This window comes from Vulpes lagopus, chromosome 4 (assembly GCF_018345385.1).
Source record: "Vulpes lagopus strain Blue_001 chromosome 4, ASM1834538v1, whole genome shotgun sequence".
NCBI lineage: Eukaryota > Metazoa > Chordata > Mammalia > Carnivora > Canidae > Vulpes > Vulpes lagopus.
Window position 1 is genome coordinate 23,203,016 of NC_054827.1, and position 125,118 is coordinate 23,328,133.

A 125,118-nucleotide genomic window follows, 5' to 3' on the forward strand; every position below is an offset into this window, starting at 1 on the left:
GCCCTTACCATGTGACAGCTGAGTTGTGAGGACCTCAAGTCCTCTCGAGGGAAAAATATGCAAATGTGGAAATCAGAGAGGACCATGAAAGGAAAGCCACTTCTTCTGAACCAGGTGGACTCTGGGAGGGGACGGAAAGGAGAGGAGAGGAGAGAAGAGGAGCGGAGAGAGGAGAGGAGAGGAGAGGAGAGGAGAGGAGAGGAGAGGAGAGGAAAGGAAAGGAAAGGAAAGGAAAAGGAAATTTAGAGGTCATCACCTTCGTTTTAACCTCTCCTCCCCTGGCCAAAGTAGCATAGGAAAGAGATTGGATAGATATGATAAGGAGAAAGCCCAAATCAGAGGGACTTTTAAGGCCTGCACCATTTTTGGAACTCTAAGAGTAAAGACCACAATGCGATGTGGCCTCAGGACATTGTCAGCCAAGTTTTCTGGGCCAATATTAGCCGCATTGCTAGCGGAACATCTGGTGTCCAGTTCCACTGGTGTTAACGGTCTCTCCTGCAACATCTATGCTTGGCAGTGACAAGGGTGCTATCAGCACCAGGTCTGATCCGCAGCAGGATATTGGCCCTTGTTTCTGGCTAAGTGACCTCTAAGCTTAGTTTTCTGGCACTCAGAGAGATTCTATGCCTACTCATAATCCTTTCACCGTATTCCTTTTCTGTGTAAACAGTATGGAGCTGGTTTTCCTTATTGGCAACTATGGACTGTGGCTAAATCATAAAATAACACAAGGAATGGGATTCTGTAAGAAACAAGCCCAAACATGTGAAATTGATTGAATAAAGAAATTAGGGTACCAGAATTTGAGGTTAGATGACTCTGCAGCTATAAAGCATTTAAATATGCTATGATATGCTATGATATGAAGCTATCACCTATTCTACTTTTGGTCACAGGTAGAACAGAGTATAGTATTAAAAGAAATGGCAGGGGATCCCTGGGTGGCTCAGTGATTTGGAGCCTGCCCTTGGTTCAGGGTGTGATCCTGGAGTCCCAGGATCTAGTCCTACATCGGGCTCCCTGCATGGAGCCTGCTTCTCCCTCTGCCTGTGTCTCTGCCTCTCTCTCTCTCTCTCTCTCTCTCTCTCTCACACATGAATAAATCAATAAAAATCTTTTAAAAAATAAAAGAAAAAATAAAAGAAATGGCAGGAATGATTTAGGATGCTTTTTGAGGATGGTCTACTTTTATAGACCATTCTCAAAGTCCTATAGTAGAAATATGAGCTTAGCCTGAATATGACCATCTGAGAGCACAGAGGAAGGCAGGAAACTTGGAGGAGATAAATTGGAGTAAAAGCAAGCCTAATCTGCCACACATTTCCCACACACTTCTCATTAACCAATTTTTTGGCCAAGAAAAGAGAATACAGTATAGGGAAGTGCTGGATCATGGCTAGTGCCTTGCTCACACAAGGTTATTACTTTGCACAAATTCAAGGTAGTTGCCATTGATATTCAAGACCAAGAAAAGAGACAAGGCCCAGAGAATCATGGTATGGAGCATGGATTCTCAGACTCAAAGATTACACAGACACATGCTTTGGCTGTAGTCATTAGCTCATGAAATGGATAAGAAACAAATCAAACCTATTCTTAGAAACATTATTAATGGAATCATTCTCTGGAGAAACCCCAGTATTTGCTAACATTAACCAGAAATAGTTCAACTTCTTTGGTAATCTCCACAACCCTAAAGTATAGATGCTAAGGTCTGTGCCATTTTTCATCTGTGGGGCAATGTTAGGCACTGTTTGAGGATGCTGGAACATGAGAAGCTATATGTGAACCTGATAATACCTCACAACATCCAGAGACACTAGAATTGGAGTTGGGCATATTAACTGACAGAGACATCGGGTTGTTTTCCTTTAAGAAAGCAATAATCATAATTCACACAGGAATGATTATCTTTGGAAATGTAGATAGAGGAATGCGTTTAGATGTTGAGTGACCAAGGGATAGTCTGTCTGTAGCAGAAATAGTTATATGTTTACCCTACAGCTATTTTTACTACTTGGTTTTTGTCCAGGTAGACACAGTTATGCAAAATCATGAACCAAGTAGAGAATGAGCTTGGTCTTAGGTACAATCCAAGTCTATCATGGTGGCTCTGTTCTGTAAACTGGTGATTGATTTATACAAAGACATGGCATATAATTCTGGCCAATGAGGAAAGAGGAAAAACTGGGGGGACCTTTTGTCCTGAGTAAGACACAAAAAGGAAACAGCGCTTCTTCCTTTGGATATTATTGTTTATGGACATGTTACCTGAAACTGCAGTTCTCTCTTAGCCTGGATATAAAACCAAAACACATAGAAGACAGAATCATACAGAAATGGATCCAGAAATACTGATTATACCATGAATGGTGCCATATTCCCTTGAACAGATTTTTGTTAAGGGAGACAACAAAGATCTTTAACATTTAAACCAGATGGTTTGAAGTTTTCTATATTTGTATCCCAAGTCATTCTAATGATACAGTTCACAAACCTAATGTATCATCAAAATCAGAAGGAACTTTTTTTCACACTGAATATACACCAACAGATTGTTATACAACATCCCCCCCCTTTGATCCTTCTCTTAAGTTGAGAAATAGCTGATTATAAATTTTTATGAAAATACAAAGAGCCAAGAATAACCAAGACAATCTTGAGGATGAACAAAGTTAGAGGACTTAGACAACCTTATATCAAGTCTTATTTTAATCATCATGGCCTTGGTACATGGAGAGACAAATAAACCAATGGAAGAGAATGGAGTTCACAAAGAGACACATACATACATAGTTGTTTGATTTATGACCAGTTACTCTACACTGTAAGATAGTCTTTTGAACAAATGGCATATGGATATCCATATAGAAAAATCAGACACCATGCAGAAAAAAATTAACTTTACCTCTTTTCTCATATATATGCAAACATCAATTCCAAGGGCACCAGAGATCTAAATGCAAGAGAGCAATAAAGCTTTCAGAAGGTAACATAGGAGGATATCTTCGTGATCTTGGGGTAGGCAAATATTTTTTTTAAATGGTACACCAAAACCATAAAGAGAAAAATTGACAAATGAGACTACATTAAAATTGAGATCTAAAAGACAGCATTAAGGAAAAGTCAAGCTACAAATGGACAGATGTGTATCTGACAAAGATATAAAAGATAGAAACATAAAATGTGTATCTGTAAAAGAATATATAAGGAACTCCAACAAAGCAATAAGCACAAACAACCCAAGAAGAAATGCACAAAAGATTACAAAAAAAGATACCTCCCAAAGGAGACATCCAAAGAGCTAATAAACACTTGACCAGAAATATGTACATGTGTTTTCTGAAGCACATGCACAACAATTTTTATTGCAGCACTATTCTTTTTTTTTTTTTAATTATTTATTTATGATAGTCACACAGAGAGAGAGAGAGAGAGAGGCAGGGACATAGGCAGAGGGAGAAGCAGGCTCCATGCACCGGGAGCTCGACAAGGGACTCGATCCCGGGTCTCCAGGATCGCGCCCTGGGCCAAAGGCAGGCGCTAAACTGCTGCGCCACCCAGGGATCCTCTGCAGCACTATTCTTAATAATCAAATATTAGAAGCAACACAAAAGTCCAGTCAAGACAGACCAGAAAATAAAGTGTTGCATTTTCATACCACAGAGTAAAAGCAATAAAATTGAACACATTACTACTGCTTCGGTAGCCTCCACAAACAGAATGTTGAACCTGGTACAAAGGAGTATATGGTGTCTCATTCTATTTGAGTAAATTTGGAAAAGAGGCCAAAATAACCTATGGTAATAGAAGTCAGAATAATGGTTGTTTCCTGGAGTGGAGTAGGATAGGGAGTGACTAGCTGGTGGCCTTAGAGAGGCTTCTGGAATGCCGGCAAAATTTGATGTTTTTTCCTAGGTGTGGCCCCGCAAGTGGGTTCACTATATCCAATTTCACTGAGCTGTACCATTTGGAACAGTATGCATGGATGTGACACTTTATAAGGAAATGTACATCTAAAAAAAGTCACTTGGGGTTTGACTTTTCTCTTTGCACATGCCCTCCAAGAGAGAATAGTATGTGATGTCACCCCCTTTAAAAGGAAATAAACTCTTAAGATAAGTTCTTAGAAAAAAGTAAAGATGAGGAACTGCTTGTTGTTGAGCCTCTGGATGAAAGTGAAAACACACCTGGGCCCCTACCTGGGAACATCTTGCCTAGAGAGTAAAAAATGCATGGTTATAAGGACATCTTCTACTCTAAGAAAAAATATATGATGAGTAAGATCAGATTAAATGGAAATTTAGAGAAGGTGATAGAAACTTCCCAAGAAAGGTCAGGGATGCAGTTTTAACTGATGCTCTCAGGGATTCCAGAGAGTGTGGGAAAACCCTGTGGGATTATCACGCCATGAAGGACAGCAGATTGCTTCAACAAATACAGTAGAACGTTGCCATCTCCTTATGAGGAACTTTCTAATTGAGATCTTTCAGGAATGGTGATTTTGCCCTCCCAGCTTTGTCTTATTTTAAATACTCTGTCAGGAAAGCATTTTACCCTTTCCGAGGTTTTCTTGAATATATAAATTATTCTCTGTAGTATTTTGGCTCTGTTTACTTAACAGCGTTGAGAACAAAGGCACACTATACAAACCATTAAAATGATACAGGGCTTCAGAAATGTTAAAGAAGTTGATCAGCCAACTACAGTTTTTTTAAACAGTGGAATATTCTAGAAGGTCATAGTTTAAAGGCATTTAAGTCAAGTAATGGGTTTAAGTAGAAAGAGAACAAAGCATTTGGAAGACTGCCTTGTTTTTTGTCAATGTTCATGAAAAGAGAGTTGCATGATCAGCATTAACCCTGTCCTGTGCTCTTTTCTTAACATTTTAACTACCAAGAATCACTTTTTAAAATCTCAATCTCAAAAAAAATAAAAATAAAAAATAAAGTTTCAATCCCCTTCTACTCCCATATTTTATAAGATTCTGTATGTCAAAAAAATTGCACACTATACAGAATTCATTTTCATTTATTTAAAAAGATATGATTGCCAAAGAGAACACCTACCTGCATGAGAGAACCAGTATAATCAAAATCATATAATAAATTCAATCTGAAGGAAAAAGAACATTTTAGTTACACTGTACTAACTCAATAAAAATATGACTTTAGAGACTTTTGCAAAATTGAAATTAGCGTGCAAATTCCTATTATCACCTCAGTGCTCTAGAGACTTGGGACACCAATATATGTATGACAGCTCTGCTTTTTGTATCATTGTGTCAAAGACTTTAAGAGTATATACAAGGTTTATATATAATGGATGCAGAGTAATTCTAGATATACTATGAATATCTAGTCTTTAGAAAGTCTTCCACTGGCATTTTTCAGTCTTCTACCTTGAACACAGAGAATTGTTGTTAAAACAAGATGGACATCTTTTCCATGGCCCAATGCTTCATATTCAATTTGTGTATTGGTTCCCACTGACAAAGATTCTCCTCACTGCCTAAAATCACTTAGTTGACAATGCAAGGGAACCAATAAAAAAAATTCTTATTCTGCAGGTAGGGAGCTCAATGAGCTAGGGATATTGTCTGCAGTAAGGAACGAGTTGATAGGCCAAATTTCAATTACCCACAGTAATTACGTTTGTCTTTAAAGACAATAGCAACACATCTATTATCATTGAACCGCTACAAAGCAAACTCAGAGCTCTGTCCACCATGACATCAGGTCGCCCAACAGATAATTACCGGTTCTTTGGTGTTGTGATGGGTTGAATTATATGCTCCCAAAAGATAATATTGAAGCTCCAACCTCTGTAAAAAGTGGGAAATGCCGCATGAGGTCAGAGGTAAAGATTGGAGGGGTACAGTGGCAAGCTGGAGTCCCAGGGATGGACAGCTGCCAGGAGAAGCCAGGAAAGGGCATGAGAGATTCTATCCAGAGACCTCGAGGCACCATGGCTCTGCTGACACCTTGATTTCAGACTTCTAGCCTCCAGAACTGGAAGCAAGTACATTTCTGTTGTTTTCAGCCACCCAGTTTGTGGTCCTTTGGGATAGAAACCCTAGAAGACAAACACAAGTGCAAACACTTAAATTTCAATTAAAGACCAGAAGCGTGGGGACTCATTATTTTCTCTGTAATGAAAATCTGGCTCCCATAAATGAGCTGGTTTATTTCTGCAAGCACTAACATAAGTTAAAAAAAAAAAAAAAAAAGACCTTTTATGCAGAACCACTTTCTGTTGGTGGTTGTAACTTTCCATACCTCACTATCTGAAAACCTCCTCCTAGGAGATAAAACCTCAATGTGACTCCCGTTCCCTTGAAGACACACCCCTTTTAATCCACAGCTGATCTAATACTTCATACAAATACTCCTAGCTAGTACTCCTGACTCAAGAGACAGGTTTGTGTCAATCTAAAAATGTCAATATTATTGGAATTAAAGCTTACTGAGTAGTATCCAGACAGGGAACAACTTCTAAAAATAAGACAAGGAAGAAAAATCACCTTGTTCCATGAATGCTGAAAAACAAAATACATCGTTTGTCCTAAGAGATGGTCTACAAATATTTCCCGCTGAGACCTGCTGTGTATTTCCAAATCATGCTCCACAGAAAACTAGCCCATGAACTACTCTTCATCAAGGCGATTTAGTCATTTGATACATTTCAGAAAGACAGCATCCTCTTTCTCTGGGAGACTCTCTGTGTGTATTTGCGTATTAAATCCTCTCAGAGACTGTAGTTAAAAACATAGACAAACATGTTTTAGCAAATATTGTATTTCCCCAAATTACCTCCCTAAGACACTCTTTCTCTTATAAGAGCCATCAATATCTAGGAACATACTTTGAAAAAAAACAATGGGCCCACCAAGCATACTCAAGTTCCCCGCTGCAAGAGAAAACTGAACTATTTACTGGGATGTGTATACAGTTGACTTTCCAGAAGAAGCACGCATGAAGAGATTTATTGGCTTACTGAGGATGAGACATGGGTTCAGAGTGGTGGGGCCCTATGCAATCTGGGGGTGGGGTGGGGTGAAGGACCCTTTAAGGAAAAGCATACAAAATGACCACAGAACACAACACCATTTCTTTCCTGTTCTTGGGAATAGTCCCAGGCAAGTGAGGGTTTCTGAACCTTATGCTTCATTAGCTTCATGGAAAATCCACCTCAACTTTAAATATGGTTGGCTACATGGAATAAAGTCAAAACTCAAATTAGGGGTGCCATCAACAAAATTGGAATGTGTTTCTCTCTCAGGTCATAGTCCAGAGATGGACACCGCAGGGATGGCGTTATGGTGGCTTCGTGTGAGGTTCTTCTATCTTGTGGCTGTGTCATTCCTAGAATGTTGCCTTTGGCACCAAGTCTCCCAGGCAGGCAGCAGGATTGAGAAAGAGCTAGAAGAATGAGCATGCTCTGAAGTTTAGGGACATGCTCTTTGAGGTGCATCTAGAGCTTTTTCTTGCATCCCAATCCAATGCCAGAGTTTCATTACATGGGCTCCCTTAGCTGCTTACTTTCTTAGAAAGGAAGTCTGTATTCCAGGTGGTCAGGTACCTCGGGGAAATGGCAAGGGTTTTATTATTGTAGAAGTAGAGGAAAATCAGTACTGAGACCACTAGCATTTTCTTCCTCCTATCTCTTGACCTCTGTCTCTGTCTCTCTCTCCTTGTTTCTCTCTCTCCTCACTCTGTGTGTCTCATTCTTTTTTTTTGTTTGTTTGTTTTTTTAGCTTTTTTGAGGTCAATTTGTTTCTCTCTCTCTTTTTTTTTAAGATTTTATTTGTCTGACAGCGAGAGAAAGAGAGCACAAGCAGGGGGAGCAGCAGCAGGAGAGGGAGAAGCAGGCTTTCTGCTGAGCAGGAGCTCTATGCGGGGCTCGATCCCAGGACCCTGAGATCATGACCTGAGCTGAAGGCAGATGCTTAACCGACTGAGCCACCCAGGTGCCCCTCTCTTTCATTTTTAAATGGACAAACTCAGAGCTTTATCATGAAGCATTAATTAATATCTTGTGCACTGAGCACCGATGTCCCTAAAACCATCAGAATAGGCTTATACAGTCTGTGTTGTTTCTTAGAAAAATCAAAGGATAAAGTAAATAGAAAGTAGAAAGTAAAATAGGGTAAAAAAAAAAAAAAAGAAAGTAAAATAGAAAAAAAATTTGTGGATCGCAGGGGTTCCCACATTCTCTGTAAGCAAAGGCTACATTTCATCTCCCTGTGAGGCCCCACAAGACAAGACTGAGCTTGAGGTGAGGGGCTGAGAGTGAGAGGAGCAGCCCCAGGAGGGGAGCCACTGCCAACCAACCGCAGGCCTCCCCCGCCCCCACCCTGGAATCCAGGAGAACTTGGGGACCAGAGGGAGGGGTGCTGGCTCCAGTTGGCTTAGAGAACGTGGAAGCTTTTACTTTTTTCAGGGTGAAGGGAAGCAGGAAGGTACTTTACTGGAGGAAGGTTTAAACAAGAAAATCTGTACTTGGATTTCTTGGAAGAGAGATGCCAAGTGGAGAACAGTCTGAGAAATTTGAGCAGGCTGATTTCTGACTATTTGAGCTGTATCATTCCTATTAACAGCAGGGTCTTTCTGCTGTTAGCAGAGACTGTTAGCACTTCAGCAGGCAGGGGAAGATTCCGGGAATCATCTTTGGGCTTTTGGCAGGCTGGCCCAGGGCCCACTGTGTGCCCCTTCAGCCCTAGAGGCTCGAATCCCTCTTTTAGAAGTGCATCCTGGAACAAAGGGGCCCTGTCTGTTAACTTGCAGCTTTCGGGCAAGTCTTTGCCTTTAAAGATGGTGTAGAGTTAATGTAATGCAAACTTCCTATACTCACAGGCTTTTTTTTGAATTTTATTTTTTCCAAGCTGAGCTTAAGAGGCATGTGGTCGAAACTAATACACACTTACAAAAGGGGTCTGTGTGCCCTGCTCCACAGAGGCGTTCAGACACCATTCCAAACCCGGATGTGGCCTAAACCTGCCCTGGAAAAGCAGAAAGGCACAGGATACGGCCTGTAAAGAATCATCACTCCCCTCAATTATGTAAGACGTTTCAACAAACTCTATTCGTTTATTAGGTCTATTAAACTATCTTGATAAGAAGAGTGTTTTCTAATAGAAAAATCAGATTAAAATCTAAAGAAAATAATTCTTAACCAAGCAGAGGGAAACGTTTTGGCAAGGTCTGAACCTCTGGCAGGGGCCAAGCAAAAGTTAGGATAAATGATTCGTAAGTTATTAATGCTTTATTCAAACAAGGCCCTGTTTTTTAAAATGTGTTAGGTATATGTATATAAAAATATAAAGTTAGGTCATCTGATATTTTGAGTAAATTAATACATGTAGTGTTCTATGCTATTAATTAGCTACTTTATATGGTGCCCTCTTTAGGGAATGGCAATGAAAGATTTGGTATGAGGGGTGCCTGGGTGGCTCAGTGGTTGAGTGTCTGTCTTTGGCTCAGGTTGTGATCTTGGGGTCCCGAGATCGAGTCCCACATCTGGCTCCCCGCAGGGAGCCTGCTTCTCCCTCTGCCTGTGTCTGCTTCTCTCTCTGTGTCTCTCATGAATAAATAAATAAAATCTTAAAAATATATATATTTGGTATGATATGAACTGCTATAGAGAATCAAGTCTATTTTGGCACACGCAAGTTCATTGCACTGATCAGTCACTGTACATTGTTTGTGTGCAGTGTCCAAGGCCCTGGGGTGGGGACGGAAGGGACACAGAAAACAAGTAGCTCTTGCTGCTGCCACAGCCAGTGAATTATCCTGTGGGAGGAGAGAACTTGAGTCCACCAACAAATCTAGTTCACCATATTTTGTAATCAATGCTAAAACATGTCTATAAGGGCAGCCTGGGTGGCTCAGCGGTTTAACACCTGCCTTCGGCCCAGGGAATGATCCTGGAGACCCGGGATCGAGTCCCACGTCGGGCTCCCTGAATGGAGCCTGATTTTCCCTCTGCCTATCCCTCTGCCTGTCTCTCTGACTGTCTCTTTCTGTGTGTGTGTGTGTGTGTGTGTGTGTGTGTCATGAATAAATAAAATCTTAAAAAAAAAAAAAGTCTATAGGCAGCAAGAGGAGGCAGTCTTCTTGGTGAGGGTCTTCCTGTGGGCCAGGCACTATATTGCATTATTTTCTTGACACGGATTACCATGACAGGATGACATGATGACTGTGTGATGTCTGAGGAAACTGAGTCAGAGAAAATGGTAGCTAACTTGCTAACTTGCTGAAGATCAAAGCTCAAAGGCAGGGGAGCCAAGTTTTTAGACTCAGACTGCTAGATCATTGCTCTTTGCACTATAAGACACGCTTTGGACACAGCCATGAGGACTTGACTCTTTCCTTTTGAGACAATTACACATGGTCATAGAGAAGTGCCATCCAAGCTGAGTCCCGAAGGATCCAGAAGGTTATGACAGAGTGAGTGGGAGGAGGGAAGGAAGTGAGCAAAGATGTGGAGGCAGAAGAGCATAGAGGCTGCTCGAGGAACTTAAAAGAAGTCTAATTTGGTGGCAGCTTGGCCAGTAGCAGAGGGTAAAACGAAGAGGCTGGTGCAGTGTAGGCATCAAGCAGAGTCCAGTGGTGACAATTCATGCATTGAATTGGGCCCAGAGCAAAATCCCAGCTTTATGGCCTGGTTTCCTTTGGAGAATGGGGATTGAAGAGACTCCTCAATTCCCTTTCTGATTCTGTGTCTGTGCTTCCCTGTCTGGGAACCTTCGTTCCCCTCTTGCTACTTCCTACCTCTGTCCACAAGGGAAGTAGACACTTCCATCTACTGCCCACCCCACTCCTCCACTAGCTTCTGTCCAAACCACCAGTGCCAGTGGTTTCCTGTTTGGGGAGCACATGAGACTCTCACTGGGCCACTTTCTACCTGAGGTCAGAATGCCTTCATGGTAAAGGACAAACCCACCTGAGTTGCTCTGCTGTTGATTTCTGTCTCCAACGGTGGGCTCTGTGCTTCCAGCTGAGGACCGTGATGAACTCTACTGGCTTGCAGGAAGACCTCTTCATATTTTCCCAGATGTGTTTTGGAAGCTAAGTGGATTCCCTGATAATCTTGGGCTTAGTGACAGGGAAACAAGGAGAAGCTTTCCTTAGATTTCCTTGCTTAAACCTTATTCTACAAATCCGCCTTGCATTGGGATTACTGAGTCCCTGCCCAGCTATTAATGAATTGGCATCTTGTTTTCCTGTGAGTTTTGTTCTTTGTGTGTATAGATTCCTGGGTTAGAGTCTCTATAGAAGGGGAGAGAGTGAAGGAGCAGGAGGTAGAGGGGAGAAAAGAGGAGGAGGCTGGAGAAGAGGAGGGGAAGAGCCTCATTATCAGCCTCAGGAAAGGCATATGCTTGAGGGTTGATGCCTGGGGTGAGACTGGCACAACTTTCTGGCTTTATGGGTTTTTTTTTTTTTTTTTCAGTTCCATATCCAAAAGAGGGAAAGTTCTCCAAAATTCAATTTGATTCTACACTTACTGGGGGCTTAGTATGTATAAGAAACTCTTCTAGATCTTGGGAATAGGTTGAGCAAGGAGAGGAAAGAGACAAAAGAGCTTCCCTCAAGGAATTCAAGTACAAAATTGAGTGGATTTAGCTTATCACTGAAGTTTAGTAGGAGCATTCACTTCTTCCAATTTACTGCAAACTCTACAAAATATCAAATGACAAATTGACTCATAAGAGCTCTTAAGGAGTGAGAACTGGGTGTCTTCCAGGGGGTTATATAAGACAATACCATTTATAAAAATGAGCTTCTTTTCTCATTTTTCTTGATTCCGAAAGCTTTTGTTACCCTTCTCACCTCTGATAACTTTAAAAAATCATGCAGAGGTGCTACCCAACAAATGCTTATCTAAGCAAAGACAGGTCACTCCCCCTGCCCATGATCCAGTCAAGTGTCTGCGCCTTCAAAACCTCATCACAGATCACAGAAAATAGATGTTCAAAATAATCACAAAGGAACAAATAAGATATTTCCAGGATCTAACACTTTTGAAAGTAGATCTCAGAAGACACTATTCCAATTGTTAGATCTATCTTTGTGTTAAAACATAATCCTTAAAACAGCAGGACTCTGGAAAAGTCTTTGCAATATTGTTTCTCACTATTCAATATCATCTTCACCTCCTCCTGGGCCTATTATGCTACAACACAGAATATCAACCTCATTCTTCATTACAGAAAATATCTATAAACTTCTACAGGCATATCCTTAATATGTTTTGCTTGTTTTAATGCTTCTCTTAAGATAATTATGAGATTGATTGGATGCTTGCAAAGTAGCTCCAGGGATCCGTGACTCTAACCCAATGAATGGCTTCAAAAAGAAACTAAGTCCTAAGAGATATGAGAGGTATCAGGGACAATCACATGTATGCAAGCTGGTGGGAAATTGAGGAGGGAGTGCAACACAAAAGCAGGTGTCACTGCTGCCCTCTTGACAGTGGGCCCCGAGAGATATAGTTCACCGAACCATCCCATCCCCATCCTTCTCTCCTCTCAGAAGCCAAGAAAAGAAGCTAAACCCTGAGTGTGCTCAAATGACTTTTACACATGGGAGTGGAGAAACAAATAAATACACAAACTGAAGGGGACTGAATGGATGCCAGTGGAAGGCCACTGAGTCACATGGGTTTTCCAAGGCATGCCTTCATTGGCAGAGATCATCAGTGACATTTCATCATGTACTGTAGGAGTGCAGCTTTCACATTCCCAGTTCTCCCCATCCCTGGCGCAAATACAGCAGGAACACACTCTGGTTTTCTGGATATGGCTTGAGAATACCTAAAACACTGTAGCATTTGTTTCTCACAGGGAAGAAAAAAGGGCACAAAAATGAAAAGAAGATCATCTGCCCTTGCCATCAGAAAATACTTGCATTTCAAAGAGTGTCCTACACTGACCAAGGTGAAAATCTCTGGCTCATGCTGATTATGCCGTTAGGTAGAGGGATGGAAGATAGAGAGATTAGGTGGTTGTCCTCCTTGCTGCCTGCCATGCTACCACTGCCCCGCTCCGTGTCTATTCATGGGCAAGTAAAGGCCCTGGCACCCCCACCTTTTTTGCAGCCAGCCACAAGAAGTGGTACCCTAGTGTTGATTCCTAGGGCCATTGTGCCTTCTCAATAAGATTACACATCAAGTTGTCTCACAGTCTTTAAAGACTGTACTGAGGCTTCTCTTGGCCCAGTTAGTCACCCACACCAGCCGAGACCTCACTGTCCCTGATTCTAAGGAACAGCTCCCTTGATCAGCAATGAGTCAGTCTTGGATTTAGCTTCTTCAACTGTATATCCAGGACTTAGCATTGGCTTCCTTTTTTAAACACTAGTTCTTCCAGATGCCTGGTTAGCTCAGCAGTTGAGTGCCTGCCTTGTGCTCATATAGTGATCCTGGGTCCTGGGACCGAGTCCCACATCAGGCTCCCCCGCAGGGAGTCTGCTTCTCCCTCTGCCTATGTCCCTGCCTCTCACTCTGTGTCTCTCATGAATAAATAATCTTAAAAAAATTAATTAACACTGGTTCTTCAGTGGCTAGGTTTCTATACTGCCTTCATCTGTTGGAGCTGCTATAACAAAATACCACAGACTCTGGGGCTTATAAACTCTGGGGCTTTACTTCGCACATTCTGGAAGCTCAAGTCTGAGACCAAGGTGCCAGCATAGTGGTATTCTGGAAAGAGGCCTCTTCCTGCTTTGCAGCCAGCGCCTTCTCCCCATGGTCTTCACATGGCAGAGCAGTGAAGGAGCCCTGTGTTATCTCTAATCCCATTCATGAGGCTCCACCTTCATGACCTAAGCACCTCCCAAAGTCCCCCACCCTCCCACTAATACCAACACCCTGGGAAATTAAGATTTTTAACTTAAGAATTCAGTGGTGGACACCTTCAGACCTTAGCATATACGATCCTCTGAGAGACTGTTTCTTGTCTTGTGCTGTGGTCTCCCTAGTGGCTGGATCTTCTGATGTTCACCTCATTTCCTCCTTACTTACAGAACCCTTAAGCTGTTAACGCCAACTGCCCACCCACTTGGGCTTTTTATGAATCTGACTCTTAGCTTGCTAGTTACCAGGGGCTTTTACTTTGTATATTGCCTAGTTTTCTCCTGAGAACGAACTCTTGATTTTTAGAATTCTTTTTAAGCTCACATTTCTGGGTACTATGTGTTCCCAAAATAGCTGACCCTTGGCCTGGTTCGCTTGTTCAAAAACCTGGCTTTCTCTCGATACCCTGGCTCTAATTGGATACTTAGTTTTTTTTCTTTTTCAACTTTGGCTCATTTTACTGCCACCTAAACTCTGATTTGAGAAGCCTAATCCAACAACTGAAAAGAATGGTTAAAAATTCATTAATGGGGATTCTCTTTACAACCGTGTTGTCAATTATATGATGCTTTTCTGCCTTCTTTAAAATTAACATCACTTGGGATAAATTTATTTGAATACTTTTACTTGATTTTCAGAAGTCTTACATTTTCAAATAGTATTTTTGCGTAATGACACTGATGCTAAAACAAGAGACCTTCCCTGAACTAATAAATTATTAGCTTACAACCGAGCTGTATGTAGAATTCTGATTCCTTAATTTGCTAATGCTTATCATAAGAATGTAGCGATCTGAACTGAGTCGTGCTAGGGTGAATCCATCTCAGTATTCAGGTATGAACAGTTACCTCAAGCAACAAAGCAGTTCTACCTAACAAGCTTGAAGAAACCGTATCCCAAAGTGCTAAGAGGAATTTCTGGCTCTTTTTGTCATGAATTTTTTCATGAGTTTCATGACTCCATATCTGTTTCCTAAGAAAACCACTTCTGCTGTAGGCATCAGTTACTCCTTTTGTTCCAAATAGAGAGAAATAGGTACAAAAATGATGGAGCAAAAGAAAATGTAATTATTCATGCTAATAAAATGCAATAAAGGCATGGTTTGACCTAGAAAAGCAGAACTAGACACAATTTTAATATAGTTTTATATGCTTTGTGCCTTTAGCGTGATATAGCGGAAAGAATATAGATTTGAAAGACCAATCTAGGTATAATGCCAATGCTCTTCTTTACTATCTTCATTACCTCTCTGAACCTGTTTCTTTATCTGTTAAAAACATTAATATTTATATTGCAGATTTGTTGTTTTTTAAAAAAAAATTTTTTTAATTTATTTATCATAGTCACACAGAGAGAGAGAGAGAGAGAGAGAGAGAGAGAGAGAGAGAGAGAGGCAGAGGGAGAAGCAGGTTCCATGCACCCGGAGCCCGACATGGGATTCGATCCTGGGTCTCCAGAATCGCGCCCTGGGCCAAAGGCAGGCGCTAAACCACTGCACCACCCAGGGATCCCCAGATTTGTTGTTAAAATAATAATAAATGTACTCAGTAGTTAGTAGATACCTAATAATATAGAAGTTGAAATAGTTAAACTAATTTGGTGTATCTCACTTGGAAATATTATTTCAATAAAAGAAATGAAGAAGGAGGGAACTAAAAGATTTGAATTTTGTTTTATCTTGTTAATACATAGGTAGAACTCTCAAAGGGAACAGGGTAGACTAGTGCTAATATGGTAGCCACTGGCCCCATGTGGTTATTTATATTTAAAATTTTAAATAAAAAATTCAGTTCCTTGGTTACACTAGCCACAGCTTAAATGCTCAGTAGCCACATGTGGCCAGTGGCTACCATATTGGATAGAGCAGATGGAAAATATTTCCATTATTTTCAAAAGGTCTATTGCCAGTGCTAGTCTAGACCTAGAGATTATCTGTAGACTGTTGCTTCTGTCAAAGAGCAACTGTCTAGGATTAGACAGCTTCACAGTGCTGAAAGCTAGATAGTTCCTGTTTCTGGTTTCCTTTTCCCACCACATCAATTGGCTTCTCAGGCCCTAGTCCCTTATCCCATAGCACAAAGTCCCAAGATGCATTCTTCCTTTCTTATGCCATCTACCAGAAGACTTTGGTCTCAAGGTATCTGTTCCCTAAACCTAGTTCAGATTTTAACTTTTGGGAACATAATATATAATCCTTTATGGGAATATTTTAGTTTTCAAATGAAAAGTAATGATTGAAATGCCTCTCTTTATAAAACTTCAGAAGGAAAATTTGGAACGGGGTTGTACCCTACACTCTTAAAAAACCATCGTATTTGGGTGGCCACCTAGTTCCTTTATGTCCACAGCTGATTCTCTTCTGGCTGCACTAATTGGCCAGATTAAAAGATTAAATATCTTCTAGAGGGATCAAATTTTGAGGGAAAAATATGGCAGTTATAATCAAATAGTACATTGTCTGAAAAGTCAGATTTTTTTTTTATTCCACACTTGCTCTGTGTCACATCACCCCAATGAAGCCTGTATGAGTATGAAATGGTTAAGCAGTAAAACCTTGAGTTTCTGCTGCCAGAGAGACCACTTAATGGTGTTTGCCTGAAAATGTTGGAACAGCAGAAGGGTTATATCTGCTCAGATCAGATCAGAAAATTACTCTTTCTGCTTGAAGTTGCCAAGTTTTAAATGTTTCTGTTGCCATCCTAAGGCAGAACACAGAAATTTGAGTCAGAGGGAAGAGTACAAGGTCAATAATAAAGAGGGGAGACATCCCCATTATGTGGCCAGCACTTAGCAGGGATCCTTGAAGGAAAGCAACCCCTTTAAATATAGCCGGTGAAGACTGCATCTAAATCCAGCACTTTGAACATTTATACTACAAGGGACTGTTTTCTGCCTTTAATACATGAGAGTGACAACCTCAGTACAAAACATCCTAGGACTAGAATCAGACAAAAGATATATAAAAGATACATATATATGTAAAAAAATTTTTTAAAAGATATATGTATGCATATATATATGTAAAGTTCCGTAGACCCGGGAGGCTTAATATGAGAGATATTGATGAGATGAGAATTCATAGATGAGAATTCTACCCAGATTAGAACAGAAACAATTCTACTAATCACATCGAGGAAGTAAGTCAACAAGTCAACACTTGCTGGGAAGAAAAAATATAAATCAGCATTAAAATTCTTATTGTAGGGCAGCCCGGGTGGCTCAGTCAGTTAAGCATCTGACTCTTGAACTCAGCTCAGGTCATGATCTCATGGTTGTGGGATCGAGCCTGGCATCAGGCTCTGTGCTGGGCATGGAGCCTACTTAAGAATCTCAGATATTCTCTCTCTCTCCCCCCTCTCTTAAAAAATTATTAAACTTTTTAATTAAATGTGTATAGTTCATGATGAAGGGTTGAAATTAGTCTTCTTCAATTAATCATTTGGGTTTTAAAAATTCTCATTAAAATTCACCTTCTATTCAATAGATAGATGGATGCACCTCGTATTCAGCACTCCTATTCATAAATATTTGGATTGGGTGGACTCAATTGATGCTTGAATTTGAGACTGTGCGCCCTAAGTTGCAATGTGAGGGAAAGGGTACTCCACCCAAACATATCTTAGGTCTTGTTTCTGTTCAGCCAGCTAACGTGAGTCAGGAGTTACAGGGAATAGCACTTCCAGAAGTTAGCAGTCTAGAGAATGTGGGGTCTCCTGATCAGATGGGGGGCCACCAAATGTGGGGTGGCCCGATCTGGTAAAGGCTGATGGAGATGGCAGTGAAAGAATTCACCTGTGGCATGGGGCACCTGGGTGGCTCAGTTGTTGAGCATCTGCCTTTGGCTCAGGTCGTGATCCCAGGGTCCTAGGTTCAAGTCCCACATCTGGCTCCCTGTAGGGAGCCTGCTTCTCTCTCTGCTCACTCTCTCTGTGTCTCTCATGAATAAATTTTAATCTTTAAAAAAAAAAAAAAAGAATTCACCTGTGGCAGAACAAAGCAGATAGAAATTTATTGGATACACCCCAAAGGAACAGCAGGCAAGACAGCAAAGGAGACACCGTCCACCAGGAAGCAGTTGTTGGGGGCTGTAGTTAAGGGGGCAGGTGAGGAGGTATGGGAGGGAACACATGCAATTCTCCTTTTTTGGTAACTGTGTCCAGGTGGTCAGCTAGGGCTTATGGATATCTTGAGGTGGGTCACCTAATGGGCCTGTTTATAATCAGCAGGGGAAGTTTAGGGGGTCACTGTAGCCCTCCTACATTACTCAGGCTTTCATTGTTCAAGTTGGTTGCCCGAAAGTGGCCTTTATAGAGAAGGTAGAAAGACTTATGGAAAAATGTACTCCAGTTTGCCTTAAGGAAAGTAACTATTACTCTAAAGCAAATCTGTTTTGTGGAAGCCAGTTTGTCAAGCAGCTAACTCACTAAAACCCATTCAGTGAAAACCAATTCACTTCCATCAACTGTCACATTACTGATGTTTTTTTTATTTTTCAAGTGTACCTTCTCCTCAGCATCACCTGAATCATCTCACTATAAATTTCTAGGCCCCGCTCAGTTGAATGTGAATCTCAACTGTGTTTCAAATTTGGGGTATGAAGATACTTCTCGAATGTGTGATGGAAGCTTGACTTTAGTGCAATCTACTCTCTATTTTTGAGGACTTAGTTCCTAGACCAGATCTTTCTGGTACATTTGCTCCTGCTTCCCAGGGCAAAATCATCAAAATACCTAGTGTAAGGTATTTGTCTCTCAGTATCCATTAGGTCAGTTGGTTAGATGATCGTTCAGTGACTTGGCTTTTAGCAATGGGCCGTCCAGTGAAGTGGCCATTAATCAAGCAGTCATTTAGGAAATTGAACAAAGTTAGCTTTACTTCTTTCTCACCCTGAAGATGATATATGCATGGGAGTCACCACCAAGAATAATTTAAACAATCCGTGACATGTTTTGACCTGCACATTGATTTTTCTCATACTGTTTAAATTCGTGTTTCTAATTTGGGGTCATTATCATACCAACCTCATGATGTCTGCAATATCCTCGTCGTTAGTTAATATTTTATTTAAGCTGGCTCAACGTTTAGTTTTAATTCATTTATTTTAAAGGAAACTCTCATACAGAGCAAAAATATCTGTGAGTTCACAAGTTTGGCATGCCAGTTATATATTTTTTAAGTACACTTAAAGTCCTTGCTTCGGCAGCACATATACTGAAAATTTAAGTACACATAAAAATACATAACTATTCGGATAAGAAACACTCATTTCTGAACATAAACCCTCCTCACGTGTCATTAGAGATATGAATCCACATTTTGGGAAAACAATTTAAATGAAAAGCTGAAGAACATGATGGCATAACAGCCTGTGTGGCGCAGCAGCCTGCACACAGCACTATCCCCAACAGACCAGTGGTTCTCAACCTCGGCTCCACCCTGACTCCACTTCAAGCCAAGTAAATAATTATCCTCCCAGAGAGGGGGGACCCGGGAATGATATGTTATAAAAGCTTCTGGTTGATTCTAAGTGTAGCCAGGGTTGAGAACCATTGCCCTGGACCGTATCTTTCAAGTCAATCCCATGAGGGCAGGAACCAAGAGGAGTTTGTTCAATGCTATATTCCCTGTGACAAGAACAAGAGCTGCCCTGAGGCAGTGCAGGGTTCATTAATATTCTAAGAGAAATGGCTACAGAAAGCAACTACTACCTCCCTTCATCTGGGAAGCTGAAAGAGGACTTAGGAGTCTGCATTAGTGGGGTCAACTAGTAAGACCAAGACTGAGAGGGCTATTCCAGAAGTCTGAGCTCTCAGTAAAGAGATTAGAGGTTTCCTAGAAAAAGAAAAAAGAAGAAGTTTCCTTGAATTGTATCTTTTGTTTTTCTCTTTGGATTCCCCCTCTTTGTTACTCTTTGCCTGGGGTCAAACAGGATCTCTGAGACCTAATCTATCCACTTTGTTCTTGAGTACTGTCATGGACTTTTAACCGCCTGCTTTCCTCCTGCTTGTCTGCCTCTTCACTCTTAGAATAAGAAAAATCAAATTCCTGAGCCAGTGTGACAGGGCTGCTAGCCTCCTGTGCTGGAGTTCTGTCCCACAGAAGGCCTGCCAAATAACGATAGCTTGTTTTAAAAATGTCTTCAGTTATTATATATGTTTCTACGAAAGATGAAGGAAAGAGTGCTAATCATCCCAAACCGTTCTCTGGCTTTCCCCATCCCTGCCCAAGCTAAGCATAATTGAACAGACACAATATGAGCTTTCACTGTGTTGGCCAGGTTGTTTATAAATGTGTGTGTGTGTATGTTTATCCAAGTCATCTAAAAATAACCCAAGTGAACTAAGTAAAGTAAGTGTATGCCATGCTTACCAGGAATATTAGGAAGCAAAAGCCCTTCAATATCTGAATTAGCTCTGGCACTGTTTCAGGAAAGAACTGGCTCACATCTCTTGCATAAGACTTATGTAAGAGATTAGATGTGGTGCCTGAACTATTCCAGTTATCGACAGCTTGGGGAAAAAGAAAAGTGTGCTACATTGTTGTTGCTTGCTAAGCTCTCTCAATTTCAATGGCTTCTTGTCTCTAGAAATAAAGCATCTCTAATGCTTGAAAAAAGAAAAGCTTAGTTTTTCTAGTCTTTTTCTAGCTTTTTCTAGAAGCTAGAAAGCATACATATCGCAGAAGCATATGTAGAAGTAAGCCAAAAAATCAAAGCTATGGTACGGGCAGTAAGTAATTTAGAAATTGGGCAGAATTTAAATTGGTTCATACGTGAGCAATAACAAGAATAGCAGTTTTACAATTAAACTTGAAACTCCAGGCCACATTCCACACATAGCTATTACTTATCACTGAAGAAATAACTATTTTCCCACATCTCATAAAACAGCTCTTCAAAATTTAGAACTCACAATTATCGTCATAATCATTCTGAAAAAGATTTAGAACAAATCCAATTTCCAGATATTTTCATAAAAAAAAATGAAGGTCAGACATGACTCTCACAGCCTTCTCTCTATATAAGGTTGTGCTTGGTTCTCATTATCATGTATATATATATTTTTTCTTATGGAGCTGTGTGATGTAGAGAAAAGAAGTTGAATGTTAGAGCTTCGGTACAAATACAAGCATCATCCTTTACTTGCTGTATGACCTGAGGAAATTGCTTAGGTACTTTCTAAGCTTATTTCCTCAATTGTAAAATGAGAACAACAGTGTCTACCTATCAGTGTTGCTGTGAGGATTTAGATTAAAATAACCAACATATATTGAGTGCTTATGTGATAATGTGATTTATAATAAGAAATATCTGTTTGGTCTTCCATCCCAGTCCCTGGTGCAGATTTCCCCAAGCCCTGGAAATTTCCTAAGTGAAAAGAGTGGTAAAGGTGTCTTTTGTTATTCATAACAACCCCCTTTCAACCCAACTGAGTTTATGTGAATGAGGTGACTTTTGGAAAATCCCTAATAATGCTGTTTAGGGAGGACAGAGGGACTGGAGTCTAAACTGATCACTGATGGCCAAAGATTTCACCAAACATCCTACACCATGAAGCCTCTATAAAAACCCAAGAGAGCAGGGTTTGGACAGCTCCCAGGTTGGCCAACGGGTGAAGGCCAACTCATGTAGGGTGGGAGGGTGACTCACCCGGAGTTCATGGAAGCTTCAGCCCCTTCCCACATACCTTGTCCTATGTGTCTCTTCTATCCAGCTGTTTCTGAGTTATGTCTTTTTATAATAAATGAGTAATCTAGAAAGCAAACTGTTTTTCTGAGTTCTGGGAGCCACTCTTGCAACTTAATCAAACCCCAGATGGGGTTCATGGGAACCTCTGCTTTATAGTTGGTTGACTGGAAGCACAGGTGAGAACTGGGACTTGACATTGGTATCTGACTGAGGTGGACGGAAAGGGAGGACAGTCTTGCAGGGCTCAGTCCTTAACCTGTGGGGTCTGACTCCAATTCCAGGGAGGCAGTGTCAAAACTGAATTGTAGGACACCCAGCTGGTGTGCAAGAATTGCTCAATGTAGGGAACCCCTTTTCCACATTTGATGACCAGAGTACAGAGGTATAAAGTGCCATGGTATGGGATAAACACCAGAGTTTTTCCTAGACAGTTTACTATGTAACTGACAGTATCTAGAAAAAAACAAGTCATCTAATCCTCATTGTAGGATCATTACTGTCCTTCCTTGTTGATAAGGCAACAGGCCCAAATCACCCAGCTTGTAAGTTGGGTTGATGGGATTTGAACTGAGGTTATGTGACTCTAGAGCCCGTGAGAGTTGTGAGGTATCAAATACATTAGCACTTAGCAAACCATAGCACCCACATTAAATTCTCCTGAACTTACTTCTCCTTTTTCCAGATGAGAAATTTGCCAATGAGGTCATTAATATACATCCCCTGAATCTCTAGTAGCCTTGGGTGGCCTTTGCCCCTTGTTTTGAGCTGTATTTCTGCCATCCCAGCAGGCTCAGAAACTGAAAATTACTACAGGCCTCACACCACCTCTGGGCTGAGCTTCAACGGAGGGATGGTGGTGCTGGGGAGTGGAACTTTCATACACTGTATTTTGAAAAGCTTGAGGTGGAAGGAATTGAAAGCAGATCTGGTGATCTGTTAAACGCTAGAATAATTAAAACAAGCCTAAAATATCTGCATGGAGGAAACACATGCTTGATAGTAGCGATTATCATGGAAAAGAAAGTTTCCACATGCATTGGGTTTATGAGTATTAAGACATTAAGTCATGGTCGTTTTAAAATGAGGTGTGGTCAGTGTCGTAAGACTTCTTTAGAAACCTTGTACAATGAGAAATAGATAATGCTTGTAAACTAACCACAGTGCCCCACATAGAGCAAAGATCAGGTAATTTACAGCTGTTTTATCATTACATTCTTTCTTTGAGTATGTCAGCTTTTGAGAACCTATAGTTGAAATGAAAACTATGCCTTTCCCCCAGTATTTCTAGGTGAGAGGGAGGTTTTAGGTAAACTCCACTGATTTCAGGGTCTTCCCAAAATCAAAAACAAAGATACTCAGCACCCCAGGAATGGGATTGAGAGTTACTGAGGCAGGTGGCCCAGCTTCATGCTGTTCCCAAGGCCTTGACCTCCCTGAAACCCCTTTCAGTGAGAACCATGATTTCAAGACTCCCATCATTTCATGAGTCGGCTGCTTTGGTGGAACTGCCTCTCACTTGGTCCTCTTGGTCCTTACAATTTGTGATCATGACTGCACACCTCCAGTATAGAAACTTGCCCAAAGGTAGTGAACCATGTACAAGTCAAAACTATCATAACCAAAATGATGATAGCTCTGCTTGCAGGTTAGTGAAAAAAATGTTTCTCAGCCCCACTGAGAACTAGTTCTACCAGCTTCGGTTTCTTTAGATATGAATGGCTTGAAAATGACACCTAATCAAGGATCCACTACTGGGTACAGTCTGGGCATATGAAGTAGTTTTGCATTTGTTTTAATATTAACCCTCTTTCAAAATGCCCAAACACATCAATGGCGAATGCATGACCCAACTCAACTGGGTCAAACCAAACACCATTATATCCAAGTAGATGGAAAGCTGAAGGAGGTCCGTGTCAGCTTGAGTGTGGTGGAACCCCCACTCTTCCCTTGGGCTCTGCTTGGTGTAGAGTAGGCTGTGGTGAACAGTTGACTTGTACTGGACAGACACACTGTTCACCGGTGTGAACCTGTATATTAAATACTAATAAAACTTACTTCCCATCTTTTTTTAGATGAAAAACAAACAGAAATAGAAGTTCTACAGTGAATCTTCTCATGCACCCCCACTCTGGACACCACCACTCACTCCCTAAGGCATAATTAAAGAGTTACAGAATGTTAAAACTAGAGCTCCTCCAAACTGATTATTTGAAGGATTGATGTGTATAGAGCACTGGCCCTTGAAAGTTTTTCACAGAATTGTTTATTCTTCCTCCCCAACAAATTCTCCCTGGAAGTTACAATTTCATGCGCCTCAGCTATTATTCTCCTCCTTCGTGGTTTGATAGTCTGGCTACACAAGATTGCAGAGCTGGCTGTTCCCTCTGAGAGTCTGTGGCACGCCGGTGATGGATGGACCAATTCTAACATATAATAGCAATATGTCTCGGTTTGCTTTATAAACACTATCACTGAAGTGGACCTCTAGTCCCCTGGGAGCAGTGGGATGCGTGGCCACAAAAACAGTGCAGCTGTAGGTCAGATCTGTTTCTGGACACAAAGATCAGTCATCTTGTGTCATGTTTAGATGTGGTATGATTAAGATACTTAGATATGAGTAAGGTAATTTTAAATAGATTTTGTAATAAGAATAGCAACATTAGAGGCACCTTGGTGGCTCAGTTGGGTAAGCGTCCTCCTTCGGCTCAGGTCATGATCTCAGGGTCCTGGGGTCGAGCCCTGTATCAGGCTCCCTGCTCAGCCAGGAGTCTGCTTCTCTTTCTCCCTCTGCCTCTCTCCCAGCTGTGCTCTCTCTCTCTCTCTCTCCCTTTCTCTCAAATAAAATCTTTTAAAAAATAATACAAACATTAAAAATCACTTTGTCTTGTTTGTGCAAAAATAATCCTATTTCTGTTAGAGCTTTTTATTGTATGGCTTTAGCAGCAGTGGACATTCTTTCTGAAGATGAGCTCACAGAGGACTTGTTGACTTGGGGACAGCACTAACATTCTATGAGAATCAATGAGCATTCTCTATGATTCATGCCACAGTACAGCTAGTTCATACCTGAGGAGGCCAGAGTGATGATCTGTGAATACAGGACACAGTCTAATGTTAACTATTTCCATAGACTTTTCTCAAGACAGGTGTGTATTAATAAAAATTGAGAATAAGGAGGAATTTGATAATCCCTTAATATGTGAATAATGGCAACTCTAAGACCTTAAGTTGTAAAGGTAGAGGGATGTTTTATTGATAGTTTCAGAGTATCAGTCAGCCCAGTCCTCTACTTTGGGCCAACTAGTACCCATTACGTAGGAAACTTGAGAGCAGAGCCTCCATGCTACTTTTCCTTATTTTCTGAACTCTTTTGCCTACCTGCAAGGCAAGTCATCTTGTAGCTCTTAAGAATTACTCTTTTTTCTAAGATTTTATTTTTAAATGATCTCTATACCCAACATGGGTCTCGAACTCACAACTACAAGACCAAGATTTACATGCTCCACTGACTGAGCCAGCCAGGAGCCCCAGGAATTACTCTTTAGTTAAATTCAGCAGCCATTAGAAAATCCTCTCCCTTATGTATATTTTGTGGTTGAGAAGGTGAGCAAGGTAGTAAATGTGTCTTTTAACAACTTGATGGGTTGGATTACCTCCTCTAGGACTGAGTTTCTAGAACTCTAAGTCAAATATCAAGTGGCACTGGTATCGGAGAAGCTTTTGTATGTTTGCATGTTTTCAAGCATACAAAGAAGTTGAAGGAATAATAGAATATCTTTGTACCCATGTCATAGATTTAATATCAGTATCATTAATATTTTACACATTATATTTCTATGTATTTATACACACACACACACACACACTTTTTTTCCCCAGTATGTATTAATGACTCTTGCATAACTGATTATTTCATTGGTGGTTGTGGTGACATGACCTGGATCACTGGGTAAGGGGATCTTGTTTCTTAATTTTCTTGGCCTGCAGGCAGGCCATTTATTAATTCTCTATCTATCCTCACCACTTTCCCCTGGTTGAGCAGATCCCTTGCTCCCAGGACTCTACTCTCCTTCTGGTCACCCATTGGCTGAATCATCAACATCACTGATCCATCTCAGTACATTTTTCCCCCAGATTTCCACTAGAAAGGGATTCCTACATATGCTGAATGGCCACCAGCTTCTATGTGGGTCCTTTGTTTGGGTAAAGTAGGATACGTCTTCCACAACTACCTTTTTGGTGTCAGACCATAAGCTGGATCATGAATTATGACACTGGAATACAGGGCTCTCCAATTCCATGCTGTTTTCTAGATGGGAATTGAATAGTCCATCCCAAGGGAATTCTTCTGAGCTATATCTTAAAGAACTGGCTTGACCCCACAACTCTTTGGAAAAGGAAATTAGTGTTCTATTGCAACATGGCATGACCACTATACAATCTCCCTGGGGAGGGGGGAACATGGCCCCTTAATGGAACACTAAATTCCAATACTGGTCTTCAGTTAGACCTATACTACAAGACTAGACAAATGGGCAGAAATCCCCTATGTTCAGGTGTTCTTTCTCCTCAGGGAAAGTAAGGACCTATTGGAGAACTGTAAGGTTACTACTCTCACCACCCTCTGGTTAGGACAACGTTGCCCACTTAGGACAACATTGCCCACCTCCTATGTCTCCTTCAACTCCTGCAGAGGCACCCCCACCTCAACCCTGCCACACTAGAGACCTCCCTTACCCCCACCATAAAGAAACTAACCCCTAGTGGAGGCAGCAGGTGGTGAGTTTGGGACTCAATCCATGCATAAGTCTTTCTCCCTAGTGGAACTAAAACAAAGTAAACTAGGGAGCTCCTCGGATAACCATGATAGATAGATATATCAAGGGCTTTCAACATATCACCATCATATATGAAATGACTTGGAAAGAGATTATGGTTATCCTGGGAGAAGTGCTTTCTGACACCGAGTTAGAAAGGGAGAAAAAGGAGGCAAGAAAGTATGCAGATGGTCTGTACTTCTCTAATCCTAAGTATCCTATTGGAGAGACCATGGTCCTACCTGTGGACCCTGGATGGGACTATAGCAATGAAGCCCAACATTGGGAAAGAAATTCCTTCAATATTTGTAATAAGGGATGCCTGCCATAAAGTCATTAACTTTTCCAAAGTAATAGCCATCAGTCAGAGCCCAGAAGGAAACCCAAACACCTTTATAAATAGGCTAAAAGAGGCCTTCACAACATAAACCGATCTCAACTTAGACTCCTCTGAGGGCATTTACAAAAAACTGGTTCAGGAACCTAAGGCTGACCTAAATGAAATGGTGATCATGACCCTTTATAACCATGATAAGGAAACAGAAGTTAGAACTCCAGAGCAGGAAAAAAGAAAAGATGTCAAGCATGCCCAAATGCTAGCTGACTTATAAGACCAGGCTGCCTCCAAAGGCCCCCCAAGCAAATAAAAAAGCAAAAATAAATGCCACATTTACTAACAACAAAGGCATTGGGCACAGGGCTGCCCCAACAAAAACAATCCTCCTGTTACAAATTTGGGCAACGGGGCACTGGGCTTCTCTCTGTCCCTTGATCCAAAGGGGACCAGGGATACCAGCAGCCTCCCAGATGACTGCCCAAGAATGAGAAGGCCCCCTCCAGTTGGCCCCACCTTCGAGCATCCACATCACCCAACTGGACCCAAGGGTGCAAATGGATGTGACAGGTAGGCCAACTGTTTTCCTACCTGATAATATGGCCACCTATTGTGTCTTGACTTTCTTCTCTGGACCTCCCTCCTCTAACACCTGCACCATCATGGGAGTGTCTAGCCAACTGGCCATCAGACATTTCACTGATCCCCTGTTCTGCTTTTGGGAGGGACAAGCATTTATCCATAGTTTTAAAAATTATTCCTGAATGTTCCAGCCCGTTATTGGGCAAGGACCTCTTTAAAAAATAGAGGTCTGTAGTCATCTTTTAGCCTTATACTAAAAACTATCTATGGAACATGCTAGGGGCTCTCTTAACATGACCCTCACCAATTCCAACACAAATGTTAAAAGACTGAGATTCCCTAGTCAACCCTGACATCTGGGATCAGAGAATCCCTGGAAGAACAATATCAACCATACCCATTATAATTGAATTTACGGGCCCCCATTACTACCCTCAAAAAAAAAAAAAAAAACCCTCTCAGACCTGAAGCAAGACTGAATCTACTGCCCATAATTACCAAGCTTTTAAAACATGGGCTTCTTAGCCCCACAACTTTATCCTGCAACATTCCCATCCTAGCAGTTAAGGAAAAGGACAACAGCTATTGCCTAGTCCAGGATTTGTGAGCCTTTAATGAGGCTGTTATACCCCCACACCCAACTGTGTGAAATCTGTATGTTATACTGGGCACCATCCTCCAAAAGGCTTCTGGTTTATGGTCCTGGACCTTAAAGATGCTTTTGTTTGCATCCTATTGCAATTTCTGTTTGCATTCCATGGGAATGCCCTTGTGCACCCATCTAGCAACTTACATGGACAACACTTCTGCAGGGATTTAGGGGTAGCCCTCATCTGTTTGGCCAAGCCCTCTCTAAGGATTTTCAAGACTGACAACTTTCGGGGGGAGCAATCCTCCAATATGTGGATAATTTGCTCCCCCACTCAAGAGTTGGCCATCCAACATAGCCTAAACCCTAAACTTTTGGACAGAAAAGGGTTATAAAATATCCAAGTCCAAAGCTCAATTGGTGCAGCAGGTGTCTTATCTGGGAGTTATCATAATCCCCTTAAAGATACAGTCTTTCCCCAAAATGAATCCAAGCTATAATTAACTTATAATGGGTACTACCAGAGCTATAAGCAACTGAGGCCTTCCTGGGCCTTATGGGATACGGTAGAATCTGGATTCCCAGCTATTGACTTATTGTCCAGACTTTCTATGATGCCCTAAATGGCAAATTAGACTCTACTCCTATGAACTGGGGACCTTCACAACAGTTAGCTATGGGCAATTTAAAGAGCTTCTTAAACAGGGACCTGCAATAGGTCTGCCCAACCCAGCAAGACTTTCTAACTTTATGCTCATGAGAAAGAAGGCATCACTCTGGGAGTTTTAATACAAAAACTTGGGACCACTCCCCAGCCCATGGCTTATATTTCTAGATGGATTGACCCTACAGCCAGAGGAGGTTCACCCTGCCTCTGAGCCCATGGAGCCCTGGCCTTATTAACAGAAGAATCTCTAAAACTAATATTGGGAGCACCCATACAAATCCTCAGCACTCATCAAAATCCAGACCTCATGACTAATCAGGCATCAAACGGGCTCTCTGACAGCAGAATTCCACAAACCAAATTCTACTACTAGAAAACCCTCTCTTGCAGCACTCTCAACTCCACTACCCAACTACCAGTCTCAGAGCATGACACAAAACCCTTCCATTCATGCACAGAGATCCTTTTCATATCCACAAAGCCTAGGCCTGATGTTGCCGACCAACCTTTACAAAATATAAAATGAAATATGGTTCACTGATAGTATTAGCTTCATGGAAGAAGGCAAGAGAAAAGCTGATTATACCATAGTGTCCCTTCTACCATGGAGGCACAAGCCCACCTAAGCAACTCATCAGCTCAACTAGCTTAACTCATTGCTCTTACTAGGGTGCTAGAGCTGGCTAGGAATCAGAGGGTTACCATCTACACCAGTTCCAAATATGCCTTCTTAGTCCTATCTGCCCACACAACCATTTGGACAGAAAGAGGATACCTCACCTCCAAAAATATACCTATCAAATATGCAACTCACAAGCCCACATGCTTGAGGTGTCCATTGCAAGGGTCACCAAAAAGGGGACTCAGAAATAACACAGGGCAACGAGGATGCAGATCAGACTGCCAATCAGGCAGCCTCTCCTACAGGGCCCCTCATACTTGGCCCTTTATCACTGCCACAACCCAAATATACAGAAAAGGACAAAGCCCGGGTAAACAAAAAGAAATTTCCCTAGATGACAGCAGATGGTATCCATTAGATGGAATCTTGGCCATTCCTCAAAGTGTTCAATTGAAACTAGTTAAAGCCCTTCATGAATCCACTCATTTAGGGAGAGATGCTTTATAAACTCTCATTTCCAGAACATTCCAAGGTAAAGGACTCTCCCAGATGGTTCAACAAATAACCTCTTTTCCCACTTGCACATATGTAACAACCCCTGGGGGGTGCTCATCACCCACAACTAATCCAACCAATAAAGAGGCAAGGATCCTACCCTGGAGAAGACTGGCAGATGGATTTTACTCAGATGCCACCCTGCAGAGGATACAAATACCTCCTCATGCTTGTTGACACTTTCATAGGGTGGATGGAGGCCTTCCCCACACAAACTCAAAGGGCAATTGAAGTAACCAAACTTCTACATGAAATCATCCCTCAATTTGGTCTCTCAGAGTCACTTCAGAGTAACAATGGGCCCTCCTTTGCAGATACCATAGTTCAATCTGTCCCAAAGCACAGGATATCAAATACCACTTCCATTGTACTTGAGAGGCCACAGTCCTCCAGGCAGGTGGAAAGGGCCAACCAACACCTAAAAGGTTTCATTAAAAAAACTCACACAAGAGACATCTCTAGATTGGAAAGAAGCCTTGCCAATTACCCTTCTCCTCATAGCTCCCAAGAAGGCCCTGGATTTAAGTCCATTTGAGGCCCTCTATGGTGACCTTTCCTACCTACAGACTTCTTCATGGATCCAGAGACTACTGACATACAAGCTCATCTATCTAAATTCCAGTAGGCTTTAAAGGAATACAGCCTAACAGTACCCACCAACAAATAATAGGTGCATCTTCTATATGAACCTGGTGACCAAGTTCGAATCAAGGTTGGGAAAGATGCTCTCTTGCCACAGTTGTTCTACAAAATAGACATGCCCTGGATCTGCTATAGTGGTACAAGGAGGAACTTGTCTACTCTTGCAAGAGGAATGTTGCTTTTATGTCAATAAATCCCTAGAAATCTAACAAGATATATGGGAACTTTTAACTCATGCCACCAACCTTGAAAACAAATACACCCAAACCCCTTGGTGGAATCCCTTGTCCTCCATATTAGCAATGGGTTATACCCTTTATTCCCCTCATCTAGAGGTTTTCTTGACATTACTCTTTGGACCCCTCTCCCCCACTAATCAATATATATCAGTGCCCTTTGTCTCCTCCAGATTACAGGCTACCAATCTCCAACTGGTCCTCAATCAAGGATATCTACCTTTAGATGCCTGTGCCTCTTTCCCTTTTGCAAGTCCCTTGGATGGACACCACCAACCACCACTACCTTCTGTCCTTGACACCCGACAAGTGATAGACTCCTCAAATCTTCAACAGCTTGAAGAAGCCTAGTGGTCGTTGCCTCAACTCCCAATGATTTGGGGGTCCAATCACTTGAGAGGAGAATGACAGGCAAGTCAGGCATGAGCAGGGAGGAATACAGCAGATGCCAGCCACAGTCTCAGAGCCACCCTGAGAGTTAACAGAACAGGAAAGGCCTAACCACAGAGCCACACAAAAACCACAAGGGGACTTCCAAACAGCTGAACATGCGCATAAAAGGTGCAACTTGCCCTTAGGTAACCCTAAGTCACAACAAAGCCCATTAGAAACTCCTAAATATGCAATACATAAATAAATACAATCACAACAGAATGTATCCTGGGTAGGTGCATGCTCAGAAGCCAAAGTGTATATACCCACCAGCTGTCAATCAAAAATGTCAATCAAAGCCAAATTTACATATGCAAAAAGCTGGCTTAAATGAATGCAGCTGGTGCTTCTTGGGGCCTTTGCCACCCTGGCTCCGGCATTGGCCCACTTTCTCTTTTGCAAGTTGCTATACTTATCTACTCATTAAACTCTATCTCCTCATTCTGGTTTCAGCTCGCCAATTCTTTGGTGAACTGGGGACAAAAACCGAGTGACCCGGGAACAATTGTTAAATGGTGATTATTAGCCTATCCTTTCTTCAATATAGGGGAGCTGACATTCTTCTGACAAAAAACTTTCTATCACTAAGCAACTGATGATAATTTTAATTCCTCTCAAAAAGACATGGTAAAGGTTTTTTTTGTTTTGTTGTTGTTGTTGTTATTTTTTACCAAAAAAGTCAGAGTTAAGACCAGAGTAAGACGTTGGCGTAATAGTAGGTTCTGGTGGTCCTAAGTACTTGCTTTTTCTTCCTTCCTCCTTCCCTCTCTCCCTCCCTTCCTTTTTCCTTTCTTTTATCTTTCTCTCTTCCTTCCTTCCTTTCTTCTCTCTCTCTCTCTCTCATTGTGGACTCATGGATTCTTGTTTATTCGTTGAGTTACAATCATGGTCACAATTTTTTTGAACTTCAAATAATCTAAAATTTGGCCAATTAGACACTCTTCAAACTGTCTTTTTGTATTTGCCTTAATTTTTTAAAAATTATTTCAAACTTACAGAGAAGTTACAAGAATAATTCAAAAAGCTTTCTCATCTTATCACTTAGTCATGAACATTTTACATTTGATTTCTTATTCTCTCTTTGCTGTTTTTCCTCCCTGAGGAAATACTCAGGAAATAATACTCTCTAGGGCTGGAGTATTATTTCACTGAATATCCTTGGATTAAGGTCTTGTGGAAGAAGATAATTGAGAGAAATTAGCCATAAATCCAGTTCATTATTTTTGTTTTTCTCCAGCAAAATACATTCTTTTTCCATATAAGGACATAAACAACTACAAATAGTTACAGATTTCCTTAAGAGCAAGACTTAAAAAGAAGATTCCCAAGCACATGTTGGGTCTTGCTGACTTCCAGACGCTTTTACTAAACTTGATCTTTAGAGAAGCAAACTTAATTAGAACTTACATTGAAGTTTTCAGATATTGTAAACGGACTCCAGGTCCTGGTCTGTGCATAGCAAAGCTGACTTCTCGGAATACTTGGAACACTTCTCTCAGTGTTAGAGATCTTCAAAAAAGTCTGGAGCTCTCAGGGGTCTGTAATTTTTTATGAATATTGGTGCGTTCCCCCCCTTCACCTTTAAGTATTATCTTGTTTTCAATCTCCCCCACGCTGTTCTAAAAAAGGGTTATTTTTTATTTAGTTTTTGAAAGGTTTTTGTTTTGTTTTGTTTTGTTTTGGTGGAGGAGGGTTGGTTTTTGTTTTTTTGTTTTTTTTTAAGAGAGAGAAAGAGAAGGAGAGGAGGGAAGGGGCAGAGGGAGAGGAATAGAGAGAATCTTAAGCAGGCTCTACACCCAGCACAGAGCCAGCCCCATGTGGAGCTCAGTCTCAGGACTCAGATCATGACCTAAGACAAAATCAAGAGCCAGATGCTTAACCAACTGAGCCACCCAGGTGGCCCTTGGGCTATTTTCTTTTAAAGCCATCACATGATTTGTTACTTTTAGAGTTGGTGTGGAATAGACACTCACATAGCACTTCATGGTTTAGGGATTTGTAGCTTTCATATCCTTCTGTTTTTAGGAACCATGGCAAGATTATGCCAGAAGCTTGGACTCTCCCCTCTTTCTTCGTCCCTTCCTTTCCTTCATGTGCTTACCCAAAGATCATAAACATGTTAATTCTTGACACATGGGGGGTGGTGGGGGGCACTGTCTTGGTGGCTTCTCTCGTGGGCTTCTCTCTTCAGCAGCATGCATTTTGGTGTGTTCCTTCCATGAATAATTTGGTCCCCATACTTCTGGTCCCTACACTCTTCAATCAGTGGAGAGACTCTGCTGTCTTTTGGTGGCTAGCTGGCTACACTACTTTTATTTATTTATTTATTTATTTATTTTTAAGATTGTATTTATTTATTCATGAGAGACACAGAGAGGGAGGCAGAGATATAGGCAGAGGGAGGAGCAGACTCCCTCCCCTGTGGGGGAGCCTGATGCAAGACTTGATGCCAGGATCCTGGAATCATGACCTGAGCCAAAGGAAGGTATCCAACTACTGAGCCTCCCAGGCATCCTGGCTGCACTGCTTTTAATGTAAGTTTGATCTTAGTCCTCTCCCCCTTGTCCTCAGATCATTAAATATTTTATGATCTTTTCTCAATCTCAGGCCTGCCAGCTCTTTTTCCACTTTATCTGAGGTATAAGATAAGCCACATGGTTTTCCTTTAGTAAATACTTAGAAATATACATTGACCACACACAGGGTAAACAATATTGTGATATAAAATACATATATTTTCTCAATATATATTTACATACATACTGCTTAGCCATATATAATATATAATCTATTTGCACTCCAGAAATGAGGGAGCCACTCTATGTCTCTGTTTAAAAAGACTTGTGAATTTTCTTTTCCCTGTAAATCCTCCTCTTCATGAGGGATACAGGCCCATTATGGAAACATGCTATAAAAACCCTAACCAGTGATCTCAAGTCATTGCCAAAGTGCAATGACAGCTCACATCTCATGAAATGAATTTGTTTTGATAGCAGCCCCTTAGATTACATGCTGTTTACAACCCTTCGTGAGACTGAGAGGAGGGTGATATGCAAGCAGTATGACCCACGTAACCATAAGGAAGAGTCAGGCTTTCCCATATGCATAAATATGTCCAGCCATGCTATCTGGCACGTATACTAGCTTGCACTTCCCCACTTCCGGACTAACCAAAGATTATTTTTTACTTATTTATGACAGCCTATCTCCAAAAAGAATTTGAGGCAGCTTGCAAAATTGATTAATAGCCATCGGAAAAACAGATTTCAGGGCCAAAGTCGGATTTTTTATCTGGAAGAAAGTTTCACCACACTAAGCATAACACAGTTGATCAATGCCAGGAGTGAGCTAAAAATTGCATGGGAAGACTCATTAATGCTCGTTATGTACTTTCTGAGCTCTGGAAATACAAATGCACTTCAAACACTACGTAGCATAGCAGGTTACATCAACGTAGACCACTTGCAATCATGGAAATATTGTTGACAGCTTCAGAAATAAAGGACATCTGTGTAACCAAACATTCAGAGCTTGTCTTTTAATAAGAGCCACTCCTTCCCCAAATAGAAATTCGGTGCAACTACAAACAAAATTTTCCTATAAAATAAAATATGAGATTTGCTGGTTTGTTTTTTGCTAACCTGAAGAATTACCATACCAGGAAAAATCCCCTTTTATTTTTTAACACATGCAAAGATTTCTCCTAAATAAGACCTAGAACCATAAGATGATGTTGTATTTCCCAATATAAAATCTTTCATTATGGGGGTCTTGGCTGTCTTGGATTTTCCAAAAAAGCATGTTGTAAAGTGTATCCCAAATCTGAATATCCTCATCTAGTCTCCACCATTTCCTGCTTGGACTATTGCAGTAGTCTTCCAGTTGGTCTCCTCTCTTCCAAGCTCATTGAACTAAGATCCATTCTCTACTAGGCAGCCAATGTAACCTCTAAAGATGGAAATCACATCATAAACTCCTCTGTTTAAGTTTTTCAAAGGCTTTCCACCTTACTCAGTTATGTCATGTTGTTACATCCCCTGACCTTTCCCTTTTACCTGCTATTCTGATCCCATCTCCTACTCCTCCCTTTTGCTCACTCTGTTGCTACTCCATGAGCCTCTCTATAATACATCCAACATACTGAGCCACTCCTACCTCAGGTCCTTTGTACTTCTCTCTACCTGGACATTCTTCCCCAGTCATCCAAACAGTTTCTGCCCCAAAGCCTTCAGGATTCTACTCAAATGTCACCTCATCAAAGGGAACCTTCTCTAATTGGGCACCTTATATGAAACAGTATACCTCTTTTCTCTGTCAGACCTTGCCTTCTTTCTCTTCTAATACTTTATCATCGGTTGATATATTATCCATATTTTTATTAATTTGTTTACTATCTCTCTCTCCCAACTAGAATGTAAGTTATTAGAGAGGCAGGACAGATTTTTATCCTTTCATATCCTGAGCATTTTGTATTCTAGATCATTGTCTGGCAAAATGTTCACTGTTGAATGACCAATTATACTTATTCACAAGCTAAGATATGGCATTTATTTGCTTTTGATTGAAATTCCAACCAAATGTGATAATACTGATAAGGTAATACAGATCAAAAGTTCTGATAGAAGTCATTTGGGACATCTGGTTGGCTCAGTCAGAGGAACATGTGACTCTTGATCTTGGGGTTGTGAATTTGAGCCCCACGTTGAGGTAGAGATTACTTAAATCAATAAACTTTAAAAAAAAAGAAGTCATTTATATGAGAACATCATTACCTTTTTTTTTTTTTAAATCATCGGCTTTTGGGCAGCCTGGGTGGGTCAGCGGTTTGGTGCTGCCTTTATTTCAGGGCATGATTCTGGAGACCCTGGATCGAGTCCCACATCAGGCTCCCTGCATGGAGCCTGCTTCTCCCTCTGCCTGTGTCTCTGCCTCTCTCTCTCTCTCTCTCTCTCTCTCTCTCATGAATAAATAAATAAAATATTTAAAAAATAAAAAATAAAAAAATAAAATCATCAGCTTTTTAGATATGTTTTTTTCCTAGTCACCCACATGAAATTTTAATATCAGAGATATATTGCATATGCTTTTATGTACTGTATGTACTCACATATCTATATATCTGTGCTTTATGATTAAGAGTAAGATATTTTCATTCAGTCCATAAGAACTCATTTTCCCCCCATTGAGTAGGCATGATCAGTATCTACAATGACTAAAATTGGGAAAATTATTACTTAGTATACCCAATCCTAACTATGAGGTCCAGGAGAGCCTGGCTGGCTCAGTCAGTAGAGCATGAGATTCTTGATCTTGGGGTAATGAGTTCAAGCCCTGCATAGAGCTTACTTAAAAAAAAAAACTGAGGTCCATAGAAGAAAAATAATGGTCCCATTTGACTTTTAAAAACAACAGAGAACCACATGCATAGGTGCTAGCTGGGCTGTGTCCTCTATGTGACAATTATATCCCTTCTTCCAAGTAATTGGCAGTCTGTGGAAAACACAAGAAATATCCTGTACACAGAGCCCCCTGCCTTTAGTTCTGGGCTGGCTTGCTGGCTATATCGATTTTGATTATATGCCTGCTCTGTGTGAACTCTTTATATTACTCAATGCTTTATGATATTTTCTCCTGCTCCATTCATGAAAGGACTCAGACTGCAAGCATTCAAGAATCAAACAAACAAAAAGCAATAATGAAATAACACAAATGAAACTATGAGAAGTGTGATACAATAAGAACTCTATATTTGGTCTTTGTCAATGGTTCCTAACAAAGAGCTTCTAAAACCTTTGGAATATTCTGAGGGATAGGAGTGTTTTGTTATTCATAATGAGCCCCTTCAACCATTCTTGAGTTTATACTGATAAAGTGACTCTTTGTAGAACCCTAGATAGCTTTGGAATGAGGGCTGGTTGCTGGGAGGAACCAACTATGTGATTAGAGGGTTGGAGCTCTCACCCACGTCCCCAGGACATCCAGAGAGTGAGAAGAGAGGGGCTAGAGATTGAGTTCAATGATTTAATCATATGCAGTGAAGCCACCATAAAAACCTCTAAATGGCATGCTTCAGAGAGCTTCCAGGTTGGTGAATGCATCATGGTACTGTGCTGTGAGGGTGGCACCCTCAGAGTGGGCATGAAAGTCTCTATCCCCTGCCTCCACTGCCATACTTTGCCCTATGAATCTCTTCCATTTGGCTGTTCCTGAGTTATATCCTTTATAATAAACTGGTAAATATGAGTAAAGTGTTCCCCCTGAGTTCTGTAAGTAGTTCTAGCAAATCATTGAAACTGAGGTCATGGGAATCCTTGATGTGTAGCCCATTGGTAAGAAGGACAGGTGGCCCTCGGGAACTTACGTCTGGCATCTAAAGGAGGGCAGAGTCTTGTGAGACTGAACCTTGAGCCTTTGGAGTCTAACACTATCTCCAGATAGTTAGTATCAGAATTGAATTGAATTGTGGGACACCCAGGTGGTGTCCAGAGACTTGGAGAACTGGTTGTTGATGTGGGACAAACCCACACATTTGGTGTCAGAATTGTTGGGAGGAAAAACATCCCAGAAAACCTAGTAATTCAGGGTGAGATGATTAGTGTAAGAGCCTGGGATTTCCAGTGTGTCCTGCAGAACCCCCAGAGAGGTGCCTCAGAGGCTGCTGCAGGGACGACGGGGAAAGGGCAGGATGTACATTAAATAGATGAGACCATTTTACAGGATAAATTTTGTCTTCCAAGAAATATTCTGACACGATTTCATTTTCAGCTGTATTTAGGAGATCATTAAGATTTAATGCGACATGTGCTGCTTTTGGTGCTTGCCCCAAGCTCTCCTATACCGTCACTTCCCCATTCATGAGTTCTCAATTTTGCTTCACTACCAGTTAGATTATGTCGTTGAGTAATTTTTTTTCAAAAAAAGTACACAAATGATACATTTTCTAAGTTATTGCATTTCTGAATATACCTTTATTTTGTCTAACATACAATTTGGCTGCCTATGAAGAGCTGGATCTTAACGGATTTCATCTTGATATTATATAGAAATTTCTCTTCATTGCCAATTCTCAAGAGGTACAAAGGCAGGTGAATTTTTACCTGTCTTTCTCTTTTTTGTGGGTGGCTTATCTTTTGGCCCTGGGTCGGATTTAAATTTTTTATCCTTATAAATCAAAATATGTGCCAGGATATGTCTCTTGTATCTTTTACTTCACATTGGCCTGGAATTAAAGGGCTCTTATTCTCCATATACAGCTCTTAAATCACCTTCATAAAGTATTTTTTTCTGGCCTTTTCTCCAAAACCCAACTCACCTATATGGTGAGCTCAGTTCTCTTTCTTGACATCCTTTCACGTCTATTCACTTTCTTTTCATTCTGTGAAAATTCAAGTTTGTTTCTATGTTCCTAATTCATTTTCCTCTGCTCCAATTGTGCCTTCCACACACTTCCAAAGATGATTTTAATGTTCCTATTGCGTTTTCTATCGTTTTCAATGTCATTAACAACCCTCCCCCCATTTCCTCTATTTTACGTTTCTCATCTTGGACCATTCATTCCTTACACAACTTTCATTTCCTAGGAGCTTTGCTGTCTCTCATTCTACTGAGAGTGTTTTACTTCTGGTTTCTAAAATAAGCCATGGGCAGAGGTATGTTTTTAATCTGTCTTCCTGTGATATTTCCTTTAATTTTTTCTAAGAAAAAATTCATAAGCCCCATTTAAGTTTTTGTTTTTACTCATGTTGTAGTCAGTGTAGACTCAGTGTTTGCCAACCAAATACACCGAAGGTGAAACATTATTGCTCCGCCCTCTGAATGTAGGTAATGAATAAATTACTTTCTCAGATCTTTAGTTGAGATAAGTTGATAGCTATTTCAAATTTCTAATAGATATTCATCTACTGAAAAACAATAATTTTTTCCATCCCCAATTTCTGATTCTCTGTAACTATAAGCAAGCAAGTAAATAAAACACAATTTCCAGCAGTCCACTTTCCTCTCCTGCTTTTTAGCTCTTTACACATGAGAACCACACCATCCTCATCGTAATCACCAACCCTGTTTCCTCTTCTTCCTGGACACAGGGCCAGACTAGCTATCTCAGTTCCCTTGCAGTTAGGATTCTGGCTGGAGGCATGAGTGGAAGTGAATATAGCAGTACTTTTGGTCTGACCAAGCAGAAGTTGCCATATGTGGGCCACTCTCTTTTCTCACATCTGCTCACTGGCTCTTGGTGCTCAGGGAAACATTAGAAGTCACATGTTTTTTATTGAGGTATAATTGATATACCAAAAAGTGCACGTATTTGATGTATACAATCTGTTAAGCATGAACATATGCATATACCTATGCTAACATATCCATCAAAACAAAACAAAACATATCCATGATCTCCAATTGTTTCCTTGGGTCCCTTTGCTTTTAGTGTGTGTGTGTGTGTGTGTGTGTGTGTGTGTGTGATAAAAACACTTTGCATGAGATCTACCCTTTTGATATGTTTCGAGGTGCATGATACCATACAATTCACTAGGGGCCCTATGTTGTATAGCAGATCTCTAGAATTTATAGGTCTTGTATAATTGTTAACTTTATGTCCTTTGAACAACTTCCCATTTCCCCCTATCTCCCTCCCCAAGAGGCCACATGTTTTAGAGGGCTGAGCCTGTGGCAACTTGGATCCCTGAATGACTGTGTGGAGCAGACCTTGTTCAACCTCCTAATCACCACCTGGCAACTCAAGTTGGAAAACTGTGTGAGGGAGGAAAACACTTCTACTGCATTAATTGAAATGTTAGGGTTTATTTGTTTCAGCAGTGAGTGTAGTTAAACCAAGATACACTTTCCTTTTTCTACCCTTCCCATCACACTTATTTTCTGAGAGTGGCTGGATCTGGAGAGACATGGAGAGACATGGAGAAGAGGGTGGGGATTTTGTAGATAGGATGGCAGTGTGTCAGCTACTTCTCAAACCATAAACCTGGGAAGAGGGACATGAAGTCCTGTTTCCTGGTGTTTTCAGCCTAAGCATTCAGAGTTATGCACCATCATGAGGTATTTTCTTATACTTTACATGGTTTTGGCTCTTGGAAAGGAAGACTGAAGATGCAGAGAGGCAGAGTGCCTTGGTACATCTTCTTAGCACAACTTAATTTTCACTATAGGTCATGGGAATTCTGGCCTCATGCCATGTGTGTTCTCTGCCAGTCCTTGGTTTTGGCAATTCAAGTATTTAAAAAAAAAAAAAAAAGTTTTTTTAGTGTTGAAACAGACACCACTTAGAGAATCTGGCCTATTCCAGAGATGTGCCCTTTCTTCAGGAACCTTCTACTTGATCCCTAGGGGTCATGCTCATCAGCCAAGAAAAAATTGGATGTTTCAAGTAAGATGAAAGGGAAGACAATATTGACCTTGATGGGAAGACACTAATCAATAATTTAGGTTCATATTTTGAGCCAGTGAAATATTTTTTGGAGTGCTTTTACTATCTGATATTTAAAGAAAAGCAATAGTAATACATGACATGTGAATAATGTTAGACAGTTTATAAGTTTATCATAAATTATCTCTTTGGTCAAAAAAAAAGATCCCCTACTAATGCAGGAAAAAAAACAAGGAAAAGCAAATTAAAGAGTAGCAGAGTAGAAAAAGTCAAAGAAAAAATTTAGATGCATATAATGAAACAATTACCAATGGATGTACTTTGCATTTTATTTTCCCTGAAATGTACTCGTGAAAAATACAATGTCCTCTGTGTCTAATTTTAAAGGCAAATTATATTTTAAGATACATGAGGAGAAAGTACTCAAATAGTTCCCCATTTATTCTGTTTCTACTTTCCCTCCTCAATCCACCATCTGTATTACAGCCAGGGTGGTTTTTGTAAAAATATAAATAAGATCATGTAAATGCCCAGTTTACAACCTTTCAGTGGCTTTCCTTTCACTTGGAATAAAATCCAAATCCTTCTTACCTGAGTGATCTGGATTCTGACGCCTCTCCAACTTCTTTTCATGTCACATTTTTCTCCAGTCATAAATTTCTTCAGCCACACTGGCTTTTCATTAGTTGCTCAAATACATTGAATTCTTTCCCACCTTAGATCTTTTGCCCATGCTGATCCCTTGCCCATGAAGCCCTTCCCCACACTTCAGAAGGCTAAACACATCTCATGTTAACATACCTCCTGATGTTAGGCCTTCTCTCAGCCCTGGTATGTAAATTAGGTTCCCACTGCTAGATATTCAGGTCTAGCAACATATCTTTCAGAGCACCATGCCACATTTCCTCCATTATTTGCTGCACTAGACCTCCTCCTAGAGTAGAAGTGCCATGGACGTGGCCATGTCCTCTAGCACAGTGCAGGTCCACAGTAATTCAATAACATATATTTCTTAATTGTGGTAAAATACGCCAGAATTGACCACCTCACTTTTAAGTGTACAGTCCAGTGGCAGTTAGTACTTTCACATTGTTGTATTGTCATCCAGAGAATTCTTTTTATCTCACTGATGTGCTAAATAATATTTACAGAAAGAAGAGGTCCCTGATCCCTTTTGTAAAGTGAAGGATCCTCAGTAATGTAAACAAACAAACAAACAAATAATCCCTCCCAATTTAACCACTAGAGAAGTTCAGATCTTAATATACTTGATTTTCATAAAAAATGGAGCACACAGAAAACTGCTAGAAATATATGTGGGCATGGGCTGGGAAAATCAAGTGTTACTGGTCACTCTAAGTGAAACGGCTGAGAAAAAAATGTGAATAGGAAATTAGGTAAATTAGTAGGTAAATAACATAGAAATAGCATATACATTTAAACTATCTTGGGCCTCTCAATACAGGGAGATCTTTTACAAATGAATGCTTATTTAGACGTTGACTTTCCTTCTAATGTGGGCTCTCTGAGTGCGTGGCCATTTGATGACATAAACAAGTAATTGGAAGTGTTTTTTACTCTAAGACAAAGAAACTACCCAAGAGATGACTTGTATCTGGGAAGAGTCATTTAGGTTTGATTCCTATGAGAGGCTTGCAAAGCTGTGAGATCGTTAATTGACTTGAAACTCTTACTGCCAGATGAAATCCTGGTGTGTGTTCACAGGGCTCAGAGGATTCAGCTAGGAGTTTTGAAATTTGGAGAGGAGGGAGACATAGAGGCATCTGAAAAAAATTCTTTTTCAAGGTAATAAAAAGGAGGCAAAGCTAATTAGAGACCATAGAGCAGACATGTACAAATAATTATGTATTTATATAGTGCACATAAATACTAATTAAAGTACGTGCTGAAGTGGTGAGGGGAGCTAACTTCATCTGGTTGGGATGTCTCACTCTGCCGGTGTCTCCAAAACAGTGATTTCATGTCCGTGTAAACACTCTTCTGAACTAACACAATTAGCATGGCTGTAGCTCAAATTACATAATTTACAAGTTAATCCTTCAGACCTAACATTAAGCTCTGTGAATTCAATTATAAATCACTATGTCGAAAATACTTCGTAACAATGAATTTTTAACAAGAGACCTTCAAGAAGGTCCCCATCTATTCAGCCAGGTCGTGGGTTTTTTTTTGTTTTGTTTTGTTTTTTAAGCCTCAAAGGATTTCATAATTGCCTAAACCAAACCCTAACTAATCAATGTAGCATAAAGACAGGCTACCATCAACCCAAAGGCAGCAAAGTCAATGAACAGAGTACAAAGCTCCAGGAGGTGTGTTCTCAAGGTGGAGAGTTTCTCATTATTCGATACCATCGGAAGGCAGCGGTGTCCAAAAGTGCTGAGCTCTGCAGTACTTTGCTATTCCCATCAGTTAGCATAACATCATCTGGCTCCTGCTCTGGGTATTGATGTTATGTAAACACGCTTACGTAAGGAAAGGAGAAATAAACACGCAACCAATATGCAGTGCTGGCTGCTGATCGATGCCAGAGCATGCATATTTTGATTTGTGCTTTATGTAGAGCACAAAAATACTACTTCGATAAATCTGTACAGTAAGGTGCAAGCTGTTGAGAAAATGGCATCAAAATACACAATGTGGTTCTGTGTTTATTTCATCCTAACTGGAATGTCACTTCCTACACGGATCCATCTGTATTCCAACCAGGTCCTAATGGTATATGCTTTGGGACATCTGGTTGATTTCTTGCTCTAATACAAAATTATATTTGTGGTAAAGCCATGACCTATCTCTCTTTATTGGCATTGTACTTGGAGCAGCTTGTCCTAGATAGTCCTCCTAGCTAGTTCCTTCTCCCCAGAAATGCCCAGACACATCCTGGTTGCTTGCACATCCAGAACCTTGGCTCTGGGTTTGAATCTAGACTCCACCTCTTCTTTTTAGCTGTATAAGTCTGAATAAATTACTCAATGCAGTTTCCTCCCTGGCAAAATGTGGGTAATAGTACCTATCCCAAAATGTTGATAAGCAGATTAAAGGAGATCATGTAGCACTGGGGGGCACATAGTAGCTAATAAATGGTAGCTAACTCGGTAACAGAACACCCAGGTACATTTGATGATGTGCAAACCAGCCTTTATGGTCCACTTCAGGGGAGCACAGTGAATGCGCTCTCTCACAAACACTAGCAGAGAGGCAGTCCCCAACGACTGTGCCGCCTTTGGAAGGTCTAAGGCCGCTTCCCTGTTAATTGCTGGCTTCACCTCCCACAAGCCATTCTTTATGTTACATAGTCTTTACGCAGCCTGAGTGGGCCTTCTTTGCCTGATCACCAGACACTCTCAGGGGAAACCATTCGTGGGCAGAAGTCGTGAAGGGTCCCCGTGTCCCTGCTGGGCACGTGAAGTTAGGGCAGAAGCTTGACTTGATGACACACACCTGCTCTTGCCTTCTTTCGCACTCACACCTTCTTCTGGAGCCCAGATGTCTGCTGTACTGCCTGGCAATTGGGAGCTTAGCTCTTATTTATCAATAAGTAAGCAACACAGGTTAATCATACTCCCAACCTAAATATAATAACCCAACATAAATTTGAGGGAGGCCTTGTTTCTTGTGTTTGCTTTAGTTTGCTTCCTGAGAAATGATGACTCCTGCCTTTATCCCATATTGACTAATTCTGGGCTTGCTGTGGCTGTGATAATCCATGGCCCCTGCAGACGCTATGCAACTGGCCAACCACTTATTTTGTTACATCCAGTCTATCACAAGTACAGGCTATGATGAAAAGAAAGTATTCGAGGAGATCACTTTCTCTGACCATCTTGTTATGGATGAAAAAAAAATGCCTTCTAAAATTATGCACAGGCACATTTTATTTAAACATACAGGAATTGGGGTGCCTGGGTGGCCCAGTGGTTGAGCGTCTGCTTCTGGCTCAAGGCATGAACCCTAGGGAGTCCCACATTGGGCTCCTCAAAGGAGGCCTGCTTCTCCCTCTGCCTATGTCTCTGCCTCTCTCTCTGTGTCTTTCATGAATAAATAGATAAAATATTTTTTTAATATAGGAGTTTGTTTTATTTTAACAACAATCCTATTCAGGGGATAAAACATGTTTTAATCACCCCCTATGATTCCTGTTGGGGAGGGAGGGGTTCTTGCCCTAGGGCTACAGTGATGGCCAAACACATGATGCCAACACTGGAAGATGAGACCCACAAAAGCTCATTATTCACATATATGTGCAGCCCAGAGGAGGACACTGATGTCATGCAGAGCCATACAGGAATGGAATGGACAGCTAAGGGCTATGGCAAGCAGACTTTTGAGTGTCAAGAGAGTGAGGTGGCATCTGGCTCCCTCAGTGGCTTGTTTGAATAATTCTGCTAGCTAGCAGGGGACTGAAACCCATTCCCCCAGGATAAGTAGGAACTACCTCTGGTTTCTTTGATAGGAGGGTTATTTGGCTAGAGATCTTATCCATGAGTCTACTAGGATGTTCAAGGTCCCCCCAGTTTCACCAGATGCAAGGTGGCCCATAATAGACTGGACATGTCAACATTATGAACCTCTCCTGTTGGTGTAGAAACCAGAGCAAATGGATTTCCCAACATTGACTCTAATTTGCTAAAGGGCCTTATTTTTTTCCTACATTTAACACAAGACCATGACAGAGTAACATAGTAAGAAAGAAGCAATCCGTTAGTATTGTAAGGAAATAAGACATTTTATTTCCTTTCCTTAAATATGTGTGCTGTTCCATGCCTTCAACCTAATGTCCATTCATTAAGAGGGGAGAAAGATAAGTTAATGCTTCTCAAATTTGGATACCTTCTCAAAACAACGGAAGGATGTGTCATTTTCTTCTATACTGTGTAGCCACTGCTTCAGGACCTCCCCGTCCCCTAACCCACTGTTGAAAAACAACTGTCTTTTCTTACATATGTCATGGCATACTTGTATTTATATTTTTGGTAACATTATAAAGCCTTGGAAGCTTGATGCATCCCCTATAGTTTGCAAAGGTAATCAGCAGAAGGATAAGAACAAAAAGCCTTGTCTCTCTTCTCCATCCCATCCTATCCTCTGTCACTTAGTTTATACATCACTCACCCCTACAACACAGCTACCATAAAAATAAGGTAGACTGTATATAGCATTACAAAAAACAGATCTTTAAAAAATCAAAAGTGTTTAACTGGTACACACCTAAAACAGTGCCTGGCATATGGTAAGCTCTTATTCCAACATTTGTTAATGAGGTGAATGTCTACAGTAGGTATGATTAAAATGAACCAGCACATAGTTCAAAAAGATGAGCACATCTACATAAAAAAAAAATGTACAGGGCCTACTTGCTGACACTCAGGGTCAGTTCTTAAATTGGACCACGTATCCCTGTTCTTCTGAGTGAAGATCCTGAGTCATCTCCATCAGCACCACTTAAGATGGTCCTATAACAGTTTGTCTAAGGCCAAGAATAAGCATTTCAGAGAGCACTTCTGCTGATTCTGATCTCCACTGGAGTTTGAGGCTCATTCGGTTACATAATTAAATAGATGCATTTTAGAGAAAAGGAAGCAAGGCACTATAGATTTTTTTCTGTTTGTGTTCCTTGAATATTCACATGTTGAAATCCTACCCCACAAAGTGATGGGATTAGGAGGTAGGGTCTTTGAGAGGTGATTAGGCCCTAAGGGTGGTATCCTCGTGAATGTAATTAGTGCCCTTAAAAAAGAGACCCCAGAGCAAACCCTTGTCCATTCTGCTATCAGAGGTTCCAGTGAGAAGATAGCCATAAATGAGGAAGTGGGCTCTCACCAGTCAATGTATCTGCTGGCACCATGATCTTAGCTTTCCCAACCTCCAGAACGGTGAGAAATAAACGTTCATTTATAAGCCACCCAGTTTATGATATGTTTGTTACAGCAATCCAAACAGATTAAGAAAGAAGGTAAGAGACTCCTCCTCTGACCAGCACAGGCCCACTGAGTCACAGTTTTATTCTTGGTGTGAATACAGGTGTTTTCCAATTCTTCCATCACCTACCAGACTCTTCCCACCAACACGCATTTGTGAATTTCATGATGAAAAGAGATGTGCCTTTCAATTGTGCTTTATGGTGTTTTAATTCTTAAAATGTACTTTATTTTTTTTAAGTTATTTACTTAAATCTAAGGCAAGCTTTAGAAATAACTGGAAATACCTAGGTCTCCATGCTGTAACTCCTTTTCTAATAGGCTTCAAAATTCCTGCATCCTTGGTCTCTGATATATAGTTCAGTGGTACCTCGCCCCTGCCGCACTGAGATGACTGCATGGGGGCCTCCACCCTGACTCCTCCACCATCTTGGATTTGATGTTCATCTCTCTACTCTGTACAATAAGGCAGGCTTTGAAGTTCATGAAGAACCCTTTTTGCTTGAAGACCCTGAACGAGTGGTAGTTCAGGCCCTCTCAATTTTGGCATAACGTAGGACTCCTTTGTGGTGTTTTCTTGGAGGAGGAATTGTGTCCTCAGTCTCCTGGGCTGCTGGGGCTTTTTCCTTTCCCTCACCCCTAGTGTCAGGGAGCTAAGGAGCCAAAGAAGGATGATATTAGGGTTGTCTGTCTTCTCCGGTCCTATGGTGCTGGAACTGACTTCTGATAGAATTCTGTCCATTTCCTTTTGATCCCTCTGGGTTCTGCCTTGGGCTGGGGGGCTCTCTGGCTTCCATCCCATTCACTGTGTAGCCTGCAGGATGGAGACAAGAGGTCTGCTGTGGGACCTTTAACTGTTTCTGCAACAAACTTGCTGGTCATCTCTGCCCTGCAGTAACCACATACATGTTGTCCACAAGGGAGGAACCAGCAGCTCTTGCTGACATGCTGCAAGTATGCACTAGAAGCAAACACTTGCTCCAAGTACGTGAAGACCTCTGAGGCCACATCAGAAGCACCTGTCATGAACATGCAGGTTCCACTTCCTGCTGGATCCATGAAGGCTATTCCTGCTGGTGCTGTATTAATGTGCCAAGTCTGTACTCGGTTGCCTCCCTGTCCGCAGCACTTGCTGTGGTGCCTATCCCTTTGTCAGGCACAGTAGGCTCTGTGATTAGGGAAGGATGTGCTTCTGGGAAAACAGTTCATGAGAGGAGGTGGACCCAAACAGGAGGTTGGTGATCCTCTTGTCCATGGGGCTCCATAACCACTGGGCTCTGCCTCAAACTCAGGTATGTCCACTGTGTCCTCTGCTGGAATGGCTTGGGTACAGCTGGAAGCTTCCATTGGTGGTCTTGGAGGTAAACAAGGTTTTCCTAGTGGACAAGAAAAAAAAAAACCAAAAAGATCCCTTGCACCTGAAGGGGACACAGCTGAAGGTTAAAGACGTGTCCGGTGGCAAGCCTCAGGTGGGGCTATTGTTTCTCATGACTTCGATGGCTATCTTTACAAGCTTCAAGGGAAGCTCCCCGGTTAACTCCAAGGTCCTATAAGCCTGTGGCCTCTTCCCTGGGTGTCTTCCACACCTGGCATGCTCCTCATAGCATGCGCTGGCCAGCATCATAGTATCAGATGTTGCTGGGCTGGTGGATATGAAGCTCAAGGTCACCACTGGCACGCAGTGTACATCGATCACTTCTCTTTTGCTGATCTGGAAAAAGTCTCTTTCAAAGACCAGTGGGTACTTGAATATAGCACTCTCCCCCCTATACAGTTGTCACTGCAATGTCCCCACGGGGGTTAATAAAAAAGCTCACTACACCCTGCTTTCCGCTGTGAAATACGGGAGCACATTTTCGAGGCTCAGGGCTATCTTTTACCAAGACCGCTCCCTGCGGCTCGCCCCCAGCTCCCGCCCCGCCCGCAGGCAGGCACCGCACCGCACAGCCGGGCCTCGGGCCAGGTGGCCGACCCGGCTGCAGAGCCCTCGAGGGAGCAGCCAGGAAGGGGTGGGGCGCTCGGGCCCACCCCTCAGCCCCTGCAGCCCGCGGGGGACAAGCCTGACAAGCCCTCGGAGGGGAAGAGACGCAGGTCGCGCCCCCTTGATCCCCGCCGCCACTGCTTTGCATCCGTCAACCCGAGCCAAACGCAAACGCCCGCCTGCCCGCTGAGCTCCCATTCAGCCAACCCCGGGGCCACCTTTAACCCTCTCTGGCCCATCGGGACCTACCGACGTCACACCGCCCCTGGTCCTGGTTCGGCCACAGCGGGCCCCTCGGTAGGGACTCCACCCCCCTCCCGCCCCCCAAACTCAGAGCCCCCGCCCAGGCCCCGCGGAAGCGCGGCGCGCATGCGTAGACCCCGCCTGCTCCAGGACTGGAAAACCTCCGACGGGGCGGTGGGGGGGGGGGGGGGGGGGCTTCTAATTGCAAAAGTAAAGATTTCGCATGTGAGCCCAAGCTGCATGGTTTTCCACTAGAAAATTATCAAAAGGCAAGGGATGTATTTGTTCAGAAATTACAGCCTCTCTGAGCTGGAAGGGACTAGAAATTATGTGTTACAACCCCCTCATCAAACACGGGGCTGGAGAAACTTTTCCCATAGGTTCACAGAATGGGGGGGGATGTGGAGAATGGGGGTGTCGTGGAGGATGGGGGGTGTGGAAGAAGATGGGGGGTGTGGAGGAGGATGGGGGTGTGTGGAGGAGGATGGGCTGTGGAGGAGGATGGGGGTGTCGTGGAGGATGGGGGGTGTGGAAGAGGATGGGGGTGTGGAGGAGGATGGGGGTGGAGGATGGGGGTGTGTGGAGGAGGATGGGGGTGTGTGGAGGAGGATGGGGGGTGGGGATGGGGGTGTGGAGGAGGATGGGGTGTGGAGGTGGATGGGGTGTGGAGGAGGATGGGGGGTGTGGAGGAGGATGGGGGTGTGGAGGTGGATGGGGGTGTGGAGGAGGATGGGGAGTGTGGTGGAGGATGGGGAGTGTGGTGGAGGAGGATGGGGGGTGGGGATGGGGGTGTGGAGGAGGATGGGGGGGTGGGCATGGGGTTGTGGAGGATGATGGGGTGTGGAGGAGGATGGGGGTGTGGAGGAGGATGAGAGTGTGGTGGAGGATGGGGGTGTGGAGGAGAATGGGGGGGTGGGGATGGGTGTGGTGGAGGATGGGGTGTGGAGGAGGATGGGGTGTGGTGGAGGATGGGGTGTGGAGGAGGATGGGGGTGTGGAGGAGGATGGGGGGGTGTGGAGGAGGATGGGGGTGTGGAGGAGAATGGGGTTGTGGAGGAGGATGGGGGGTGTGGAGGAGGATGGGGGGGTGTGGAGGAGGATGGGGTGTGGAGGAGGATGGGGGGTGTGGAGGAGGATAGGGGTGTGGAGGCGGATGGAGGTGTGAAAGAGGATGGGGGTGTGGTGGAGGATGGGGGGTGTGGAGGAGGTTGGAGGGGTGGAGGGGATAGCTTATGCTCTGAGTGAGATGCTTTTTGGCCTCATTGTGTGCGGCACAGTGTCCTTCAACTGACACCATCTCTGTGTTTGCAAACTTTTCTTATACATATAAGTAGCTCTTTTTTTCCCCAAACACAAAACAAGTTTGATTTATCATATAAATTCCAAAACATTCTTTGAAGCAAGTTGTTTTAACAGATTCACAGTTGACCCTTGAACAAAATCAGGGCGGTAGGGGTGGGTAGGAGCCCTGACCCCTGCCTGGTCAAAAAAAAAATGAGTGATGCCTGGGTGGCTCAGTGGTTGAGCATCTGCCTTCAGCCCAGGGTGTGATCCTGGAGTACCAGGATTGAGTCCCACATTGGGGTCCCTGCATGGAGCCTGCTTTTCCCTCTGCCTGTGTCTCTGCCTCTCTCTCTGTGTCTCTCATAAAAAAATAAATAAAATCTTTAAAAAATAATAAAAAATTATAAGGAAAAAAATACACTTATAGGACTGTACTATATCTATGGAAAAAGAATCTTCCGGAATGTGGACCTTCGTAGTCCAAACCTGTGTTGTTCAAGGGTCAACCATAGATGAAAGCTTAGTATTCACAGCTACTGCAAGCTGCATTTAAGCTATCTAGTTATATCTGGGGTCAAATAACTCGGCTACATCAAATTTAGGAGAAACAAAATTGGAGCTGTTCTTTTACTCAAAATGCCCCCGTCTGCTCAGAAAGGTTTGATCTAAATCTGGTGAAGCACTTGCTATGGAAAAGGCCTTAGTTCTTTTAGGCCTGAGTTGATGAAACAGGGGAGAAAGATACAGTGATACCCAGATAAATAAATCCTCTAAAGCCAAAGGCACTTGTAGCAAAGTCAGCCTGATAATAAATGGGTTTGCAGGAACCTTCAGTTCCCTCCACACTGGATGAGAAGTGTCGTCACCTAACAAATGAGTCAGAGTCAGAGGTGTCAGATCCTGAATTTTTACAAAGATAGGGGTCAGAATCAGATTAAATTAGTGGCTAGAATTCTGGGAGTTCATATGAGCTAGCCAGTTAGGACAGAGAAGGGGGCATCATAAATGGATTCATGTACTGGACCAAATATGTACATTTTACTTACAGGTCCAGTCAAGACATTTCTGATGGCGAGGCTTTTTATTCAAAGTTATGTGTTTGCAATTTGGTTCCATAAGGGAGTTAATGGGATTAATTAAGACAAGATATAAGAATTTAAGGATTATTTTAAGGAGTGGGATACCTGGACCATGCATGCAGCCCAGCAGTCTCTTCTTGACAAAAACACCAAAGGATGGATCACTGGAAAGCATCACTGTCTTTCTTGACTGACCTAAAACTTTAGTTGAGTCTGACTTCCCTTAGTAGTATTTTAATATATCCATTATTCTTAAACTTGTTCTGGACTGTTTATTTTTGTGATAATTAGTTTTCCGTACTGGCTAATAGAATCTGTAGAATCTGTGTTGTTTACTGAATTTCTTTCACTTAAGTCTGAAAGTATCCCTTAGTCTAGCTATTTCAGAGTTGAAAACAGGGATAGAAAAAAAAGTTCCTTCTCTCTTGTCCAAGGCCCAAAGCCAGTCTGGCCTAAACCATGCACTGGACACTGAAGAAAGATGGTCTGTGATGCATATCTACCTGATATGTTACATCTCTTCCTCTTCCTCTGGTTTTCTCTTAACTTTCAACCTCTAACCTGGTTGCTTATTCCGCCATTATGTCCTTGCCCTGACTCTTTGATCTGTACATTATCATCTCCTGGTTGTGAACTCTTCCATCATCTGAAGTGACCATCTCTCCTTTTTTGGAGAGCCTGTAGACCATCTTGGGACACAGGTCATCTGGCCCAATCTACTCACAGGGACTTGCCTACCTAACATCCTGTAGCTCCTTCACCAGCTCAAATGTCCACGCCACCCAAATAACGTACTCTGGTCTTTCAGATGAACCCATATACATGTTCACTTTATACACATCATTCATTCTTCTATGAATTGCAATCTTACATTTTTACAATTTAATATGTCAGATTCTAAAAACATCACACAGGAGCTGAAAATGAGCCAGGCTTTATCTTCTCAGCGGGGGGATAGCCTGACCAAGTTACATAATCTTGGGAAGGTACAAATGAAACGAAACTACATCGTAGGGGGACAGAATCGGGGGGGGGGGGTGTTCCTCTATAGTTGGCAGGCATGAGGAGTTTGTCAGATTGCCAGAACATATATGAATTATCCAAAAGTATATTTACTCAGTGTTGTCCACTAGGATTAGTGATTCTTTTTCAAGGAAGCTGACACTGCAACTTTATTTCTCTTATCTTTCTTAAATACAATTATGATTTTGTTAGATCCTATCATAAGAAACCATGTTCTAGTTTCCATTCCACCTCCTTAATTCCACAGACTTCACTCTCTCCTCTAAGCAGTGGCACAATAACCGTAGCCAGCACAAGCAGAAAGGTGGGCAGCAAAGCACACGTATACCTGTGTGTAGCACCAAAGCCCCTTCCTTATTCTACCATTCGACAATTGTTTTTTTTTTTAATCATGGATTTATTATATATGTTCTAAGCACTGGAAATCCAACAGTAAATAAAGCAGTTTATTATATACATAAATAATGTCTCCATCATCTGGCCCTTTTGTCTTTGCCCCCTGGTCCCTAAATTTTCCCTTGTGGAATTTATAATAAATAAGATAAACATCCAGTTTATTAGGGATAAACGTGAAAAGATTAAAATATTAGGGATAAACGTGAAAGATTAAAAAACAAAAAACAGGTAAGAGAGATTGGGAGACCAGAAAAATCATCACCGAGAGGGTGCCATTTGCACAAATGTTCCAAGGGAAAGAGGGAGAGCAGTCTTGAGCATATCTGTCAGAAGAGCATCCCAAGCCAGGAGAACAGAGAGAGCCAAGGCCATGAGGAAGCCAATGTGCTCAGGGAGGAGTAAGAATGGGGAGACCAGCAGGAGATAGATCAGAAAGGCTGGTGCATAGGATAGATCAAGGACTAACTTCTGGGTCACTGGTCAGCACTTTAAATTTTCTTGGGAGCTCAACTGAGGAATAAATGTGTTTTGAGGAGCATACTGTTTTATGGTTTAGGGTGATGACTCTGGTTGTTGTGCTGACAAGAGAACAAAGAGGGTTGGAGCCAGTGAGAAGACTGTGGCAGTAATCCAGCAGGTGTGGAATGCTGCTGGTGACTTGGACCAAGGTGGTGGCAGAGTGAGAGGGGGTCAGAATCTGGATACATTCTGAAGGTAGAACCAAAAGGATTTGCTGGCCTTGTGTATGTGAAATAGGAGAGAAAGAGAGGAGCTCGGGATGGCTCCAAGATTTTTTGACCCATGTAGACATCATGGACTTGGTGGGATCACCCTCTTGGGATCCTACATGGACCCACGTAGACCATGTAACTTGGTGGGATCACCAAGTCTTCTCAAATCTTCAAAGACTTTCTATTATCCTCAGTTTAGCGAGCATTTCTAAGTAATAATAGCAATACTAATGCTAGATTCTATCCAAAGTATTAGTGTTTTATAATTTTCAAATTATTAAAGCTTCATTCACTATGCTAGGTGATTATACAGTTGACCCTTCAATAATGCAGAGGATAGAGGTACTGACCTCTGGCGCAGTCGAAAACCCATGCCCCCAAAACTTATGATAGCCTACGGTTGACCAGAAACCTTACCAATAACACAAACATTTGCTTAACATATATATTGTATATGTATTATATACTATGTTCTCACAATAAGGTAATCTAGAGAAAATATTAAAAAAAAACAGAAGAAAAAATACACTGACAGTACTGTACTGTGTGTATTTACAGAACAAATCCACATACAAGTGGACCTGAACAGTTCAAACTTGTGCTGTTCAACTATATATTTCTTTGTGGTTTTTTTGATTTGTAGATACATATAATGTTGCTGAATTTAATTTTCTGTTTCCACTTGCAAAATTCTTATCTAAAGAATACCCAAACTGGTTGTGTTATTTCAGGAGGGGAAATGCTGATGGCTTGGGCCATGGTGACTATGGGAGTATGGAGTGAGGAAGGGAGGGAGTGAAAGGTCAGGGGGTGGAGGGAGCAATGAGAAGGGGTCAGACTCTCAATATATCCTGAAGGCAGAACCAAGAAGATCTTTTGGCAGACTAGGTGGGAAGTATGAAAGAAAGAGAAGAGAAATGAAGAAAATAACTTATCCTCGTGTATTAGCAGTTAAAAGATTTTTCATCACTAACAAGACTGAAGAATATTAGGTGATATCATTAATTTGTCCATGACTCATTCAACAATGATCATCTAGTGTCCTTTCCGTGTCCTAGGTGCTGGAGACACATCTGTGAACAGGATGGGCAGAAATTCCAGCTCTTAAGGAGTTTACAGTCTCAAGGGTAGAGACAAATTATATGTATAATATATCAGATGATAAGTGCTAAATGCATGGGGGCAGGGTGCAGTCAAGGAAGGAGGATAGAGAGCAAGAGGAATTCATATGTGGTTAATTCTTAGGGCTTGTTAAATAATATATAGGATTTATATTTATATTTATATATGGGATTTTTTCCTTTCTTTCTAACAGCTTGATGCTGGGAAATATGCTCATTTTATCAATTTGCCTACCAATAAAATAGAATATGGGTTACCTACTTAGTATTTCTAGATTTTTTTAGAGCATTGGAAAGAAGAATTAAGAATGGCGCCCATGGTAAGGGTAGTGCCCCCTGAGCACACTGACAGTGTTCCCCATGAAGATAACAGAATATTTTTATTAGCAATGAGTAGTAAACTGTACTTGGTTAGACAGTAGTCACTGCAGACAATTGGGTTTAGATATCTACTTAGCATCACCTCTATTTAACCTACGCAGGTTGTCCTCATTAGGGCTTTTCACTTAGAACACCATTATAGCAATCATATACTGTATTTTTAGCATCTTATATAAACTTCCCCACAAATGCCCAAGTTATATAACCACCCCCCCACCCCCACCCCCCCCCGCCACCCAGACTTTTCTCCAGCCTCTCACAGAATTACAGTAGGGGCGAGGAGGTGTGTGTGGTGGGGGATCCCTGTCCTATGATTGAAAGGGTTAACGTTCCAGAGATCAGATCCCCCCTCCCCTGGATGGGGCTGGGTGTGCATCAACAAAGTGTGCTTCCTGATACCCCTTCTATTCTCAGCCTTTCCTCTGCTGTTAGATTTTCATGTAACAGGTGTCACGTTGCTGTGTTCCTGAGCTTGGAAGACTCGCTGCCTCCTCTCAATTGTGTTCAAACAAACCCTTAGGGCTCAGATCCAGAGGCAGAGGCACCTGAGAGATGGTTCCAGTTCCCTCATTTTACAGATGGCAAATGACTTCCTCCCAGATAGCACAAATATGGGCGGCACCAGGTCTCCGGATTGCCCCTCCAGTATGACTTCCGTTAAACCAGGAGTTTCTCAGATCTTAGGGTCCTCATACACATAAAATAAGGGCTATGAGAGGTGGTCTCTGAAGACCCTTTCATCTGTGCATTATGTACATATATGCTATTGGGTGTGTGCTGGTTATATTGGACTTTAGAGTTTACTGTTTTCAATGCACTAACCGGAATGTTACCAACTGCAATAAATCAGAAAGAGGATATAATTTTGCTTGGCTCTTTAAAGCTTAAATTCAGGCTTTCTTTTTTAATGGTAAGAATGTGAAGAAACAAATGGTAAATTCACCCACGGCAAAAAAAAAAAAAAGAAAAAGAAAAAAAGAAAAAAAAGAAAAAAAAAAAGAGGCTCAAATACACATCTTCAGCTGACTCGTGTCCAGGAAAAGCACTATGTTACGTTATTCTTAAATAGGAGTTTACCTAACTATATCAGGAAAAGTCTCCTTCTGGTGTGGCGGGGGGGAGGGCAGGGATACGAAGGGAATGATGGTGATAAGCATTTTCCAAATTAGGAAACAGATATGCTTTTCTTCTTACTCTCTTACATAACTGATCTATTTTAGAAGACAACACTAAAAAACTGAAATGAAATACAAATCTCATGATTTTACTACTTTGTTAGCAAAGACAGAGGCAAGTAATGCTCAAAGGGAAAGAGGGGAGAGCCTCACCCCAGTGTACTCCCTCTGGCCAGGGGGCTGCTTCACGGGTTCCCCCTCCTCCACTGCAGCCTGCCAGGGGAGCCAGAGACCAAAGTCCGAATTTTAGAAAATGAATGAAGGTACTAGTTTTTCTCTCCTCTTAATTTAAAAGGCAGTCACATCAAAGTGCATATCCCCTTTTGGTGGCAGAGAATGATGGAAGAGTGACCTGCTACAGCCGGTGATTGTTTTGCCCCAGACTTCCTGTTTCAGAGGGAAACTGTGCAGCACAGAAAGGCCACAGAGGCAGCCTCTTACATAAATAAGTTACATAAATGAGAACCAGTTATGTAAATGTATAAACCAGCAAACATGAATTATAACCATTCACAAATGCCAAGGAGATCACGGCAAGATTCCTCCCACGGTCCCATTTTTTTTTTTCCCTCTCACATTATTGTAATTGTACCATTTTATTTCACACCAGAATCAGATGTGCTTATCTGTCACATTTATTAGGAAAAGAAACTCGAAAGGACAAATGATACTTCACACTATTTTCTGAACCATACATTTTACTTTTGGGGGAAATTCCATAATAAAACCTGACTGGAACTCTATCTGAAGGAAATATAAGCATATTTGTTAATTTATTATACTTCATGTGTAATCATGGACACATGTATGAAGTATTTACTATTGTACATTTTTGCCAGCTGCTGTTAAGGACAGGAATGTATCACAAAAAGTCAATGTCCATCTACAGAGGAATATTTGTTTTCTCACTTATGGTTTCAAGTCTCGAGTATGTGAGCATTCATTCTTATTATTGAGGGAAGGCAATGGGGGGGGGGTTAGGATTAAATTCAAGGTCACAATTACGATTAATCCCAATATTCCCCACCTAAACGATTAGGAATTGCTCCTTGTTTCTTGGCTACAGTGTTTTTCAGGTGCAATCATGAATAGTACAGGAACCCGTTTGCCTCCACACCCTGTTGGAATGGGAGCCTCCGCTTTTCCTTAACTAGCTTTTTTCCTTGTTCCTTTGGGGCAATATATCCACATCTCGTCTGAAGTTACAGAATTTGCTCATTGTGTAGTAAAAACATATGTAACTCAAAAGCAGTTTTGAGCCTAACTGCCTGTTCCATATAAAGAAGGATGTTAATTAAACGTTAGCCCATTTCAGGCATAGCATGCTCCGGTTAACATTCCATTTACCAACTTTCTTTATTTTGAAAATCTCATGTAATATATCTCTGAGATCTAACACGGTAACCTAACAGTGAAATGAGGGAAGGGAGCAGAGCCTGCATATATTATTGGCTGTGTGATTTGGGGCAGGTAACCTTCCCTCTCTGGGCCATTGTTCTAACCATCTGAAAAAGGATTAAAAGTTCTAAGTCACTTCCAGCATTAACAATCTAGTGGCCTGTTATCAGGTCTATATTCTCAACGGAGAGCTTTAAACTCGCTGATACCAAGTTTAAAGGAAATATAACCGACTTACAAAAACCCAGATCATTTTTTTCCTTCTGTTGGCAATGCTGCAAACCCTGCGCAGGTTGTAGCGTTATACTGCCCTATGAAAACTATTCATCTTGGTGGTTTCTCTTTAAAAATGCCAAAAATAGGCCTTAGCCAGCTGTGGAGCATTGAATGAGATGGGAAGAGCGCGTCGGCCACCTTGGGAACCTGCGGGCTTTCTTCCCCGCGGTGGGGGCAGTTTCACACAGGAAATCCGCAGTAACTTGCCACCGTGGAAAAGTGCCTTGTCCTCCGCTGGGAGTCGGCTCAGGAACGTGGGTGGGGTTATTTTGTTTCTAAAGTCGACCTAGCCTAGACGGGAGGAGTCACAGAGTCCCCAGACTGACTCTGCGCACTCTTAGGTCCTCCGCCTCTACATGTCCATCTGTAACTTGGGTGTAAAGAAACTGCAGGCGTGCACCTGACCACCACACGGGGAGGCGCCCACCGGCCGGGAAGACGGGTCCCGGGGCGGGTCCCCCCCTCTGGGCGCCGGGCGTGTCCGGGCGGTGCTGGCGATCTGGGCTTTAGCCCCGGGGCCCAGCCGCCGGCAGAAAAGCACCCGCCCAGCGGGAATCGGGGGAGAAGCCTCGGAGGCAGGTGAGGGCAGGCGGCCCGCGGAGAGGCGAGGGGCGGGGCGGCCCGCGCGGCCAGAGGCTTTGTTCAGTTACAAGCCAGGCCCCCGTTTCGGGAGAAGCCAATTGGAGCCCCGCTGGGGGATCATCTGACCTCGCGTTCCTGCCCAGGAGGGGCTTCGGGAGGGGCGGGGCCAGGGGCGGCTCCTCCGGGACCCGGGCGCGGGCCGTGCGGGGGAGACCCGGGCGCCTGGGCGGAGCCCCGCCCCGCCCCGCCCCGCCCGCCAGGCCCCGCCCCGCCCGCCAGGCCCCGCCCCGCCCGCCAGGCCCCGCCCCGCCCGCCAGGCCCCGCCCCCGGGGCTTCCCGGGCGCGCGCCGCCCCGCTGTGTCCGCGCGCCACGCCCCCCAGCTCGCGGGCCGCGTGCGGAGCCGCGCGCCCCGGAGGCTCCGCGACCGTGGCGGCGGGCGGCGGCGGCGGCGCAGCCCTCCGCGGGCCATGTCTTCTCCGGACGTGGCTAGGAGCTCCCCGGGGGGGAGCCGGGAGATGGCGCCCGCGCCGCGGGGCCGGGGCCGGTTCTGGGAAGTGGGCGGCGGCGGCGGCGGCGGCGGCGGCGACCGGCTGGGGCGCGCGGCGGCGGAGTCGGGGCGCTGGGAGCTGCTGCTCCGCCGCGGCGAGCTGCTGGCGCTGGGCGGCCACCTCCAGGGAGCGCTGGAGGCGTACGCGGCGGCGCTGCGGCGCGGGGCCCCGGTCAGGCCCGACTGCCTCGGCACCCTGGTGGACTGCCTGGTGCTCAGCTACCGGCTCCGCCACGGGCTGGGCTGCAGCGCGGCCCCGGCGGCGGGCGCGGACCCCGGGGCCGGCGGGCTGCTGCGCTGCCTGGGCTGCCGGGGCTTCCTGAGCGAGCCGGTGACCGTGCCCTGCGGCCACAGCTACTGCCGTCGCTGCCTGCGGAGGCAGCTCCGAGCCCGCTGCCGCCTGTGCCGGGACCGGCTGCCGCCCGCCGCCGCCGCCGCCGCCGCCGCCGCCGATGCCGAGGGCACCACCCCGCGGCCGCCGCCTCCGGCCGCCGCCATCGCCGCCTCGGGCTTCAGGACCAGCGTCGTCCTCAACCACCTGGCCGAGAAGTGGTTCCCGGGCCAGCGGGAGCGAGCCCGCGCGGCCGGCCGGCTCGGGGACCTGCTGCACCAGGGACGCTACCGGGAGGCCCTGGCCGCCGCCTGCGAGGCGCTGCGAGCAGGTGACCGCGCGGGATGCGGCGGGCCCGGCCGACCCCCCGCCCCCGCCCCGACGCGCCGGCCACCCGGGCCCGCGGCGCCCCGGGGACGCTTCTCCGCCTCCCCGAGGCCGCCCGGCTCCCGCGCGTGGGGCTTCGGGGTCCCGGCGGGTGTGGGAGGGGGCGGCGCCCCGGAGTGCTTCGGTCACAATGGGGATCGCCTTCGGAGGCGGCTGTGACGCGGCGCGGGGAGGGGCGCCCGGCTCGGGGTTCCCCGGCCGCGGCCCTGCGGTCTGCGGGGAGCGCCCCGAGCGGAGCGGGCGGCCCGGGGGAGGGCGCCGGAGCGCGGGATGGGGTGGAAGTTGGGCGAGCCCGAGCCGCAGCTTCCTGCCGCGCTCCTTCGTGCAATTGGCCGGCCTGGCCGGGCCCGCTGGGGCCGCCGCCCGCACTCGGCGGCCGGGGCGGGGGTGGGGCGTCCACCGGCGTACCCCGCAGGAGTCACTGGGGCAGTTGGAAGCCGCGGGAGGGCACAATTGCATAAGCTGGGGGGGGGGGTTGTGTAACGGGTGACGTCGGGTGGGCGTGGCGGGAGCTGGGCGCCCGCACCCCGCTCCGGGAGGCCCGGCCGGCCGCTGGGCGCGGGCGGCTGCCGGGGCCGCGGGGCCGCCGGGGGGGGGGGGGGGGGGGGGTCCGCGCCCACCTGCGCTCGCCTGCAGCGCGGGCTGCCCGAGGCGGCCTGCCCGGGCCACGGCGTAAGCGCACGCGCGCTCACCTTTCGCGTAGCCCCGGTGCACGCAGACGACGAGGTAGTCTCCGCTGAGCTCTTAGACGCGCCTGCCTGCCTTTCCGCGCCTGATCAAGCCGTAGGGAAAAAGCCTCTGGATCTTTTGTCTGATCCTCCTTCGTCTCCGAGAAGCCGCTTCGGCTTCCTGACCTAGGTTAGCACCGTTAAGGGGGTCTCAGGCTGCGGAAGGGGACCCTGCCCGACTTGAGGTAGAATAAAGAGTTCTTTACATCGGTGGTGCCCCCACTAGGGGGGGACTTTACCGCGGGGGCGGGGGGGAGGACGTTATCTAGAGCAACATCTGGTAATAACTGGAGGCATCTCCGGGTGTCCCCCCTCGCGGGAGTGAGTAGTAGTGCTGGTGCATGGAGTGGGCAAAGGCTAGGGATGCTGCTCTACCTCGCGCGGCGCACCGGGCAGCCTCCCACACGCTTACCAGGCCCCAAATGTCAATAGTGTCCCTCTTAAGCCTTGTGTTAAATAAGCATATTTCAAGGTTGGTGTCTTTATTGGCATGGAATAATGCTTGAGGGAGTAATAATACCGGAGAAAGTAGACACCCAAAATAAAAACTGATACTAGGTATTAAGTCAATTTATAAACTGTGTAACTGAAACGCTCTTTTGTGGGTCCTTTATCCTAAGTGCTTAGTCATTTTGAACTAGTGACCTTCTATTTAATACCTTTAGAGCGCAAAGCATAAACTTGGCATATTTTCGTAGTCTTTGAGTATCTTTATGGGAACTGTAAGCAGTCATAAAGGGGAGTAATAGAATGATAGGCCCAGAACAAAAGAGAACTAGTTGGAATACAAAATTCTGATACAGGCAGCTCCGCCTTTCTGGGTAAATAGAGTTTGAGGAAGTACAGACCATCTAGGCCATGGTCCTCATTTTAAAAATGAAGCAGGAGCCAGGACAGTGAAACGAGTTGTCCCACAGTCCACACAGCTAGCTGGTTGGAGAGGCAACATTATATCCTCCATTTCTCCTAAATGTTGCACTTTGGTGGGTCCTAGCTTTAGAACTCATCTTTTGAAAATGTTTGGCACATTTCCAGAGAAGTTGTTGTTGTTTTGTCCTGGTATAAAATAAAGGCTAAAACTTACTGATAGCACCATGCAGTATTAAATACTGCACTCCATAAAAATTAGGCACTTCATAAGAATTCAGGTCTTAATCTACAGAACAGTGAGCACATTTACTAATTTAAGGTCTGGCTTACTGTTTTATAACCAGTAATCTTTTAATTAAGGAGGATTTGGGGCTTTGGATTGGAGATATTATTTTTAACAGAAAAAAAACCCTGTCTCTTTTTTAAAGACAATTTGCACGGTATGCACTGAAGAATTTTGCCTATTTAGCTACTTAAATCTTACTTTTGTGGAACTAGAACTCAAGTCTTTTGACTTTCACCTCATAGCCAATTTTTCCCTCTTCTGAGGTCTTTCAAAAATCATTAATTCCCTTCTCAAAAATGTGTCTGAATGTTATTAACAAACATAACTTTTTTCATCCCATAAATCTGTAGTGCAGCATTGGAGGAAAAAAAAAGATCTTAGAGTTAACAAATTGTAGTTGGTATAGATATCAAGTATTCTAACAATTTTGGGGGGTAAATAAAAATATTTAATAGAGTTATAAATCTGTAGTTAGGCATTAACTTTTTCAGAGTCAGTTCATTAGATAGGCATTTGAAATGCGTTTATATAATCGTACAGTGGTAGTAACTAAAAGACCTTCACTATAATTTCTTCACAAAAGTCTTATGAAAAACTAAATACTATTAACTAGAAAAAGATAATCTAGTCTGCAGTTAGCCCACACCCGTCCAGATTTATCCCTGTTGACAAGAAAGGAAAGCTTGAAAACCTTTACCAAAATCAGAAGGTTCCCATTGAGATTACATAAGTTTCTGTCAAGTTGAAATATATTTAGATAACATTTAATCTATTGATCTTTTGGTATTAACTCTCAGATGTTTCATAACTTTCTGTCTCGTTAGTATTCAGGGCTATTATGTAAAAGCCTTTGCTGTGTTGAATCTTTATACTTAAAGAGCCTGTTGAAATGCCCCCACTCTGCTGTGCTATTTTCCATTTATTTTTAATGAATTTTTGCACTGACTTGCCTCCTCCCTGTATACACCCCTCTCTCCTAAAAGAAGACAAAAGACTGTTGTAATTTACTGTTTGAACTGGTTTTAAAATAACAAAGGTCATAACAGGGAGAGCAGTTTATTTCAAATACTTATAAACGTTTGTTTTTTAACATTAATTGTATAGTTCTTGCCTATTAAGCATGAAAAAAATATTTTACATATCATTTGATCTTCGTAAAGGATCCTGTGGAGTACCCTTAACCTCAGAAGGAAACTGAGGCAGCTAGCAGTGGAGGCGCAGCTGTCCTAGTGGTTAAAGCTGTGCACACTGGCAGCTGACCGCCGAGGCTTGCATCCCAGCGCAGCCCTCCACTTGCAGTCCTCCACTTGCGCTCTGACCTTGGGCCTATTGTCTAACCTTTCTGTTTTGGTTTCCTTATCTGAAAAGAGAGAATAAGAATAGTATCTCATAGATAGATAGCAGTAGTCACAACTACCTGGGGCTGTTGGGAGAATTAGATGTAGAGTGCTTTGAATGGTGCCTGACAAAATAAATGCCTAGTAAATATTAATTAAAATATGTTTAGGGGCGCCTGAGTGGCTCAGTCAGTTAAGCATCTGCCTTTGGCTCAGGTCATGATCTCAGGGTCCTGGGATCCAGCCCTGCCTCGGGCTCCCTGCTCAGCAGGAAGTCTACTTCTCCCTTGCCCCGCCCTCCTCCTGCTTGTGCTCTCTCACACTCTTGCTCTGTCTGTCAAATAAAGAAATAAAATCTTTAAAAAATTTTTTTAAATGTAAAAGTTGTGCTACAACTAGAAGATGATTTAGCTAAAATGAAAATCCAAATGTTATGTCAGTCCTGTTCTTTTCTCTCTCCCACATTAGTATTAGCAGAGTGAGGGTTAACTCCTGATTCTAGCCTATGTGTGTGAATTAGTAGTAACATTTTAGCACCCATCAATAAAATAGAGATACTGAAAGGCTTTAATTATAAATAGATTAATCAAATTATAGGTAAATACTGAATACACTTAAAATGTAAAGGTGTTTTGGGGGTGTCTGGGTGGCATAGTCCCTTAAGCCGCTAAGTGTCTGCCTTGGGCTCAGATCAGGATCTCAGAGTCCTTGCTCAGCCAGGAGTCTGCTTCTCCTCAGTCTGCCCCTCTCCCGCGGCTTTTGTGTTTTTTTTAATCTCTCAAATAAAGTTAAAAAAAAAAAAAAGACAATGTAGAGGTGTTTAATATCTTAATTAGGTTAATGCGAAGAGATTTAAATTTATTTAAACAGTAAACTTTGTATGCCCTAAGTTAATCTGTAAGACACTTGAAATAGTATACACTGACATTTACATGGTGTCTCATAGTTTACAAAATATTTTCATTTCCCTTAACTGATCCTTACAAAAGATCACATGAGGTAGGAGGGCAGCTTTAGCATTCCTAATTCAGGGACTGAAAAAGAGAGCTCCAAGAATTTTAAGTGACTTTATTGAGGCAAGTAAATAATCAAGTTAGAACTGAAAGCAGAAGCACCAGGTATGTGGATCCTGTTTCTAAGACTAAAATTCATTTTAAAAATTAGCATATAAGTCATAAATCTCAAGTATTCTTATTATTTATTCAGTGGGTATTTACTGAGTACTTACTACATACATGGCTAGAAATAAGAAGTAGACAAAATACAGACTCTGTCCTTATAGAGTCTGTATTTTTTTAATTTCTTTTAAAGTTGCAGTAAATTGGTATTTATTGAAAAGAAAAGGAGTTTGTTGCTTAACTGACATAACAAACAGCCTATATGCAATAGATCTCTGATTCACCTTTTCTTTGAGTCAGAAGGCACTTTAAGGATTTTTGTAATGCCTCAGGGTCACTACAAAAAGCAGTCACACTGGCATAGTCTTACTGATATAGAGGATGGGAAAAGGGATTATATAAATGATAAGTGGTGTTTTAAATAATTTCCATGTCTTTTATCTGTTCTTTATTCATAAAACAATGCAAAATTTATCAAAACTCCATTATCTTAGGTTTCTAGTTATTTGTATATTAACCTTTGGTGTGTGCAGAATTGTTTTTCTATTTAATAGAAAATTTATAAGAGTCTTAGATATATTTAAGTGAAATTTTAAAGGCATTTATATAGTATTCTACTATTTGCGTTGTAGATATTTTTCAAAATTGTTATATGTTTTACTGTAGAAGGTGAATGACCTAGACTCTAAAATGCAAGACGGAAGCTTCTGTTCAAATTTCAACCCCTTTGGTAGGATGGGATCAGTGTTGTTGTTGTTTTTTTTTTTTTTTCCTTCTTCTCCTTTTATCCAGTCTGTACTACTTATCCCTAAAGATGTTTCTCACCTGGTAAAGTTTTATTTAGGTAACAGAAAAGAAAATACTCTAATACCTTGTATCAAGAGCTAATCTCATTGCTATTCAACTTATTTTGAAATACTTTGTGATAGTAACAATATCTATTTTTTATTGAGCATTTTGTGCCAGGGATTGTGTTAACTGTCAACAGGCATTGTCTATGTAGTTTTCACGACTTAAGTGAAGTCTTAAGTCTTAAGATGTAGGTGTCACCAGCATTGTATAGGTGAGGAGACTGTTTAAAGAGTAAGGTAAACTGTTCAAAGTGGATCTAAACCCAGGTATTCTGAATCCAATAGTTATCACCTTAAGTATGCCAGACTACTATTCCTGGACTTTATTAATCACTAATAACTTCTCCATTGACAGCTTTTACTTTAAAGACATTTATTTTATTTTAGAGAGAGAGAGAGACAGCATGAGCTGGGGCACAGGATGGGGGGGGAGCACAGAGGGAGAGGGACAGAGGGAGAGAATCCCAAGCAGATTCCCTGAGATCATGAACCAAAATCAAGAGTCTACTGCTTAACCCACGAGCCATCTAGGCAGCTTTTAGTTTAACTGTGATAACCAAGCCCTACCATACTGAACTTGAAAAGTTCTTTGACAGAAGCAAAGAAATTTGGCATTTTGGTTAGCCATTGAGATTGTTGAAATAGAGCAACATATAAATCTCAGAAAAGGACATTGGGAAAAATGAGTAAAAGATTATGAACATGGAATTTTTTTCTTATGCATAAACAATCTAGGCAATAAATACATAGTTTTAAAGGACAAGCTTACTGTAATGTAATACATTGCATTGTATATGTAATTTTTGGCATAGCCATTCAACTATATAGACAGTGACTAAGGAAATAAGCAGATATGTAAAGGCATACAGATAGGTGTTCATTGAAGTACTTTTTAAAAAAATTTATTTATTTAGAGAGCACACAAGTGGGGAGGGCATAGGGACAGAGGGAGAAAGAGAATCTCAAGCAGACCCCCCATGGAGCTCAGAGTTGGAGGCACAGCTCCATCCCAGGACCCTGAGATCTGACCTTAGTGGAAATTGAGAGTGTGATGCTCAACCAGTTGAGCCACCTGGGTGCTTCTGTAGTAGCAAATGCTGGAAGTAAAAACTGCTAAGTAGTATATTTTAAAATGGATTGCGATGTGGTAGGATTCTTTGCAACCATTAAAAATCATGTGGATTTAATTGCATTGACACAAAAGCAGGTTGTAAACTCTATTTAGGGTAGAGTTCATAAAACTGTAAATTTTTTTTTTTTTAATTTTTATTTATTTATGATAGTCACACAGAGAGCGAGAGAGAGGGAGGGAGGGGCAAAGACACAGGCAGAGGGAAAAACAGGCTCCATGCACGGGGAGCCCGACGTGGGATTCGATCCTGGGTCTCCAGGATCGTGCCCTGGGCCAAAGGCAGGCACCAAACCGCTGTGCCACCCAGGGATCCCATAAAACTGTAAAATTAAAAATGTAATCTACACATATAGGAAAATGGCATAGGTTATAGGCCACACTGGTTATTTCTTTATAGAGGGAAAAAGATTTTTATTAATATTCAGGTTTTACAGATTTTGTAAGTAAACATAGTTTTTATGATCTGAAAAAAAGTTTCTTGAAGATGAACTAAGGAAACCACCTTAGGATTGGAACAAAGATGAGTAATTGGGATTCTGGGGAACTCTGCTCAGCCCATGAAATGCCTCAGCAGCTTAAGACCTGGTTTCCTCAGATGTATAGCACGATTTAATTTAATTTTTTTTTATTTGCCTGATGCCTGACAATACCACTGGGTCTAAGAGAAGAGAAAATGGGAACATGAATTAAGGAGCATAAGGGGACAGATTTCCCCTTGTTCAGCAAACATTTAGCAAAGCCAGGATTTGAGGACACAAAGACAGGAAATAATGGAGGGAGCTCAAAAATAGATTTTAGAATGAATGCAGTGCACATACAGTGAAGGAACAGTCATAATAGCCAACATTTACAATGTACCAAGCCCTCTTCTGAGTATTTTGCATACATTAACTTACTCTTGAGTAATCCTGTGAGGTAACTGCTGTTATTTGCCAAAGTGAACAGAAAGAACTCTGGAGCCATACTGCCTGAGGGAGAATCTAGAGTCCACCACTTCCTAGCTTTTTGATCTTGACAAGTTACTTAAATACTCTATGCTTGGTCTCCTCATCTATGAACATGGACAGTGGACAGTGCTAGACCCACGTAGGATTACTGAAGGTTGTAAATCATTTAGAATAGTACATAGTAAGTGGTGTTTCTTTAAAAATAAATACATAAATTTTAGAAAACGCCCTCAATTTTGTAGCGGAGGAAACAGGTAGAGAGGTGTTTGGCACTTTGCCACAGTCACTCAGGCAGTGTGACTTAAGAGCTCCTGCTCTTGATCCTCCTGATGTTCCAAGTGAGGGTAGACTCAGAAGAAAGCATCTTGAGAAGAGATTGGTAAGATGAGTCCTGTTGGATGAGAAATCGTTCCCCAGACCAAGGGGAGGATTAAAGTAGAGCCCTGACAAGGAGGAAGTTCTATAAGCAAAGGAAGGAGGCATGAAACAGAATGGCATGTGGGGCAGGGTGAGGTTAGGAATTACTGGAGCCTTGTTAAGTAGGAGGTTGATAATAACCAGAAGAAAGGCTAGAGAGCTGGGCAGGAGCCAGGAGTTTAGGGAATTGTATGTTGTACTGAAATACACATCTCATCATATGGAGGGTGAGGATAGAAGTGGGGTAAAATTGGAGACAGGGAGAGCAGTTAGCAAGTTGTTGCAAAAATCTTAAGAGATCTGAGTCCAAACCCTTAACTAAGGCTGTTAGCAGTAAGATTGGAAAAGACCAGGGACAGATTTGAGAATTATTATAGGAGGTAAAATTGACACAGTTAAGGATTTGACTTGGGAGGTCCAGTGGTATAATTAGTAGAGAATACAGAAAAAAAGACTTTTTTTTTTTTTTTTTTAAATGGAAACATACTGAGTTTGAAGAAATTATAGCAGGTGGTTGGAAATTTGGTGAATCTGAAGGCAAGTTGAAAAGCTCAGAACTGGGGCACCAGGGTGGTTCAATCAGTTAAGCATCTGCCTTCAACTCAGGTCATGATGCCAGGGTCCTGGGATTGGACCCCACATTGGGCTCCCTGCTCAGCAAGGAGTCTGCTTCTCCCTCCATCCCTTCCCTTCCTCTCACTTGTATTATCTCTCTCTTAAATAAATAGATAAAATCTTTAAAAAGAAAAGCTCAGAACTGAAGATAAGTATGTGAGAGCTGAATCATGGTTTTAGTACAATTAGCCTGAATGGCATCTTTGTATTTCTTCACCTTTTCAGCAAATTGGGTCTGTATGTGCCAGGCACTAGGGTACCTGCGGTAGTGGTCTGAGGGGCCCCTCCCTGAGGCCATGCTCAGTTGAGGTGACTTTTTCACTTTAGGGTGCTCAAGGCCAGGTAGAGAACATACTGGAAACATTTGTTTTGACTCTTTCAAACTTGAATTACTAACACAGCTGGGCTGATAGTTGTATTTTGGGTGGGTTTTTTTTTTTTTTTTGGCGGGGTCTGGGGGAGATGGTCCCAATTGCGTTTTGCAGAAGTTTACGTGGAGGGCAGACACTGTATGCTTTGATAATTTGAGGGTCTCAGTGCATTTGGCTCTTTTTTAGAATTAAGAGTTTGAAATAAGTGGGTGGATTGGCCCTAATCTCAATTTTGGGCAATTTAAACTCACTGGATAAGTTCCCCCTTTATAAAGTCATTTAAAATAATTATTCCATTAACATTTGAAGTTCTTAATATAAATGTTACCTATGAGGAATTAGGGAACAAGACTTTTAAAATCTAGTCCTCTTATATGTACCTTTTTTGTTCTCCCTATATATACTAATTTTATAGGCTCACCTTTAGGGAATCCCAAGAGCCTTGGTGTTTTTGTGTTGGGAGAAGTGGGGAAAGAGTCTGTTTTTATTTTGGTCAGAGTGGAGAAGTGTGATACATTGGCTGGCTGTTGTCAATGACAGAGGTATTCTCGGACACTTGCTTCAGTGCTGACCTACAGAAGTGTATTGAGTAATTAAGGCATCAATAAAAGGGTTTATATTCTAAAATTTTGCATCAAGTGTGATGCAATGGGGACCTGCTGTAAAAGAAAAAAATTGGAATGAAAAAAAAGGCCCCTTCAGGGACCCAAGAGGGGAATGGGCTGCATGCTGCAACAGTGAAGTCCCTGTATCTGAGATGCAGAGAAGGGGGGGCCCCAAGGATGTTGCTGGAAGCACCCCAGCTCTGGGTGAGCAGTCCTTTATGGGTCAGTGGTTTTTTTTTTTTTTTTTTTTATGCTTTTGCATTGACTACTCATTCTTGGACTATTTTGGCACATGCTGCTCTCAATTTTCTAAACTCTAGTTATTTTTGTCAAATCAAGATTACATGATCCCATTTCACAATAAAATAAAATTTTCTAATTAGATTGTAAGCTCCTCAAAGACAGGGATAAAATAAAATCTTCTGAACACCTACAGGGCCAAGTTTTATGCCAGGACTTTTCATTCTTGATTGATGAATCATAAAGAGCTTTCAATTTCCATGTGGTTTTATTCAGAGATAATGGTTTCCAGTTATATTACTTTAAGAAACAAAAGACAAAATATTCTAGACATGTCTTTTTTATTTAGGAAGCATGAAATATTTTCCTGAAAGATTTCATTCTCCTTTGGAAATTTTCATTGGTACACATTTGAAGGAAGAGTGTAGTTCCAATTCTGAAGCATCAGCTGAAAAAATCCAATGTCATTGTTGAGAGTTATATGTAGGAAGGCAGTCATTTAAAAACTAAACTAGGGAACTGTTGTTTTATTGTATATTGTTTTTTAAATGAGGAATTATGGGTCTTTATACCCTTTTCACGATGAATGTTTTATTTTCTAAGCATGTGCTTTTGAAGGCTTCTAAGATGAATAGCGTTAAAAGAAGAGTTAGATTAATTTTGTCCTTTAGATGTACTGAAAATTAATTTTTGGCTTAGGCTTCCGTTTTAGAAACTATGTACCTGTAACAATTGATGAATTTTGACCTCCTAAATTACCCCATCAGTGTGCAGTAGTAGCACATATGCTTGTTTATAAGTGAGGATTTAGAAATTAAGGTATAAAAAAATAAGATTTACCATAAAGAGGCAGGTTTTCTAAACCTCTAGCACCTGTTTTTCAAATCTGTATAGAATGCCCTATTTTAAGAAAACACTTGTTTTCTTGAAGGTGATTATTCATATTATAAAATATTTCCAGTACTTAAAAACCACCATTTCTTGTGCTAAAATTATCCACATATAGTCATGTGATAAAACTTCCAGATAATATTCAACACATAAGTGGGTTGCATGTATACTGTACTTTGCTTAGTGGTTATTGGCTGGCATCACTAAGGCAGTTCTTAATCTAGTGTATTTTTTATGGATTATACAATAATATTTTTAAAATAACCCTTTACAAAATATTTATTTCAGAGCCCAGTGACGTGACTCTAAAAATTTACCGAGCGGAATCATATGCTGGTCTTCAAGAGTTTAAAGCAGCCATAGAAGATTTAAATGCAGTTCTCTTTCAACTGCCAAATTGGCCTGAGGTAAAATTATTGTTTTACATTTATATACGCTTAATAATTTCACCTGTAGGGAACATGAATTCAGTTATGGTTACAAGTTTCACCAAGATAGATTTGTTGACTCTTTAAATAAAATATATAGAGTTTTAGAAATCTGGGGTTAGTATTTTGTGTGGATGGCTATCTAGCAATTTTTTTAATTAAAAGGTACCTTTATTTCCTAACTAAGAACAACCTGAATTTAAGGCATAGAGAAAAACAAACAAACAAAGAGACTTGAATAATCAAAATTTCCTCAAAGAGATGAAACTGGTCACACTGTGAAAATGTATCCAAGCTGAAAATTGATGGAGGAGGTCTATTGATGGAAAGAGACGAGGTCCTTTAGGCTAGAAGATGGAGGCATCATCATGGAGGCCCGATGAGGCAGTGATTTAATACAGTCCGTGGGGACCAGGGAGGTTGTCGTGCCCATATGCTTTTAAAAAAAGACTTGAGGCAAATGTATCTTATGTAATAAGTTTACTCATTCTCCTTTGTATCATATTGCCAAGGCAATTCATGTCCCATATATGTTCTTTAAGCTAGAAGTTACTGTCTTATATGACTGTTTGCCCATTTGAAACCATGCCTTTGAGGACAAAATAGTAAGGATGCTCTAAAAATTATAAATTAATAAGAAAAATGACACAGAATCCCATGATGGCCTGACTGGTTAGCACAAGGCAAATATATATTAAGAAGATGGAAAATGATCTTGTATGGACAATTTTAAAACTATTAAAAAAAGAAAGAATCCTCTGGATTACTGAAGTGATATAATTAGGAATTTGGTTTTGAAGTCATTTTTCCATAAGCACTTCTCTGGGGGAAGTGTGTAACTGTACCTTTGAAATGCTTTGGGCTTCTCAGAGTCATTCAGAATTTTAAAATGTACATTTCCAAGCAAACCGTATTTCTTTTTCTTGATACTGATTTTTCAAAAATAATTCTGTCAGTAAAAGTTGTATATATGTGCTTCCATTGAAGGTCTACTTCAGGAAAGGAAAAGTACTCCAGGATGCTGGTTTTTTAGGTGATGCCTTACAACTATTTCTTCAGTGCTTAGCCCTTGATGAGGATTTTGCACCTGCAAAGCTAGAAGTAGAAAAGGTAATCGGTTTACCAATTATAATAGTTGAAGGCAGGTCTAAGACACGTTGTCTTTTTAAAAATGCTGATTAGAAACTTGAGATAAGAACATAAGGAATCCAGGGGCGCCTGGGTGCTCATTCGGTTAAGCAACTGCCTTCAGCTAAGGTCATGATCCTGGGGTTCTGGGATTGTGCCCCACATCTGGCCCTCTGCTCAGCAGGGAGTCTGCTTCTCCTTCTTTCTCTGCCACCCCGCCCCCCCAACTCATGCTTTTTCTCTCTCTCCAATAAATAAAATCTTAAAAAAAAAAAAGAGAACATAAAGAGTCCAGTGAGTCAGATTTAGTATCAATTTGACAAGTAGTTTTCAGGTCTGTATACTTAATGTATAGAGTTTTTACTGAAATCAAAACATTTCATTAGCAGATATTTAAATTTATTATTTTTGGGTAAATTTAGGTGTTTTCTACTAGTTTGATTGGAACCAAACTAATCATCCTTAATTGTCATCATATTCCTGCTAAAATTTTTTTTAAATTGAAACAAAATAGATACATAACACTATATGTTTCCATGTACCACATTGTAAGAGATCACCACTAAAAGGCTATTTACCATCCATCACCCTTCCCCCATTTTACTCAATGCCCTTCCTCTTTGGTAACCACCAATCTGTTCTCCATATCCGTGAGTTTGTTTTGGTTTTGTTTTGTTTATTCATTTCTTTTTTGTTTTGGTTTTTGTTTTAGATTATATATATGAAGTAAAGTCATACCACATTTATCTTTCTCCATCTGACTTATTCACTTAGCATAATACCTTCAGAGTCCCTTCATGTTGTCCCAAATAGCAAAATACCATTTTTTTAGTGGGGGAGACTAAGTGGTTGTCCATTGGATACGTATACCATATCTTTATTCATTCATCCATTGATGGACATTTAGGCTGTTTCCATTTCTCAGCTCTTGTAAATAATGCTGCACTGAACATAGGAATGCACACGTCTTTTCAAATCGGTGTTTTTGCATTCCAAAGATGAATATCCAGAACGATAGCTGCACGATATCATTGTTCTAGTCTTAATTTGTTGAGGAATCACCATACTGTTTCCATAGTGGCTTTACCAACAACAGTACACAGGATCCACTTTTCTCCACATCCTCAGAACCTTGTTATCTCTTATCTTTTTGATGATAGCCATTCTAACCACTGTGAGATGATACCCCATTGTGATTTTGGTTTGTATTTCCCTAACTAGTGATGTTGAGCATCTTTTATGTTCCTGTTGGCCATCTGTATATCTTTTTTGGAAAAAAATGTCTTTTCAGATCTCTACCCATTTTTAATTAGGTTTTGTTGTTGTTGAGTTGTAAGAGTTCTATATATATCTTGGATATTAATCGCTTGTCAGATACATGATTTGCAAAAACCTCCCATTTAATAGGTTGCCTTTTTGTTTTGATGATGATTTCTTTTGCTGTGCAGAAGCTTTTTAGTTTGATGCAATCCCATTTGTTTATTTTTGCTCTTTTCCTTGCCTTTGGAATCAGATCCACAAAAATACTGCTAAAACCCATACTAAGGAAACCGTATGTTTTCTTCTAAGAATTTTATGGTTTCAGGTCTTCAAGTCTTTAATCCATTTGAGTTTTGTGTATGGTGAAAGATACTGGTCTAGTTTCACTCTTTTGCATGTGGCTCTCCAGCTTTCCCCAGCACCATTTATTAAAGAGACTCACTTTTCTATTGTATGTTCTTGGCTCCTTTGTTGTAAATTAATCGTCCATTTATGTATGGGTTTAATTCTGGGTTCTCAGATCTGGATCATGCATGTGTGCATTTTTATGCCATTATCATACTGTTTTGATTACTGTAGCTTTGTCCTATAGATTGAAATCAAGGAGCACACTCCAGCGTTGTTCTCTTTTCTCAAGATTGCTTTGGCTATTTGGATTCTTTTGTGATTGTCTACAATTTTAGAATTATTTAGTCTAGTTCTATGGAAAAGTACTATTCGGATTTTGATAGAGATTACATTGAATCTGTAGGTTGCTTTGGGAAGTATGGACATTCTAATAGTATTCTTCCAATCCATGAGTGTCACTGGAATAAATCCCATTTGATCATCATGTATGAACTTCTGCTGTGTTGTTAAATTCAGTTAGGTAATATTTTGTTGAGGATTTTTGCAGTAATGTAGTCACTGATAATAGTATGTAGTCTTCTTTTCCTGTGGTTTCTTGTCAGACTGCTGGCCTCAAAATTTTCAGTGTTTCTTTAATTTTTTGGAAGAGTTGAGAAGGGTAGATATTAAATCTTTGAATATTTGGTAGAATTCACCAGTAAGCCATCTGTCCTGGACTTCTGTTTATTTGGAGGTTTTTGATTACTGGTTCAATCTTCTTAATAGTAAATGATCTATTCAAAATTTTTGTTTCTTCACCATTCAGTCTTGGTGGATTGTATGTTTCTACAAATTTATTCATTTCTTCTTGGTTGTTCAACTTGTTGGCATATAACTTTAGTGGTGTCTTATATTTATATTTTGGTGATGTCAGTCAACATTCATTTCTGATTTTATCAGAGCCCTCTTTTTTTTATCTGACAGATTTTTTTTACCTTTTTTTATCCTAGTATAATTGACATAGTGTTATATTAGTTTTACTGTATACTATAGTGATTCAACAGTTCTATACATTATTCAGTGCTCATCATGATCCAAGTGTATTTTTAATCCCTTCATCTATTTCATTGTAAACCCCACCCACATCCTCTGTCAATCACCCATTGTCTATATCTGAGAGTCTGCTTTTGTTTTTTTTTTTTCTTTGTTCATTTGTTTTGTTCCTTGCATTCTACATATGAGTAAAACCATATGGTACTTGTCTTTCTGGACTAACATTTCATTTAGCATTATATCCTCTAGATATGTCCATGTCGTTGAAGATGGCAAGATTTCATTCTTTTTTACGGCCAAGTAGTATTCCATTGTGTACATACACATCTTCTTTATCCATTCATCTGTTGCTTCCATAGTTTAGTTATTGTTAATAATGTTGCAGTAAACACAGAGGTGCATATATCTTTTTGAATTAGTGTTTTTGTGTTCTTTGCGTAAATCCCCAGTAGTGGAATTACTGGGTCATATGGTATTTCTGTTTTTAGTTTTTTAAGGGACTTCCACAAAGTTTTCCACAGTGGCTGCACCAGTTTGAATTTCTACGCATAGTGAATAAGGATTCCTTTTGTCCCCCACATCCTGGCCAACACCTGTTGTTTCTTGTGTTTTTTATTTTAGCCATTTGACAGGTGTGAGGTGATACCTTGTGGTTTTGATTTGCATTTCCCTGATGATTAGTGATGTTGAGCATCTTTTCGTGTTATCTGTTGGCCATCTGTATATCTTCTTTGAAGAAATATCTATATATGTCCTGTGCTTATTTTAATTGGGTTATGGGGGGGGGGGGAGTTGGTTAAGTTCTTTATATATCCTATATATATAAAGGATATCCTATCCAAAATAGGATATCAACCCCTTATTGAATATATTATTTGCAAATATCTTCTCCCAGTCAGCAGGTTGTCTTTTGGTTTTGTTGATGATTTCCTTTACTGTGCAGAAGCTTCTTATTTTGATGTAGTCCCAGTAGTTTATTTTTGCTTTTTGTTTCCCTTTCCTCAGGAGACCTACCTAGAAAAATGTTGCTATGACCAGTGTCAAAGAAATCATTGACTTTTCTGTCTTCTAGGATTTTTATGGTTTTAGGTCTTAAATTTAGGTCTCTAAGCCATTTGGAATTTAATTTTGGGTCTCTAAGCCATTTGGAATTTAATTTTGGGTATAGTGTAATAAAGTGGTCTAGTTTCATTTTTTTGCATGTAGCTGACCAGTTTTCTCAACACCATTTGTTGAAGAGACTGTTTTTTTCCCCATTGAATATCATTAATGGATGTTATACCTTGTCAAGTACTTTTTCTGCCTTTATTGAAATGATCATATGGTTTTTATCCTTTCTCTTGTTGATGTATCACATTGATTGATTTGTGAATATTGAGCCGCCCTTGCATCCCAGGAATAAATTCCATTTGATTGTGATTAATGATTTTTTTAACGTGCTGTTGGATCCAGTTTGCTAGTATTTTGTTGGGGATTTTTGCATCTATGTTCATCAGAGATACTGGCCTGGCCTAGAGGTCTTTGTTTTCTTTTCTTTTTTTTTTTTTTTGGTATCATCTTCATCTGGTTTTGATGTCAGGGTAATGCTGACCTCATAGAATGAATTTGGAATCTGTCCTTTCTTTGGGTTTTTGGAATGGTTTGAGAATAGATATTAACTCTAGATATTTAAATGTTTGGTTAGAATTTCTTTATGAAGCCATCTGCTCCTGGACTTTTGTTTGTTGGGATGTTTTTAATTACTGGTTTAGTTCATTGCTAGGAATTGGTCTGTCCAAATTTCCTATTTCGAATGCAAGAGCCCTTTTTTTCTTTTTTTTTTGGTCTGGGTGTCTTGACATTTGTTGATTTTATTTATGTGTTCAAAGAACCAACTTTTAGTTTTTTTGATCATCCCTCTTTTCATCTATATTTCATTTATTTCTGCTGTGATATTTATTATTTCCTGTCTTCTGGGACTTTGGGCTTTGTCCTTTTTTTTTTTCCTAGCTGCTTTAGGTATAAAGTTAGATTGAGATTTTTCTTGTTTCTTGAAGTAGACCTCTTAGAACATCTTTTGCTGCACCCCAAAGATTTTAGCACATTGTACTTCTATTTTCATTTCTCTCTAGCTTTTTTTGTTTAATTTCTTTGGTATCTTCGATGAACCATTTGTTATTCAGTTGCATGATGTTTAATCTCCACATTTTGGGGTTTTTTTTTTTTCCTTGTAAGTAATGACTAGTTTCATACCATTGTGGTTGGAAGAAGATGCTTGATATGATTTCAGTATTCTTTAATTTGAGGCTTGTTTTGTGGCCTAACATGATCTATTCTGGAGAGTGTTCCATGTATACTTGAAATGTTTGGATGCAATTTGGATGCAGTGTTCTGTATATATTTGTTAAGTTCATCTGGTCTAATGTGTCATTTAAGGCCAATGGTTCCTTATTTTCTGCCAGGATGATCTATCCATTGATGTAAAGGGGGTAGTAAAGTCCTTCATTATTATTGTATTACTGTCAGTCCCTCCCTTTAGGTCCATTTTATTTGCTTTATATATCTTGGTGCTCCTATGTTGGGTATATATATGTTTGTAAAATGTGTTCTTGTTGGATCTTATCACTGTAATGCCCTTTTCTATTATTGAAATCTTTGTTTTAAAGTCTATTTTGTCTGCTATGAGTATAGCTATACCAGCTTGCTTTTCGTTTCCATTTGCTTGGAGCATCTTTTTTCATCCTTCACTTTCAGAGTGTGTGTGTCCTTACTTCTGAAATCTCTAGTAAGCAGCATATAGATGGATCTTGTTTTCTTATCTATTCAGCCACCCTGTGTCTTTGATTAGAGAGTGTAGTCTGCTTGCATTTAGAGTAAGTCTTGATAGGTATGTACTTACTGCCATGTTAATTATTTTTTGGCCGTTTTCATCTTTCTTCTCTTCCATTCTTCTCTTTCTCTCTTACCTTGTAGTTTAGTGGCTTTCTTTAGTGTTATGATTAGGTTTTTTCTCATTTTCTTTTGCATATTTTACCATCAGTTTTTGCTTTGTGGCCACCATAACATTCGTATATAACTTCCTTTGTATGCAGTGGTCTGTTTGGAGTTGATAGCAACTTAAATTTGAACACATTCCAAAACTTTACATTTTTTCTCTCCCCTCATCTTTTAGTTTTTTAATGTCACCTTATACATCTCTTTATTTTATGCATCTCTTAACTAATTATTGTAGTTTTAGTTAATTATTTTTGTCTTTTAACATTCATACTTGCTTTATAAGTGATTGATCTACTTACCTTTAATACATGTTTTCCATTGAGATTTTTACTTTGATACGTTTCTTATTAATTAGTGCCACTTCTTTTCGGTTTAGAGAAGTCCCTTTAACTTACCTTGTAGGGCCAGTATAGTGGTGATTACATTAGCCCTTGTTTGTCTGGAATACTCCTAATCTTTTTTTTTTTAGTTCTGAATAATAACCGTGCCTTGGTAGAGAATTCTTGGATGGAAGTTTTTTCCTTTCAGCCCTTTGAATATGTTGTGCCACTCTCTTCTGACCTGCAAAGTTTCTGGTGATAAATCTGATGGCCTGTGGAGTTTCCCTTTCATATAATAAGTTTTTTCTTTTGCTGTTTTAGGATTCTCTCTTTAAATTTTTGTGTTCCAATTGTAATGTGTCTTGGTGTGGATCTCTTTGTGTTCATCTTCTTTGGAACTCTGTGCTTCTTGGACCTGGAAATTTTGTTCTCTTCTCCAGGTTAAGGAAGTATTCAGCCATTATCTCTCCAAATAAGTTTTCTGGCCCATTCTCTTCTCACTTTGGGACCACTACTCAAGAATTTTTATTGGTCTGCTTTTAGCTTTTAATTTCCAGCCTAAGTTCTGCTTATTTTCATAGTTGCCCATAGTATTGCCTCAATTTATTCTACCTGCCTTTACTCAGTAATCCATATATCACTTTCCAGAGTTTGTTTTGCAGTGTGTTAGTAGGTTTTAAATAAAAGAAAAAAAAGGAAGTAGTTCTCTGATCAAATGACTGGGGAATATTGGGTTCAACCAAGTTAAACAGATTTCTTCAGAAGTTCTCAGAGATTTTGCTATGCTAGCATGAGTAGCATTCAACTTTTGTCAAACTTATTCACATAGCATCTAGAAAGACTAGAATCTTTGAAAAATTCTTTTGGAAAATCTACCCTGATAAAATTGCACTCATAATGTTTTCAGTATCTTCAGAACATGCCATCTTATTTATCACTTTATAGGATTTTTTTTTTACATTGTAGTCAGAATCACCTTGGTTGCATGGTAAGTGTAACGATTCCTGGACTTTACCACGGACCTTTGGAGTTAGAATCTCTGGAATTCGGGCATAGTTTTACAAGCACCCAGGGAGATTCTTGTGTACTTTGAAGTATGAGAATTTTGAAAATTTTGTCAGCTCTCCAGTGCCTCATGAATACAGCTAACATCAGTGAACCCTCTGTGAGTCTTGTTTGCATATACATCCTAGCCCATGGATTTAATACACTGTTTGCTATTGTGTGTTTTCTGTTTGTTAGTGGTATCTCCCCGGGGAGAGTGCAGACTTTTTAAGGGCATATAATTTTGTATTTTCCATGCTACTAGATATCCTTATATTTCTGTAAATATTTAAAAATTGACCTTTAATTAGGTAAGGTGAATGCAAAATAACTGATGCTTTGAAATATTTGTTCCTGATATGCTTTTTGTAAATTGTGGTATATTTAACATATAATAAAATGCATGGATTTTATAGTTCAAGGAGTTTGGAGAAATTATCCATGTAACAGCACCCCAGTCAAGATGTAGAATATTTCCGTCATGCCAGAAACTTCAGTCCTCCCCTTTTCAGCAAATCCCCTATATCCCTGCTCCCAGAGGCAACTACTGTTTAGATTTTTATACTATGATAGAGCAGTTTTGCCTATTCTAGAATTTCATGCAAGTGGAATTACACAACGTGTACTCATGTCTGGCTTTTTTTGCAGAACATAATAGTTTTGTGATCAATATTTAGGGGTTCTAGGATAGGTAAATAAATGTTTAATACTTTTTTAAAAAAACCAGGAGACATAAAAACATACAGATTTTATTTTTTTTAAGATCATTTATTTATTCATGGGAGAGAGAGAGAGAGGCAGAGACGTAGGCAGAGGGAGAAGCGGGGAGCCTGCTTCAGAACTCCATCCCAGGACCTGGGATCACAACCTGAGCTGAAGACAAACGCTCAACCACTGAGCCACCCAGGTGTCCCAAAACATACAAATTTTACAATGTTTGTTCATTAAAGGGGGTATTGCTTGAGCTCCTACCAGATATGCACTTTTATTTGCATTGTAGTGATTTATGAGTAATTTCATTTTTTTAAAGATTTTATTTATTTATTTATTTATTTATTTATTTATTTATTTATTTAGATTTTATTTATTTATTCATGAGAGGTAGAGGCAGAGACATAGGCAGAGGGAGAAGCAGGCTCCTCAGGGGAGCCGGATGTGGGATTCAATCAGAGGACTCCAAGACCACACCCAGAGCCAAAGGCAGATGCTCAACCACTGAGCCACCCAGGCGTCCTGAGTAATCTCATTTTTTGTTTGAGAGAGTACAACTGAAAAACCAAACTTCCAGATTTAGACTTTAAGAAATGTTCTGCTGTTCATTTAATACAGCTTATTTGACAATCAAAAACATTTGAGCCTTTCTCATTTCCTTCTAGCCAGGCTCTTCCCCTAACTTAACCTTTTTTTTTTTTTTTAGAGTTTAGATGTATTCCTGATAAAAGCACCTGGAAATTTTGATACAACAGCTGCCTTCCAGGTTAACTCCCAGCTATTATGGGACAGCTGCCATATGGTGTGCTCCCATTCCAGAGATGGGCAGTGGTAGCTGCCCGTGCTTGTGAGAAGCTAAATTCAGTATAAACACATGGAATTTTAAGACTTTTGTAGTTAGAGTTATTATAAGTTCTTTAGTTCACTTAAACACTCTGAGTCCAGCCTTACAGTACACTTTGGGGTGAACTGTGAACCATTCTGACAGAATAGTACTCACTAAAGTTCAGACATAAATATTTTCTACTTCCCTTAAGGTCTCTTCTTTTTGCAATCGTTCATTAAAAAGTCAGTTTTTATTTTGGGTACCTTCTCAGGCTAGTAATCTAGCTGCTCCGATAATTCCTTTTGAATTATTTCTGTGAAGTGATCTGACCCCCATTAAGACACATCTTGGTTTTACAAGACTTTCAGAGAATTTGGCAGTTCTATTTATTACTTAATCCCTTCCTCCTCTGATCATTAAAAGCAATATCTGCTACGAATTTTCTAAAATTTCTTAAATATCAGATAACTTTATATTAAATATCCCTAAGCAAATATTTTATTTTTTCCATTACTTTTGTAATATTTCTCTTACAGATTTTATGTGATTTATTATCACCTGAAAACTTAAAAGAAGGCCTGAAGGACTCTTCCTGGAGTTCATTGCCATGTACTAAAAACAAGCCTTTTGGTTTTCCTTCAGTAATGGAAGAGTCTCATTCTGCCAGTGAGCTTAGTCCAGAGCAGGTAAGGGGTGAGAAAAGATTTTTCATGGATTTAGTACATCTGTTTGACTAAAATTTTCACTTTCTTATTTCAAGTATTAAGAATCTTTTGAGGCACTTTTAATCTATTAAGCATTGTCTTAGATTTTGTCTGAAGCCTTTTTTATTTTATACTAAACTTTTATGTAAAATATTTGTTCATTAATCGTAGTTTTAGGTCACCCTGCATATCAGAAAACTTTTAGTCTTGTGGAAAATGTAGAACATGGTATTTTAGTTTCCTCAGGGTTGGAACAAATAAATTAGCCTGTGTAAACCTCATTATAAACATGTATCAATTTGACTTTTAGGGCTATGTGATTATAAATAAAAGTCATTTATTTATCAAGGTTTCAAAGTTAAAAGTTGGTGTTTTTAAGTGAATACTAAAATGAAGATTATGAAACATTGGAATTTCATTTCAGTTTGATTCTTGGTGAGAGCAATAAAAGATAGTGAAGAAATAGAATTATCTTTGTTTATTGTATTTTTGTAGAATGAAGAAGTACCAGAGGTCACATCAGAGCTTATCAGAGGAAGCTTAAACCGGGCTTGGTCAGCACAGGCTATAAATTCAGCAGAAATGCCTGCCAGAGAGGACTGTTTAAAAAGAGTGTCCTCAGAACCTTTACTCTCTGTTCAAGAAAAGGGTGCTCTGCTGAAAAGAAAGTTGTCTCTTTTAGACCAGGATGTGATTGTAGATGAAGACGGAAGAAATAAGCTTAAAAAACAAGGAGGTAAAAATGTCACTACAGTCTTATAGGACACATTTATTTATTTAAAGTGGTCTTTAAACTTTTCCCTAAAGACGATAGTCCTATCTCTTTGTTTTAATAGAAACTCGCAATGAAGTCTGTACATTTTCATTAACTTCTGGTGACATCCCAGAAGAATTAATAGATGTCTCAGATTTTGAGTGTTCTCTCTGCATGAGGTAAGTATATAACATTTTACAAATTATGAATATTTTATATTAACAGATACAATACATAATAGATAAAAGTAATCTACTCTAATAGGCAATGTAAAGTGACAGACTACTGGACTAAATCAAAGATAGGAATTTTAGTTCTAGGCTTAACTTGCACACCTTGGGCAAATAAATCTCTGAACACTATTTGGATTTACCTTAGTTAGAAAGTGGGGTCAGTGTTTGCAGAACCTACATTGCAGGTGTCATAAGAATCACATGACTTAAATATAAAAAAGTGTCTAGGAAATTGGAAAGTACTAAAGAAGTTACCCATACTAGTGAAATTTAGATACATCTCTGGTTTTAGATTTGGGTAAAAATTCTAACCACCTGTTGTTGTATGTATATGATTCTATCTTGTTTTTATATCTCAACTATAAAATCTTTTTAAAGTAAAATTAGATAAATATTTCCATTATGCAGAAGGCTTGTAATTCCAGAAGACTAATAGTTTTGAAAGAATATTTTTCATTTACTTGAGTTTTGGTGGGGTCAAGGGAACACTGCATGGAGAGTCAGGAGGCTTGGTGCTGCCACAGGCTGGTAGGAATTAGCGGAATTCCAAGCAGATGCCCTACCTCTGAGCCTAGGCTTCTTTATCTGTAAGGAAAGGGCAGTGGGCCAGATGACTTCTGAAGTACCTATATATCTAACAATAATAATTCTAGGAAATTCAGAAGTATCATGTTTCAGGAAAGAATTAGGATGTTAATAAAACTAGTTTTTCTGTATTGTTTATTACATATGATATATTACATATGATATTAAGCCTAATATTTAAGACTCAACTGTAAGGTTTTAATTAACTTTGTATAATAAGGCTTTCATAAGCATATTAAGTCATTTTAAAGTGACAAAAAAATAATCTATACAAAACTAAGATTATTAATGATATGTTTTATATTATTCACATCTCTGAAATCTGTTGTGTATTTTACATTTATTGTACTTATTAAATTTATCACTGCCCCTTCCTTCCTCTCCTGCTCACTAGATCCTCCTTCTTCCTCAAATAGAGGTCCATTATTTATTCGCTTTTTCCAATGTATAGTTTAACGTGAAAACTAACATGTATTTTGGTTGGTTTCAGGTTGTTTTTTGAGCCAGTAACAACCCCTTGTGGACACTCATTCTGTAAGAATTGCCTTGAGCGTTGTTTAGATCATACACCATATTGTCCTCTTTGCAAAGAAAGCTTAAAAGAGGTAAACATTTGTATATTTATCTGTTTATTGGTCTTAAGCTTGGCAACATTGATTTCTGTTTGGCCATAGAAATAGTGATTACCACGTTCAGAATAAGTTACTTTATGTATGCTAAGTGACCAGGAAGGATAACGTTTCATTACCCAAATGCTAGTGCTGGAGAAAGAAGAATTTAGAGAGCATAGGGGAAAGTTGGGTGGTCCTGGAGGCCAAGCCCCATGTACTTTTTTTTAACAAGATCTGGTATGATCAAGTACCTGGTCTAGAATGGGTTCAATTTTAATGACAGTATTGGGGAAACCCAGTTGCCCTGCCTTCCATCCTCCTTAGTAATAGGCTAGATTTTGGCCCCAGTTCTGCCCCCTTTAACATCTGGACCAACTCTAATAGAATTTTTTGCCTTGATGGAAATGCTCTATACTATCCTGTCCGCATGGTAGCCACTAGTCACATGTAGTAATTAAGCACTTGAAATGTGTCTAGTGTGACTGAGAAACTGTATTTTAAATTTTAATTCTCAAGTAGGCAGAGGTGACTGTGGCTACCATTTGGGCAGCACAGCTCTAAAGAGTGGTATATGGACAGAAGAGCTTCCCATAGCCCTTGTATAGCCCATGTGTTAAGGAAATAGCTAGATCTCAGGTGCATATCCTTCTGTAACCAATGGAAAGACAACATTCTACCAGTCCTGCTTGGGAACCCCCGCCCCATAAAGTGAGGCCCAGGCATCATAATTCTGAGCTCCAACTGCATGGATGGCATTGATTAGGGAGAGTGATCCTGTTTCTTGTGGTGATAGGATTGCTCAAAAAAATAAAAAGTTGATAAGACATTTTGTAAATGAATGTGTATGTTTATTTCCTATATAGAAAACACAGCTTTGTACAGATATGATACCATATGTGTATTATTAATTTGATATATAATAAACTTGTATGTAAAACATTAAACCATATACAAATTTTGTCCAGAAACAAGATAAACTCATTCTTAAAGAGTTTGTTAGTTACATTTCAGCTGATATACTTAATGTTTTCAGGTGAAGTACTCCAATCATGCTGTTTTTCTTGTGTTTCCAGGTTTTTAGATACTCTGTAGCACATTTATCACACTTTTTCTCTAATAATTAGACACGTGGCTTTAAATGTAGAGAGATCTCACCTTTAAAAATGTCTAGAGTTTGAAGGAAAACAATAAGCATATTATTTAAAGATACATTTAACACACTTTAAAAATAACTATTGTGTGTCTTAAAGATATATATTAGATTTTACCTATTATACAGGATATCTTAAAAAACAAATTGATATGCTCTATAGTTTTACTCTTTTCCTACTTGTCATTTTCTTTTGCTCATTTTTTCATTTGAATGTATTCTAAAGATAGGATTTTTATAGCAATGTAATAGTTCATTGATTTAACATTTCCCTGTTGTAAGTTGTTTTGTTCTTTTTTTATATATATACTACGCTTTGTGTCTTTGACTATATTTCCTTAAGATAAAATTTCTGGAAGGTGAATTATTAACCAAGAGCCATATATTCGTAAGACTCTTAATTACTGGGTTGCCTACATTCCCCAGAAATATTGTACAGATTTAATTTCCTATCAGTAATGTAAGAGAGGTGGTATTTCCCCAAATTTAATATAAGAGTATTACATTATATATTATTATTATATAATATATAGCCCCATGGTTTTCAAAATGTGTTCCCCTTCACCTGGGAACTTGTTAGAAATACAAATTCTCAGACCCTACTCCACAGCCACTAAATCAGAAACTCTGTGGGCTAGGGCTCAGCAATCTTCATTTTAACAAGCCCTGATTCGTGCTGAAGTTTGAAAACCACTACTGTTACCCGTTTCCCAACCTCCCACATTCCCTCCTCCTCCTGTTCTTCATTGGATAATGACAAACCCTTATTTTTTGCTGCATCTGCAGATTTTAAAAGTATGGCTTCTCTGTATCTTGTGATTGTCTCCCAAGAGTCATTCCTCACTACTTTTATGAAATTTATATTGGTCATTTTTGTGTTAGAAAATTCTGTACACACCCTCTGACCCAGTCCCTGGCCTTAGGCAGTTTTTAAACTTATCTACAGAAATATAATGTCTCCTTGTCCATGTAATAAATACGGTGCAGGGTGTGGTAACTGCCTTTTATGTGGTAAAGGCGGTAGAAATGGGCTTCTTGCGAGCCAGAAAGATAATTAAGGCAGACTTCACGAAAAAGGTAAAGATGTAGCCAGGCCTTGCGGGATAGGCAGGCTTCTCATAGCAGGAGGGAGAGAGGCATGGCTTTTAGCAGTTACTAGAGAATGACAGAAACGTGTGAGTGGCAGTTTTGCAGAGTATTGAGGGAGCAGTACAAATGCACCATTTTATATGGAGAGGGACACAACCTCTCACTGAGGGTCTGAGTGATTGATAGTAGGTGATGAGGGAAGCAAAAATCTGAAAGAAAAATTATCTGGAAACTCTGCCACTGAAATGGGGAACAAGAAAGGGAATGGTTTTGCTTTTCTTAAATAAGGCACTTGCCTTTATTTTATTAGCTTATTTTTGTTTCTTAGTTAAAATGCTAGTTTGAAGTACCCAGAAGCTGCCCGATAGAAGTTGGCCTTTGGTGTGGGAGAGGGCAGGGCAGGCCTGAGTGCTGCTAATAGAGGATTCGTGGCCACAGCAAGACAAGGGTCTTCTGTATAGGGCACGGTTTCCACTGCAACCGTGTACCTTTATTGGTCTCAGCACAGCCTGGACAGGTTGACCTGTTTAGCACCATCCGTTGTCATGTTCCCCCCCCTCACCCCTTAATTCAGAATTGACTGTATAAATATGTAATAAAGGCTTTACTCTATTCAGTTCAACTGTTTTGCCTGTTTTATACCATAGGAAAAGTACTGGAATGTAAATAATATTGTCTTTTAGTATCTAGCAGATAGGAGGTACTGTGTCACACAGCTGTTGGAAGAATTGATAGTGAAGTATCTGCCTGATGAGCTGTCTGAGAGAAAAAAAATATATGATGAAGAAACTGCTGAGCTCTCACAGTAAGTTTCTTCTCATAAAGTTAATGTAATCCCCACCCTTTGACACAGTAAGGTGACCTCCTCCCAGCAAGCTGGATCCTGTCTGCAGTTCAACCCAGTCTAGCCAAAGGCGTATTTTAAACAAATAACTGGTCAGCTCCCCCCTCTCCTCAACAGACAGAAGTTTTTTTTTTAAAGTTTCTTTAGTAACTTCCAGATGTTCCACTGGGGGTTGCCGACTCAGCTCTTCACCCCGTTAGCAGGCTTTTAGGCGGAGGAGGAGGGATTTCCTGCAGTGACATCAGGCAGTGGAACTGGGAAGGGAAGCCTCAGGTACCTGGCAGGGCAGGAGGAGGGTTGAGGAGAAATGGCCCAGATTGGCAGGCGCATCAGCAAGTTAGAGCTTGGGAAGCGGGTGGGCCCTTGAGGCCTGAGCCTGAAATCGGAAGGAGTGACTTAGGGGCCAGATTCTCAATTAGTGAAGATTATTGACTGGTAGATTTAGTGCCAGGAGGTAAATTGGGCAATAGTGGTACGGATGGTACAGACCACTCTGAAGGGCGAGCACCCAATGGCTAGGTGGGGATGGGTAGGTTGGACTTGCTTTTGCTGCTCTGTATTCTTTCTTCCTGGTCTTTTTCTTCCCTTCTTTAACCTTCGTGTCTTTCCCTCTTGCTCCAGCTACATGAATCTCTTTAAATTTCTTACGTAGGTATTTCATTTCTTAACTTTTCTTTTCCCCACTTTCTTTTAACTGGACACACTAAAGGACAGAATTGCAAATCTTACATGCTGGTTTTTTTTTTTTTTTTTGTCTCCATTATTTTTTCTTACTAAGAAAAAATTGTGCTTGCAAGCTTAATACATGTCCACCAACTGTCTTTCACGAGGCCAGTGGCCTTCAGTAGAATGCTTTCCAATCTTCTCTTGATCGAAGCCGATACTGATTTGTCTTCAATGGAACTCACTGTGATCTTATGATAGAAAATATTCTGATAGGAAGATTATGAACCTTTTTGATCAACACTACAAAAAGCCTGGATATAAGAAAGCAGTAGATTTACTTCTGAAATCTGAGAAATAGAGACTGCAGAAGGGTGGAATCTGCAAATTATAGATGGAGTAGTAATGTGAGGGGGGCTGAGCGTGATGCCCAGTTGCTTGAGAGAGTCTTGCTGCTTACTAACAGGCCTTTTTTTTCTTTTTTTTAAGGATAGCTCATCCCCTGGTACTTAAAAAGTTTTGCTAATAGGTATACTGTTTGGTTTTCTATCAGTTCTTATGTTGATGTGTAGAGTGCTTAGTGATAGTAGAATACACATTTTTAAAAGAGGAACTAGCACTTGTGTTATTAAATACTACTTTTACTATGTCTTTTTGAAGAAAAACTAGAAAATATTATAAATGAGCAGGGTGAGGGGCCATAATCTATAACCCAGAAGGAATCACTGTGGGCATTTTGGCACATCTCCTTCCAGATTTTAATATCTATAAATACACTTTAAACAAAAATGGGATCATTTTATTCATATTGGTCTATAATCTCATTTTTTCCCAAGTCAACAAGTGTATATCTTTTCATGAAAATACGGTATTTCATTTTATAGTTATGTCAGTGTTACAGTAAACATCCTTGGAGGATTATTTCTAGGAGTTCAAAAGATACGAACTTTTTAAAGTTTTTGACGCACATAGTCGAATTTTTCTTCAGCATGGTTCTATTTCAAATTGCCCTCTGCATTGCCAGATTTTCCCCCATACCCTTGCCAGAACCGGGCGTTGCCTTTATCCTTATTTCCTGGCAATCTGGCAGTGAGAAATATTCTCTAATTAGCGGAAGAAAAAGTTACCAAGTTATCTGTTTTTGATAGTGCATTTGAAAATACTTTAATGCTTAATACAAAGAAGCTTAACAATTTGCTCTTTACTGTGGGAGCTCATTTTTTCTTATCTATAAGTAAGAGTATTTTATGGATAAAAGGTTAACTGTTATGTTACAAATATTTTAAACAGGTTCTTAATATATATCTGTAAATATAATTTAGCTCTGTATGATAACCTGGTATCTTAAATTCAAATTTACTTTTATAAAAGGATCACAGACTTAGTATTAGCATTGCATCTGTGTGAGCTTAATGAAGGAGATGTTGATTCTAATTCTTAGCTCTAAATAAGATGACTTTTATTTTTGCCGACTTTTTATATTAATTTATCAGTGTTGCAAACTTCATTTTTGTTTTATGTTCTGATGTGTGATAATGAAACTTTTTTCTTTTTCAGCTTGACCAAGAATGTTCCAATATTTGTTTGCACTATGGCCTACCCCACTGTGCCTTGCCCTCTTCATGTATTTGAGCCAAGATACAGATTGATGATTCGAAGAAGTATACAAACTGGAACTAAACAGTTTGGGATGTGTGTCAGTGATTCACAAAATAGGTATGCTTTTTTGGTACATGAATATTTTTATGTTAGAACTTGCTTTGAATTTTGAGAACTTGCATGCTTTGTTGCTTGAACTTTATTAATCAGAATTTTTCTTTTAGTTTTGCAGATTATGGTTGTATGTTACAAATTAGGAATGTACATTTCTTACCTGATGGAAGGTCTGTGGTTGATACAGTTGGAGGAAAGCGGTTTAGGGTTTTAAAAAGAGGAATGAAAGATGGATATTGCACTGCAGACATTGAATATCTGGAAGATGTTAAGGTATTAAAAAATGCTTTCTTAGCCCACCTTGGTATACTCTACCCTAGGCACTGTACAGGCATACAGGCTGATCTTTTTCCAGGCACATAAAACGGTTCTTCTATCAGAAGATAGATACTTAATACAAATTAGCTCCAAGTTACCTTTTTCTTATCTTGCTCTTACTTACTGAGAGTTCCAGGAGAACTTGGGTATCCAGAACGTAGATCATCTTCATTTCTACAAGCTCCACAACCAGCATGGTGCCTGGAATGTAGGTGGACACTGTGAGCACTTAACAACAGCAGTTAATTGAACTTTCAATCCATCTTAGTTATGAGAGCTGCTAATCCCTGCCCTTTTTAATTAAAGTTGATCATCAAAACTAATATCATCAGAATTAAGTGTGATATAAAGGAAAACACAGAAAATCCTTTAAAAACTGTTATATATGTGTCTGACATAACCTTAATGATAAAAGAGACACAGTTGGAGGATGTGTTCAAAATCCAGGGCATCACAGAGAAAATACCATCACCATACTTGTTGGTGACTGCTTACCTAGGGAGGCTTATTGTGATAATCTTCTTGGACAGGGTTAATGTGGCCTTTTTGATGTTTCCAGTATCTAATCACCATCTGTGATTGAGTACCAGAAAAAGGATTTGTGATGCTATCAATATCAAATTAAAGGCAGTTCTTTTGGAAGGGCATTTTAAAACCATTGATCTTATGCTTTTGCTGTTCACTGACTTATTTGGGCCTTTCCTTTTATTTGCTTACTGAATATTGGCATTAGACATTTCTGTAAACATTAGCTCATTGAATTTTCAAAACTCAGATGTGGGAAGGTAAAAAAACAAAAAAAGTGTTAATTTGCCTAAGATCCTATAGGTAGAGTAATGAAAATGACTTAAAGCTAGCTCTCTGGCTTCCAAGTGCTGTGCTTTATCATTATGCCATATTGCCTCTCTGGTAAACTCGATTAGTCTGATATTGCCTATCCTATCTTATTATTAAGATGCCATGGGGACACTTTTCTTTGTGCAATGGGCCAAATGGATTGTGTGAGTTTAAATTTTGATATGATTGATACTGTCTGTGCCTCAGGCATGCTTGGTTAATAGAATCATTTGCTAAAGGCAATATTCTTCGTAAAAGTAATGCCTCATTTTAGCTTTTTGTAAGCTTACATCTTCACATTTGGATTTGATGACAAAATCCCTTGAGTGTATGGCCAGTCATATGACTTAAACGTAAATATGGGACAACAGAATAGCATATTGAAAGCATTATAGATTTGATGTTTAGAAACAGTTGTCTTTGTAATCTTAGGAATGTCTAATAATTTTTCCTGATCTTAATACCTCATCTATATAATGATGTCTCTTCTGGAAGAGCTTCTCAAATTTGTTTCTTATAGCAAAGTCTTTTATTTTTTTCCTTAGTGTAGTAATTCTATTTTCTGTGACTTCTAATGAGGATTTAAAGTTCCGCTTGCTTTTTAGCCAGCTCCTTTTTCCATCTCAGGCACTTATCATTTTTGTCATTCCTTGTTTTCTAGAGCTCGTGGTTTGTTTCCTTGAATTTTGTAAGGGTGCAAAGTAGCAGTTTTTTTTTTTTTTTAATAGTTTTAACAAGTCACAAGTTTATTTCTAGCCTATATCAAGACCAATGTGTGGTAGCAGGGGACTGAATCTTGTGTAGTCATTCCAAAAGCAGAATTCTTCAACTGTATGGCTTCTCTCTACCTTTTTATTAACATAATTTACCAATTTAATCATTTTTAAGTCTACAGTTCAGAGGCATTAAGTACATTCACATTATGCAAAAAGCAAGTGCTTTTTAGTTTTTTCATTTCAAATCTTTCAAAAATAAAATGTTTTCAGAGTTCCTTTGTTGTTTTTATGGTGAGTCATTCTTGAAGTATGAAAGGCTGAGTCAGGGCTGGTATTTGTTCAGATGAGTTAATGTATGTGAAATAGAGCACTCCCTGGCACATAGCAAGTGGTATAGAAGTGTGTGCTAAAGAAATCAATGTAAGATGGATGTGTTAATGCTCCATTTTCTCTCCTGTGCTCTGTGAAGCTACTCCTTTTGGATCTTAGGCTGTAAGACTGATGCATTCAATTTTGTGTTTGCAGTTTAGTGATCCAGTAGTCTGAGGGGTTCAGGAAGTAGCCACAGCCTTGGCCTTAACAGCAAGCAGTTCATTGTAGCATAATTTATTCTCTATCTTTTGATATACTGGCTTTAGTTTCTTGTTGTTTTGACCCAGTTCCCTGCTAAAAGGTGTAATTATGCTTATTCTCCATCCTGTTAATGCTTTCTGCCATGTTATCTCTGCGTTAAACTTCCCCCGTTTTCCCTTTTATTGTAGCAGCTATATTCTTTTTTGTTCACTGTTTTCAAAAGCCACTAATCCATAAAGACAAAAGGAATTCCAAATTCATGTAGACCTTTACCCAAGAATTCACTCTCAGTGGTACTGCTCTCAGTTGGGGGCTGGTGGTAGGGTTCTGCAGTATTACATTGCTCCACCGCCAAGGTGGGGTGGTGCTCAGCTGGTGTTTCAGTCTGGCCATTGGCACTGTGTGAGGCAGAAGTACATAATATGTATTGCATAATACTCTGATCCAGCAATGAAATAGGTATTGCCTATTTTTAAATTATTTTTTCATTTCTGTAAGGCTAGTGGTAATGGGTAGGAAGACTAGACACAAGTCTTACTGACTATTGTACCTTCTAGGTTGAGAATGAAGAAGAGATCAAGAATCTCAGACAGCTTCATGATTTGGTATACTCACAAGCCTGCAGCTGGTTTCAGAATTTAAGAGACAGATTTCGAAGCCAAATTCTTCAACACTTTGGCTCAATGCCTGGGAGGGAGGAAAACCTTCAGGTATGATGGCTTTGATATTGTTTCCAAAAGTCTCACTTTTTTTTTTAAGTAAACTCAAATTAGTGGATTTTTAAGGTTTTTTTCCCCCTTTGGCACAGCATTCCCTTTGTCCCTGCTGTCTTTAAAATCATGACCATAGTCTCCAGATCAGTGGTGCCCACTACAGTTTGTCTAGGAAGGGGATGGACAGAATTGTCAGCTGAGGTAGCTGTAGCCATCATTGCATAGAAGGAAGAAGCCCTTACCCAAGGACTTGCTCGAAGGAGGGATAAGGAATTAATAGTGGAACATTCTGGTAAAATAGTACCACCCAGTAAATCGTGATTAAGAGACCTAGTTGGCCTGGGAGCCAGTCAGCTTCTTTGACAGTTGGGAGATGCATCATTTTATATACTTTCTAGAAGTCTTCTTTCATCTCCAGCTTTTTTCCTTGCTACTTCAATTCATTTGTGTCTCTTCACATTTCATACTTCACTCCTCATGAAACCATTGTTCTGATGGTCTTGCTCAAGTACTGAGGCACTTTCTGTGCAAGCAAACGTGTGCAGTAGGTACCATAAGATGCACAAGAAGAAGTATCCCCATTCTGAAAAGTCTGATGATAGACCCATCCAAACACCAACTTTTAGGCCTAAGCATTTTGAATTGAATAACATGGTTATGTTAGCAGATTTCAAAATGTATTGGCTATCAATAAATATATGAAGAGGGAGAGAGAATAGATCCCACTGTGATGGACACTGCTTCTCATCCTAGTTTTCAAAGGATGGTCCAAGTCTGTCTGATTCCCAGTTGAATCCTTCACCTGGACCTGAACTAACATCAGACCATCTCCAAATGGGTACTCATTGTGTGTCTTACAGACTAGTTGCCACACATTTGTTTTATCCAGGCTGCCAGAATCTGAGTAAACTTGATAGAGATAGCCTTTGATCATAAAATTGCGCAAGTAAATTTTAAATGTAAAAACTCAACATTACTTTCACCACCTTCCCCTTTTATTATTCAGTCCTCTGCCCTTGCTTCCTAGTATTATTATTGTAGATCAGTATTTGGTCATGAAAACAAAAGCAGCCACTCTGTATAATCCAGGCATGAAAAGTTTATTGTAGGATGTAGAGTTGACACAGCTGTTGGCAGAGCTGCAAGAGTGAAGATCAGGGACATCACTGATGGGAGACAGGGAGCTGCCACCATAGATCTCTCAGCCTGATACCAGTAAAGCACCATCTCCTCCAGAACATGCAGGGAAGTTTCTGTAATTCTTAGGAATACCAGGGAGGCACCTATCAGCAGCAGTCTGTAACACTGTAGCAGGTGGTTCTTAAGTATTCTCAGGAAGGCTCTGCGGATCTGCCAACACTTTACAACAGTCTCTGGAGAACAATGGTTTCTTCTCTTCCAACTTCCACATCTCACAGAAGTATGCCTCTCCTTTGCCAAGTCTAACCAAGAACTGTCTGAGAGAGGGGATTCTGGGAAATATTTCTGACCTCTCTGAAATGCAAGAAGGAGGTGGTAGTGATAGTGACCTGAAAAGTTTGACTCGAAGAATCTGGAGGGATACAACATTGATCTCAGGAGCGGTTTTTGTCATTTTGAACCAGGTTTCAGGTTCAATAAGAAGCAATCCAGTGTGCAATAGAAGTGGCTTAAAAATTCTGTATAAATTCCAAGTTCTTCCGTTAGCCATCAGATATAGCCCTTATAACATCAGAAGGACTTCTTTGCTGGCAATGTTTATTTTTTCAAGCAAAACTGGAGGCTGAGACCTTTTATATCTTGCCTAGAATTTCATAGTTCTTTGAAGACATTTTTAACTTAATTGATATTTAATTAGGATGGTTTTGCCTCCGTAGCACATTTGGCAGTGACAGCTTACCAACTTTTTCTCTTGCTACTTCAATTCATGTTTGTCTCTTCACATTTAATACTTCATTCATGAAACTGGAGATATTTTTCACTGTCACAGCTGAGGTGCTGCTACTGGCATCTTATTGGATAGAGGCTAGAGATACTGCTGAACATACTAGAAGGCACAGGCCTGAAGTTGAGAGACCCTGCTCTAAGGCGGTGCAGTGCAGAGGGAAGCGTGCTGGCCATAGAGTCAGGACTGGTTTCAGTCTTAGGCAATTTACATTTCTGGTGTTCAGTTTCCCTGGTTTATATGGGTATAATAACCTTCCTTACATGATTGTTAAAAGAATTTGAGGTAGGAGCTGACACATAGTAAAGTGCTCAATGAAGAGTAGCTTGTTGGTTACATAGATGTGTATTTTATTAATACTATAAACTGTTGATTATTTTTAGGCAACCCCTAATGGACCTGCATGGTGTTGGTGGCTTCTTGCAGTTCTTCCTGTAGATCCCCGATACCAGCTGTCAGTTTTGTCAATGAAGTCTTTGAAAGAACGGTTGACAAAGATACAGCATATACTGACTTATTTTTCTAGAGACCAATCTAAGTAACTAACTGCTTGGATCTTCCTTTAAAGTTACCCTAATCTGGCTGTGTTGATGGCCAGATTGTCTGCTGCCTTTTGCACATCCAGTGCTGGTTTGAGAAATGTAATGAAACCTTTTTTTTTTTTCCCTTCAACCTCCTGAATCATGTGGTTCTGCAAATGAATACCTTCAACTAGGACTTAGACCACTAAGAACTTGCACAGAAAAACACGCACTGAATGTGTGTCAAACCTCTACATTGTGATGAAGTTGCACTATGTACCATATTCTAAAACGAAATGAGAACTGTGTGTATGTGGAGTGTGTGTGTGCGCGCGCGTGTGTGCATTTTCTCTGGCTTTAAAATTAAAAAAAAAAAAAAAAAGCCATAGAGAGCAGACCTTGCTGAGGGTTGGTTATTGCCCAAGTTTACAACAGTAGTGATACAAGTTTTTGCGAGTTGAATTTGCCTCAGATAAATCTGTCCTAATGCTTCTATTTGCACAAGTATGTAAACTATGGTATTGAGTATCACTCTTTGTTGGAAATACTGCTCTTGCTGAACTGTCTTGACCATTGACTATGACACAGTTTCTTATTTATGTAAATACTTGCATCCTAGTGGCCAACAGGCTTTGGATGCAGGACCTAGAGCCAGTTTTCAGGAACAATTGCAAACCTGCCATGGTACTGTGCATCTATTCATAAAACACTTAAAACTGTGAAACTATGGTTTACATTTAATTGTACATAAAGGTAAATGGAGAACTCAATTCAGTACCAGTTAGTTTGTACATTTTAGGGGACTTTCCACATTAACTGCCCATCTATATAATTTATAGTTTGACATGATGTGTTTGTTTAAAAAAAAAATTACATAGTATAAATCCATTAAGGATCTGGGGGAAGAGAAGAAGCTTAATGTAGAACTAAGCTTTTAAAGTATGTTTTATTTTTTAATTCTGGTCTTGGTGCAAATGTTAGTTATGCCTTATTCATATCACAATTAGATCACCATGCTGTGACATGGTTTATATTCATGCTGCCCTAGATACTTTTGTAATTATTTGTTGCAAACTTGTGACTGTCCCTATTAACTTTCTTTTATGTAAGTACTTTGTAAAAGTTTCTTAAACTTTTGCTTTTGCTTATTTAATTTTGAATAAAAGCTAAATTCATAATAATTTTTTTCTTAAATTTTAGGTCAGTGTCATAAAGATGAGATTAGTTTTGCTTACTGTTTTGTAACATGAGATATAAGCTTATAGTTTTCAAACTATTTTTTTGGGTCATTTTTTTGACCAAACAATGCAGTGTCTTAACATGGCCTTAGGCCCTAAAACAATCCTTTAAAGTACGATTTTTCAGCATTTAAAAAAGCCATGTCCCTTTAGGATAAAAACCAAATTCTTCACCTTACCCCCATTTGAGACTCCTTGATTAAACATCAGGACCCAATTCCCCAGGTAGCATTTTCCAAACATAAATATATCATTTAACAGTGAAGATTTTTATATAAAATATATTCGGAAAAAAAAAATATATTCGGGAATGACTGCCTAGTGAACCATCCTTTGCCTCCATGATTATGCTAATTGAGAATTTTATCTAGAGTGGGCCATTCCCCAAAAGCACTTTATCAACAATCCTGGAGTGTTAAACTTTCTTATAATAAACTATTGAATGCCTGTTAAGTAGTGTCTGGGTAGTAATATACATGCAAAGTTAACCTATAATTCTTAAACTATATATGATAAGGAAGTAGGATTTACCTGGTGCTGAATCTTCATCTGTGCACATGCGTGCAGACACACAAATGGGCATTAAATGATCTCTATGTACATATACATACTAATGGAAATTCATGAGTTTTATCATTTGACCTTAATTTTGTGATGAATGTTCCATTTTTCTGTCTGTAGATTTTCATGGATCCCTGGACAGCTATTTTCCTACTACATCTTACATACCATTTATCCAGAAAGGGAAAAAAAAGTCTGATTCTTACCCTTATTATTCTAAGTGACTAAATTCAGTCCCTGTTCAACATTTCAAGTCAAAGTAGCTAGTTGCTGCTCTTAATACACCTGACTCTACATGTCCGTATATTTTCCTGGTCAAAGGAGACTCTTAACACCTTCGCTCAACTAAAACTCTGAACTCCATAGTACTTTCCTGTGCTTTGCTAATGGCACTTACAGGAGATAACAATCATGCATAAACCCACTCATGAGTATTATGATTGGTGCCTAGCAGTTTAGGCAGACTTGATAGGCTGACCACTCAACTGAAATAAGTGCCAATTAGAAAGAGTGACTGCATAAAGACGGTTAGAGCAAGAACTTTGCCTTCTTCCCCAAATCCAACAAAAATGACAGAAAAAAAGAAAGAAAGAAAGAAATCTAAGGACATTGTGAAACCAAAAATCCATCAATTGACAAATGCTTTTGAGGAATTTCTGAGCTATGGGAACAGGACTTGATAGAGAAGACTGAGAACACAACTTTGCAGAAGAGGAAGACTATATCGCAACTAGGGGAGGGTCTTGGAAAACTCAAGAGGATTTTGTGGGGAGATAATACCTGACAAAGGTAGATCATTTGGCTTCTTCCCTACTTGGACTGAGTAACAGGTAGCAACAGCAGCTGTTCTCTAGCCAAATCACAGAATGTGGACACTGGGCCAAGAGAAGACCCATGAAACATTAGCTACAGATCCCCAGTAGGATGGAAAGCCCCCACACTAAGAGGGCAAACCACTGATCTACCTCATTTGGTAGTGCGTTCCAGTGTTCTTCCACAATCAACAGAAGCAGGCTGCCTGTGACTGTTAATCCAAACAACAAAGATAGACAAACCCTAGAAATTTGAGGAAAACCTCTAAATGAGACACCAAAATCAGTATCTTTAGATTTGAGGATTCAAAAAGAAAAATTATCTTTTTTTTAATTTCAAAAAAGATCTAGATGGGATCCCTGGGTGGCGCAGCGGTTTGGCGCCTGCCTTTGGCCCAGGGCGCGATCCTGGAGACCCGGGATCAAATCCCACTCCTGGTGCATGGAGCCTGCTTCTCCCTCTGCCTATGTCTCTGCCTCTCTTTCTCTCTCTCTGTGTGTGACTATCATAAATAAATAAAAATTAAAAAAACAAAAACAAAAAAGATCTAGAAATCTAAGAAATGTTTTTAGACAATCCCTGGTACCGCAAAAACATTCAATAGAAGTTAGTTGAATCAGTGGATGAATCACAAAAATAAGTAGATGAGCTAAATAAAAGAATGAATGCAATGATTTTTTTTTTTTTTTAGATTTATTTATTTATTCAGAAAGAGAGAGAGAGGCAGAGGGAGAGGCAGGCTCCATGCAGGGAGCACGACGGGAGACTCGATCCTGGGCCTCCAGGATCACACCCCGGGCTGCAGGCGGTGCTAAACCGCTGTGCCACCAGGGCTGCCTGAATGCAATGAATTAATGAGGAAGAAGGTTGAATTGGGACCCCTTCCAGAACACAATGATAGATCCATTAAGTATGGGATATGGAGGATAGATTCAAAATTTTTACATCCATCTACTAGAAGTGTCTTAAGGAGAGTGGAAGAGAAGCAGCAAATAGTACAAGTAATTTTCTCAGACCTCAAGACAAAGAATAATCTACTTGCTTTCTCAGGGACCAGATTCATCCATCTAAAGGGAACAAGGCAAACTTAGACTGAGCACAAACAGAATAGCAATAACTCCATTGTCTAGCATTGATCTGCAATGGGAGAACTGGCCCAATGATATGAATCTAGTATGAATTTTCTTCATAAACCAATGTTCAAATGCCAACATTTTCAAAATGTTAAGCATTTTTACAGATAAAACCTTTATAACTCAGTTTAATAAATGAGTTCTCTTGCAGACCTGCCTCCAAATAGCTTTTGTCTGTTCACCAAAATTAAATGTATCCGTAAGGGTTTTGGGGGCGGGGCATGATTTAGGGTATTGAAAAGAATATAGGCTTACTTTGAAAATGTAGTAAGACCATATTTAATCCAGAGAAAAATCCTGTGAGGCAGGCATTCTTCTTGTACAGATGAGAAAACTGAAAGACTAAGTAGTTAAGTAATTGTCAAAGGATTTACACAGCTAATGTGTGGTGAAACTGACTTTGAATCTAGGCATCTGGCTTGACTTTATTGCCATATCAAGTTATAAAACATCTAAGAAGGTCAATGTGTAAAGAAGGGTCTGGAAATGATTCACTTGACTTTCTGACATAGCAGGCTTTATGCGTGACAGGGAGTACATTTTACAGCTATGGAATTAGAACTTGATTTTAAGCACCTCACCAAGGTTGTGAGATGGCCAAATCAAGCTTAGCCATATATTTTTGGAATCAGTGTAAATTGCTATTTTAGAAAGTTATGTTGCAGTGTATATATTGAGGATCATTAAAGTGGTCGTATTCTTTGACCCAATCTAATTTTAGAGGAAGTACCTTAATTCAAGAAAATAGAATCCACATGAATGATGATATTCTTTTAATGTCTCTAGAACAGCAAAAACTTAGAACCAACCAGTGCCTACTATTGGTAACAAATAGACTGTGTGAAAAAGCATAGTTCAAAAGTATAATTATGCCACAATTAACATGGTAATTAAAGAGAAGACATGGGAACCTGGATGGCTCAGTCATTGAAGTGTCTGCCTTTGGCTTGGGTCATGATCCCAGGGCCCTGGGGTTGAGCCCCACATTGGGCTCCCCACTCCGTGGGGAGACAGCTTGTCCCTCTCCTTCTGCTCCTTTTTGCCTGCCCCTTGTGCTCTTTCTCAAATAAATAAAAAATGTTTTTAAGAGTAGAAGATACTAGGTAAAAATGAAAATGATAAGGTCAACAGGTAATATATTTCTTTAGAAATCCTGTAGGTCTTAGAGGGATGGCCAGCCACCTAATCTGTTCAACCTACAGCTATATTACTCTTGGGATTTACTATTTGAAATTGTGACCACATGAACCTTTATGAACATCACGGTTACACTGATCAACTTTCTTCTGTTTCAAGTACACAAAAGCTTGGAGGCTGGAAATAGTAGTAGTAAAGAATGATTGTATAGGCATATACCTTAAAAAAAAAAAAGAACCTCAGGGTATTTGGCATTGTCCTTTCACTGTTCAGTATTAGGAAATATGAAGAGAAGTAAATGTGAAACCATTTTGGTGATAAAGATGTTAAACCATGGTAACCACAGGACTTCCAGGAAAGATGGAGTAGGAGGATGCTAAACTCACTTTGTACCACCGACACACCTAGATAACACTCAACCACTGTAAATAATGCAGAAAATGACAAAGTTTGGCAGAACAAACTTTCTAAAGCTAAATATAAAGATGCCATGTAACAGCAGAGATGAGATCGGGAACCAAGCTGACCTATGAGACTGTCCCGGGGAAGGAGGGATGACCACTGCAAGCACAGATAAGGGAACAATACAGACACCACACCAAGGACCCTAGGCCTGGGGGACCCACACAGGAAGAGGAATCCCCCTAACATTTGTCTTTGAAAACCAGAAGACCTAACATCAAATGTTCATAAAATCAGTGGAATAACACCTAAAACTTTAAAAATCAGCAGACCCCACTCTGGAAGATCAGGCATATAATAGGAAACTAGTCCCCACCCTTAAAGAGACAACACAACAAACATCCACAGACACAGCATATAAGCAGCAGTTTGAAAGAAGAAAGGGGTGGTGGTTTGGGGGACGATACAGGAAAGAAATTTACTTACTAATTTCAGAACATGCACTGGAGGAGCAGGCATCTTTAAGAGACTTCTCCAAGAACAAAAGAACTGTCAGACGCCATTTCCTTCCCTCACCCCCCATCCTAGATACCCAGACACCTGCAGGAACCAGTACAGCTCCCACAGACTCTGCCTAGTTTGCTAACAGTGAAACCAGTTCCTGTGTTTCCTATAAGCCTGCCCTCTTTAACCCACCCTCAGCAGGAGACCACCCAAAATGAGGCCACAAGCCTGGCAGTGTACAAGCAGCCCAACAGGGCCAAAACCACTCTAAAGTGACTTGAGTGAGCCACATGAAGGAGGTTAATAACCACACATCAGTTTGACATTTGTCCCAGCAATAGTTGGGGGCGGACATCTGGTCTGATAGCAGGCCCCACTCACTAACAAAAACCTCGCAGGGGACAACACAGGGAAAGAGCTCCACAGTGTAGTGCTACTGCGGCTTTGACAAACATCTGGTCTCACTCAGCACAAGCCCAAAGCAGCCCCAAACTGGCACATTAATATCACATGCACCAAGTCCTGCCCATGACAGGCAAAGAAAGCCATTGCAGATGACTGAAGCCAAATACAACTCAGACACAATAGTAGGGCACATGCAACACACAGGCACCCGTGAAGTACCAGGTTCTAGCAAATGGGATGTTGCCCTGCAGGGTACTGCAAGACCTCTTCTTCCTATGGCCACTGCTTTCAAGAGCAGGAGACATAGTTGACTTAAATAACACACAGAAGCAAACATGAAGAGTTAGACAAAGAAGGAGACAGAAGAATAGATCCCAAATGAAAGAACAAAATCATGAGACCTAAATGAAGTGGAGTTAAGGAATATGCCTGATGGAGAATTTAAAGTAATGATCATAAAGATACTCCTTGGACTTGAGAAAAGAATGGAGGATCTCAGCAAGATCCTCAACAAAGAAATAGAAAATAAAGAACCAATCAGAGATGAAGAACTCAAGAACTGAAATTAAAACACACTACAGGGAATAAATAGTAGACTAGGGGAAGCAGAAAGGTAGATCAGTGACCTGGAGGATATGGTAATGGAAAGGAATCAAAAGAAGAGACTAAGAGAACTCAGTGACCGCATGAAGCATAACAATATACACATTATAGAGATCCCAGAAGATGAAGAGAAGGGAATAAACGGGGGGCCAAAAATTTGAATAGCTGAAAATATCCCTAATCTGGAGAAAGAAATAGCTTTCCAGATCCACAAGACAGATATACCCCCCAACAAAATCAATCCAGGGAGGTTTACACAAAGGCACATAGTAATTAAAATGGCGAAAAGTGGTGATAAAGAGAATTTTAAAAGTAGCAAGAGAAAAGAAAACTTCCATAGAAGGGAAACCCCATAAAGTTATCAGAAGCTTTTTCAGTAGAAACTGTGCAAGCCAGAAGGGCATAGCATATGCAAAGTGCTAAAAGAGAAAAACCTGCAACCAAGAATAATAGATCCAGCAAGGCCATCATTTAATAGAAGGAGATGGGGCACCTGGGTGGCTCAATCAGTTAAACATCAACCCTCTACTCAGGTCATGATCTCAATGTCCTGGGATCGAGCCCTGCATCAGGCATTCTGCTTGGGGGGGGGCGGTGTTGCTTGTCCCTCTCCCTCTGCCACTCCCCCTACTTGTGTGATCTTTCTCTATCTCTCCCTCTCTCTCAAATAAATAAAATCTTAAATAAAATAAAATAGAAGAGGAGAGTTTCTCAGGCAAAAAAAAAAAAGTTTCACCACTAGCCCAGCCTCTCAAAAAGATAATTAAAAGATTATTCTTTAAGTGGAAAGGAAAACCACTAAGCAGGAACAAGAAAACTAGGAAGAGCAAAAGCAAAAAAGTAGATCTATAAAAATTAGTCAAGGGTTTCACAAAAATGAAAGATATAAAGTATGGCACTATATATCTAAAATGGAGAGGGGAAGAGAGAGGAGAGGAATAAAAGTTTAATGCTTTTGGAAGGTGTTCAAACTTAAATAACTACTAACTTAATATAGATTTCTATCTGCACAAGATGTTACATGTAAAAAAAAAATGTTACATATGTTACATGTAAACCTAATGGTAGCCATTAAAAAAAAAAAACAACTGGTAATAGCATTGCAAAAAATAAAGAAATGGAATACAAATATCTCACTAAAGAAAGCCAACAAACCAGCAAACCATGAAAGAAGAGCAGAAAAGGAAGATAAAAACAGAACAAAAACAATCATTAAAATAAGTAACAAAATGGAAGTAAGAACAAGCCTATCAATAATTACCTGGGGCAGAAGGGAGGCCTGTGGCTCAATTTGTTAAGTGTCCAACTCCTGATTTCTGCTCAGGTCGTGATCTCAGAGTTGTGAGATCGAGCCCCATGTAGAGCTCTGCACTGAGTGTGAAGCCCACCTAAGATTCTCTCTCCCTCTCCATCTGCCCCTACCTACCCCCCACCACCCACTCATGCTTTCTCTCAACTAAAAAAAACAATTACTTTGAATGTAAATGATGGATTAACTAAACATTTCATCAAAAGACACAGGGTGGCAGAATGGATACAAAAGCAAAACTCATCTACATGCTGCCTACAAGAAACTCATTTCAAACCTAAAGACACCTGCAGATTGAAAGTAAAAGGATGGAAAAGCAATTACTATGCAAATGGAAGTGAAAAGAAAGCTAGGGTAGCAAGACCTCACACAGAACACAGACCTGTGTTACAAAGAATGTAACAAGAGATGAAGAACACTACATGATCATGAAGAGAACTATCCAAGAAGATATAACTATTGTAAATATTTATGCACCCAACACGGGAGCACCCAAATATGTAAAGCACCTATTAACAAACAGAAGTAATTGATAAGTAATATAATACTAGTAAAGCACTTTAACACCTCACTTACATCAATGGATAGATCCTCCAAACAGAAAATTAACCAGGAAGCAGCAACTTTGAATGACGCATTGGACTAGATGAATCTGATATATTCAGAACATTCCATCCTAGAACAGCAGAATACATTCTTTTCAAGTGCACAGGGAACATTCTTCAGAATAGATCACATATTAGGATGCAAAACAAGTCTAAACAAATTCAAAAACACTGAAGACATGCCACACATCTTTTCCAACCACAATGAAACTAGAAATAAAACACAAGAAAAAATTGAATGAACACAAATACATGTAGATTAAATAACATACTACTGAAAAGTAAATGGGTCAACCAAGCAATCAGAGTATTCCAAAAAGACACATGAAAACAAATGAAAATGAAAACACAATGGTCCAAAATCTTTGGGATGCGGCAAAAGCTATTCTAAGAGGGAAGTTAATACCAATACAGGCCTACCTCAAGAAGCAAGAAAAATCTCAAACTAACCTTACACCTAAAGGAGCTAGCTCATAGAATAACTCTATGAAGAATAACAAAACCCAAAACCAGTAGAAGGAAAAAAATAATAGAGATTAGAGCAGAAGTGAAATAAAAACGAAAAAACCCCAAACCCCAATAGAATGAATTAATGAAACTAGGAGCTGGTTCTTTAAAGATAAACAAAACAGATAAACCTTGAGACAGACTCATCAAAAATGAGAAAGAGAATGAGGATTCAAATGAAATCATAAATGAAAGAAATAACAGCCAACACCACAGAAAGACAATGGATTATAAGAGATTATGAAAAATTATATAGCCAACTGGACCATCTTGAAGAAATGGATAAATTCCCAGAAACATATAACCCCCCAAAACTGAAGCAGGAAGAAATAGAAAATTTGAATGGACCAATTACTGGCAATAAAATTGAATCAGTAAACGACTTCCAACCAGAGAAAAGTCCAGGACCATACTGCTTCACAGGCAGATACTGCCAGATATTTAATGAAGAGTTAATCCCTATTCTTTTCAAACTATTCCAAAAAATAGAAGAGGACAGAGAGACAGTATGGGGATTCCCCAAAAAGTAAAAATAGGATTACCATATGATCCAGTAATTCCACTACTGAGTATTTACCCAAAGGATACAAAAACACTAATTTGAAAATATATGTGCACCTCTCTATTTGTTGAAGCATTTGGCTATTTGCAGTGGCCAAAACAGAGAACCAACCCTATTGCCCTATTGTCTATTGATTGATAAATGGATAAATAAGATATATATATATATATATATATATATATATATATATATATATATGGAATACTCTGATTGTTTGGTTGACCCAATTATATATATATAATGGAATTTTGCTCAGCAATGAAAAAAAAAGTGAAATCTTGCCATTTGCAACAACATGGGTGGATCTAGAGAGTATAATGCTAAGTGACGTAAGTCAGAGACAAATGCCGTATTATTTCCCTCATATGTGGAATATAAGCAACAAATGAGCAAAGAAAAAAAGGACAAACAAAAAGACAGACTTTGACTTCTAGAGAGCAAACTAATGATAACCGGAAGGCAGGAGGCTGGGGGTAGGGTTGGGTGAAATAGGTGAAGGATATTAAGATACCTACCATGATAAGCACTGAATAATATAATTATTGAATCTCTATGTTGTACACCTGAAACTAATATATCACTGTGTTAATTATACTGGAATTTTAAAAATTAATTTTAAAAACATAGAATTCTTCTAATATGGCTTTTTTCTTTTGTAATGGGAACAATATAGAAAATAAAGTTAAATGACTTTTTCAGGCTGACACTTTTACAACCTATCATCAGGTTCATAGACTGTAGCACATTCTTTCTCCAAGTGGCTATATTTCAAAGGATACCACTTTAAGAAACAGTAGGGGAACGAAGTTTAAGTCCAGGCCCCCTTAGTAACTAAATGTTTGGACTGAGAGCGGCACTTGGCAGGATGAGTACTGGGTGTTATGCTAAATGTTGGCAAACTGAAATCCAATAAAAAAAATTTTTAAAAATAGCCATTTGGGCTTGGGTAGGTATTTTCATATATAAACCTCAGTTTCCTCCTTTTCAAAATAGGGATTAGAGACAATGTATATAAAACATGCAACAGAAGAGCAGCTACTCAAATGAGAAATAGCCATTATTACTATAACTAAATGTATAACAGTGAACTCCTAAAGATGGACTTCTATTAAATCATTAAACAGGTATACTCAGGGATGGCAGGAATACAGAAGTGTCTAAGTGGAGAATGTTCTAGGCTATACAACCTGGGATTTAAAAAAAGAAAAAAAAACTATAAAAAAAATGTCTGATCTGACATTGTCCAAAATCAGTCTTTGGCCATTTGATTTGATATTCATGGAATAAATTTTTGATTTATCCTTAAAGAGGACCAAAAGCAAGAAAGACAGCAAAGATTCAACTCTCATTTTAGAAGACAAAAGAAGAGTGGGAATTGTCATTACCTTCAGGGGTTTGCTACAATTCTGCAGCTTGCAGCAGTCCTGAAGAAGTGAAATTCAGAAGAGTGGAGAAATGTGAATCTGGAATTTGCGTTGACTTTCCACTTATGCAATTCAGAAACAACCCTGGCTGTCTTAGAAATTTATTTTCAGGGGCACCTGGATGGCTCAGCAGTTGAGCATCTGCCTTTGGCCCAGGGCGTGATCCTGGAGTCCCAGGATCTGGTCCTGCATCAGGCTCCCTGTGGGGAGTTGGTTTCTCCCTGCCTGTGTCTCTGCCTCTGTGTGTCTCTCATGAATAAATCAATAAAATCTGTTTAAAAATTTATTTTCAGGAAGTAGCATTATCAAACACTATTACCTTCCTCAGAGTGAGAATGTAAAGCTGAATTTATTACTTTTTGCCACATCAAGAATCTTGTGTATGGCGAACTTTGGTTATATTCAGAAACTGCACTATATAATTTGGATATATCGCAGGATAATTCATTGATATACTTGTCCTCCTTATATGACCACCTCTATTAAAACTATTTCAGGGACACCTGGGTGGCTCAGTGGTTGGGCGCCTGCCTTCAGCCTAGGGGGTGATTCTGGAGTCCCGGAATCAAGTCTCACATCAGGCTCCCTGCATGGAGCCTGCTTCTCCCTCTGCCTGTGTCTCTGCCTCTTTCTCTCTGTGCCTCTCATGAATAAATAAATAAAATATTTAAAAATTAAAAAAAAAACTATTCAAAAAAAACTATTTCAAGTAGTTGGTTCAATTTTTAATTTCTGGCTTCAAGAGATTTGGGTCTGGCATGCACATATATATATATATGTATGTGTGTGTTGTTGCAAAAATATATCATGATTAATAAGAGACTTTCAAGTATAAAATATGTTATATAACTAACATTCTTGGAGGGATAGTGGGATGGAAGTTAAACGATGAAAGGATTAAAGGAGAATTATATATTTTTAACAATTGATTATTGGTAAAATCAAATTGCTATCATATTTATTCCATTGAATACATCTAAAATAGTCTTATGCTGTTTTATTTTAAAATCTTGTTACTATGAGCTGAAAATTGCACTTTTTTGTACTTAAATTTATGATAAAAACACTTCAACTTAAAATATGTGAAGAGGAGCATTGTTTTTCAAATTTTTTAGGGACTTCATAGGCAAAAATGTTTGAAGACTGCCTGGGTAGACCACTTCTTCTTGTTAATTATGCTGATAGTCTTGCCATCATTTACCCCCTTCACCACTTCAAGAAAAATCTTTCCAAAATTCTCATCTAATCATCCCGTTCCCTGGCTTGAAAACTTCTGGTGGTTGCTTTCAGAGGAAGAATAAAGTCTAACTTCTTTAGCTCTACTTCAGCCTATGGTGCTTCCCCAGCCTCTTATTACATTTTGTCACATCTTTCCTAAGACACAGTCTCCAAGAACCCTCCACTGACACCCCTGCGCATTGGTTCTTTGCCTTAGAAGCTATATTCCTTTACCCTATATGGTGAAATTCTACTTATCCTCCAAGGCTGAACTAGAAAAAAATCATTACTCTCCTGTCAAACAAATGCCTAATCTCTCAAACAATATAAACGTTCTGCTTTGCCCTATGTTACTTGCTGCCTGTCCTGATTATAACATCCATTATGTATTGTACTTTTTCCATGTTTTATATTGTTCACTCAGGTTCACGGAGGATATTCTTATTGCTTCATGTCATTTCAAATAGCAGAAATCCAAATTAAAACAAAGCAAACAATAGAATAATGGTATATAACATGTAAATCAGGAAAATCTTGTACAATTATGTGCCCTGTTTTTAAAATAGCTTCTGTGTTCTTTTTTTAAAGATTTTATTTATTTATGAGAGACACAGAGAGTAAGAGAGAGAGGCAGAGACACAGGCAGAGGCAGAAGCAGGCTCCACACGGGGAGCCTGACGTGGCACTCGATCCCGGGTCTCCAGAATCAACCCTGGGCTGAAGGCGGTGCTGAACCACTGAGCCACCTGGGCTGCCCAGCTTCTGTGTTCTTTGAAGTGCCCTTATTGCTGAGCACCCAATGAATAATTGCCAAACTTTAATCCACTTGATTCATTATAAACCAGTGCCACTGAAATTAGTCAAGATATGCCAAGGAAACAAAAGCAGAGCAGATATTTCCAAAAGGCAAAGAAGGAAAGACAAGAGAGGAGGAGGAAGGGAGGGGAAGGGTGTGTGTATGTGGGGCTACTGAAGTGAATTTTACTATTAGCAACAAATTGAGTATGAAGGAAAAGAAATAAAGATGTAGCAGCATACAGAGTAAATCATTGTTGAGCAGTAGTACATGCTAGAACATGTCTAAGCAAGGACAAAAAGAAACAAAATGGCAAGGTGAAAGGTTTTAAGAACTCCTTATGCAACCCAGGGAGGGAAAGAAAAACATACCTTTAGTTCCAAGAATATTTCCACATCAGTGGAATTAGAACAGACCTGTGGCTTATCTCTTGCAGTCAAATGCTCAACCCCCAAACAGGCAAGTGGCAACTGAAATAGTTGCAATAGTTGCTATTAACCAAACTGCTCCTAAGTACCAGACACCACAGCTGACATGTGTGTGTGTGTGTGTGTGCATGCATATATATATGCAAGGATTATGATGCAAAAGCCATGTGGAAGCATGGTTGCAACTGGTTGAAAATTTCCTTTCTCAGATTATAACTGATTCTAGTCGCTAGAGGTAGAAAATTTGTAGATAGAGATAAAATTGCCAAACACGAGGAAAGGAAGGAACTTAGAGATAAATCAGCAGGTCGTACTCAAAATAATCATCATGCCTTTGGATCCAAGAATATCTATCTATAAATCCACTCAGCCTAGCTGGTAAATGTGAGACACGTAGACAGGAAAACCCATCCTTCCATCCCAAGTCAAAATATCTGAATGGTTGTAGCACCTTGTACCTATACTAGTTACTTCATAAGCATGTACAGAATGACTAGATATCTGGATATACAAGAATAAATGATTTATGTTACCATCAACTTGGTAAGATTTTCAAAATTAAGACTGAGGGAAATGGCAGAGGAGGATCCTAGGCTTACCTTGTTACATGGAGGTAACCTAGATAACACCTTGTCACCTAGGTAACACCTAGACAGTGTAAACAATGCCCCAAAGACTGACAGAAGATTCTCCAAAGCAAAATGTAGAGAAGAAGCCACATCAAGGAGGGCAGGAGGACACAGACGTGGTCAGCAGCCAAACTGACCTGTCCAGGAAGGTCCGGCAGGAATGCTGTAGGCACACAGAAGGGAGAGGAGTAGACCTAACAGCAAGCACCCCAAGTGCAGGAGACCCACATTTAGAAGACAAATCCCTGATAACATTTGGCTTTGAAAACCAGAGATGCCTAACTTCATGAGTTTTTACAATCAGTGAGGCTTAACACCCAGAACTTTAAAAACTAGTGAGTGTGGCTCTGGAGAGCCAGGAGGGTGAGTGGAAACTGAGCTCCTCTCCTTGAAGAGACTGCACAACAAATGGACCCTCTGATATGTCATAGAAACAGCAGTTTGAAAGATGCCTGGAGTATATGGTAAGATTTATTTACTAACCTCAGAGAGTATCCTGGAAGGGCAGGGATCTTTGGGAGACTTTTCTAAGAACAGAATTGCTGGCAGGTACCACTTCCCTCACCTGCCCCCCAGCCTACATACAGGGACATCTGTGGGAAAGAACACAATTCCAACATTCTCCACCTAGTTTGCTAACAGTGTGCCTTGCGCCCAAGTTCTCCTGTGGACTCATTCCCTCCAACACGCCCTCCACAGGTATACATCCAAACTAGCACCATAAGTGTGTCATTGTGCAAGCAGCTGTCACAGGGGTCAGCGCCACCACAAAATGACTCCTGCCTCAGGGAGAGGGGAAGAAAACCACACACACCAGTTCAACTGCTGCCCCAGCAATGGGCTGGGAGCAGTCAAATGGTCTCACTTGCAGCCCCCATCCACCAACAAAATCTGCTCAGGGGACAACACAGGGAAGGTACCTGCAAGGAGGTACTATTGCATCTCTGGCAAACACCTGGTCTGACTCAACTAAGCCCAAGGCAGCCCAGACTGGCCAACACAGGGATCAAACTCTACCCACAACAGGCAAAAAGAGCCATCGCGAATGATTGGACTGAAGGCAAAACACAGCTCAGCTACAACAATTGGGCACACACAACACACATAGGAGACACCCTGGAAGTGCTAGGTTCTGGTGAACAGGGGAAAGTGCGTGGCAGGCTCTACAGGATCTCTTCTTCAGAAGGCCACAACTTTCAAGAACTGGAGACATAGACTTTCCTAACACATAGAAACAGAGATTTATTTAACTTTTTTTAAAAAAAATTTGTTTATTCATGAGAGACACAGGCAGAGGGAGAAGCAGGCTCCATGCAGGGAGCCCGACATGGGACTCGATCCCAGGTCCCTAGGCTCAGGCCCTGGGTTGAAGGCAGATGCTCAACCGCTGAGCCACCCGGGCTGCCCAGAAACAGAGATTTAGACAGAAGGAGTAGACAGAAGAATATGTGACAAATGAAAGAACAGGACAAAAGCACAGCAAGGGAGCTAAAATAATAATAATAATAATAATAATAAAATAAAAAAGATAAAAATTTAAAAATGGAGATAAATATACTTGATAGAGAATTTAAACTAAGGGTCATAAAGACAGTCACTAGACTTGGAAAAAAAAAGATCTCAGTGAGCCCCTCAAAAAAGAGATAGAAAACACAAAAAGAACTTATCAGAGATGAAGAACTCAGTAACTGAAATTAAAAACATACCACAGGGAACAAATAGACTAGAGGAAGAATGGATCAGCAACCTGGAGAGAGAGTAATGGAAAACAATCAAGCTGAACAGAAGAAAAATTAAAAATGAGAATAGATGAAAGGAACTCAGGAACACCATCAGGTATAGCAACATTTGCATTATACGGATCCCGAAGGAGAAGAGGAGTAAAGGGAGCAGAAAATTTACCAGAGGAAATAACAGCTGAAAACTTTCTGAATCTGGGGAAGGAAACAGAAACACAGATCCAAGGAGACACAGTCTGTATTCCCTGCACCCCCACCCTGTCCTCCCACACACACAAAAAAATCAACCCAAGGAGGTCAACACCTAGACACATAGTAATTAAAATGGCAAAAAAAGTGATTAAGATAATTTTAAAAGCTGCAAGAGAATAAAAACAAAAACAAAACCAGTTACATACAAAAGAACCCCATAAGGTTATCAGTGGGTATTTCAAAAGTTCTGTAGGCCAGAGGTGGTGGCATGATATATTCAAAATGCTGAGAAGAGAGAAATCTGTAGCCAAGAATACTGTATTCAGCAAGGCTATCATTCAGTCCAGGAAGAGAGATAAAGAGTTTCCCAAACAAAAGGTGAAGGAATTCATGACCACTAAACCAGCCCTACATATGAGAAAGGGGAGTCTTTAAGTGGAATAGAGAGACCATAAGCAGCAATAAGAAAAGTAGGAAGCACAAAAGCAGTAAAATTAAATATATCTGTAAGAATCAGTCTAAGGATTCAAAAAAATAAAAGGATGTAAACTATAACACTGCATACCTACAGTATGGTATCAGGGGAAGAGGAGTAAAAATGCTTCTCTAGTAAAGAGGAGTAAAAAGCTCCTTTAGTGCTTTTAGAATAGGTTTAAACACAAGCAACCATCAACTTAATATAGACTGCTATATGCATGTTATATATAAATCTAATGGTAACCAGAAATGAAAACTCTGTGATATGTAAAAAATGGAGAAAGAAATTCAAGTATTTCACTAAAGAAACCCAGCAAACTATGATAGAAGAGAGCAAGAGAAGACAGGACCAGAAAAGAACTACAAAAGCAAGTAACAAAATGGCAATAAGAGCATACCTATCAATAATTACCTTTGAATATAAATGGGCTGACTCTTCCAATCAAAAGACATAGGAAGACAGAATAGATTTAAAAAAAAAAAAGACCCATCTATATGCTGCCTATAAGAGACTTATTCAGCACTAAACACACCTGCAGACTGAAAGTAAAGGGATGGAAAAGCAATTATTATGTAAATGGAAGTGCAAAGAAAGTAGATACCATAATTATATCAGACAAGAGATTTTTAAAACAAAGACTGTAACAAGAGTCTAAGAATAACATTACATAATCATAAAGGGAACAATCCCACAGAAGATACAACAATTACAAATATTTACGTACCAAACATGGGAGTACCCAAAACAAAGCAGTTAATAATAAACATAAAAGAACACATTAATAATACAATAACAGCAGGGGACTTTAACATACCACTTACATCAATAGATAGATTATCCAAACAGAATATCAACAAGGAAGCGTTGGCTTTGAATGAAACATTGCACCAGATGGATCTAACAGATATATTCAGAACATTCCATCCTAGAACAGTAGGATACACATTCTTTTCGAGTGTACATGGAACATTCTCCAGAAAAGATCACGTTAGGCCACAAAAGAAGTAACAGCTAATTCAGAAAGTTTCATGTCATACCAAACATCTTTTCTGACCGTGGTATGAAAGTAGAAATCAGCTACAAGAAACAAAATCTGGAAAGAAAACAAATAGATGGAGGTTAAATAACATGCTACTAAACAATGACTGGGTCAACCAAGAAACTGAAGAATTAAAAAAACACATGCAGACAAATGAAAATGAAAACATTATGGTACAAAATCTTTGGGATGCAGCAAAAGCTGTTCTAAGAGGAAAGTTAAGAGCAATACTGGCCTACCTGAAGAACAATCTCTAATAAACAGCCTAACCTTTCACCTAAAGGAGCTAGAAAATGAAAAACAAACAAAACCCAAAACTAGTAGAAAGAAGGAAATAATAGTGATTAGAGCAGAAATAAATGATATAGAAACTAAAAGACCTCAGTAGAACAGATGAATGAAACCAGGAGCTGATTCTTTGAAAATATAACAAAATTGGCAAAACTTTAGCCAGATTCATTTAGAGAGAAAGAGGGGGGTGGGGTAGGGAGAAAGGGAAAGAACTCAAAATGAGAAATGAAAGAGGAGTAACAACCAACATCACAGAAAGAAGTTATTTGCCTGCACACTGGACAACCTAGAAGTGTATAAATTCTCAAACAGAAGCTCCTAAACCTAAATCAGGAAAAAATAGAAAATTTGAACAATTACCAGCAATGAAATTCTATCAGTAATCAGAAATTCCCAACAAACAAAGGTCCAGGGCCAGTTGGCTTCACAGGTGAATTCTAGCAAACATTTAAAGAGCAGTTAACACCTATTCTTCTGAAACTATTTCCAAAACATGGAAGAGGAAGGAAAGCTTCCCAATTCATTCTATGAGGCCAGCATTAACCTGATACTGAGGGACACCTGGGTGGCTCAGTTGTTGTGCCTCTAACTTCGGCTCAGGGCATGATCCTGGGGTCCTGGAATCAAGTCCCATATTAGGCTCCATATGGGGTCCTGCTTCTCCCTCTGCCTGTGTGTCTCTACTTCTCTCTATCATGAATAAATAAATAAAAATCTTAAAAAGCAACAACAACAAAACAACCTGATACTAAAACCAGATAAGGCCCTACAAAGAAAGAACTACAGGCCAGTATCTCTGATGAACACAGATGCCAATTTTTTAAAAAAAGTATTAGCAAACCAAATCCAACAGCACATTAAAAAAAAACATCATTCACCACAATCAAGTGGGATTTATTCCTGAGATATAAGGGTGAGTCAATATTTGCAAATCAATCAACATGATCTTTTCTCTTGTTGCTGTGATGTATTTTTAAAAAGATCATTTTAATAGATGCAGAGAAACCATTTGACAAAGGACAACCAATATGTGGAAATCTCTTCATTTCTATATGCAAATAATGAAGCAGTGCAAAGTGATACTAAGAAAATAGTCCCCATTACAATTGCATCAATAAGAGTAAAATATCTAGGAATAAGCATAACCAAGGAAGTGAAAGATCTGTACTATGAAAACTATAAAGCAATGGATGAAAGAAATTGAAGAGGACACAAACAAATGGACAGGTATTCCATGCTCATGGATTGGAAGAACAAATATTGTAAAAATGTCCCTACTACCTAAAACAATCTTTATATATAAAATTTATATATTTATATATATAATTTATATAGTTTATATATAATTTATATAATCTATCAAATACTAACATTTTTCACAGCACACTAAAATAATCCCAATTTTCTATTTGTATGGACTCACAAAGACTCCAAATAGCCAAAACAATCTTTGAAGAACAAAAACAGATATTATAACCCCAGATTTCTAGTTATATTACAAAACTGTAATAATCACAACAGTTGGTACTGGCACAAAAATAGACACATAGATCAATAGAACAGAACTGAGTGTTCAAAATAAACCCATGTTTATATGGTCAATTAATCTTTGACAAAGCAGGAAAAATTATCCAATGGGGGAAAAGACAATGTCTTTAACAAATGGTATCATTAAAAACTGGACAGCTAACTTGCAAAAGAATGAAACTGACCCATTTTCTCACACCATACACAAGAAGAAATTCCAAAAAGATTAAGGACTTAAATGTCAGACCTGAAACCATAAAAATCCTAGAAGAGAGCACAAGCAGTAGTTTCTCTGACATTGGCCATAACAACGTTTTTCTAGATAGGTTCCCTAAGAGAAAGAAAAGCAAAAATAAACTAGTGGAACTACATCAAAACAAAAACTTCACCACAACAAAGGAAACAATCAACAAAACTAAATGACAACCTCCCGTATGGGAGAAGATTAATGCAAATAACATAGCTTATAAAGGGTTAGTATCCAAAATATATAGAGAAGTTGCACACCTCAACACCAAAAAACCCAAATAATCTAATTTCAAAATGAGCGAAAGACATGAACAGATACACTTCTTCAAAGATACACAGATGGCCAACAGCCACATGGAAAGATGCTAACTCCCACTAATCATCAGAGAAATGCAAATTCAAACCACAATGAGCTATCACCTCACACCTGTCAGAATGGTTAAGATCAAATCATAGAAACAAGCATTGGCAAGGATGTGGAGAAAAAGGAACCCTTGATGGGTCCCACTGTTGATGAGAATGCAAACCAGTGCAGCCATTGTGGGAAACAGTATGGAGGTTCCTCCAAAAATTAAAAATAGAACTACTATATTATCCAGTAATTCCACTGCTGAGTATTTACCCAAAGGATACAAAAACACTAATTCTAAAAGCTTTACGCACTCCCTATGTTTACTGCAAAATTATTTACAATAGTCAAATTATGGAAGCAATCCAAGTGTGCATTGATAGATGAACAGATAAAGAAAAAGTGGTATACACACACACACACACACACACACACACACCCATACACACAGTGGAATATTACTCAGCCATAAAAAGAAAAGAAATCTTGCCATTTGCAACAACATGGTTGGATCTAGAGGGTATCAGTAAGGAAAAGACAAATAGCATGTTTTTGCTCATCTGTGGAAGAAACAAATGAAAAAAGAAAAAAGATACAAACAAAAAATACCTTTTTAAAGATTTATTGATTTTAGAGAGAGAGGGAGAGAAAGAAGGCATATATGTGTGGGAGGAGGAGCAGAGAGAGAGAGATTCTTCAAGCAGACTCCTGCTCAGTGTGGAGCCAGACACTGGGCTCCATCCCACGGCAAATGAGATCACAACATGAGCCAAAACCAAGAGTCTGACACTCAACTGACTAACCTGCCCAGGTGCACCACACAGATTCTTAACTATAGAGAATACCCTGATGGTTACCAGGGGGAGGCAGGTGGGTGAAATAGGTGAAGGGGATGAAGTACACTTATCACGATAAGCACTGAGTAATGTAGAGTTGAATCAGTATACTGTATGCCCAAAACTAATAACACTCTGTTAATTACATTGAAATTAACGTTTTAAATTTAACATTTTCAAATTAAAACAATGGGATCTACAAGGAAATAAAAATTTTATGAAGTCATAGGTATCTGTATTTATTAGGACAATGCAGTCCTTAAGTTATTTTCATTCTTAATTTTGCAGATTCTAATACTACCTGTGTTTCATATTGTTGACTATGAAGGTTAGGAATGCCAAATAGAGAAAATCTAGAAGTCTGTAAGTGACACACTTGTCACTTGGGCTCTAAAACTATGCATTAGCATCTACCTTGTGCTCAACGTTGGGACAGGTATTTGCGTTACTTGTATCAACCTTCTGAAGCTTATAGTTTAGTAGGAAAAAAGTCTATAGAGTTAGGTGCCCAGTTAATGTGCCAGGATTGGCTGTGCTCTCTGGGGAGTAGGTGGCAGCTGTGAAGTAGATGAAGAGAGCATAGCAGGTAAATGATAAAGGCCAGCATTGGACAGATGTGTGTGTGTGTGTGTGTGTGTGTGGGGGGGGGTTGTCCACATAAAAGGGTCAGCAAAACTACAGGGAGTTTTTCATGGCTTATAGTTTGGCCAAAAAGAGAATGGGGGAGGGATGATGGGGGCCTAAGCCAGCTTGATGGGGCAGCGGTGTCAAATTATAAAGCATTAGAAAGAACTAGGACCTTCTCCTAGAAAGCATCCCTTATCAGATATTCATCTGTTCATCTCACCCTGCATAATAGACCACAAAGAGCTGCTCACATTAGACTGACCCCATGTTGTTTCTGCATTCAAAAGTTTATAAGAAAAATATCCACAGCCAGAATATCAAAATAGCTTTAAGTAGTAGATGAAATCAGTTGTCCAATCTACCGTTTGTTGAACTTTTTGCTATTGGATAGCTTTTAGATAATAAAATCTCATTCCTGTTGATTTTAAATCTCTGGGTTGTTCAGAGATGGTAAGAAAAAGATTTATATGTGTTTTAACTTTTTAATTCAAAGTATAGCAGATATGTAGAAAAGTGAACAGACCATAAATGTATAGCTTAACATTTTGTGAAAACAAAATGAAGGTCTCCGGTTGAAGGATAAGAACATAACTGGTACCTAGAAGTTCCTCTTGTACTCACTCTGAATTGCTAACCTTACCTTCTCCCCAGATTTAACTATTTCCTTAACTTCTATGCCTTTGATTCATTCTGCCTATTTTTGAATTTATGAAAATGGAATATTGTTTTGTCCAGTTTATTTCAATCAACATTATAGTTTGTTCATTTTTCTTGCTGTATAGCATTCCATTCTATAAACCTACCACAATTTCTTTCTTCTCCTGTTAGTAGACATGTGTGTTACATCTTTTCTTTTTTTGCCCTCATCAGTAATGCATTTGTGAGTATGTCTTAAGAGGACCCAGCACACACATTAGGAAGGTCAAAAAAGATCCTGAATCTAAGTGTAGTGGCATCACTTTCAACTATTGGGAAATCCCAGGAACTGGTTGGGGCTGGGGTTTGTGCTGTCTTATGTTAAACTGATGGAAGATTGATTTGCAATGTAACCCAAAATTTGGAAGGAAACCTGTTTTTCAGTTACTCTGTGGGGGAGGGTAAGTCTAAGATAGGTCTTGACTTTTTTTTTTTTTTTTTTTTACCACATAGGGGCACGAATATACGAATTTAGAGTTTAAATATGAGGATGTTCAGACAGAAATTAGAATATTTTCTTTTCCTAATTGAGAAAATAGAATTTCTTACCAAGATAAAATTTTCTGATCTGCTCACAAAAGTGTGTGAAAAAACACCTATACTCCATTTCTCCTTGGGTTAATCTGTTGATTTGTCAACTGTTTCTAATTTCTAAAAATTTCTGCCTAGATGATTTCCCTATAGAGACACACAAATGCCACCTAGTGTTCAGGAAGATCAACTGCAGGCTGAAATGTCCAGCTTTCAGAGCTCTTTCTAGCCTGTTTTCCTGAGGAGTCCTTGAGGGGTGGAAAGTAAGAGGAAATAAGGGGACTTGCTGGTGGGTGTCAAGGCTACGACTCCTCCCCCCTGGGAGAAAGACTTGTAAATGCAGTGAAGAATACTGCCTAAACCCTGAAAAGTGAGGGTTAGGTGGACTATCCACCATACGCTGACTTAGATGATTGTTCAGTCATTTGTGTTAAGTATAATGCACATCTTAAAAGAAAATTAAATATAGAAATTTAAAAAACAAGAAGCAGAATTTTCCCATCATTCCAATTATCCAACCCTACAAGCGCTCTGTTCACTGTTTGGACATGTTTTTAGACAGAAGAGGCTCACTGGAAGTTTCTTCATACTAAATTGGTAGAAATTTGGAAGAAAAACAATGCGGTAGGAAGCACCATCTGCCACATTTCCTCAGTTGTAGCAATAAATATTAATAAATCTAAAAATTCCCCCATGAGCTTTCAAAGATCCAAAATTCGTAACAATTGACACTAATAGATGAATAAAAACCAAAGCTCAAGCTTCATGCTGTCTCTTAAAATGATACCATTTAAAGACAAGATGTGGCAGGCACATTTTCATCCTTAACCCGATCTTACTAGTTTATACCTCATTTGGTTGATACTTTCTTGCTGCTGACGGTGTAAAGTATGAAATATTGCAGTGAGTTGTCAAATTGAGCTTTTTAAAAATATTTTCATTTATTAGAGACAGAGCGGGCACAAGCAGGGGGAGGGACTCAGGCTCAATCCCAGGACCTTGGGATCATGATCTGAGCCCAAAGCAGATGCTTAATCGACTGAGCCACATTCAAATTTGACCTTTTAAAACAGTTGTCTGATCCTAAAGACATCTGCATTTCTGTGAGCTAGCTGAGCTGGCAGGTTTTCTCCTTTCATTGATACTGTTGCCCCCTGCTTTTAGGCTCAGGAAATTACCTGAGGATTCTCCTTCAATGATCTATTACCATGTTATTGTTCTTTACGCCTCTTAATGACTGTGTTTGACACTGTCATTGCTGTGGTCCACTCTGACATCTGTCACATCTTAAATTCAAGCCAGTCCTTGACCCCACAATCTGAGAAATCACGGAGGTCCAGGAGAGCTTTGGCTATAGAACCACCTTTAAATGTTCTTTCAGGGCAACTGAAAGTGATTTTTTTTTCTTTTCTTTTTCTTTTTCTTTTTCTTTTTTTTTTTTTTAAGATTTATTTATTCATGAGAGACAGAGAGAGAGAGAGAGAGAGAGAGAGGCAGAGACACAGGCAGAGGGAGAAGCAGGCTCCATGCAGGGAGCCCGATGGGGGACTCGATTCTAGGACTCCAGGATCATGACCTGAGCCAAAGGCAGATGCTTAAGCACAGAGCCACCCAGGCGTCCCCAGCTGTGTTTTCTGTATTCATTCATGCAATGATCACCTAATCTGTCCCACCAAGTGCATGGCAACAAAAATAACACCAAATCCCTGCCCTCAGGGAGAGCTCATTATAGTGGAAACAATGAATGGAGAAACACCCTGGGGCATTATGTAAATTTTTTATTATTTTTTTTTATTGAATTTCGATTTGCCAGCATTATGTAAATTATAAAGATGGTCACTTAATCCTCTGGAGTGTTGGGTTGGCTATGGTGTTGTGCAAGGCTCCTGGAATCAGGGACTCTAGCCTGTCTTAAAGATGAAATGTGTTTAATTAGTGAAGAGGAATGAACTCGGAGCAGCATGAACAGAAACCTAGAATTCTCTATAAACTACAGTAATTACTGAGGAAGACAGGTACACTTGGGCACAAGAGCTCACTGTTAGCCTGGGATGTGTCTGCCAACCTCCTAGATGAGAAATGATTCAGATACCATCTGAAATTTCATAAGCTTCCCTGCATCAATAGACACGTATAATGTTTGATTACCCCATAAATGCAAAGAAATACATATATTTATCTCTGCTTCAAACTAGTTTATGTATTGATAAAATAAATGCTAGGAGTTAAACATGATGAGAACAAAAAACTAGTAATCAGTTTGTCTTCTTTGTAGAATGTCTGGTGTTAATGCCTTTGTTTTAGGGCAAACCTAAATGACAAATCATGAAGATTTCATCTCTAGTAACCTAAGAGAACTTGTTTACCAAATTCAGATAGATGATTGAGTCAAATGGGCAAAACCCTGTGTTTGGGTGGCAAGAGGAATTTTCAGAGTGGTGCTATTTAATCTTGATGACTCATCAAAAGGTATTATCAGATAAATGAAGAACTCTTTATAATGAAAGCCAATTCAGGAAAAAGGACAAAAACTCTTTGACACAGTAAAACCAGGATTATAGTTTACAAGGAATCTGTTCAATGTCATGTTAATAGAATATAGGCATTCACTGAGTAGATTGGGCCATCTAACATTTGGAAGGGAAATATAAAGCAGATATGAGATTCACTAAATGTGAAGGATCCAACAGTCTTGGAAAAACCCATCTAAACTCTCAATAAAGAACATGGACTTCCTTCTTTTGTGATAAATAGTTCGATATATCATTGTATTTTTACTTATTTCTGTTGTGCTGTGATTCTCCTCCTTTGGATAGTAGCCCTAGTGGAAAAAATGGCTCAACAAATTTAAAAAAGAAAAAAAAAAGTAAAACTCCAGGCTTTCTAGGAAAGAAGCCGAATGTAATGCAGTGAATATACCACAATTTTACATAAATAGGTCCCTGAGATGGTGCCCTGTGGCCATCTCATCCCCTTGCTTCTACAGCAATCCTAGAGAAAAGAACAGGAAGGGTGGTTAAAATGATTGAAATGGTTTTCAACACTCCAGAAAGAAAAAAAAGAAGAAAAAAAAAGGACTAAAAATATAAATTAGGTTAATTTATAATTGTTTTAAAAAGAAGAGGGAGCATATCTTAAACCAGCATTAAAATATAGCATAAAACTATGATGAGTAATAAGAAAAACATGTCATTGGCCTAGAATAGACAAGTAGAACAATGGGTCAGATCACTCTCATACCATTCATTATACGGTCATTCCACTTCAATGAGAAAAGCTTAGGTTATTCAATAAATAGTGTTGCTGCCAGTGAATTCACTTAGGAAAACATAGGAAAATAAGACTGTTTGTTACTCTATCCAGAGTTAATTCCTGAAGAATAAAGTGCTAAACATAAAGAAGTAACACAAGATTTGTAGGAAAATATATAAAAGTATATTTTAACCTTGCAGATAAGACACAAAAACTTAGATAATTTTGACTACATACTTATTATACACTTCTGTATAATTGAGACATCCTAAATCCAAAGACAGAACTGATTAGAATAAAACATTGATAACTTGTAAGATAAAAGGCTCTATGGCAGAACACATAAATAGCTCCTATAAATTGGTAAGAAAAAATAATCCAATAGAAATCTTCAAAGCATACGAATAGCCAACCCACAGAATACAGGACAAGAAATACAAATGATAAATTGTTCAACCTCAATCATTGTCAGGAAAATGCAAATTAAGATAATAGTACATCATTTTTATAACCTATTAGGTTAGAAAACAATTTAAAAGATTATTAGCATCTAGTATTAACTAAGGGATGGGGAAATGGCACCCTTGAACTCTGCTGGTGACAGTATAAATTAGTGTGTTGGGAAGAAGAATCTTTGCAGTTTAAATTAAAAATGTTCATAGTCTGCAATCCAGAAATTTTGTTTTGAGGTATATTTCTTAGAGACAAGGACAAGGATTATAGAATGTTTATAGCAACATTATTTATAATGCCAAGAAATAGAAAATACAAATGCTCACCAGTAGAAGAAGGGATAGTTAAATATGCTATTTAGTTATGGACAATAGAATATTATGAAGCATTTAAATATGAGCTTTGTCCAGAATACACACACTCTTTTCAAGTATACATGGAACATTCTTTAGAATATATCACATAGATCACAAAACAAGCTTCAACAAATTAAAAAAGATCAGTCATATCATGCATCTTTTCTGACCACAGCACTATGAAACTAGAAATTAACCACAAAAAAAAAAAAAAAAAATCTGGAAAGACCACAAATACATGGATATTAAGTAACATGAAAGGGTCAACCAAGAATCAAAGAAGAAATCAAGAAGTACATGGAAACAAACAAAAATGAAAACACAACAGTCCAAAACCTCGGGATGCAGCAAAAGTGGTTCTTAAAGGGAAGTTTATAGCACTATAAGCCTAGCTCAAGCAGCAAGAAAAGTCTAATATAAACAACCTAACCTTACATCTAAAGGAGCTAGAAAAAGAACAACAAATGGAACACCAAACCAGAAGGAGGAAAATTAAAGCAGAAAAAACTGACATAGAAACTAAAAAAACAAAAACAAAAACAAACAGTAGAAGATATTGATGAGACAAGGAGCTTTGTTCAAAAAGATCAACAAAATTGATAAAACTCTAGCCAGATTCATCACAAAGAGGAAGAACTCAAAATCAGAAATGAAAGAAATACCACCATAAATACAATTGTAAGAGATTATGAAAAATTATATGCTAATAAATTAGACAACATAGAAGAAATGGAGAAATTCCTAGGAACATATAAAATCCTAAAACTGAAGTAGGAAGAAATAGAAAACATGAACAGATTGATTACCAGCAAGGACATTGAAACAGTAACAGCAACAGCAACAACAAACTCGCCCAAAACAAAAGCCCAGAACCAGATGGCTTCGCAGGTAAATTCTACCATAGATTTAATGAAGAGTTAATACCTATTCTTCTTAAACTATTCCAAAAAATAGAAGACAGAAAACTTCCAAACTCGTTCTATGAGGCCAGCATCACCTGATACCAAAATCAGATAAAGACACCACAAGAGAAGAATAGGCCAATCTCTCTGATGAACATAGGTACAAAAATCTTCAACAAAATATTAGCAAACTGAGTCCAAAAATACATAAAAACCAATTATTCACCACAATCAAGTAGGATTTATTCCTGGGATGCAAAGTGGTTCAATGTTCACAAATCAATCAACATAATACATCACAAGAGAAAGAACAAAAATCTTATGATAATTTCAATAGACACAGAAAAAGCATTTTAAAAAGTACATCCATTCAAGATAAAAGCTCTCAACAAAGTAGATCTAGAGGGAACATACCTTAACATAATAAAGATAATATATGAAAAACCCACAGTGAACATCATTCTCAATGGGCAAAAACTGATAGCTTCCCCCCTAAGGTCAGGAATAAGACAAGGATATCCACTCTTACCACTTCAATTCAACATAGTACTGGAAGTCTTAGCTACAGCAATTAGCCAACAAAAATAAATAAAAGATGTCCAAATTGCTAAAGAAGTAAAACTATACTATATACTATTATTATTTACAGATGACCTGATACTCTATATAGAAAACCCAAAAAGCTTCACCAAAAAAACCTACTGTAACTGATAAATGAATTTAGTTAAAGTCACAGGATTAAAAAAAAAAAAAAAAAAACCAATGTGCAGAAATCTGTTGCATTTCTATACACTAATAATGAAGCAGCAGAAAGAGAAATTAAGAAAACAATCCCATTTACAACTGTAACACAAATAAGATACTACCTAGGGAAAAAAAAACTAACTAAAGAAGTGAAAGATCTGTACTCTGAAAACTATAAAACACAGATGAAAGAAATTGAAATGACACAAAGAAATGGAAAGACATTCCATGCTCATGGATTGGATGAACAACCAAGATGTTAAGATGTCTATACAATCCAAAGTTGTAGTGATCAAAATAGTATGGTCCTAGCACAAAAATAGACACATTGATCAATGGAACAGAATGGAAAACCCAGAAATAGACTCACAATTGTATGGTCAATTAATCTTCAACAAAGCAGGAAAGAATATCCAATGGGAAAAGGTCTCTTCAACAAATGGTGTTGGGAAAACTGGTCTGCTACATGCAAAAGGATGTAACTGCATCACTTTCTAACACTGTACACAAAAATAAACTCAAAATGGATTAAAGACCTAAAAGTGAGACCTGAAACCATAAAATTCCTAGAATAGAGCACAGGTAGTAAAATCTTGATACTGGTCATAACATTTTTCTAGGTACATCTCCTGAGGCGAGAGAAATAAAAAAAAATAAACTATTGCCACTACATCAAAATAAAAGTTTTCTGCCCAGCGAAGGAAACAACCAGAAAAACTAAAAGACAACCTCCTGAATCAGAGAAAATATTTTTACATGATACATCCAATAAAGGGTTAGTATCCAAAATACATAAAGAACATACACAGATCAACACCCAAAAACCAAATAATCCAATTTAAAAATGGGAAGAAGATATAAACAGCCCTTTCTCCAACGAAGACATCTAGATGGCCAACAGACAAAAGGAAAGATGCTCATCATGACTTACCGTCAGGGAAATGCAAATCAGAACTATAATGAGATATCACCTCACACGTGTAAGAAGGTTTAGACTAAAAAACAAGGAAAAAAAAAAAAAAACAAGTGTTGGGGAGGATGTGGAAAAAAAGGAACCTTCCTGCATTGTTGGTGGGAATGCGAACTGGTATAGCCACTATGGAAAACAGTATGGATGTTCCTCAAAAAGAAAAATAGAACTACCCTACAATCCAGTAATCATACTAGGGGATATTAACCTAAATATAAAACACTAATTTAAAGGGATACCCTGATGTTTATAGCAGCATTATTTACAAAAGCCAAGACATGGAAGCAGCCCAAGTGTCCATTGGTTGATAAATGGGTAAAGAAGACATGGGTATATATACACGATGGAACATCATTCACACAAAAAAGAATGAAATCTTACTGTTTGCAATGACATGGATGGAGCGAGAGAGTATAATGTTAGTGAAATAAGTCATAGAAAGACAAACGGCATATGATTTCACTCCTATGTGGAAAATAAAAAGCAAAACACATGAGTGAAGGAGGGCGGGGAAGAGCAAGAGAGAGGCAAACCAAGAAACAGACTCTTAACTATAGAAAAGAAACTGATGGTTACCAGAGGAGAGGTGGGGGGTGGGGGGTGAAATAGCTGATGGGGATTAACAAGTGCACTTGTCAAATGAGCACCAGGTAATCTGGGGAATTGTTGAATCACTATATCATACACCTGAAACTAATATAAGACTGTGTTAAATAAATATCCTGGAACTAAAATAAAAAATAAATTTTTAAAAATGACAATGAGCTTTATTTCTGCTGACATGCAGAAAGGGAAGCTCTGGGAAGCTCTGCGAGAACATTTCCCAGAGTGGGATAACCAGTCGCTTTATTGAAAGGTTTACCAAGTACCCACTGATGCAGGAAACAAAGGCAGAAGAAAAATTATTAAATTTCCTTACTACCTACAGCCCATTGACAAGTCCTTGAAACAGGCAGAGTGACATTCCTCTAGGAACTCAGCTGCCTCACTATTAATAGTTTGCTAGGAGCAAAAGGCAATCTTAGCCCAACTCTCAGGACCTTGAAAGCCCACTTTCACATAAAAATTCCTTTGGAAACTTCCTTTATCTCTACCTCCCAAGATTCATGTTGGCGATCATCCCCCAAGCAAATGACCCACGACATTGAAGGGTCTCGTGACTGAGTTTTTACTAAGCAGTAGTAAATGATCTTTTCCTAACAATAGCCAGCCTTCTCAGAATTCTGGAAACCTTGTTTCCAAAATACCTGGGAGACTTTACACTCTCCCTAACCCCCTCCCAACTTGAAAGGATATAATGGGCCATTCCTTATGATCCCGTACAGCTCTTTCTGCCCAGGGTCCTGTCCTCGTGCTTTACCAAAATCACCTTTTTGCACCAAAGACATCCCAAGAACTCTTTCTTGGCTGTTGGCTTCGAACTCTAACGTCTTTCCTACATCACTCACCATAATAAGTGATCCAAAGGCCCCACCCAGGGATATCACTGTGAAATCACACATCCGCTTTCTCTTCTTTTTTTGAAAATCCCATTTAGACAGATTTTCCCCACTTAGCTTTGCTCTCACCTTCTAATTTCTTTTGTCTTCTAATTTTCTAGCTACTTTTTTATGTTCGTGGAATTCATAGAATTCCTCAATCTTAACCTTCCAAATTTATGATTTAAATGACTATTTTTATAAATTTCAATGAATTCTCTATTTTTTCTGATTTCTTTAAAAAACAAAACACACATTTTCTTCTGACTGTCCAAATTAGTAATGAGAAGTCTCACTGAAACAGTCAGGAGGTCCTGACAGGGGGAGCTCTTGTAGTCAGTTGCAGACCCAACAGGAAGAGCCATGTTTGACCTTACATGGATTTGACCTTGCACATGGATATTATTCTGCTACTCCAGCTGGAGGAAGGGATGCT

The 125,118-nt window shown here is 39.9% G+C and overlaps 1 protein-coding gene and 1 long non-coding RNA gene across 3 annotated transcripts; one reads left to right on the forward strand and one right to left on the reverse strand.

Annotated features, from left to right (window-relative positions):
* Positions 1-45,122: 45,122 nt before the first annotated feature.
* Positions 45,123-48,631, reverse strand: LOC121488997. 2 transcript variants are annotated; one of them, XR_005987226.1, is made up of 2 exons: positions 48,566-48,631; positions 45,123-47,711 (listed from the first exon to the last, which is right to left on the reverse strand). It is a non-coding gene; the product is annotated as an uncharacterized LOC121488997 (long non-coding RNA). The 2 variants fall into 2 exon arrangements; XR_005987227.1 differs by having other exon boundaries at positions 45,123-48,046; positions 48,566-48,613.
* Positions 48,632-58,410: 9,779 nt separating this feature from the next.
* LONRF1 (LON peptidase N-terminal domain and ring finger 1) lies at positions 58,411-95,390 on the forward strand. Its single transcript, XM_041752566.1, has 12 exons — positions 58,411-59,214; positions 69,967-70,085; positions 71,094-71,216; positions 80,288-80,437; positions 80,951-81,191; positions 81,292-81,388; positions 82,518-82,632; positions 85,561-85,682; positions 87,942-88,100; positions 88,208-88,370; positions 91,099-91,251; positions 93,562-95,390. Exons 1-12 carry the CDS (start codon positions 58,473-58,475, stop codon positions 93,718-93,720), a joined length of 2,343 nt encoding a protein of 780 aa, XP_041608500.1. The 5' UTR covers positions 58,411-58,472; the 3' UTR covers positions 93,721-95,390.
* The last annotated feature ends 29,728 nt before the right edge of the window (positions 95,391-125,118 follow it).

Coding starts and splice junctions, on each gene's coding strand:
- LONRF1 (XM_041752566.1), top strand. CDS start 58,473: ATGTCTTCTCCGGACGTGGCTAGGAGCTCCCCGGGGGGGAGCCGGGAG. Junction 81,389..82,517: donor GAGTGTTCTCTCTGCATGAG/GTAAGTATATAA, acceptor GGTTGGTTTCAG/GTTGTTTTTTGAGCCAGTAA. Junction 82,633..85,560: donor GCAAAGAAAGCTTAAAAGAG/GTAAACATTTGT, acceptor ATTGTCTTTTAG/TATCTAGCAGATAGGAGGTA.